The sequence below is a fragment of the Argopecten irradians genome, chromosome 13, assembly GCF_041381155.1.
Source record: "Argopecten irradians isolate NY chromosome 13, Ai_NY, whole genome shotgun sequence".
Lineage (NCBI taxonomy): Eukaryota > Metazoa > Mollusca > Bivalvia > Pectinida > Pectinidae > Argopecten > Argopecten irradians.
In genome coordinates, this window is record NC_091146.1 from 26,215,571 (window position 1) to 26,344,377 (window position 128,807).

The following is a 128,807-nucleotide window of genomic DNA, read 5'->3' on the forward strand; positions in this document are numbered from 1 at the left end:
AAGAGAAGAGAAAGGGAAGATAACTCTTGTTGTTTCTCTTAAATGGGACCAATTCCATTAGGTTATGAACAAGAGACCGATGGGCCTTAACGGTCATCTAACTATTGGCACAATACAACACCTCAAAGAATAAAGTAGTGGCACACAGTTAAGGCAATCCAAAAAAAATTAGAAGAAGTCCAGGTCCTGATATATTTAATGAATTAGACCATGAATGAAGGTCCCTTGATCCCCACCATGCTGCAAATCCAATATCCAGTCTCAAGGTAGTCATTCATGTTACAGGCTCAATATCAGGTCTCTATATGCCTTTAAGTTATTCACACGTCGTTTAAAAGATTTTAGCCTATTTGACCTGAATGAAGGTCAAGATAATTTATTTGAACAAACTTGGTAGCCCTTCATCCAAGCATGCCGCAGACCCAATATGAGTACCCTGGGCCTTTTGGTTCTTGAGAAGAAGTCGTTTAAAGATTTAGCCTTTTTGACCCCTGTGACCTGGAGTGAAGGTCAAGGTCCTTCATTTGAACAAACTTGGTAGCCATTCATTCTAGCATGCCACAGACCCAATATCAGATTTCTAGGCCTCTTAGTTGTTCACAACAGGTCGTTTAAAAGATTTTACCTTATTTGACCCCTGTGACCTTGAATGAAGGTCATTGTCCTTCATTTGAATAAAGTTGGTAGCCATTCATCTGTGCATGTCACAGGCCCAATATCAGGTCTCTAGGCTATTTACTTATTCACATGAAGTCGTTTAAATAATTCAGCCTATTTGACCCCTGTGACCTTGACTGAAAGTCAAGGTCATTAGTCAAGGTCAGTCATTTGAACAAATTTGGTAGCCATTCATTCTAGCATTACCACAGACCCAATATCAGGTCTCTAGGCCTCTTAGTTATTCACAAGAAGTTGTTTAAAATCTTTTAGCCTATTTGACCCCTGTGACCTTGAATGAAGGTCAATGTCATTTATTTGAACAAACTTGGCAGCCCTTTATCCTAGCATGCCGCAGACCCAATATGAGTACCCTGGGCCATTTGGTTCTTGATAAGAATTTGTTTTAATATTTTAGCCTTTTTGACCACTGTGACCTTGAATGAAGGTCAAGGTCATTTATTTGAACAAACTTGGTAGCCCTTCATCCCAGCATGCTACAGGCCAAATATCAGTACCGTGGGCCTTTCGTTTGAAAGAAAAGGTTTCGCACTGCAGACTGCGGACGGCGCACGATGACGGACAATGCATGATTACGATAGATCTTCCTGACCCTTCGGGTCAGATGACCTAAAAATATACCAGAGCTTGAAGTCATTTAAGGATTTTAGTCTATTTGACCCCTGTGACCTTGAATAAAGGTCAAGGTTATTTATTTAAACAACCTTGGTAGTTCATTGTATAATATATACTGGCAGTTAACCTGAAAGATACAATTAATTGATTGTCTATAAAAACACCAATACAGAAATGTAATAAAAAATGAAAAAATCCTTTTAAGTTACATCCTCAATACTCCATGGGTTACTATCACTGACATAATATCCACTCTTGGACTATCTCATAGTAACATTGGAACCACTTCAGAAGAAACAAACCAACCAATCACAGGCTTGCAGAAATCATTTTTGGCTACATCCTCAATACTCCAGGGGTTACTATCACTGACGTAATATCCACTCATGGACTTATATCTCATAGTAAAATTGGACGCAGTTCAGAAGAAAACAAGAGGCCAAAGAGGCCTTGATGGTCACCTGAGTGCTGATACAGAAAGAATATTGCAAAGTCGGTTCAAATCTTTAAAAAGCATTTATGAATCAAAAGAAACCATGGACTTATATCTCATAGTAAAATTGGACGCAGTTCAGAAGAAAACAAGAGGCCAAAGAGGCCTTGATGGTCACCTGAGTGCTGATACTGAAAGAATATTGCAAAGTCGGTTCAAATCTTTAAAAAGCATTTATGAATCAAAAGAAACCCATTGGACCCACTCCTCAGGCCCCTTGGGGTCAGTCATGGAAAAATTGTTTAATAGGATTCACATTGCCATATCATACTGATAATTCTGACAACATTTGACTCATTTTCTATTACAAATGACCAAATAATGTTCAAAAATGTGTTTTCCCTATAAAAACTATAGTAAACTTGACCCCTTCCGTGGGGACAACATGAGACCCCAGGTTCATATACATATAGTTCATAATTATTGTAAAGGACCTTAAGACCTTTCCATCTATGAAGAGTATTTGATTCTAACATTTCCAGAATTTTAGATGAAGGTTTTTGAAGTTTAAGCCTATCCTATTTGACCCATTTTAGCCCCACCCCTCAGGCCACTGGGGGTCAGTTATGGAAAATATGTTAATATGATTCAATGACCACTTCATACTGATAATTCTGATTCATTTTCTATTACAAATGACCAAATAATGCTCAAAGATGTGTTTTACCTAAATAAACTGTAGTAAACATGACCCCTTCCCCACGTGATTCCATCTATGAAGATTATTTGATTCCACTATTTCCGGAATTTATAAAAGAAGATTGTTGAAGTTTTATCCTAATTGACACCTTTTGGCCCCAACCCTCAGGTCCCTAGGGGACCAAATAATTCACAATTTTGATTGACCTTTGGCCATGAAAATTAGATTAGGTCACTGGAGACTTTATCTCAGGTGACCTCAAAACTGAGTCCTGCATAGACTTCCTTTTAAGATTACAGAGAAAGTGACACCCAACTGCAAACCAACACATATGTACAGTGAACCACATTATGCAATTCCTTTGATGTACGTTAAATGATCTAGTTACCTGTGTCTTCTGTTGCCTGCAGTTTCATTGACGGATTGCCAGGTGTAATATAGCCACGTCTCTACCCCCAAACACATGTGTTTCTATTCAATGTCGGAACAAACAATGCGGTTTGATTGACAGCTGGCAATCAGTTAATTATGAAATAGTGCAGGGGTAGATATTATGTCAGTGATAGTAACCCCTGGCATATGGAGAAGGATTAGGCTATTACTCTGCTATTTTCTTAAATAAAGGGAGACTTAAAACTTGAATGTGGCATTTTATAATTGTCCCTATGACATACAATTAAGCAAGGAGTTCATCATAATTGCTATTGCTGCCTGGAATATGCATTTTCATGAATAATCATGCAAAAGTCTCTGCTAGCTACCCCCATTTTATCGAAAAATAAGTAAAAAATTGGTGATAATAGACAATATCGCCTGGCTGGCACTCAATCTCTTACAAATACATACATTTTAGAGAACAAGAAATGTTAAACAGTTTTTTACAGAGAAAAAAAAAACAACAACAAAATAAAACTACTGCTATAATCAAGTTAAAATAACCAGAATTCATTTAATATGGATTATATCGTTTCATAATGACACGGCATCAAAGATTTGAAAAATAGCATGTACTTATACATGTACATCACGAATAATCATGTAAAAGTCTCTGCTACCACAATTTTATCAATAAGAAACAGTTTTTCCTCATGTAGATAAAAAAAATGTCAAAATATAGACAATATTGGTCTGACCGAATACTCAATCCATAACAAAACATACATTTCTCTGTTTTCGCAATTCTTTTAGTGATATTGAGCATTTTGCTAGAAAATATACCTTAAAAAATAAACAAATAAGCCAATTACCTCCCTTTATCCAATCCCAATGAAAACTGTTCATGTGAACATTTAAAGAATATAAAGTTTTTAATTTAAAACCCACGTACCCTTTTACAAGTAAGTCAGTTGTCATTTTCAACCCTTGATGGTATACATGCATCTGATCATACTTACATAAGATATTTAACAATATAATGCTTTAATCAAGAAATGCCTTAATGGATAATGCTAATTGGAATTTCATGTTGGGCAATTAGGGTAATGGGTTATATTAGGTGCCAATCTTTCTAATTATCATAACATTTATGAGACCTTTTATGAGAACTCTATTCGTGGGGCCACGGTGGCTGAGTGGTAAAGATGTCCCGACATATTACCACAAGCCGTCCACCTCTGGGTCACAAATTCGAATCCAATGTGGAGCAGTTGCCAGGTACTGACAGCTGGTCTGTGTTTTTTCTTAAGGTTCTCCGGCTTTCCTCCACCATCAAACCTGGCACGTCCTTAAATGAACCTGGCTGTTAATAGGACGTTAAACTAATAAAAAAAAAGAGAACTATATTCTACATCGGAATTGGAAACACACATGGTACAAGGTAATTAAATCACTTTAAATCCTTGATACTGCTGAAGGATATGAAAATCAGTTAAATAAATCATCACATTAAGGATCTATTTGTAGCTTTTATACATATGCAGAAATGAATTACCTGGTATACCAAGTTCATGCTTCTCTTTTGTTTTATTACCGTAATCATTTACATGAATAGATAACACAGCATATTTAATTTTTATATTGAGGAAGATTACCTATATATATATATATACAGGTACATGAACTAGTATTCAAAATAGTTACTGTTTCCAAGTGTTATTCATTACAGATGAAAAAAATGTCAAGAGCAAGCAAATCATATATTTAAAAGTCTATACGTTAACCGAAATGGCTTTCAATTTATGATTTTTTTCAGATTTTATTTTTGATTTAGAAAAATTTTGAAAACATTTCTCAAATTCATAATTTATCTGGTTTCTAAAATGCTTAAAACTGATGAGGCTGTTCCAAGTTTGACATTCACTACTGTATAGTGAGTGTTATAACTAGGTCTCCTTTTACCTAGATACTGTATGATTTAAAAAAACCAACAGAAAAACTGTTGTTATTTTGGAAATAAAATGTCAAAATAACCTTAAAGGCTCGTGGTATATCAAATTTTATAAATTTAAGTTTAATAAATTTCAAATGATGTAGCCATGAGTGTAAGATTCTATTTATCACATCACATAACTAGTATTAATCAAAACATAGTCAAAACTTCAGTGATTTTGACAGGACAGTGGCGTAGGAAGATGAAACGTAGTGGGGGGTGGGGGGTGGGGGGCAAAGGTCCTCAATATTTCATAATTTCATAACACCCCCCCACGCCCCGCACCCACAGGAGATACTTGATTTACTTTTTTCATATATCATTACATATTTATTGGGGGTCCGAGGAATTTGAACATACCGGATTCACACCATCGGCACATTGTTGTGTAACTCAAAATAATAATCAACTGATTATCTTGCTAAGACATATAAACAAATAAATCTTTTAAGAAGCATTTTTTGTAATAGTACAATTCCTTGATGGACATTTTAAGTCTAGTTTCGTGTGTATTGAATTTTCATTATTAAAGGTTTGAACATTACATGCTTGAATGTTTTAGGAAACGCGCAGCGAAATATTTTCTAAAAAGTTCAAAAATGTGTAGGAGGACCCTTTTTTGTGAATTTTTAGAACATTTCACTCGGCGAAAATGGGGGGGAGGGGGCAAAAAGACATGTTTGCCCCCCTGCCCCCCTCCCCCCCCCCTCCCTACGCCCCTGCAGGAAAAAAGGCATCCATGGTGCTTAGTTTAAAGTGCACCTTGACCTCAATAAATGACCACCAGATCAGAGTCCAGGGGCACCAAGAAGATATCAACAACTTCCTTTACAAGGAAAAATCTTACACATTTTCTTGAACATTGTTTATTTAATTCTAGATCTATTGAATCCTTGAGAGAATAGCCAGGGCTTAAGCTCTGGGTCAAAATTTTGATTACTATCAATTCTGTTTTATGTAAGAGTGGCGAAATCAGGCTTGGATTCGACGTGTCAACCAAGATAATCATACAAGTTACAACATCACAGACGTCATTAATAACTACGAAGCCACAATAGTGTTCGTCTTACAAAATTTATGACATGGCCGTGTTTAACATTGCTAAATGGGTCAGTGTGATATAATACATGTATGCTAATTTTCACAACGCGGGTCAATCTGATGATTCCTGTCGGCATCCTAATTATTACGCAGTAGTTGACTATCACTATTGACATTGTAACGTGGTTGCCGAGAACGTTATGTGACTACCGTAACTATGGAACGTCTGTCCGAACTCTTCCGAAAAAGGGTCCTGAACTTTCCGACTTCCGTTCGGCAATAATCGTAACTTCTATGGCGACCAGTTTAAAATGAAGGCATGTTTACATGTATCGACTTTCAACAACTGCTGTACCAAAGTTATTAAAAGAAAGCTATAAATATTCTTTAATATATCTTAATTTCAACTACATCTACAAACACTAACAATATCGGACTCGAATTTAACTTGAATTTTTGTTGATATTTACGTATATAGTGTGGCTTTAACATTATTGACCTCACCCACCCAGTCTGTACAGTAACTTAAGCCTAAGCAATTATTATGTGTCATGTAAAACTGCAGTGCATACAAATGTATCTAACAATGTTGATCATATCCATTGTCAACTACAATGTAACTTAATGTACATTGTTACCATTTTTTCTAGTTTGTTTTCTTTAGTTGTCTAATATTCAGACTACTTAAAGTCATTTCGGTACCTTCTGAAAGTCATTTCGCCATGTTCAATTTATGATACCGAAAAGACTTCCGCATGTACCGAAATAACATACATTGTATAACGAAGCTATGTACGTTACATGTGAGCCTACGCACTACCGAAACGATATGTGCATGACTTTATGGTTTAACTACTAGCAATTTAATCATATGCTCAAACAATATATTAGGAGATACATATATTCAAACGGCATCTGCCTCAAAGGCGGTACAGTTGTCAGTTTACGCGCTGTTAAACCACGATTTAGAACACATGCATGGTTCTGTTGTCAGACAGTCACTCCCGAAGGTGATCATAAACAGACTGTAAACAGTATTTGCAGGCCTACAAAAACAATCAAATATATCTGATAATACTTATATCCACCGATAATGATATTGATGTCTATGACAAGTAAAATGAACAATTACTTACTTGATAATGCCGGATTTAACTTGAACATCGAGGCGGCTTCAACGTTTTTACTCAACCGGATACAAACAATACACATTCCTCATAGGGGGCGCGATAGTCTGCGCCATGGTTTTGTGCGTTCGAGACAGTACAAATAGATTAATTTCACTGTTGCACATTTTGGGTGCATTTTGTAACATAAATTTGATGATTAGTGCATACATTATTTACTCATTTTATAATGTTTAGTCAGTTCTACAGAAAATTTCAAAAATATCACTCATTTTTAAATGGTACATTTGCCGGTCCAATCGTTCAGAATATCTCCAAAGGAAGGCGCCTGGGACCCCGAAATATCTCGTCTGTTGTGGAAATTTACCGAGAACCTGCGAAATACCACCATTATTCAAAGCTGTATTGTGGTCGTTGTATGTAACATTTCCAAAAACCAGAAATACCGTTTTGATCAGAATTACAAGGACTATATCTATGTAGAGTCTCAGATTGTTAAGTTTATTAATTATTTCACTACGACGAATTAAACAGAAACCAGTGGTCAAAATGCCGATTTTTGCCTGTTTGACCTAAAAAATATCACCTTTAATGAATTTTCGTAGCTGACACGATTAATTCAATCGATAGATCACGCTGAGATTAAATTACATTCAAAATATCAGCAAAATATATCGGTTAGTTTCCTTATTACCCAAATCGCGAAAATAAGCGGGTTGATAGGTTTATTTAGCCGTGTTAACATTTCGTTCTAGAACGAAAACTCTGTTATAACAGAGTTTTCGTTCTATCTCTTCATTTCATATATAATTGAAAACTGGTCATCCCGCCTGTGTAGTTATAGTAATTATAACACTCACAGTGCAGTGACATTAATACATACAGTTAGACCATCAAGCCAAGTTGTGATCTACATTTTCATTTGACTTTTGTACAGTGTTATTAGTAATTGCAGTAAATTAAATCAGTCAGTAATACTCCCATAGACTTCACTTTGGCTTATTAGTTTATGTAGTAGAAGTGACAAATAAACTTAAATATACATGTTTGTATGTCAATTTAATTCATCAAACCTTATAATTTTCAAAATGTTACGGAAGAAAAAGTAACATGTCAAAATGTTTGCCCAGTTATAACACATTAACCTCACTAAACGGGTAATTATTACAAGGATATTGAATGCAATTTACAGGGAATTTAAAGATGGCCCACCGCTGACAAATGGTATTGTTTTTCTCTTAAAAACAGGAGCAGACGAAGAAGTATTTTTCTTCAGTTACAAAAGTTACTTACTTTACACCATTACCATCGGTGAAAAGTATGAGTTTCTTATTTTACCCTTAGATGAAAATATCTAAAATATTTAATTGCGTCCCGAAACAAATCAACGGTGGGGGCTGAACCATGTAGCCCGCCCCGAGCCCGAGCTTTGTTTTTTTTCGTTTTTCTACACAACGACAGCACATATTAAAACGATTTTTGACACAGCATTTCTTTGTGTTATGTCTTATCTTTCTATGTAAGTTATATTTCATGAAATTAATTTGAATTTTCATAAATCGACCTTTATCACTTTTCTAGGGGCTAAACCATGTAGCCCGCAATGGAGCGTGACATACGATTTTTCCAAATTATTAAAATATTATGCCTTTTCGACAATAATTGCCGTAACCCAAACACCAAGTAAACCTAACTGGTTATAAAGGTATAAATTTAAACATATATATCCAATTATTTTATAACAAATTCTGCCTTTATTTTGTAATTGCGTTGATAAATACCTGTCTCGCCGATCTCTCTGTTTACTCGAGCCGAGCCCGAGCTAAGGGCAGACAACTCTCCGACCCGAGCTTTTTAATGACAGTACATGTAAAATGCACACGTTATTATTACAATATTGTATAATGTAATTAATGTAATAGCAGTTTGTTTGTTATATTAATATTTGAATTTTAATTAATTGTCCGTGTATGAAATAAACATCAGTTATTCATGATATTGTTTATTTGTAATTTCAATATAATGTTGCTTATTTATTTGGAAGATATTCTACAATTATTGAGGTTTGATAGTGAAAGCGATTTTTTTTAAAATTATGTTAGATGCATTTAATGGTGTACGATCTCTGAGAAGTGGAGTGAACCATTTGTAGATTATTTCAGTTCTAATATGAATGGAGATGTGTTATAAATCAACCTTTATCACTTTTCATGGGGCTAAAAAATGTAGCCCGCAATGGAGCGTGACATTTTACGATTTTCTCAAATTATTTTAAATTTATGCTTTTGTGAGAAGAATTGTTTTAATCCAAACAACAAGTAAACATCGCTAGTCTGATAAGTATAAATTTCAACATTAATATCAAATCATTTCTTAACAAATTCTGCTTTTTGTAACCTCGTTGACCTGTCTCGCCGATCTCACTGTTTACTCGAGCCGAGCCCGAGCTAAGGGCAGACAACTCCCCGACCCGAGCTTTTTTAATGACAGTACATGTAAAATGCACTCGTTATTATTACAATATTGTATAATGTAATTAATGTAATAGCAGTTTGTTTGTTATATTAATATTTGAATTTTAATTAATTGTCCGTGTATGAAATAAACATCAGTTATTCATGATATTGTTTATTTGTAATTTCAATATAATGTTGCTTATTTATTTGGAAGATATTCTACAATTATTGAGGTTTGATAGTGAAAGCGATTTTTTTTAAAATTATGTTAGATGCATTTAATGATGTAAAGTCTCTGAGAAGTGGAGTGAACCATTTGTAGATTATTTCAGTTCTAATATCAATGGAGATGTTATAAATCAACCTTTATCACTTTTCATGGGGCTAAAAAATGTAGCCCGCAATGGAGCGTGACATTTTACGATTTTCTCAAATTATTTTAAATTTATGCTTTTGTGAGAAGAATTGTTTTAATCCAAACAACAAGTAAACATCGCTAGTCTGATAAGTATAAATTTCAACATTAATATCAAATCATTTCTTAACAAATTCTGCTTTTTGTAACCTCGTTGACCTGTCTCGCCGATCTCATTGGTTACCCGAGCCGAGCCCGAGCTAAGGGTAGGCAACTTTCCGTTCCCGAGCTTTTTCTAGTACATGTAAAACATTTAGCCATTCTTCAAGTAAGAATGTTTCCGAGTTCTGCGACGGTGACACAGTTCTACAAAGAGTCAATATATTACAGTGTTTTCTATTCAACTTCATCTTTGGAAATTGAATTAAAAAATCCATAGATGCGGTCTCATACAATCTATGTCGAATTTCAACTCCTTTAAAACCATTGAAACGAAACTCTACTAAATTAGCGATTGCAAAAACCCCACAGTTGACACCGTTTGTCTGTTTCTGTACATTAGGTAAAATTGCCTGTAACATTGTCCAGAGCATAACACGTATCCTGCCTGCATACTATTAATATTAGAAAATTGCTTCTTTAAAATGCCCTGAACATAACACATTGATTTTCCACAAAATTCTTATCCATTGAAATATTATTCTTGTCCTTAAAACTAATTGTACTTTTAACATTATTAATCCGATTTCTGAGAAGTATACATAGAGATTAGAAACTCCTTCTTTGTCTTTGTTGACAGGCAGCGGGACCTCAGGTTTATAAGGATTTTCCATTGACTAACTACTTTTAAGTCTATTCTTTTAAACGTGATATTTTTGCACCAATACAAAGTTTAAACAATATATCATGGTGTGATCTGACCAGATTTCCCAATTGATGTTATTTAATATGATTTTGAAAGCATGCATATCAGCAATTGAGCACTTTTATGTATAGCCTTCAGCTGGTATGTACCTACTCCTATTAACACCCTTTTGAACTCATTGCTATAGTAATTTTGAAGATAATAAAATGACAAAACTGACTATTTAACGGTATCTCTTTCCAAGTATATAAAGATTTGATCAAACTATTCGTACCTTCAACTATATTATTTGTAATACCCATGTACTTGTTACCTATACCAAATTCAGTTAGTACCCACCAACCTGTATATTTCACTATATCTCCCTTGATATTAGAATTGAAATAATCTACAAATGGTTCACTCCACTTCTCAGAGACCTTATCTAACATAGTTTAAAAAAAATCGCTTTCATTATCAAACCTCAATAATTTTAGAATATCTGTAATATCTGAATATCTGTTGTAAATATTGTGTATTTGTATGTCGACCACTTGGAAGACGAGTCTCTGACTCAAAGTGTTATCGACTCTAAATAAAGTCTATTATTATTATTATTATTATTACAAGCTAACCGATATTTACATAATATATAATTTTCAGTCATGTGGACATGACGTACATAGGAATTATTTTACATAATGAATAATTTGCGTGCCCCTGTGCTTGGGCTGAGGTGACCAATATTACATTTCACGGTCCCGGAATAGCAGTTGAGATGGGTTGTTTTTATCTTGTACATACGTTCCTTCCACATATTCATAATTCTAAATATAACTGTCGAAGACAGATATATCTGGATCAAATTATCGATGAAAAGTTACATAATACATATGTATAAGACCACGATCAAGTGTATTGGGGGTAGCGATAGGCCTAGGACGTCTCCTTGCAGGCGGTATATGGAATTTTCAAATTATTATTTGCCTAGATGAAATAAATGATTTGTTTTAATGTCCAGGAGACAGGAGTCATCTCGTCTTTCCGTGTCAACACCAAAATAAAACTAACAGGCCTATTCAAAGACACGTCCTTGGCCTAGCTACTGTAAGATACTGACCAGGTATATATCCGATGTAAATCCTCAGATATATAATTATTTATTCTGTAGTAGAGCTACATGTACATGTAGCCCTCGCCAGATATTGTGAATAGTTTGAATAGGCATGTTTGCATGATATATTAAAAAAAAAGAAAAAAAAAAAATGCCGCCGGTGGTGAGAATCGAAAGATCAGAAGATCTGCACGTTAACACTAAACCAGATTTCTGCTTTTTTATATACAGTGATTCTTTTTATAAGAAGCAAATAACAATGTTGTATGATAGAGTATTTCCTTATAGGCAAAATAAAAAATTGTAAATGTAATGTGCATGTAGCTGTCGTTTCAGTATGAAGAAAAGTGAAAAAATGATAATAACACATTGATCAAAAATCACAATTTTTTTTGTTGTTCTTTGATGTACCTGGTAGCCTATACGATAATATTTGTTATTTTATTGATTTTTTTCTGATATACTCGAACGTCGTTGAAGACACCTCCTGAGAGGAATGAGTTAGATTTCGAGACGAAGCACACGCTTGTGTTACGTTGATACGGAGAAAACGACAGTTTTTATTTTATACCATGGAATATCAAAGTTATATTATGCATTGAGAAATTGTACAATACAATCTTTTTTAGATTATATCTTTCCACTGCGTATGCATCGTAAAATTCTACTAAATTGCATGAAAAATCACGATAACTGCAGGTACAGGTAGGCCTAATGTTATACAATGCACAGTCGATGTCGGGAACAGATCCGATTTGATGCATTCATCTCAAATATAAAAAAAATGAATGCTATAGCCGAAACCTTTTGGACACAGAGATAGTCTTAAGTCTTCAAAGATCGCTTTTTTTAATGAATAAGAAAAAAATAAACACGAACAAATCACGATAGCTTCTCGCAACCCAGTGGTACCGCGGTTTCATCGGTTTTCGACGGCGGAAGACCAAAATAGATTTTTTACACACAATGTCAAACATATTCAATTCAACTCATTAATTATATGTGTCAGAAGCATGTTAATGATGTTTTTTGTGCAATATTTCATGAAATTCATCTACTAAACGAAGCCTTGTATCCACAAACGCTGTAAGATTTACATTGTAGCCTACGGCCTACTGTTTCTTTTTGTCAAAGTGACGTTTAAATAATGAAATGTTCCAAGATAAAGTAACACTATTATTTTAAACTAAATTAAGCTGTAAATGAGTGCAAATTGCCACCATAATACCGCAAATGAGTGCTTATTCAATCCGTCAAAACGTCAGCTTGCAAGGTCGAATCACCCGGGCTCATAGATGAGGTGCATAGAGGACTAAAAAGTGACGTCATTGGAATGTTCGGGATCAAATCGTCAAATTTAGAAATGGTAATCAGAATAAAGAAATTAATCATTTATTTACTCACATCGCAATATTTTCATATCGCGACTGTTACAGGAAATTCTTTTTACCTGGTATCGAGTTCTATGCCTGATTAATCTCGATAGTTAGTGCTGAAAATATATGGTTTATTGATATTATTCCGCTACTTATGTTGAGTTTGAATTCGCAAATTCGAAGGGCGTCAGAACGCTTGTTTTCAACCGGAATCAACAACGTAGTGATAAAGACCTTCCAAGTGAATTTTTGCATCGACATAAAAAGTTGATTTTCTCAAAAAGTAAGAAAAATAAAATACATTAATTTTGCTGGAACACTAAAAAAATCATTCTGATTTCGGAATAGTTGGAATCATGAAGATACCTCTAACAGTATTTTTATTATTAGTAGTATATATTATGTAAGTAACAAGCTAACCGATATTTACATAATATATAATTTTCAGTCATGTGGACATGACGTACATAGGAATTATTTTACATAATGAATAATTTGCGTGCCCCTGTGCTTGGGCTGAGGTGACCAATATTACATTTCACGGTCCCGGAATAGCAGTTGAGATGGGTTGTTTTTATCTTGTACATACGTTCCTTCCACATATTCATAATTCTAAATATAACTGTCGAAGACAGATATATCTGGATCAAATTATCGATGAAAAGTTACATAATACATATGTATAAGACCACGATCAAGTGTATTGTGGGTAGCGATAGGCCTAGGACGTCTCCTTGCAGGCGGTATATCGAATTTTCAAATTATTATTCGCCTAGATGAAATAAATGATTTGTTTTAATGTCCAGGAGACAGGAGTCATCTCGTCTTTCCGTGTCAACACCAAAATAAAACTAACTGGCCTATTCAAGGACACGTCCTTGGCCTTGCTACTGTAAGATACTGACCATGTATATATCCAATGTAAATCTTCAGATATATAATTATTTATTCTGTAGTAATAGAGCTACATGTACATGTAGCCCTCGCCAGGTATTGTGAATAGTTTGAATAGGCCTGTTTGCATGATATATTAAAAAAAAAAAAAAAAAACGAAAAAAAATTGCCGCCGGTGGTGAGAATCGAAAGATCAGAAGATCTGCACGTTAACACTTAGCCAGATTTCTGCTTTTTTATATACAGTGGTTTTTTTATAAGAAGCAGATAAGATTGTTGTATGATAGAGTATTTCTTTATAGGAGAAATAAAAAAAATTGTAAATGTAATGTGCATGTAGCTGTTGTTTCAGCATGACGAAAAGTGAAAAAAGGATAATAACACATTGATCACAAATCAAGTTTTTTGTTACTCTTTAATATAATCTTTGTTTGTTATTTTATTGATTTTTTCTGATATGCTCGAACGTCGTTGAAGACACCCCCTGAGAGGAATGAGATATATTTCGCCGAGACGAAGCACACGCTCGTGTTACGTTGATACGGGAGAAAACGACAGTTTTTATTTTATACCATGAAATATCAAAGTTATATTATGCATTGAGAAATAGTACAATACAATCTTTTTTTTAGATCGTACAATTCTACTAAGTTGCATGAAAAATCACGATAACTGCAGGTACAGGTAGGCCTAATGTTATACAATGCACAGTCGATGTCGGGAACAGATCCGATTTGATGCATTCAACTCAAATATAAAAAAAAATGAATGCTATAGCCGAAACCTTTTGGACTCAGATATAGTCAAAGATCGTTTTTTTAATGAATAAGAAAAAATAAACACGAAAAAATCACGATAGCTGCTCGCAACCCAGTGGTACCGCGGTTTCATCGGTTTTCGACGGCGAAAGACCAAAATAGATTTTTTTACACACAATGTCAAACATATTCAATTCAACTCATTAATTATATGTGTCAGAAGCATGTTAATGATGTTTTTTGTGCAATATTTCATGAAATTCATCTACTAAACGAAGCCTTGTATCCACAAACGCTGTAAGATTTACATTGTAGCCTACGTAGGCCTACTGTTTCTTTTTGTCAAAGTGACGTTTAAATAATGAAATGTTTCAAGATAAAGTAACACTATTATTTTTATGTTAAGCTGTTTATGAGTGCAAATTGCCACCATAATACCGCAAATGAGTGCGCCCAAATGATAAGCCCTGGATGAATAATGCCATCAAATTAAAAATGAGACAACGCAATAGAATACATAGAAAAGCTAAAATAATTAATACCCCCCCACTACTGGGAACGATTTCGTTATCTTAGGAATGAAACAATTGACTTGATTCGTGTGGCTAAAAAAACTACATCAAAAAGCTTGAAAATTGTCTAAATGAAAACTCGGTCCCTCCAGACAAATGGTGGAAGATAGCAAAATCTATTACTAACTTCACTAATAAATCCTCTTCTATTTCCACCTCTTGAATCTGATAATCAAACCATCAATCATCCTATTGATAAAGCATGAAATCATGAATAATCATTTTAGTAACAATTTCTACATCTTCACCAAACCTTGAATTAACCTCAGTTAGCACAGCCCTATATACCTTACTCACTTACTAATATTCAAAATCATCTCAACAAGATGTATCTGACCAAATTAGTAATCTTAATGAAATAAAACCCCTGTCCATACGGTTATAGTTCCTAAAATAGGTTAAAACAATTGTGTAACTCCCTCTCAGTTCTTTTATTTAATAAAACTCTTGATTCAGGAATATTTCCAATTAGTTGGAAACAATTAAATGTAAATGCTATAATATAAAGGGAATGGGTCATCTAATGATGTTCAAATATTATAGACCTATCTCAAATAACCTCTTGTTTCAGTAAAATAATGGAAAAAAAATAGTATTTAAATATCTCTACAACTATCTTATGGACAACTCTATATTATCTAATCATCAGTCTGGCTTCATACCAGGTGATTCCACTGTTAATCAACTATTGTTTATTTATAATGAAATTGTTAGCAATATGGACCAGGGAAAGGAACTTCGATTTATTTTTTGTGATATAAGTAAAGCTTTTGACAGAGTATGGCATAAAGGTCTTTTAAATAAACTCCAGATGTATGGAATAAATTGAAATTTACTTCTATGGTTCGACAATTACCTATCTGATAGATTACAAAGAGTGACCACAGAAGGCTACTATTCACAGTTCAAGGTTGTAAATGCTGGGGTACCCCAGGGATCAGTACTCGGGCCTCTTCTTTTCCTCCTCTACATCAATGATATCACTGATAATCTTTCAACTAATATCAAACTTTTTGCAGATGACACCTCCTTGTACGTAATTATAGATGAAAACCCAGCACAAGCAGCTCAAGCACTAACAACTGACCTCTCTAACATTAGTGAATGGGCAAAAACATGGGACATCAAATTTAACCCTAACAAAACCAAATCAGTACTATTTTCCAGAAAACATAACAAAAACAGCCCCCCAATAAACTTCCAAAACAATTAAATCACTGACATATCTGAGCACAAACACCTAGGGCTTACACTTAAGGACGCATCATGGAAATAACACATCCTTAACATATATGAAAAAGCATACAGTAGATTAAACATTCTTCGTTACATTAAAAATAAAGTAAATCGTCAGTCATTAATTAAAATTTACACAGCATTTATTAGGCCAATCTTAGAATACGCAGATATAATATGGGATAATTGCACTCAACAATCAAATGACCTGTTAGAAACTGTCCAATTAGAAGCAGCCATAATTATTACAGGACTTAGGTCTGGAACATCTCACAATAAACTGTATACAGAACTTGGATGGGAAACACTATCAGTAAGAAGACACAAACACAAACTAATAATGATGTACAAAATAATGCATGGCCTATCACCACAATACTTACAAGATATCCTAAATCCTTTCAATAACATTAACAATCAAAACAATAATGGCTATGCTCTCAGACAAACAAGAATATTTAATCCACCAATATGCAGAACTAATAATTATTTTGATAGTTTCATCCCACTAATATGTCGCACTATAAACACCTCTGATAACAATCTCTTTAACTCTCCTTCTCTCTCAGCCTTTAAACACCAACTTAATAAAGATATCCCAGTTGTAATTGAATCAACCCAAATTTTTAAAACAGAAGGTGATAGAAGAGCTGATATTATTCTTTGTCAACTTAGAAATTTGTGTAGTAATCTTAATTCCCACCTATATACTGACCATTTATCTGATGATACATCTTGTACTTGTTCTTTTGAAAATGAAACTATATCCCACTATTTTCTCGAATGCCCTTTATATGACCAACATAGACTTTCCCTGTTTACCTCCATTAGTTGTTTTGCAAATCATAACCATATTGATATCAATATTCTTCTTCAAGGCTGTCCTGACTGTGAAAAAACTATAAACAGACAATTACTTCATGATGTTCACCTATATATAGGTAAATCTAGACGTTTTAATCTCTATATGATTTAAATTAGCCATGACATAAGTTTTTGAAATAAGCTTATGAAATTTAAAGATTTTCCTTCCAAAAAAAAATTACTATATAACATTTGAATAACATTGTATATATTCTACTCTAATTATCCTCTGATAAAGATATACTTGGAGTATTTTGTTGAGCATGGCTGTTTTAATACTGTTACTTTGTTTTATTTTATATACAGCATACACATATCTTATCAAAAGTATATACATGTGTATATTTTCAAACATTTTCAGGAAATTTAACAGTATTGAGAGCAATGACAAGTGTATATATATACACATGGACTGTTGGTCATTGTCTGTCAATATCTGAGTAACATTTGGTCTAATTAGTAATATAACATGTTCTTGTATTAAAATAATAGCTGTATTTATATTATGTGTGTTGTGTGAATGGAGTATGCAAAATAGTTATCTCCCTTTATCTGTTGTAAAATTTCATTTCAAAACTTAATTATAATATCTATAATTGATGTTAGTTTAAATACTACTTTTGCCACCATTGGAGAAAATTTAAATAGGCTTTGCCTGTTATTTAATCCATTTGACTTGTAACATCTTTGTCAATAAAATTTGTTGAAATGAAATGAATCGTTATGTCGCCCTCGTTATGTCACCCTCGCCTGAGTTTCATCGGGTAGTCTCTAGATGTTACGTACTACTGTTGATGTTTCTGGAGAGGTTCCGTGTAAAAGATATATGACGGCTTCAGGGCGAATCGTTTGTTCTGGTTTACATAACATTTGTATCAGATTAACATCTGATTAATTTGTACGGAGACGAATCCGGGACATGACACATGTACCTATGGTACTGTAACGGTATATATACATATCGTTAAAGTGAAGTATATTTTCTGTTGCGTTAGGACAATTAACACAGTAGATTACTGCCCGACATTTGCAACATTTTTAATGATAAACAGATCAATGTAATCTACAATGTAAGTACCCACCCTGTCCCCTTTATAGCCACAGCTTGAACATATCGGAAATACATGTACATGTACGGTAATAGTATATACCTAACGTGTTTTCACAAGCTCAACAAGCATGGGAAATCATAGTAGAACTCCAAAACGATAGTTACAACACACAGATGGTAGGTTAGTTCCTGTGACTCGGAAATAAAAGATTTGGAAGTTCGGTCATTACTCATGTCCTTGATACTAACATTGACTGAACTTTCAAATCTTTTATTTCTGATTCACATGAAGTTGCCTACCACCTCTGTTATATCATATATACTGTGTGGTTTGAGTATTTTGCTACATTTCTCACGTTTTATTTTAATACATTGTACATACTACCTAGCATATTTTTGTGCAAACACCGATGTAACCTGGCTATGGGCAATTGAAACAGAATATTTTAAATAAGTCCAATTGGGATAGAAACAGTGATATTCGTATAATAAAACAATTGATGCTCCCGTGATGGAGCGACATGACGATTTGTCCACCCTCGACGCCTTCGGTTGACATAAGGACTCTCGGGCAACAATTGTATAATGTTATATATGGAATGAAGTCCTGATTGCGCATGTTTTAAAAGCAAAACAAAAATATTTTATCTGTAAGTTTGTGTTTATTAGACACAAATGTGTTTTTGTTCAAATGATGGATATCGTTTATGTTCTTTCGGTGTTGGAGCATCTTTCAATAATATTCATAAGGAGGGAAATAATATTCGTATACAAATGGAATTCGCACTACTCGAGTTTTGTATTATTTGGGTCGGAATGTATATGTTAAGTAAATATTAATTTTATGATATTATAAACTTTGTTTTGACATCGACAACGAATGTTTTCTACATTCGCATTCAGTATAAGTATGCATAGTTATTTTATTATCATAACACTTCATGACATTCATGACATGACGTCATGATATAAAGGTATTGATTGATCGAAGACTATATATATACATCGACGATTTCAAATACTTCAGATAGATTGGGTATCAATTTCAACAGTCCCTTAATTCAACTCAGCCTTTTTGTATTTACATTAGTAAGCGCACAGTACAAAGTGTATCAACGAGATTTATATATGATAACCATAATGTTCATTTTGGTTGTAATATTGATATCCCTGTTCCTTGGTTCGATTCAATGCAAATATATACTTTCTGTTTAATTCGTTCTAGCTAACAAACGCTCATAGTTGACAAACTGAGATTCTACACATTATTAGTATAAGTAATTCTGAACAAAGCGGTATTTTTAGTGTTTGAAAATATTATACAGAACGACCACAAAACATTCTTGGAAATTAGGGGTATTTCGCAGGTTCCGAGATAATTTCCACGGCAGACGAGATATTTTGGTACTTGTGCCGCCTTCCTTCAAAGCTATTCTGACCGACTGGATCGACGAGTTGACCATTCACAAATGGGTCGTATTTTCGAAAAATTCTACAGTTAAACCTCGATGTATCGAAGTTCAAGGGACCGTCAGAAAAACTTCGAAACATCGAGACTTTGAATTATTCATGGTTGAAATGAGACTTTATAATCACTGTATTTACAACAAACAAAACAAAATAAAAACGAAGTATTCAATTAATCACACGTATTGCTATCGTTAGCAATACATGTATATTATAAACAAGACATGTGTATGCTTGTTGACTAGTTAAGCGATGGTTAATATTACGGAGTGAATATAAAAAAACGAAAACACGTTGTAAAAACGAAACTAAAAAGGGGGAACCGAAAGCACTACAACACCTACAAAATACTTTGATTTAGAATGATCGATTTGCTCCAGTATGTATGACTAAGTTTTGCAATGTAACAGTTTTGAGTATGAGTTACTAATAACGTGGCTCGCTATTTACCGTTCCGTAAATTCTACAAACCGATACCAATGGCGGCGGCGAACATAAAAAAAGCAAGACTAACTGTATATTTGCCGTACTAATGATTTGATAACGCAGCTTGTAAAAACAAAGCACCAGGTATCGGCCTGATCAGTGATATTAATTCTCTCGATGGTTGCAAGCAAACAACACAAGCTGTCATAATCCCTATTGTCCGGCGGAGGGCCGTCGCGGGACAGGTGTGACAGCATGCCGCGGGGTATCGGCGAACACCTGATCTGTACAGGTAAACTTTTATTCGAATCATCGAGTGTCAGTTATCTATGATTCTATAACTAATGGTACATGAAAAAAGTTCGATACATCGAGAACTTCGATTCATAAAACCGCACAAAGACAAGCGCCACCTGTAGGAGGAATGCGTTGTGTCACTTGTGTATCCGGTTTGAACCGGGTTGGATATTGATGTTGAAATCCGCCTCACTTTTCAAGTTACAATCGGATAAGTAGGCGTAGTTGTCTATTTTACTTGTTAAAGCTATCACTATCGGCGGATGTTAGTATTATTCGCTTTCTAATATTTGAGGTTGCTGTTGTTTCTGCAGTACCGCGTTTGATCATGACAGCGAGTGAATCAAGCGTTAGGCTAGGCAACACTGTATGGATTCAATTTAAAAACAACTCGTAAACTGACAGATATTGTACAGACTCTGAGACAGATGCCGTTTTAATATGTTCTCTTAATAAATTGCTTAATTGTATGATTAAATTGCTACCTACTAGTCTAGTAGCGTAGTTAAAACCATACCCGTTGTCAGATGACACATGTTTTGTTGATCAGCCGCAGTCTAAAAATAGCACCGAGCATACATTAATGTACTGTGATATGAGATCAAAGCGAAAGTGCCCATGCGACAATGTTGGGCAAGGGATAGGCGTAGCCGTAAACTAATTAATATAAGTGACAACTAAAGAAAACAAACCTGAAAAATCTGGTAGTTTGACAATGGATATGATCAACATTATTAGATATGAACTGCAGTTTTACATGACACGTAGGCCTGAATTTTTACAAATTACAATTTTTTTTACATTACATTTTAACATAAACTTACTTAAAGGTTACTGTTCACTTATAGGGGGGGGGGGGGTAACAACAGGTTTCTTAAAATTAAATGTACTGTATATCAAACACTCAACAGCCTCTTCAGTTTCGACGGAAAATATAATACTTGTTTTATATACACCTGAGACTATATGAATGAGATTAGATACAGGTGTAATGAGCCAATATCTGAGCACAAAAAAAACCTTTAAAATAATTGATTTTTTCTTTTTACTTTTTTTTTTATATTTATTCTAAAAATGTGCTCTACAGCTGGGACCCTACTAGTAGACTAGTCGTGACGGACAATAGTCGTGATTATGTGCATATTCTACCGTGTATCCAGATTTACGAATGTCTGGAGCTGCTCACGAATACTTCAATCATGGTGTTGGTTTTTGTTTATGTGTAAATAATATGTTTCATGAGATGCAAAGATTTTTTCCCCAAATCACATGTATATATATATATATATATTATCATCGCAGATAAAACGACTTTGTAAATCAGGTTAACGTTTAATTCTGGAACATTATTTTTCAACAATTAAAAATAGTTATTTATGTTTAAATTACAGAACTTAACAAAATCTGTTGTAAAACAATAGCAAAAATACAAACAACTTCTCCACATGGTAGAGTATTGTTACGTGTATAAAGCAAAGTTGGGGGGATCTAAATAGGAAAAGATTCGGATATAAACTATAGTTTGATATACAAATATTTAAATATTAATAAAATCTTTGTAGTTTGTTCCAATTTTTACTTAAAAAAATATTGAATTTTGCAAGAATGTTCTCTTTCCAATACATCAGTTCTTACTCATTTATTTATTACTTGAAGTATTAGGAATACACTGTTAAGGCAGTTTTTTTGCTCACATGACAGAGCCGGGCCCCAGTTGAGAAATTTTTAATATGGGTATCGAATAAAGGGAGGTAAAAATTCTCAAATTTCAAGTAATTTGTTTAGGCTATATCAAAAATTTCCAGGAGCATAATGCAAAATTATTGAAATTTCTTTTTGGACTTTCAGTTTATTAAAATAAGTGCCTGCAATGTAGGTTGAAAATAATCCACGTGGGGCTTGAGAAATATTTACATTGAAGGGGTGCTGGGGGTGGATGACGAATTTATGTTTTTACAGGAGATGGCATGGTCCCACATTCCCATGGTATAACGCCTCTTCTTCCAAGGGGTAGGGTTACTCATCCCCTTTGAATTAGTCCTAACAATTGTTAACGGACGATAGAGCGTATATATCTCCAACCACCCCTTAATTACTATCTATTTTTTTTATTTGAGATAATCGTGGTCAACCTATTTTATATCACTATGTTGGTTCATTTAGATTGTGTTCTTTCATTGTGAATTTTTTGTTTGGAAAATTAAAAGTTGGGATGAGGACAATATTAAAATTGATTTCGTGCTAACGATTCCAAAGATTAGGGATAAGTTCTATATTAGTTGCAGACTAACAGTTTTGGAATTGCGTGTTGATAGTTATTTTTACCACTTGGCAAATAAGTTCTTGTCAATAGTTCTTAACATACCCTTGGATTATTGGGTATGTTACCAATGCATTAGAAGTAAAAAGGGTAAACAAAAATGAAAATATACATAATGTTGTGAAATATCACACAGGTGAATATTGTGCAAATATAAATATGGTTAAATAGAGTTGTGTGTTTGTGCCCTATAATATTTTTCTTTTGTAACTGTTGTTAATACTAACAATGGCCTGTCGATTATTATTTACAGTCCCCTGGTCAATTAGGTTACCCAATATTTTTTTTCAAACAACAAAACTAATCATAACAAGTAATCAATATAACAATTTAAGTCTGGGTAAAAAAAGAAAAAAAAAATGACAGTCTTTTATATACCTTTGTTTTCTCTTGCAATAATGATTGCATCTACATCTGTATTAAACACAGGCATTTCCCCATCAGTCAGTCTTCAGTCTATAATCACAAACATAAAACGGTAAATAAAAAAATATCGGACGATAAATATCAACAAATTGTACAACTAGACTTATTTTTTTTTAAATTATTCCCATTTAGGCTGGTTGATTTGTTAAAATTGTAATCTTTATTAATGGAGTCTCAGTAGTAATAAGTAAATTTTTATAACCCCCTTATGATGAAAACAGTTTAGATGTTTGGCAATATAATTTTGTTTTAAAAATAAATGGACATCAATGCATTTTGGTCTATTTTTATAATTTTCCAATTTCAAAAGAATTATCATATATGATTTATATTACGTTTATTTAAGCTGACAGAATAGGCTATTATGGATAAATGGTAAAAACTGAAATGGTTTTGTATTGGTTATTTAGAAGTTTGAATGAATAAATTTATTCATTACCACATCCTCGCTTGATTTCTTTTGCTGTTGATTTTGAACTTAGAGCGGCAAAGAGGAAACGTTTTGTGCTTTCACACGTAAGGATATGAACTCTAAGAAAAACATTCCTTCTATGTCATCCACTTTTTACTGCTAGTTTATGGTACATACATTTCACCATAAGCCCTTAATAGGTATTTAATGGCGGACCTAGTACGATAAATGAGTACGTGTTCTGTCCGAATGCTTTCCTGCCTACATGGTCCGTCCAGTGTGAGGAAGCGCTTAACCAATCTGAAAACACGCCACAGGTATCACAGGAACGAGCAAGATCAAGTAATTTAGGTATATTACAATACTATAACATAAATAACAATCATATATTCAGTATACTCCACCGGTTTTTATAAACTTAATGATGGTATACCTGTACTTTTCTTTTTGTATCAAAATATCCTATTGTTTTTCTCAAATATGAAAAAAAATGTGTCATGAATATTTTCAATTTTTTAGTTAAATTCGAGATGGCGCCCATTTAAATGACGACATCCCAACTTATGCAATGTTAACATTTTGATTTCTGATCAGTGGGTAATAAGGGTTAGGAAAAATGGTTTGGATGTGTGTTTGTGTGTGTGTGATGGTAAGAGGGTGAGTATGATTGGTTGTGTGTGTATGTGTGTGAGGGAGGGTATGTGTGTGAGGGTGTGTGTGTGTGTGTGTGTGTGTGAGGGATGTGTGTGTGAGAGAAAGAGAGAGTGGGGGAGGGCATGTGGGGGACCCTCCTAAGAACCATGATCTATAAAGTTGCATACGACAGCAATACTAAAATCGAATGGGAAATATCGATATTCGACTTTCATTTCCGAGACAGTTCGTTTTCACTTTTAAAAACCCGTACAATGTGTACAATATTAGTTTATATCATTACCGCATGGACATAAGATGACCATTATAAGTTCTTTCATTCGAGTTTTTTTATGATGTTTTTATAACTGAGATATTTTGATTAGTAGCAAATAATACTAAAAGGTTATCTTTCCACATTCAAAAAACTTATCGGGACTACATTTGCAAAATTACCAACGCGGGTTGTTCTGGTATGATCTTGTAATTAAGAAATCTTACCATGCTCGATGCTTATGAACAGTTTTGCTTAAGTTAATAATTTTTATTAAATTCTACTACTTTTAAAAACGGATATAAGGAATATCAGTATATAAACCTGATCAAGATTGGCACCTTTGTCTAGAAGCAAAGATACGATATCAGTCCGACCTTTCCTTGCGGCTGTCTTCAATGCATTGGACTGGAAAACAAATGTGATAATAAGGTGTATGTACACAATAGAAAATGATATGATAAAAGTTTTATGTACACGATGGAAAATAATATGATAATAATTTGTAAATTACGTTTAATGTTTATTTTTAAAATTCCACCTAGCGCTAGGCTAGTTACAACATTAGGCCTAGGCTAATCCTACTGTATGTATACGATTTTTATTTAACGGAATGGAGTACTAGGCATAATACAATGTATCTTAATGTCAATCTAAATCTGTTAATATATGTTTGACGTCGAAGTGGAATATTTCAACGGAGAACAAACTATACATTTATTTACCAGGCTGTGTCCTTAAGACATGGAGCTACATGTATAATGGAGTACATGTATATGTATGCAATTTACAAACACGCATGCACCGGGTGCATGTAATAAAAGCGTGAAGGGCATTAATATTGATACTGTTTTCATATGTTGTATTTGAATTAAACTTGTTACAAAATCATGGGATTGTAACTGTCATCACGTAGTAGAGTTTACAATGCGATGCTTATTTAGTTTCACACTCATTTCAAATGTTAACAAGAGGCCCATGGGCCTTAACGGTCACCTGAGTTAGAATATATAATGAAACAAATAATGAGAAAAATAAAGACATATAAGCACTATATGCTGGGCCTTGAAGTTGGTCAGTGATTTATAATTTGACATTTTAGACTATGAAGAGTATTTGCTTCCATCAAACCTGTGAACTTAGAAGTATCTTTTAAAATTTTAATCATTTTGACACTGTTTGATCCTGCCCCTCTGGTCCCCCAGGGGGTCATCGAGGACTGATATGGATGTTAAAATGCTATATCTTAGGCTAATCATTCTAACCAAGTTTGACTCATTTCCTATGAAAAATGAGCAAAAAAAGCTCATTAATGTGCTTTTCCTATATAAACTATAGTAAACTTGACCCCCTTCCCAAGGGGAAACATGAGACCCCAGGGTCATATAATTTACATTTTTTATAAAATACCTTAAAGGGACTAAATCGCTAAAAAAATCATGTAATAAGAGATAAAAAAAAACATAGGACTAAAATTAATTGTTAAAGTTGTGTACTTTGTGTTAATAACAATATTTAAAAGTTTGTATAACAATTTTGTTCAAATGGAGAAAAACTGAAAATAAATAGGAACGACCTAGTTACTATTTCATATTATTATCTTTCGGCGAGTGTAAACAACCCCTATGTGCATGCATAACGCGTGGACATTCAAAATACCCGATCGAAGGAAATATCATCTGTCTAATGGACATATCTGTTATCGACTGAAAACACAAATTTATCGACTACAGGTTCCTGATTACTGTATTAATCTAATAGACGTTGAAACGTATGCAAAAGTTTTGTGAAGAGTTTTTAAGTGTAAATACTCCTATACTTTACAAGTTTTTGTAGCCATAAAGAAGGGTTTTCATTATATTATATGGTTTTATACTTGCTTCTACCATTATTTTATTTCCATTTGTCATGATATTATGTACTATTCCGCTAAACCTGCCAATATTATTAGGCTTTTAAAAAAATGGCCTAATATATAGACTTTATAATAAGGAAAATGTGGGGAAAAACTAATAATATAGGCATATTTAGCGGACTAAGTAAGTACATGTATTTCTTTTATCATTTTATCCAATCTGATTAAAATACATATCCTTATAACCACTCCGTTATATAGAGGATCTGAGAACATTCCATAAAGGATCACGTTCGGATGAAATTTCTACCACGTGTACTTCAGATCACATACATTTTCTAAACATTGCTACGTCAATTGATAACGCCATTTCGTCCCGGTATACATATACATTTAGCTTTTTTGTGCTCTTTGGGCGAATTGACAACGTACACGAGAATAATTCGGACAGCTTTTTCAAATTATTTCGTCCCCAGTCAAGATTCTGGCAGTGCCAGTTTGATTGGCCATTTCCAAAGGTCATCTTGACGTGACCCCTAATGGGATGTGGTGAGATCCTCATATCAAACGTAGTGATAATAATGATCTGTATTTTAATCAGATTGCATTATATCAATATTTGACATTCCGTATACCTTGTATATCCTTAGTTATAATGTCTATCCGTCTAATGGGCATTCTCTATATATCTCTAGTTATACATGTAGTCTTTATCCGTCTAATGGACTTTCCTTACATAGCCCTAGCTATAATATATATCCATCTAATTGAAATTCCCTATATGTCCTTAGTTATAATGTCTATCCGTCTAATGGACATTCCCTATATATACCTAGTTATAGTCTCTTTTCGTCTAATGGACATTCCCCTACATGTCACTAGTTATATAACTTTTTTTCATCTGATTTACTAAAAAAATCAGCCTAACTATATATCTTAATTGTATGTGTACTTGTATGTATTAAAAGCAAAAATATACCTTACATATACATTTTAGACCTATGTATATGTTTGCTTAATAATATACATGTACACCTGTATTCATGTATAATATATACATAATTAACGGATGAAAATACCTCTCACTTCTTGTCATATTTCCATCAAATACTCAAAAGCTTCATAGAACTATGCTGTATTACTTGGCAATGTAGATACAGGGGAGTAGGAAGCGGGTGTGGGAGTTGGGGGTCACAAGGGTGGGGGGTGAGGGGGGGGGGCAATTGCCTCCCCGTTTCCCAGGACGAAAGCAAACATTTCTTGTTGCCCCCCCCTCCATTTTCGCCGACTGAAATGTTCTAAAATTGCACATTTGACAGAAAAAGGGTCATCCTGCATATTTTCGTGAACTAGACTAAAAATGTCAATCAGGAGATTCTACGTACTATTTAAAAAAATGTCTCTTAAAAGATTCATCTGTTTATATACAATGGCCCGTTTGAGCCTGTCAAATTACAACTACCTGACTGAATAAGTTGTACGTTTATAAATTGACAAAGTGTACATGACCATTTACTCTAAATTAGTTGCACATTTATAAATTGACAAAGTGTACATTACCATTTACGGTGGGCAGGCAAAGTATCGACTTGAGTTATTGGGAGAATGGGGAATGCTAGATTCCAGTCTTGACCTTTAGTTCAGTTTTGATTGATATTCCTGCGAAAATGTGAGACACAAAAACAATGGAACGCAGGCTATCATCAATTCGACATAACATATAAATGCAGTCAGTTAAATATATAGTATGTGGCCTTCACAATTTTATTTTTAAATATACAAATGAAACTTACATGTTGTCTTGAAAACATTACCTCAGCAGGTATATTTGTCTGTATACGGAAAACAACACGGGAACGTGGTCTGCGTTTTATTTTTAGTCACGTTATCGCTGCAATATCAATCAAAGCTGAACTAAAGGTCAAGACTGGAATTCACCAGGCTCTCATAATAACTCACATCGATACCTTGCCCTGCCAACCGTAAACGGTTCATGTACACTTTGTCAATTCATAAATGTACAACTACTTAAGAGTAAATGGTCATGTACACTTTGTCAATTTATAAATGTACAACTTATTCAATCAGGTAGTTGTAATTTGACAGGCTAAAACGGGCCATCGTAGTTTATATGACTTTAGCAAGACAATTAATTCATTATTATATTTTGGGTTAAACATCAATGTGCCGATGGTGTGAAGCCAGTATGTTCAGATCGAGCAGAGTTGCATAGATATGACGGCATTCACAATTTACCAATTCTTAATGCAGGTAACTTTAAATAAAAAAAATATTTTTGTTAAGAACGCTTTAAAATCATTTAAAATATAATCGTAACACTCATCACAGCCATTCTAAATCGTAATATTTTTACACAGGGGAGGACCCTGGGGACCTCAATTCACAAACTCCCCCAATATCGTGGCGATGCAAGGACACTCCACATATTCATCTTAAAAAAGCATTCGTAAAATTTATAAATTCGTAATGTATCTCCCCGGGGGGGACTCCCGGGACCCCTTAACCCACAAGTTTCTCGGCGTTTTCAAGCGCTCCGCAGAATTCATCAAAATGCCATTCGTTAAAATCATCCTTTAAGCCGACATTATTATATTTCGACGTAATAATTTTTCTTCGTTAGGTTATTTCGTTAGGCCACCCAAAAACCACCCAAAAATATTCGCTCATTTTGCGCTTTCATGACAAATTTGGCGTATTCAGTAGTTTCCTTTTTTCGGACCGCCCTCTGTCTTATAAAATATGTGTACTAGGATATCTAATTTACGATATATGAAAAAAAGTTTATAAAGTTTAAAATGGTTGTGTGTTACGTTTCTTTCCTACGCCACTGAGATAGGCTGTAAAATGTATCGGCTATACACGCTTAATTTTCAAAAATGGCCAATGTAAAAAACCGATAAATTTATAAGTTGCCACTTAGTGGTGTTATTACATCTATTATCCTTTAGCCGGATGAGATTTTTCAGCGACCACGATTCCGAACTCAAAGATTACACTCGGTTCTTTCCGTTGTAATAACATTCAATGCCGGGACAGATACAATTTCTTGTTGTGTTTGCGGCGATATTTTAAAAAAACGTTGATAAACATTGCCAAATAGTTCAAATTAATTGTTGTAATTTTGAAAAACTTTTCTAATTTCAGGTATATTGAACGTTTGTAGGAAGCATAAAAGCACTTAGGGGAAATTGAGTAAAATAAAACCTTAATTGATTTAGTAAACTTTTAAGAACATTTCCATCTCTTAAAAATTTTGGATTATAACTATTTACAGTATTTTAGAAAAAAATCTATTTTTGAAGTTTTAGCCTATATTGGACACCTTTTTTGGAACCCCGCCACACTTCTGCCCAAGGGGGCAGGCCTGGGGGTCCATATATGGATTATGATGTTCAAATATTGGCTATATCAGGCTTATAAAATTCTAACCAAGTTTGGAATCGTTTCCCAATGAAAATTGAGAATATTTATTTCTTTATTAAATGTCGTTTTCTTTATATACAAACTATAAGAAAAAACTTTTTAAAACCCCTCCCCCAGGGGGAAACAAAAGAGGACCCCAAGGTCATATAATTCACCAATTTTTGTATAAAGGACCTTAAGACGTTTCTATCTATGAAGATTATTTGATTCTACCAACACATGTGAGTAGAGAAGAAGCTTTTTGAAATTTTACTCAATTTTACCCCTTTTGGCCCCTCCCGCACCCCCCTAGGGGGTGGGGACCATATCATTCACAACTTTGATTCGCCTTATGCCTTAGAAGGTTTGTGCAAAATTTCATTGAAATTGCTTCAGCAGTTTTTGGAGAAGAAGTCGAAAATGTAAATTGTTTACGGACACACGACAGACGACGCACGACGACGGACGACGATGGACAAAAGGCGATTGGAATAGGTCACTTGAGACTTCGTCTTCGGTGAATTGAAAATCCAGAAAGATAATAAAACAATTATAACATTTCGATTTCGGTCAATACATGGTTTGTATAAAAAACTTATCGACCTCGGACTACGCCCTCGGTCAATATCTTTTCTTTGGTCGATATAACCATGTATCGACCTCACCAAAATGCTATATTTGTGTTTTTATACACGATATAAATTGATATGTTAATAAGTTGTATGTACACAACATAAAATAATACGATTATAAATTGTATGGGCATGATATAAAAATAATATGATAATACGCTGTGTGTACACGATAGAAACTATTATGATAATAAGTTATACGTACACGATACTAATTTGTATGTACGAGATAGTATCGTTTACAAACAATATTAATACAATTATATAGTGGCCATAATAGACATCTTTCATTTTGCCCGACACGGAGTACGGACACCGACACCGACACGGACTTCCGAAATTTGGGGGCCGTCACAAAATGTAAAATTGACAAAAATTGTTACAAATACGTTATATTTATATAAATAGAATATACTTGCCGTGTCGTATCTTTTAAAGTTAGACATTATTGCTGGAAGTAGTTTAAATGGTATCATTTTCTTTCATTTTATAATGTCAGGTTACACTGAAGATCAATCAAATGAAAACTCAATTAATATAGGCGGTACTAATTATACAAATTCATTATACATCTGGTCATTTGATTGATTCTGCTTAAAATCAGATGATGCAATCAAATTTCGTGTCTTTAAAACATACTTCAGGTATAATTCGATACATTTTTTGTTGATATATTGACATATACAAATATGTACGTTCTTAATATTTTGAAATAAATTGAATACTGCTTGCAACTTTTATATAACTTTAAATGTGTGATTTCTTTCAAATTTGTTAATTGTGTTCATTGTTTAAGTTTATTAATTAATCTGACTCGAAGGGACAGGATGACCTATTGTCATCATACACCGTCCGTCGTCGTGCGCCGAGTTTGTTCAAATAAATGACCTTGACCTTCATTCAAGGTCACATGGTCAAATAGGCTATAATTATTTAAACAACATCTTGTGAATAATGAAGAGGTTTAGAGACCTGATATTAGGCCTGTGGCATGCTGGGATGAAGGGCTACCAAGTTTGTCCAAATGAATGACCTTGATCTTCATTCAAGGTCACGGGAATCAAATAGGCTAAATCTTTAAATGACTTCTTCTCAAGAACCAGAAAGCCAAGTGTACTAATATTTGGCAATTAGCATGCTTGGATGAAGGGCTATCAAGTTTATTCAAATAAATTACCCTGATCTTCAGTTAAGGTCACGGGCGGCAAATAGGCTTAAATCTTTAAATGACTTCCTCTCATGAACCAGAAGGCCCAGGGTACTGATATTGGGCATGTAGCATGCTGGGGTGAAGGGCTACCAAGTTTGTTCAAATGAATTATCTTGACCTTCAATCAAGGTCACAGGGGTCAAATAGGCTAAAATTTTAAACGACTATGTTGTACTGTACTAATAGTCAAATGACCGTTAAGGCCCATGGGCCTCTTGCTGATATGATATGCTTGATTCGCACCTCAATATGGTCGTCTGCTACAGCACTGTCCTGTCTCTATGCACGTGAAAGCTGACCTACCTGTGTCATGCTAGAGTGCATATCCAGACCGATATCGTATAGTTTTCATTTGATAGACAGGCTTTTGACTATTGATAAACGGACGACCTCTATATGTGTATACGGTATTAAACATATAGAGGTTGTTGTATATATACAGAGTCGAAAGCCTGCGTTTCAATAGTGACAGTGCATGGCCGGTAACGATTTCTGATATATCTTATTTGTTTGGTTTAAGTACATACATTTTCAAAAGTGAAATTGAACAGTGGCTTAGGAAGATAGACCGTAACGGGCGCAAAGGATTTTTGACATCCTTGATTATAATTATATAATTAATTAGTTAATGACTTACCCGAAATTAAAAGAAATAATTGAACACATAACACGTGCTTTCGCATAGTAAATACATATTGAAGGTTACCATGTGCGCACATTTCATTTAGACGATTGGACGAGCTACGCAATGCATTATGGATAAATATATACATGTAGCTAGGTTTTTTTTCATTTCCTTATATATTTCCTTACACTCATTTCTATTGGTTAAATCGTGGAAATTATTTTTCCATCGACCGAAAGAATTGTACGTCAAGTATTATAACTACCTAATACAGAATATTCTCGCAGGGAATTTCAAAAGCGGCGCAGTCATTGGCCAAACTGAATTATTGGATAAGAAATTGATGTGCCACAACTCGATTTGTTAATAGTAAAAATAAATAAAATCACGGAAATTTATACTACATTGGTACCTGATTGAGTTATCTGAATTAAATTATAATCATTATCCTATTCTATACACATATAGTATGTTCGGATAAGTATGGAATGAACATGAAAAAGTAAGGCGAGTTTAATTTATTAAATTTGTTTTTTGAGACAACCCCCGAATTTTGGAAATCCGTGTCGGTGTCGGTGTCCGTACTCCGTGTCAGGCAAAATGAAAGATGTCTAATACTCCGTTACGCAACGCTATTGTCATTTCTAAATTACATTTTAGTTAATAACATGTTAGCCATATCTTGTCCAATGTAGTAATTTTTATGTTTGAACGGAATCAAATTTAATATTTATTGCCAGCAGAAACAGTTGTTGTTTCTCAAGAAAATGCCAATGCCTGGTTGTCTTTGCCTGTTAGAACAAGTATCTAGCATGCATGTCTCGTTGGCAAGTACAAATTGATAGGGACTTATTGATCAATAACTCCACAAATATACAAATTATATTTAACCCAAATCCTTACCTTGTGAATGTCCGCTCCCCTTTCAATAATAAACCTAACTACGTCCATGCTACCTTCTTTCACTGCCTCATCCAGAACATCATCCTGGACGACACATAAAATGAATCAGTAGCAGTTACATTAATACGTCTACAATACTTGGAATATCGAAGCCTTACAAACATACACAATATTTATGTTTATTAATTTTCTGGGTTTCTTTGTCACCTCTCATTGGTCAAAAACACGCCACGTGATCACCGATAAAAAACTATATTGCACGATTTCTCCGGAAGTGGTTTATAAAAAAATCTATAATGCACGATTATTTTTTAGATAACCTTATCGTCAACGTTGCCAAAACGGTTCGTGTTCCTGGCGCTTTGAAACAAACGCTTTGATGACCTGAGTTTGAAGCGTAACCTCAAAATGTGACATACGACGTTGATTGTTTTGGTTTCTAACAAAGATAATGATGACTTCCAGCTGATGACTACAGTTTAAACTTTTTTAATTTTCAACATAAACACGATAGGAGAGTAGGAAATAATCGAATAACATTCATTAAGCATCTAGAGCCATTGAATTGTGAATACGTTCGATGTTTATTTTTAAAATTCCACCTACGCTGCTTACAACATTAGGCCTAGGCTAATCCTACTGTATGTATATGGTTTGTATTTTACGGAATGGAGTACTAAGCATATGATAATGTATCTTAATGTCAATTTGAATATGTTAATATATGTTTGACGTCGAAGTGTATTATTTCAACAGAGAACAAACTATACATTTAATTGACTGTGTCCTTAAGACATGGAGCTACATGTATAATGGAGTACATGCACATGCATGCAATTTACAAACACGCATGCACCGGGTGGGTTCATGTAATAAAAGCTTGAAGTGAATCAATTGATACTGTTTTCAAATGTTGTTTTTGGATTATACTTGTTACAAAATCATAGGATTGTAATTGTCATCACGAAGCAGAATTTACAACGCGATGCTCATTTAGTTTCACACTCATTTCAAAATGTAAAATATCAGAAAAGAATTATAAAACAATTATAGCATTTTGATTTCGGTCAATACATGGTTATATCGACCACAGAAAAAAATATCGACCTCGGTCCATATTTTTTTCTTTGGTCGATATAACCATGTATCGACCTCATCAAAATGGTATATTTGTATTATGTTACATAATTTGTTTACACCAATCTATATATGGGAAATATAATATCTTCAACTATTATCCCGACCGTTCAATGAAATCTTGTTATATTGCACAGTTCGAGGTTATATTGCACGCTTCCATGGAAACGTTATATTGCACGGTTCGAGATGTTAAATTGCACGGCTTGAGGAACACCTCGGTGTTGTTGTCAAGTTTTGAAGAAAACTTCCGAGGAATCGCGCGTAACAGTGAGTTACGTTATTATGACGTCACAAAGGTTCAAGCTTAATTTCGCGCTAGCTTTATAGATCTCGAATCAAGCACGTCATGTAGATGTTTATAGAGCAGAGGACTGACACGGCGAATGTATTAGATTAAAAGGCTGCATTGAGGTCTGATAATGTTAAAGAAGACAATAAGACATCCAGACCGGAGTTACAACGTGACGTACGTGGGCTATACATCAAATTTAAACATGATTTGAAGCTTTTCCGTACGGTACTGTACGATGCTGATGATTTTGTTAAGATATTGTCGTATTAGTTTTACAAAAATATTCAACTGAGAAATTGGTGATTATGTAATAAAACAAATATTTCATGGGTTACTGTGCTCTAGTTCATAATATTTAACCCGAGGTGGTGGTAATCAACATATGTTATATTGCACGAGGCCGAAGGCCGAACCCATGAAATATTTGTATAATATACAATAAGGAATATTTGTGATGTTTATGTTTGTTTTCGGACCATTGGTGTTGAATTTAATTAGCTATACTTAACACAAAGATCCCAATTGGTTTTTGCTTCTTAATTGTATTGGATTTGGTGAAGATGTATTCAAATACACAATCTATTCAATTATGGGGACATATAGACGTCATATTGAATAAAACTAAATCATCAGGTTTCACTGGTTTTAAGTGAATAAAACAGATTCAGTTATCTATATCCAAAGGAATGTCACTGTTCCCAAATAGGTAGTTCATCTACCCATCAGTATACAGGGACTCCAGAAATGTCCTCCAAAAGGCTTTCCAGTTCTGCCAAAGAGTTATTGCTTTTATCTACAAGGCTATCTAAATAACAGGAGTATATATCTGTTTTGGCGACAATAAATTGGTGGAATCCAATGCGGTGCCCACAGCCAAAGCAAGAATTAACATTATTTGATTGGGGTGATTGGGGTTGGTTATTGCTTCAGTTTAATCGAGTAGTAAAAATAAATGACTGGCAAGGTATATACAAGACTTATTAATTCATGAATGCCTAAGAGATGCTGCATTAAAAGTTCTAACGATGTTGCCCACTTAAGAATATATTCTCGAAAGTCTAGTAAATAAATTGCAAAAAAGTATCTAATATGAAAGAATCGGTTTGGACTGCAAGAAAGAAACTGCAGGGATTTCGGACAAAGATCGGAGACAATAAAGGAGTTCTGTTTTTTCACGAAATTCTAGTGTTGAAACTAAAACTATCAAACATTCCGATCGGAATGCATCTTATCGAAGTCAAACAACCCTGTGTATACCTATCTTATAAAAACATGTTCCAATAGTCATAATTAACTGACTATCCTGTTTGGTTGTTGAAGCCGTATCTGTCAAAAAGTGTTTTAATTTCCCAAGTAATACAACTCAGTTTTACGTACAAGATAATAAATTGAACGTATAAAACACTAAGGTGTACATAAATGATAATATTCCTAATAATACTCTATTAGATACCCACGTTTCGCGGGCTTCTGAGATATTGTTTGACCTTTAAGTGAGAACGTTCTAGAGATTGTTTATTGAAAATTTTGTATATTCATTGGATAACATATAATTACTATGAATTAATTGGATTTGTCAACACCTTACTTATGTATGTTTTCCTCTGACAATTTCATCATATTCTGGTGCGGGGACATCTTTAGTTGTTAATAACTTTAGATATGAATATCATAAACTGAGCTTTTGTTTGTTTGTTTGTTCAATTATTTTAACGTCATATTAACCGTCAGGGTTATGTAAGTAAGGAGTTAGTAAATTTAACAACAACAAAAAAGAAAAAAATCTTTCAAGAATCCAATAATTGTTAGCGTCTATCATTTACCTTAGTCGATACTGGCGAACATGTCAACTATTTCTATAAGAACTGGGTTTTCCGATATATGTAGAAATTTAATGTTCCCTTAGACGGAATTGTCCCTTTATCATCTTTGGGATGAGAAAATTTTCCAAGAATAAAATAACTATAAGCGCCAATCATTGACCTAAGTTGATACTGGCGAAAATATCAACTATAAAACCATATCGTGTTAAATTTGACTTCCAGCTGACTTAGATCAATGACCTTTGTTTTGTTTATTATACGGTTAAAGTATGGAGTTGTGGGATGCAGCTATTTTTGGTTTCAAGGGACAAGGTGATGGAAGCCAGAAACTTTACATACCCCTTTATCATATATTTTATCTATTTTAATATACCAATACACACAAAAGCTGTGATTTGACAGAAAGACTAATATATCTCGCTGGTTATTATATCACATTTCTGTATTGTGAACAATTTTACATTTCTCTGAAATAACAAGATTGGAATCATTCTGATATTCTAAATATTATATAATAAACAAAAATAAAACTTCCATTGAACTGTTTATGTCTATTGTTTATGTTTTTGTGTGCGTATTGAGAGGTTTGATTGGTGTTGTTATAGAGATAAATCAGTAACTATGGTGTTATATGGGCTGAAATAGTATCGCGTATGTACGAAATGGGACATGCATTAATGATTCCCCATATACAATAAAAGTTGTACAATTTCTAAAAGTTTCCCTCTAGATATACCAGTTTGAAAATCTTAAGTGACCTAACTGGCTATTAATAACATAATTATGGTATACAGGTTGCCAAGCCTAGGCAACAGTTTGAAAGCTTTGAAAGTTGTGTTTTTAGCCAACCATCGTCAGATGGTGGGCTTTTCAAATCGCCTTTTGTCCGTGGTCCGTCCGTCCTTCCGACCGTACGTTAACAATTATTCTTATCGCTATTTCTCAGAAAGTACTACAGGAATTTTTCCCAATTTTCATAGGTAGGTTTCCCTAGGACCCTAGTTGTGCATATGGCATTTTGGAACTGATAGTTCAACCAGATCACCGTAAGGCAGCCATCTTGGATTTTGACAGTTAAAGTTTGTTACCGCTATTTCGCAGAAAGTACTTAAAGGATATTTCTACAAATGAGGAGTGTCAATTTGGGCCCTCTGGTGGCCATGACCGATAAGCATTATTTTCGTTTACAGATACCCGGGGTTTAGGACATCATGATATGATCAATGATTAAGGTCAGGTTGGAGTCCCTTGCCTATTATGTGAGGTTAAAAAGGAAGATCAATTTTTGAAAAGTAGAGAAAGGATCCATCTTTCAATTGTCAGCCGTAGATCACTCTTTGGTGGGCGCTAAAATCCCTCTGGAATATCTTGTTTATAAATATTATATATTGGTGAACATATGATATAGAAATAAAGAGAATTTGTGTTGGCGTCAAAATCGGCCCTTATTGCACCTACTCCTTTTGTTACAATCCATGAAGAACTATAGGACTTGTAGCGATTGAAATGATGTATCCTTATAACCGCTATTTGGCCCCGGCACGCCCGTCCTGCCTCCGGAGGTCCGAGCCAAAATATATAACTCTATTCTGTTTCCCCAGAGGATGTTTCTGACCGAATTTAGTGTACATTCCAAAGCATGCAGAACCCTATGACCAATCGCTACTTAAAGGAGTTACCTCTATTTCCCCATTTGGGCCCCAAACTCTATTCCCCTTCATTTCCCGAAAATGTTTTTGGCAAATTTGGCTACATTCATGCATGACTCTATGACTAGAGCGATTTAAGGGTATTTTCTCTATTCCTCTATTGCGCCCGCTCCTCGTCCCAGAGCTTAAAATTATACAAACTTTATTCCTCTTTCCCAGATGATGTATCTGGCCAAATTTAGTTACAATCCATGTAGAACTCTAGTAGTGATTTAAATGATTTACCTCTATTTCCTCTAATTTGGGCCCCACCCCTCCTGCCGCTAGGATGGGGAAGGGGGTAGTGTTCTGCTTATCCAGGCCATATGTCTAACCAAATTTGGTTATAATCTATAAATAACTCTACGATAGGTAGCGATTTCAAGGATTTATGCTCTATTTCCCCTATTAGACCCGTCCATCCTGCCCCCGGGGGACATAGCCAAAATTTATACAAAATTTGTTCTTCTTCCCAAGACGATGTTTCTGGCCGTATAAGGTTACAATCTATGCAGAACTATTTAACTAGTAACGACATAAAAGGATTTACCACTATTTTCTCTACTGGGCCTAGCCCCTCCTATCGGACCAGTTAAGCTAAAAACTGACCAATCACAGACTTGCAAAAATCATTTTAGGCTACATTCTCAATTCTCAATGACGTAATATCAACCCCTTGATTAATATCGCAACAATAAGCAGGTTGATAGGTTTATTAAGCCGTGTTAACATTTCGTTCAAGAAATACTAGCACAATAAGCCAAAATTTTCGACTCACATTCAGATGGCTGTTTAAAAAGTAAATAGAGTACTGGATTAATTAGAAGAACATTAAAGTATATGAACAAAACTATTTTTTACACCTGTACGAATCACTAGTAAGGCCACATCTAGAATATGCCTCTCCGGTATGGTCTGGTAATTTTAAAAAAGACACACAAGCCATAGAAAATGTCAAACGAAGAGCAACTAAACTATTGAAATCAATTACAGACGAATCATTTACTGAAAGACTTATCGAGTTAGGACTACCAACACTCCAATATAGAAGAGCAAGGATGGATATGATCGAAATCTTCAGAATCATAAATGATATTGACCAATGTCACAAAAACAATCTATTCAGATTTAACAGTCTAACAAGAACTAGAGGTCACTCCAAAAAACTCACCAAGAAGTTCAGCAGGCTGAAGATCAGGAAACTATCCTTCACCCAAAAGAACAATTATTACTTGGAACGACCTGACTAAGGTCAGCGACCTGACTAAGGTCAGCGACCTGACTAAGGTCAGCTTTTTTCAGCGAACACACTGAACGAGTGCAAATCTAGACTAAACAATCTCTAGAAAAAGAAAATAAAGTTCTGTCCCGACTGCTACTACGGTGAACCAGAACCGGAAGACAATCATGAAAATTGGTCAGAGAGGCATCAGCCTATTAATTTAAAACGACCTCGAAGACAGGTAACGGGTAACAGGTAACATATATGATTGATCATTGGATTTTATTGATATGCTGATGTAACAAAACATATGAGGGATAACATCATCATAGAGCTGGTGTTCTGTAATGACTAGATTGAATAACACAATATTGTTGTTTTTGTCTTATGCTTTGGTACATTTGTTTGTTTGTTTGATTAATTAACGTTCTATTAACAGCTATGGTCATGCAAGGACGGCCTCCCATGTATGCGGTGTTTTGCTTGTATGTTGTTCTGTATTGACTAGATAGAATAACACAATATTGTTGTTTTTGTCGTATGCTTTGGTACATGAACATGTACGGAGTCACGTATTATGTGTTCGTAGCCTAAACAAAATGTGAGGGGCCATACGCGTCTGAGACTATCAGCGAGTCATTGTTCATGGGTGACTGCACTTGAACAGGTGTGATACAAGTTGATAATGTGTTGTGTTGTCCGTGAATTATAAAGCAAATATAAGACCTCAAACTGGGTCAGGTAAATGCTAAAGGTCAGTGTCCACATTGATATCTATATAACGGGTACGAGGACCTCCTCCGGAGACACATACATGTAAAATATAAATACCTAACCGCTAGACCAAGGGTTTATACTTGCAATAGTCAAACCTGCATTCACACAATACCTACACTAAAATATGAAATTCATCTAAAGTGTTTTCTTTTCGGAAAGCGATAATTTCTATAACACAGCATGTGTGGCGAATTCAGAGACTTATACATACTAGCATTGATTGTAAACTATTTGTACACATGTATGTTTTTTTATTTATTTTTAAAATATCTTTTTATAAGTTAAAATGTATTTAGTGCTTGAATATATATACGTAATCACACATTTGTTTGGAAAATATTTATAACAATTACATATTTTCTAAGACAAGATGTCAGGAGAAAAAAAGATCTAGATATAAATATCTAGAATGGGGCGGAGACGAAACAGACGACGTCCAAAGACGATTCCGCTCACCTTATCCCTAGACTAATTTATTTTGGGATCTTTCGTTGGGTATATTGGAAGATATTTGTTAGCTGGACTATGAAATAACGACAGAGACGTTGAGATACATTTAACATTTAATTAGACATAATAACAAAACAATATGGGGTGTCGAGTTTACACAATAACATTATAATTATACCAACAGTCTAATGCCGCCCGCACTGTGACCCAATTTCCACACGGTGTACACACACCCGTCACAAAAGTTCCACACGGTGTACACACACCCGTGACAAAAGTTCCACACGTTGTACACACACCCGTCACAAAAGTTCCACACGTATTACATCGACATCACAGTTGATACACACGTTCATGACGTTAGGCAACCTCTTTCAGTTCATTTCGACGACACGTACACATACAGTTCATGGATACATCGCTCCTTCTTGAGTCGTTGTCTCCGACGCGCGTTCCTGTCACTCTCCAACTAACGCTGCCCTTCTTCTAAGTTCAGCGCATTCTCTTTCAACTTTACATCCGGTGAAGGGCGATAACTCCCCGACAAATACAAAAAAGGGAGCACAACACCATCTTAAACATGTCCATAGTGGTGTATAGAAAAGTCACTACAATTTATTCTGACACAAGCTATTTTTTTCATATTGATCAATCGTACTAAATCAAAATTGCGAGCATACAATAGACATCGCTTTCAGAATCCGGATAAATAAGCTACCGGAGTTCCGATCGACATCTATGATTGCATTCTGGCCTTTCGGTTACGCTTTCACTACGTTTACGTTTTTCGTTTTACGTTTTGTGTTTAGCGCTTGTCGAATTGCGTTTTTCGTTTTACGCTATTCGTTTTTTTTTAGTTTTCGTTTAACATTTCATTTGCGTTTCACGTTTCGCGCTCATTTCCAGGGAACGTTAGAATTTTCAAGTACTGCATATTTATTGCATTTATCATCATTTTTTGGCGGCTGTGACCCACTTGATGTTTTGCTGTCTATGCATAATTAAAACAAACTGAGGGCTTAGTCAAATGCCATACTTTTATATTTTGAAATGTACGTACACAATATAGACCGAGTCAAGAGTCTATTGTACATATTATTATAAGAAGATCGATTGCCATAGGACACGACATTTAAGGATCTCATATATTGAGCAATAAAGTTTTTAAACGAAAAAATCACTTTATAAGTGTAATGACACATCGGTGCTTCTAAAGCTAGAAACTTTTAGGCTATATACTATAGATAGAACACCATGCACGTGACGACGTAATTGCAAATGCGAAACATGGAAAATAATCACACATAGCGCATATAAATCAAAAGCAGTTTGAAATTTGTGAAAGTCGTGTCTGTCAAAAATGCATATTAATATCTTCACATACCCTTAGATAAACAAACATAAAGTAATATTGTATGATTCATTGATATTATATTCATATAGAAGATTGTAAATACTTCATATGAATAGAAATTGTTCATCGATTTTGCTTCGCGAAACATGACCAAAGTAAATGTATACCGATGAGTGTTCTCTTTACTTCAAATATGTTGTCAAGGAAAGGAGTATGGAATAGGAGTATCGAATCGGTGTTTCTAAAATTGAACACATTTTGCCTTATCATTTCCTATTTCCTAAATCAACTAACTTCATAACTAAATTGTTATTTTCCATGATTCGAAAGGATTTTTTTTTAAATTCAATATTTACATGTAGCAAATACCATGTAATGACCATGTAATGACATAATCCGTTACCCTTAAGATATACAATCTGCCAATTTTGATCATTAATAGGACCAAATAATGCAACAAATTCATTAAGTAGCTATTTACTATTATGGAACATGATCATTCGCACATTGCTTTGATTTTACCTACTAAGTAAATCAGTTACATTTATGCATTACGCTACAAATTGGTTTGAAAAACTAGATATATGAATGATAACTGGACAGCGACAACATATATGACGTGTGCGAGCCATTCGTGATGGATTTGAAGTTTGAATTCGTGTATTCCTATTATTGCCAACTAAATGGATTTCAATGCAGATGCATAATTCAATATAAATAATAAAATAAAATCTCGAGACATTTTTGCATTCATAATGAAAAGGAGTATCATCAAGTACGGACAGGCTGTTTTCGTCAACTAGTTTTCGTTATGGCTGGGAAGACAATGTCTCATAACGATAATTATGTCAACAGAAGCGATTGACAGTTTCATGTGATGAACAACTACCTTTGGTAATGTTATATAGTGGGGTTGCAGGGGAAAGTTAGCCAAATACTTACCTTGTTGACATCAACTCCGCTTTCAATGAGAAGTTTAAGAATGTCCTATGTTTTCTCTCCGCACTGCTCTTTCAAGTGCATTTCTCTGGAATACAAAGACAAACATTAGTAGTTACTCAAAACTGGTTTGCTATGTGCCAACTGGAACTTCCAACATAAATATCATAACGTTTCTTGATAAAATGTTTATTTATATGTATTCTTGTTTCGTTTTCCAACTGAACGTCAACAGGTGCATGCATTTAGCTTTCACAGATGATGAGGGAGGATACAGGATGCACAAGATTCAAATGCTTTCGATCAATTTTTGGATTAACACATAAACATCTTACGAAAATGTAGATATTTCCAAGAATAAGGTAACTGAAACCATATACCTTAGTCGATACTGGGAAATTTTTTAACTATAAACAATATCTTGTTTTATACGACTTCCGATTGTAATCAATATCATTTGTATTGTTTATTATACAGTCAAAGTATGGGATTGAGGGATAGGCCTAATTCTGGTTTTCCAGAACTTGTCCATTACCCGAGGCGAAGCCGAAGGAAATATTAAATAGTGCAATTAAATCCAGAAACTTGCTTTATCAATTAACCCCATACTTTAACTATTTTACTATGCAGATAAATACAAAGCATGTCCCCTACGTTATCTTTTCTACTTATAGGCATTCTGGAATTATATCGATATGTATTGTTAAAATTCTGAGAAGTCAACCACTTCCAGGTTGCCTACAATACAAATACAAATATATGTACATGCAGTGCACATATATGATGTGCTATTATTACACTATTACATTCTTCAAAACATCTCACCTGTACGATAAACATGACAACAAGTTCGGTGACAGTTTATGACCGATATTAGTCGTCGTTTAGTTACATCAATTAATTCTGCCCAATGTTTGCGTCATATGACAAATGCAGGCGTGATCGGGAAACAAGTTCCGACCACCTCAAAGCTGATTGGCTCGACAGAAAATACCCGAGTGTGGATATGTGCGCTAGCGTCTAGAGGTATGTTAGTTTGAAAGCGCACGGCTCAACGAGGATTTAGAAAAAGTTGGTAGCTAGTAAATTTAATCAAGTACCGTTTCTATAGTGTACAAAAAGTAAAGGTACATTAATTGTATTTATCAGCATCCTTTTGGCGGCTGTGTCCCACTTAATGTTTTGGCACCTATGTATAATTAAAGTAAACCGAGAATTTAGTCAAATATCATTATCTAATGTTTTAAAATGTACGTACACAATATAGATCGAACCAAGAGTCCTTAATTGTTGTTTAAAATTTGGAGTTTATAAATCAAATATCAATTCAATTATGTATTGTACATATTAATTACAAGAAGATCGATTACAATAGGACAACATGTTTAAGGATCTCAACGGTTCGGCAAAATAATTCATAGACGCAATATCGACTTTACAAATGTAATGACACATTGAAAACATCGAAGCTCTATATTATCTATATATCACCATGCACGTGACTACGTATAATCAACTGCAAAACAAACATATCGAATATACATTAAAGGTAATTTTCTGTAAAACAACGTACCCGACATGACTATACAAAGATAGATCATTAATAACTAAGTTCGCACAACGATAATTTACGTGGAAGACTTTATAGTGATGGACTATACAATACGGAAATATACAAAAATGAAAGGTTCGCAATAACAAAAGGCACAACCAGGGCATTTTCTGATGTATACAGAAAGTTTCAAGGATCAACGTTGAATGATTTTGGAGTTATAATCTGGAAACAAAAGGAAACAGTAATTCTGTATTTTTGACTAAGTTTCCATGGTAAGGGGAAAAAGTACAAAATGGAAGGTCCGTAATAGCAAAAGGCACAACTAGGGTACTTGTCTGATGTATATAGGAAGTTTCAAGGAGCTGCGTTGAACGGTTTTAGAGTTATAGCCCATAAAAGGATCTCGGACGGAGCCCAAAACAATAATCCGCGCAAACGGGTTTCGCGGGGAATAATAACATGACGATGATAGTAGACAATACCCAAAATGAGTTGGAGTTTTCTTCGCAAAGTTTTTGAATATTTTATTATTGATACTGGAATTCCTTAACCGTTTAGAAGAAAAAGTGATAACGGTATTGTGTTTAAATCTTAATTTTATAATTAAACACATATTGTAAAGGTTATCTATGCTGTGTCCATACAATTTATGTTTACCCTCGGTGTATTACCTAACGTGTTTCGTTGCATTCTCCTCTGGTTCAATGTTATTTGTATTGTTGTCTACTACAATCATGGGTTTTATTTAGCGAAGCCCATGTCCTATTGATACCACAATTAATATTGGGGATGTGGATGTGGCGCAGTGGCAGCAGAAGGCGCAGGTATGTTTGGCTAGGCGATTGGATGCCGTAGATTGTGAGTTCGAGGCCCGGATAGGGCACGAGTTAATAAAATTGCCATGCTTTGTTAAATTGTGTTTCTTTGATATTTACCACAATAAATATATATATATATATACATATATTTACTAGTTAGAATGTGTATCCTTGATGAACCAGTCTAATCGCTTATATAGACTTTGCGGTTATAAGAACATTCAAAGAGACAATTCATATGGAGTGCTAACTTTCGTAACAAAACCAACTGAAGTGCAAAATCATGACATAAATGTAAAGTTTCCACAATCATACAAGATCAACAAAGTGTACAGAGAAAAAAGATGTAGAACAAATTCCACAACCTTGTTAGGTGACCTTATTTTTGAATAAACCAATGAAATTTGCCACCTTCGTTATGATCAATACAATTACGCAGTTACAGCATGAACTGCAAGTCACCCATAGTAGTCAAAGTTCACGCACGAATTAAACAAATGCAATACACATAACACTGAGGAGTTGATGAAAAACATTTATAATACAATAACATGCATCTAAATAATTGTTAGAGTCACACTGGAGCACACGAGGTCTATTTGATTAGTATTATTCTGAACAAACAAATCTATATTCACTACCATATGCAAGAGTCTGGGTTCGGCATACAAGGCCATGTGGTACTGGCGAAAGCACCATTACCACATACATTTGACTACATTGGGTCTATTACTTACATATCACCAGATACACCACCTAATCAAAAATCCAACAAGAACTAGGTTAGTTTACCGTGAAATATTTATGTCACATGTTATAAATATACTCATACAGACCGAATTGTCCCTTATAAACCTAAGTATATATATTAAGACTATATACTATTAGATATATACTATCAAACTAGAATCATGATATTAATTATTTGATAAATAACTGTTTTGAATTTTTTCATGTAATCCATTTCAAGTCTTGATGACATCTTTATTCTGAATCAAGACATCAAAGAAAGAAGACTATTCAAAAATCGTTTTATCAGCAAAGGTACACAAATGTAAAAAATGTGTCATTGCATGGTAGTAAAATAAATAAATATTTTCTATGTAGATGATATTAGAAAGCATAGCCAACAAGATACTTAAGACATACAGGATCAGATACACGACAAATCGTGGTTTTTACTGTTTACATGATGAGCTTTGTGCAGCCAATATCGATTAAAGAGAATGTGACATAAGGGTACTATATCATAGCATCCAAGTACAGGACAAGCAAGAATTGGTTATAATTCCGCCTGCGTACCCTACCTACTGGTAATCCGATAATAGATTTAAATAACCGAAATTACAGCAACTGACTATATGGATCATATTGTTATGCAATTATTAGAATTATTCTCGATTTTTCCCCTCTAGCGCTTTGATGTAACAGTCAAAGGGTTAACAATTCAAAGTTCCATTGTCTATAAGTGTCCCTAAAGCTCTGACTAAAATAGGTTAGAACAGGGATAACTATTATGAGAACAGGTTTATGGCAAGTAAATATTCGGGTTTGTTAGAATGGTTAGTTGACGAAAACTTGATTGAAAAAATCATACAAAGGTAGGTTCACAGTGTTGACCAATTATTCAATATTTTGTGCACTCCACTATTAAACATACAAAAAACTCTTAATGAGGTTTTTCGCTTGAAAAACTAATAATTAATCACACGATATTTATAACTTTGAATATTGATGACTAATTATTGCAAGTGTGTGATCAAGGCCTAAGCTTGCACTAAGAATTATTAAAACCTAGGGTTCACTTTGGGTATGTACACGTGCATAAATGAAGAATGACGAGTTTTACGTGCCGTGACGCTAAATATAACGTTCCGGTGCACGAGCGTTTCGTCAGCATAAATTATGTCATTATTCAATTCTAGTAAAGGAAAACTATCCTACATAATATACCGCTGTAATTCACTCATATCATTCAATCATTTATCGTAAATTATTCATAGCTTGTTATGTGAGCTTAATCTGCCAGCAACCCCTCACACATTGCAAGGTAATAGAGTGTTATCTAACCTGCTAACCACCAAGTATTCATGATTCGAAAAGGGCTTGCTGATATATCCCAGCTTTGTTTGTATATTTGATTACTTCCTTATGTTTTTACCATACATAGCAATATATAACAATGATACATTTGACATTTTTGACATTTATAACATATATTTGCGTAAATTTGCGATGCGTACTTATCATAAAACGAATTGTAAAAGAGTAGATATGAAAATTAATTTTGCAAGTACTGAGATTACATGTATTTGATATTATTATGTATTTAAAAAGTCGTTAAGTATTATCGTCAAAAATAGAAATTAGAGTTAATCCTGATTACTTTTTTCGCTAGGAGCGTTTTATTGCATATTATGTGTTACTCAAAAAAACAAGTCTCGTACTCTTAAAACAATTATTTATCACAAATCAGCATGGATGTGAGCTTTATTAATGTTGGCATAGTGTGCATGTGCGTACATGTATTGATATAAACGAGAGACTGTTGATGTATAAAGATATACACAAGATATACGTTCCATGGCGGAAGCTAATTGAGTAGAAAACACCTACAACATGTTATCTGTCATATAACCGCTATATTGGCTAATCAGTGAGATTGACTACAGTCAAAATCGAATTGAAATTATGTGTCCATAACCTTATCCAGGCGGTGCATCTAACTTACTGAGAATAGTTATAGACCTGTGGCGAAAATTCTGTTATAATGGAATAACTTAGTGTTATAGTTCAAATGTCATGCAAATAGTCTGACCTTTTCATAGACATACACACACACTGCTGCGCGCACAACGCACAAAGTTGACAAAATTATTAACACCATAAAATATTTTGATTAATCATTCTGGAATCCAAATGGGAATTTTTATTGGTTTAAAATAACAAATTTTATAAAAAACGTACCACAAGACGGACTTGGGAAATTCTGTGGTATTTCGCAGTGTTCCCACTAAAATTAAATGACCGACGAAGATTTTTTCGGTCACGTGGGCCGCGTTCTTTCAAAGCAAATCTAACGCGGATTAGACTCCGACGAGAGGACCATACCACAAATGTGTGTTCGTATCTACGAACATACTGTTAACTATTTATTGAAAATAAATACAATGAAATAATGTAAAAGTTTTATATAAGCACATGCAAAGGATATACCAGAATAATATATCGTTGGATTGCGAGAATATCATGTTACCTAGACATGCATAATGTATAGATTATGTACAAGTAAAGTCCACTATACGAATCGAAGAAAAAGAATTAAACGTTACAACTACAGCTATGAGATAAAATCTTTATACACATAATACTATAAACATAATCTAAATGCCAACCAGCAGTAGCTGAGACTGAACATTGTACAAGCGACTTGCATCCAGCGTTTTAGTGTTGGTGAGTAGAACAGGTAGATCCTCCATTACACCCTCCACAGTTCAGTTTATACGCACATTTGTTATAAAAGTACCTTGTTGTTAATAATGTCTAGTTAAAAAATATAAAGTGCAGTTTGCACATATGACACTCCAATGTTCCATGTTGAGACACATATGTCGGCCAAACTGGATTTCAGGTATCCAAAATGGGCCAAAATTACACATTCCATGATATGCTGAATATAGATAGAGTAACCAAGCCAACATAATAACAATAAACACATTTTTATATTCGATTGAAACATGCTGAAATACTATTAAACCACAGAAATGACAGTTACGTCCTATCTCATTTTTGTGAAAATGATGGAAAACATATGAAATTCTTCATTTTTATTTCCATACAACAATACTATAGTTGTCCCATTAGTTTTCATCACAATTAAAACAATTTTACGAATACAACATTATTGATGTATAATGTTTGTGTATTACCACATGAACAACGATCGTAACTGTTAGCCCTGGATGGGGTCTGTCGTGTCATATCATATCTAACTGATCAAGAGTAATCATGAATTACACGGGATCTGCCGTGTCCCATCTTATCTGAATGTGTCCCATCTTATCTGAATGGTCAAGTAGTAATAATGAATAAAATGGGATTCAATCAACCGATATTTAGACATATTTAAGGCACGGTTGTTACCGTTTTAGGCCAGTCGACTTATATAATACAATACACGAGAACATTTACCAGTCTTCGTTTGAGTTCTACATCTACACTTCTACATCTTCACACACCACAAATAATCAACGACGTACGACCTACGAACTACACAAAGACATAAAACATGGCATGGATGTGACAGAATACTAGAATACACGTGTTACAAATCACCGTTTTATCGATACATAAACCTTACCACTGATTCTGAAGTAATTGTTTAGAAATAAAAATAACGCGTTTAAATATATCGTACCTCATTTGGATCTGCTCCGTGTTCCAGTGACACTTTAACGAAGTCTACTGTATTCCACCATATTGCGGAATTCAAGACCTGAAATTAAAATAATGTGATATGGCTTAATGGTATGTTATTGTCATGAATTTATTTAGATTTTTTTTATCTAATTTTCTCCCCTCCAACTTCATAATTGTCATACGTTATTGTATGATCATTAACAAATCGTAATAATGTTGCATAATTATACATGTCTTATCACATTAAATGACATGTGAATTCTTGATATTATCAAGATTATATCTATTTAAGCATCGATATCACTATTTATGAGGATACGAAAGACATTTTCTTTGTAAACTATGTGAATCCATGTGGCGGATTTTCACAAAAGTTTGCAAACACAATTTATTCTATAAATCGATAAAGTAGGAAAAAATGTGACATCAATGCTTATACTTAATTTTTCAGACTACTTGATAAAATAAAACATAGGATTCCATTGATTTTTCAATGATTTTTTTTTTCAACTCAACACGCAACATCGACATCTCTATTGTGACGTCAAGATAACGTCAGGCTTTCTCGTCATTCTCGGAATTTTTCTTCATAGTAGTATCCCTCACGCGCTTACATCCGGGTCATCGAGAGTGATTTACATAAGTTGTATAACTTGTTTCGTAATCGATGTAAAATAAATAAAGTTTATATTTATGAAAAAAAGAATCTGCCAATCAGAAAGTTGGACTTAGTATAAAAACAAATAGAAATTAATTCAGGTAATAAATGTCATATATGCATATCAAGCTTTGTATTAATATTATCTACGACATCCCGACGGAATGGAATCATTAAAGTGTAATTAGTTAGCTTATCATTAAAGTTTAATGGTTATTATTTATGCATTTTTCAACATTTATAGTTTGACGTCATAGTTATAATGCTACCTATCGGCCCGTAAAGTAATATGATAGCGTGGACAACAATATACCTTATTAGTAATTAACATTATGGATTTCGATGCATTAGCAATACAGATTTCACTAATCGAAAGCAATGACTGCAGGTGGTTATAGAGATAGTTTGAAACACAATAATTACCTGTATCACTTTTTTCATATTAATATTACTGTATGATACCAAAACATGAATATTTTAATACCATATTTAATACCGATAGTAGACTGAATATATCATCTTAAAAATCGTAGAAACGTCCGATCTAGGAACGTAGTATGGCTGTAATTTTTCAAACCACTCTGAGGTTCACACACTCAATCCAAGAACAAAGACTGGTAACAAAAAGTTAGTAAATCGGTTTCATGTTGCTAGATCCGGGTTATGTGATCTTAATTGGAGCGTTTCGTAGAATATATCAAATGCTTATCATAGACAATATTGCATTAGTCTAATAGAAATTTACACATATAAGCCATACTGACTTATGTTATTTTGTAATTATATATTAGATATAATTCGATATGATTTCGAAAATAGAAAAGTTTAACAACACAGGAAAGAATTTGTATAAACTGATGGGTTATAATCGGTTGATCATCATTATATTCGAGTGATGAATATTTCACATGTAGTCAATCAAACTAAACTAAACACAAAACACGGAACAATATATTAATAATAAAGATCATTTATATTCTTGTTTTTATATTTCAATTTTTAGTATGTTAAAACGTTTTATTTTGATAAGTTAACCAGAAATTGTGCGTACTGGAAATACAGTATGTAAAGGCTTACTTTTTCCGTGCTTACTGCCATTATCAAGATTACATGTTTTGTATTTCGTTATGTGTACGTACGTTTAGTATTACGCGATCGTTCATTTCGTTCGATTGTCTTCCACTGCGGATTGCGGAGTGTAAATCCAGTTATCATGTGTATCATTTTTGCGACCAACGCGTAATTATATAGATGTTTTGGTGAAACATTAGAACTGAAGTATTGAGAACATGTTTGAATATCTTTCTTTGCTGATACACCTTATATTTGTGTACCAGAAATAAACTGAAAAAACCCAACTAAAACTGTGTTGATATGTTTCAACAAACCATTTAATATTACATATGATAGGTTTCGATCTCTTACGGTATGTATGTTGTCATCTGTATCGGACAGATGACCATACAGCAAAACTAACTATAATAAGATAGTGAATAATAATAGCGCAGTGTAATAGTTTTGAAGACAACCCTTTTACATTTTGGATCTTTCAGAATACCAGAATACACGTCTTACAAGACATTGATAAATCGACACATAAAAGATAGAACAATGTTGCATAAGTATACATGTCTTACCACATCATATGACATTTGAGCTCTTGATAATACCAAGACTATATATATTTTAGCATTGGTGTCACTATTTTTCATCGAGTTATGAAAGAAATGTGTTTACAAACTGTGAATTATTCCAGCAGATTATCATAAAAGTTTACAAACAAAATGTATTTCATACCCCGATGAAGTTAAAACGTTTTGACATCAATGCTATTACTTATTTTTTAGACTTTTGTATGAAATAACATGTTAAGATGTACGAATGTATTGATTTTCCAACGGATTATCTTTTTCCGCATCAATACGTAACGTCGACGTCTCAATAGTGACGTTCTGATAAAGTCGGGTTTTCTCGCCATTCTCGGATTTTTCCCTTCATTTCCGCAATAAACTGTTATCAGCTTGTTACCAACTGTTACCATACAGTTGATATGAAGCCCATCCGGAAGGAAAATAAATATAACTATATATATAAGATAAACAACTATTATAGTAATCACATATAACGTTTTAGAAACCCTTCGGTTTTTATATTTTATATATCCCAGTGTCGGATTAAAGTGTTAAAATCGATTTAAATTGTTTTTCAACAGGAGATGGACATCTATAGCTCAGTTTGCTTCGTTTACAAATAAATATTATATACCTTAAATAGTGAAAGGGACTAGATCGTTAAAAACGTAATAAAAATGTAATGAAAGATAAAACGAATTATAGAACTGAAAATAATTGTTAAAATTGTGTACTTTGTTTTAATAACAAAATTAAAAAAGTTTGTATAACCATTTGTTCAAAATGGAGAAAAAACTTGAAATAGATAGAAACGACCTAGTCACTATCTCATATTATTATCTTTCGGTGAGGTAAACAATTCCTGTGTGGGAACATTCACTGAAGGAAATCTCATCTGTCTAAAGGACATGTCGGCTATCGACTGAAAACACCAATTTATCGACTACAAGTTCCTGATTTCTGTGTTAAATCTAATGAAAATTGAAACGTATGCAAAAGTTTTGTGAAGAGTTTATATTTTAAATATTCATATAGTGTACAGGTTTTCATTATATTATATGGTTTAATACTTGCTTCTACCATTATTTCATTTTCATTTGTCATGATATTAGGTACTAGTCCGCTAACCTGCCAATATTATTAGGGTTTTAAAAAATGGCCTAATATATAAATTTTATAATAAGGAATTATACAAATATTTCATGGGTTATTATGCTCTAGTTCATAATATTTAGCCCGAGATGGTGGAAATCAACAAATGTTATATAATATGTGTTGATTACCACCACGGAGGGGTAAATATTATGAACTAAAGCACAGAAACCCATGAAATATTGGTTTTATTGGCTTTAGTTGAATATTTTATAAAACGAATACGACAATCACTTAACAAAATCACCAGTATCGTACCGTACGGAGAAGCTTCAAGTCCTCTTGAAGATTGACGTATTACACACGTACGTCACGTTGTAACTCCGGTTTGAATGTCTTATTGTCTTCTTTAACATCATTAGACCTGTATGCAGCCTTTTAATCTAATACATTCGCTGTGTCCGTCCTCTGCTCGATAAACGACTACATGACGTGCTTGATTCGAGATCTATAAAGCAAGCGCGAAATCGAGGATGAACCTTTGTGACGTCATAATAACGTAACTCACTGTTACACGCGATTCCTCGGACAACTCTGACAACTACAGCGATTTGTTCCTATGGAAGCGTGCAATATAGCTTCGAACTGTGCAATATAACAATGTTTTATTGAACAGTCGGGACAATAGTGGAAAATATTATATTGCCTTAATTATAAATTGGTGTAAACAAATTATGTATCAAATATACCTAGTTATAATGTCTATCCGTTTAATGGACGTTCTCTATATATATATCCCTAGTTATAATGTCTATCCGTTTAATGGACATTCCCTATATATATATCCCTAGTTATAATGTCTATCCGTTTAATGAACATTCCCTATATATATATCCCTAGTTATAATGTCTATTCGTCTAATGGACATTTCCCTACATGTCACTAGTTATATAACCTGTTTCCATCTAATCTAATTAAGATGCTCCAACGCCGACAGAGCATAAATGATATTCATCATTTGAACAATATCTGGTGTTTAATCGTGTACATATGTATAATTATCACAAACAAGTATACAATAAATTCTTTTGCCTTTGGTGCATGCGCAATTTGTACTTAATTCTATATAGGATATAGTGCCATAGATTTTTTTAGGGATGGATTTCATTTTTTTTTCATATCTTAACTTGAATTAAAATTTGAAGCTCATTTTTTTCAATGGTGGTAATAGTGTAAAGTAACTAACTTTTGTAACTGAAGAAAAACACTAAATCGTCTGCTCCTATTTTTCATAGTGAAAAAAAAAACATTTGTCAGCGATGGAGCTTCTTTAAAAAATCAAACTAACTATATGTCTAAATAATATGTATATTTTTATCTATTTAAAGTAAAGATATACCTTACATTTACATTGTAGACCTATGTAAAATGTATATGTTTGCTAAAGTACCTATACACCTGTATACATGTATAATATATATATAATTAACGGGTGAAAATACCTCTCACTTATTGTCATATTTCCATCACATACTCTAAAGCTTCATGGAACGTTTGCTGATTTACTTGTCAATGATTTACTTAAAGGCTATTTCACTGAATCAGACCAATATAACAAATGTAATATAAGTGGCCTCTTATAGTGGTGTTATTACATCTATATCCATAAGCCAGATGAGATTTTGAACTCAAAGCTGCACTCGGTTATTTCCGTTATAAACATACAATGTCTACAGATACAGTTTCTTGTTGTGTTTGGCGATATTTTAACGTTGATAAACATTGTCAATATTTCAAATATGATGTTGTTATTTTGAAAACTTTCTAACTTCAGGTATAAGAACGTTTGTATGAAGTCAAAAGCCCTCAGAAATCTATGTAAATATAATGATTTAGTCCCTTTAAACTATTTCACTTTTATGAAACGATAAACGATAACTCATTGTACGAATTATCAGCATGAGTTATCAGCCCTCTCTTATTCATTCTTGGGTATGTTTTTCCAAATATACGTGATAAATGTTAATGGATCCGAAATATGTATTAAATAAGATGCACAAAACAATTATACGAGAGTGCTGGGAGGGGTATTCCATCCACTTCGATGACACCAATGTAACCAGGACGGAAATAAGTGCCGATAGATCATGTTGGGATTTGCAGTGATCAACCATTCAATATAAAATATCGTAAGAATTTCGTTTTAATGACAAACTTTCATGGATTCTTTAAGGTGCATGTCTTCCGTTATCTGGTGCATAATGAGTATTATTTCGACATGGCGAAATAATTCCGGAAATGACCATCATCAAGGCCGTAGGTCTTGATGAGGAATGTGACACGGCTGGGACCAAGTGTTACAATTTTTATTACAAAGGTTGATGTATAATTATTAATTTATTTGAAGAACAATATGTGATAAAAATGAATCACATCCAGCAACGACGCTTATTAGCATATAAAAACTAAAAAATTAGTGCTACGAATATATGTATGCCTTACTCGCAGATCTTACTTGAAACCGAAATGATATTGTTTTCCTCTATTAATAATTATCTGATTCAAAACTGGTATTTAATGGTTATGTATGAAGATAATATTCTTAGACATGCGCTGTTTGGGTAATTACAAAATAACTTTTGAAATCGATTTCCACAAGAGACCAAACTAGTGTACATACTTCTGGCATTTGCTTCACACCAATCAAACTTGATTTTTACCCTAAAATCTTGATAATAAGCCGCGGTTTATATATTTTTAGTAGGAAATCTCTGGCTTATTTTCAAGGCTGTCTTATTTTCGACATGAGATATTCTGTAAGGCATGATAGGCCTACTTACGGGATCGACTTTCTTTCGAAACCTTTTATTGGCGTTGGAATCAAAACAAACAACATAAAAATAACAATACATGAACCAATTATACATTTACAGAATAAATTTACCGTCAAAAATTTATAATGTTCCTTTTTTCTCCTAAACAAATCGTTAGGTCAGTAACACTCTCGATGCTTTTCACTGCCATTTAAATCAAAATAACATATTAGAACACTACAGAACATTATAACGATTTACAATGTTCACACTTCAGATAAGATAATGTCGGCATTTTTTGAGACAATTACCCTGCAAGGAATCGCAAGGGATGCAAGGCTGACTTTCAAGAGCGGCCTATTTTCAAAGCCGGCATATTTTCAAGATACATTTGACTGTAAGAAATCGAAGGCTTACTTTCAAGACCGACCTATTTTGGATTCAGGTTTATTATCGAGATTATAGAGTATTATAAATATGTATGTCTGGTTAACTCAAATAAAAGTACCGGTAATAAGTTATCTCTTGCGTGAGTTTAAGAACACAATACCAATATTTATCATATTACAAGGGTAGCAACTATCAAAGACAGAACCATAGAATTAGTGTCCCGAATGTAACAGAGGTAGTTTTTTCGGGTACATAAAAACATACGATAAATGGCTGCACCTTACACATTTATATACCAAGTTTAATGTATCTACCTTTGAGAGTCACATGACCACTTGAGGACAGTAGCACCGAAGACGACATCCTGATTGGAATCGTAAGACATCAAACAATTATATCCTTTTGTGAAATCGCGCAAAATTGTCAGTGATATCATATCATAAGCATTTATCTGGCAACATTGTACTTTCCTTTATTTCAAATCAAAAAGCAACGTAAACACAAACGCGAAAGGCACTTCACAGCAAGCACATGACGTCGGTTTGACGTCGAAGCGACGTTGGATTTTGGTCATGACCTCGGTTACCTTTATACAACGTCCCAGCGACGTCAACGTCCGACGTGTAGGCGACGTCCAATGTGACGTCTATATGACGTCGGATTTTCGTCAGTTTTCAATTAAATTTGATAGATTTTTTTTTTTTTCAAAAATCATACAAATATAGTTCATATTGATCGCAGAAGGTCTTTATGTCAGAAAATGTATTTTATTTTTGAATAGCAACATTTGGAATTAAACTAATGATTATCTCGCTCCGGTCTTTCTCTGACGCTTGCAAGGAAGATAAATGAGTCAGGACTAGTTCTACACTTCAATATATTATTCATTTATTGTTCATTTATTGTTCGTTTTTTTTTTTTGTATTGAAAAACATTATTGTTTATAGGTGCTTGGTGGATGCATATACCATTTCAAAATTCAAATTGCTATTGATACACTGATATAAACAATCCGTATTTCCGATCACTCGAGCGGTCATTTAATTCCTTTGTTTAGGTGCGCGCGCCTTTGCACAGCTCGGCAACAGCATTAACAGGAAATTAACTTCCTCTCGTTTTCCTTCTTGTGACACGATGATAAAGGACAGACAACCAAGGTAAGTTCTCAGATATTGCGTTTACATGTACATGCACACGTTCGCCAATATAATAGTCAAGCGACCGTACAGAGATCACATTATGTAATCGGATACTCGGCGAAGATGACGAAACCAATTGTGTTTAGTTGGGCATGTGTGTGTATTTCGTACTGTAAATAATGTATACATATTTAACTATTTACATCAATAAAAAGTCTTAATGATTGTAACAATGGCTTTTAACTCATTTAAAGAGTATTTTCTTGCATGATTTCAGATATTTAAACAATGAATGCACGGAGACTGATGTCAATATACTCCCATTTCACTTAGTTCAAATTTAAAGTTATATTAATTTCTGACAGACAAGGGAACGTGTGAACACCGAATGTGACGAACAGTGTTGCGTCTTTCCATTCAAGGATCTTACCGATGCGTTTTGTGTCTTATTTATATTTATATCTCCAAAGGCATTGAACTGATTTTTCATAAGTATATATTGTTTCATTGATATTAAGTGGTAAGAAGATGACATTTTAAAATGAAGTTTAATAGACATACACCATGCATTTTTGTTTAGGAAAAAAATTTGAATAAATTTGTGTTTTTTTTAATATCACTTTGTACCTCAAGATGAAATGCTTTATTCAAGTCAGACGTAAAAATGAATGCAAATGTGCCAAGTGTCTTAATTTAATGTTAACAATACTAGTGCTGTTGAGTTTAATTTATAAAAAAATGATATATCCTGAAGGGCTGCACTTTTGCATTCATTTTTATCACTGACAATTTAAAAGGACAAACTAGCTATGGATCATCTAATTAACACGTCAACATATAATGTCAATATCCCGTCAAAACCTGACGTTAAATTACAAGTCTATGCAAGTTCGGATTCTGACGTCTAAAAAACTTTCACCTCCAACTTGTATCTGACCAAAATCTAACGTTGGATCCTGACGTCTTTCTGACGTCTATGTGACGTCATGTGCCTGCTGGTTCGTCGTTTTGATTTACTAAGACAACTTTCAATTATACCGAATTATTGTCATCTTTCCATAAATATGGCCCTGCAAGTTTAATGCAAATAAACATCGATATAGTATAATCTGAAAATGGAGATATTTAAAGCTTGCTATCCTGCAACTACCCAACATACTGACGGATAACTATTGCCGGGTTAAACTGGTGCTTTATCCGTCAATACGATTTGCTTGATCCGTCAATACGATCACGCGAATTTGTTTCACATCTGACTGAACATTTTCTTATTTGACCACGAAATTTATCCTTATTAACAAGACATTCAGTCCCACTTAAAGTTGATGTCACATTCACGTGAATGACGTCCTTTTTGCGATATATGAGATCTCGTATGGCGGTGTAATCTTTTCTAGACTCATGGCAAAGGCATACATTGAAAAGTACATCTTTAGTGGGTAATTATTGTTTTTGAGTATTTTTCATATTGTTTCAGTGATATTGCACAAAGAATATGATTACTGATACTATTTGTGAATGTACGTACATATTTCCCACGGTTTTGTGAATTAATCTTTTCCTCTATATCAAAGAAGCGTCTCGTTTCGAGGGAAACCCAGTTTTGAATGTCGTAATGGTTACAGGATAAACGGAATACACATCTTTAACGGCTACATGCATGGATGTTGTATGGAACATTTTCGTATCGTTTTATATAGGAAGTTATGTTACGATTATTTATATTGAACATTCATGATTCGGTTGATATGAAATACGACGATTGCGATGCTAGAATAATTGCACCTTGCCGGGGCCCCACCTCTGCGTCGGCCGAATATTTGTGTCGATTTCCATGTCTAAGGATGGTTTTATACAAATAATTACAGAGCATTACCATTAATACAAGAATACTTCATTTGCATCAAATGTTTTATCTCAAAACAACAATTTACATACCACATTAGTAGTTTATCACACAAATCGAAATTTCCACGCAGCTTCGTTTTCGATGAGTTAGGCGAATTTATATTTAGAATTGTGCTAAATTTACATGGGGCTTCCCCATTATTTCATTGGTCAAATCTGTCAATGTCTTTTGGATGGCAAAAGAACGCAATTCGACTGGTTTCCTTTGCCCGACTATTCGCTTTACATGTATATATACGCTTATCACAAAAAATAATGGTAAATATACTAAAAGTAAATGCATTTTGCAATAGCTATATTATCGCGTATATGACAACGCGGCCACCAAGTCAAACATCCTACCAGAAATCATGGTCACTTAAAACATGTATCTATGATATACCCTATAACTTGATAGATAATGCTTGATCTTACAACTGAGGTTTGAGGAGGCAAATTTTCAAATATCAGTGTGAAATCTGCAGAATTTATTTTTGTCATCATCCAAAATGAATAAAATTGAATTGTTTTAGTAACAAGGATTCTGATTATAAATGTAATGCGTTATGAATTAAAAATGTTATTGTTATGTTTTTTGAGATGTACGTAATAAATGTTAATGGCTATGGTATAAATATTTTTTGATGTATTAAATATTCAGCTGATTATATGCCCCCATGAAATCAACCAGAATAATTATCATAACTTTCCTTAGAACAAATAAATCATGGACCAGAGCACGGCATAACAGCGAATTAATCTACAGATGATGTGCTCATATTTTAATCTTGAATGCAACAGGATAAATCAAATCGTTAAAGTGAATAGTCGGGCAAGAAAACCAGTCTAAATGCTTTCATTGGCCTTCCAAAAGTTCTCACATATCAATACGACGGTTTTTTCCAGTTCTGACCATTGAAATAAAGAAATGTTGAAAGCATTGAAAGCGAGGCTGCGTGGAAATGTAACCACGGACATAGTCAGCCGGGAGGACGTTTTAGGATTCTTATACTTTAAATTAATTTCTACTTACGCCGACAGATTTTGACGAGAAAGTTTATTTTTCTATTCCATAAGAAATTATACTGGATATATTCACACCATTTTTACCGACTTTAGCCATCCTTGCCCGACTGTTCTTTTTTATAATTATTTGCACAAAAATAAAAGAAAACTATACCAATACAAATGATAGATCTATTTTTGCATGGAAATTAAAAATATATCGCTTCCTAGTTATGATTTTTTTAAATAATTTAATGATCAATTACATCAATTCTGATAATGAATTCAAAGTGTATAAGTATGGTTGGTATAATATTCAATAGTCAAATTGTATTTAAATGCCATGTATTTTTTTCCAATATGTATAATACATATCAAAACGTACATTTAACACCTTTGCATATTAACGCTGAGTGATTACCTGTTTGTTGGAGGTGACAGTGTACACATATTAAATGTCATTCGATATTGATTTATTTAAATCTATATCTAATACTAAATTACAATCAGCATATAATCCAAAACATTGTTCAATACAAGTGATTACACATGTAAATCACATCATACGATACAAAAGGTCTTAATATTACCAAGGTTATATATATAGTTATACTGCAATTCATTTCATTTTTGAAAAGTGAATAACTATTTTGATTTCCATAATATTAACCATCATACAAATAATCAGCTACTCATTGCTTCACGATCACAAGGAGTTGGTGTTAGCAAGGTCCAAATATAAGCTAATACAAATATAATTGTATTTTCGAACAGCTATAGTATCGCGCTAAAGCTGTCAATCGCCGTAAACATACAACAATCTTAAATATCTAATGGCGTCAAACATCCTGTCAGACCCCATTTTCATTTAAAAGTATTTAATCACGATTTTATCCGACAATTTGCTCGATATGTGAGGTTTAACATCACTACTGAAGTTTTATTAGGCATATACATGGGTGTCGGTCATTCTGATTGATTCTAAAGAATCGGTGAAAAATCTTAAGATATGTCTTTGTCATTCGTTCATCTTATCCCAACTCCATGGCATCTAAATTTGAAGACTTGTTATTAAGGTTGGACTGAATTAAGAAACGTGGGAATAGTATCATTGGTGGATCTCGGAATACGGTATTGATGTAAATACCTAAACCACTATCAAGACGAATGGCTGATTACCACAATTTAGTAGAGTCGTTTTCCTGCTAAGAGATCAGGGTATTGATGATATCAACTGTCGAGTGATACAGGAAATAATGATGATTGTTTGTACCGAAAAAGTCAAATACGACTATATAATTTTATAGAACGATAATCAACTGTGCTCGACACGAATATATATTTTTGAACACATGCATGAAACGAAACACTAATATGATAATCGCAAAAACGACTCCTTTAGAATACAGTAGTTTTCTATATATTTTATCTCAAATCGTCGGATTTGAATATTGATTTTTAATGTCGATTTTAACATAATCAACCACCAACCCAATAGACGAAGATTGCATTTTTCAACCCATAATATTTTCTAAAGAAATTCTGTTTTCATGCATAGCAGATACATTCACATAATCATATAACATATTTGCATATATCGGCAAATAACGTTATGTTAGAGCTAAAGTTTGTGAATGCTAAGAGTTCTAAAAAATCATTTTTTTAATTGGAACGAAAAAAATTCCAACAAAAACAAAAAACAGCAAAAAAACCAAAAGCAAACAAAAACAGACTGAAGATTATTTCGTAACAAAATATGATGGATATAACTAGAATACTTTTTATGTTGGATTGAAAAGGAAAAGTACAAATAGTAATATCGGTGGATCGCGGAATACGGTATGGATGTAAATATCTAAATCACTATGAAGACAAGTGGCTGATTACCATAATTTCACGTCGTTCAACTGATCAGGATAATTCGGATCTCAATTGGCGGCTGATACTCTGAAGTAACATGATTGTTTGTGCTAAGAAAGTCAAATATGCTCGACATGAATAAAACATTATAAAACGATACACTAATACAATAATTATAAATATTGTTTTTATATATTTCAACAGAATCTCCCAACCACCAAGAATAACTATGTTTGCCTCTTTAATTCAAAATATTTACACATACCCACATATCTCAGAAAATAACGGTAATGGTAATGCTAAAATATGTGTCTAATATAACCTTACCCGAAACACGCGAAATAAAGTATTTATCGAACAATCTCTCGTTGTGCAACTCATATTTGTTGAAACCACATTTAAAATAGAAGTGCAATCAATGCAAAATCGTAAAACATGCCTTGAAACAACATATGATACATATTTTGGTGCAGCATTTAAAGTATTTTTAGGTCATCTGACCAGGTTGACCTTTAGTCATCATGCACCGTCCGTCGGCGTCCACCGTCCGCCTTCCGCCATCCGCCGAGCGTAAACTTTTTATTAAAACAACTTCTTCTCAATAACCAGAAGGTCAAGAGTACTCATATTTGGCATGTAGCATGCTTGGATGAAAGGCTACCAAAGTTGTGAAAATAAATGACCTTGATCTACTTTCAAGGTCACAGTGGTCAAATAGGCTGAAATCTTTAAACGACTTCTTCTTAATAACCATTATGCCCAGGGAACTCATATTTCGCATGTAGCAAGCTGGGACAAAGGGCTACTAAAATTGTGAAAATAAATGACATTGACCTTCATTCAAGGTCACAGTGGTCAAAAAGGCTGAAATCTTTGAACAACTTCTTCTCAATATTCATAAGGCCCAGAGTACTCATATTTGGCCTGTAGCATGCTGGGATTAATGGCTACCAAAGTGGTGAAAATGAATGACCTTGACCTACTTTCAAGGTCATATGGGTCAAATAGGCTGTAATCTTTAAACGACTTCTTCTCAATAACCATTAGGCGCAGAGTACTCATATTTGGCCTGTAGCATGCTGAGTCGAGGGCTATTAAAATTGTGAAAATAAATGACCTTGACCTACTTTCAAGGTTAAAGAGATGAAAAAGGCGAAAATCTTTGAACGACTTCTCCTCAATAACCTTAACGCCTAGAGTCTTCATATTTAGTATGTAGCATGCTGGGATAAAGAGCTACCGAAATTGTGATAATTAATGACCTTGACCTACTTTCAAGGTCGCAGTGGTCAAATAGGCTGCAATCTTTGAAAGACTTCTTCTCAATAGCCATAAGGCCCAGAGTACTCATATTTAGCCTGTAGCATGCTGGTATTAATGGCCACCAGAGTTATGACAATTAATTACCTTGACCTATTTTCAAGGTCACATGGGTCAAATAGGCTGAAATCGTTAAACGACCTCTTCTCAATAACCATTAGATCCAGAGTACTCATATTTGACCTGTAGCATGCTGGGATGTAGAACTAGTAAAAATGTGAAAATATATGACATTGACCTACTTTCAAGGTCAGAGGGGTCAAAAAGTCTGAAATATTTGAATGACTTCCTTTCAATAACCATAAGGCCCAATGTACTCATACTTGGCCTGTAGTATGCGGGGATGAATGGCAACCAAAGTTGTGAAAATTAATGACCTTGACCTTCTTTAAAGGTCACAGTGGTCAATTAGACTGAAATCTTGGAACGACTTCTTCTCAATAACTATAAGGCCCAGACTACATATATTTTGCCTGTTGCATGCTGAGATAAAGAGCTATTAAAGTTATGAAAATTTATGACCTTGACTTTCTTTCAAGGTCACGTGGGTCAAATAGGCTGAAATCTGTAACCTTCTTCTCAATAACCATAACGCCCAGAGTACTCATATTTGGCCTGTAGCATGCTGGGATAAAGGGCTACCAAAGTTGTGACAATTAACGACCTTAGCATACTTTCTAGGTCACATGAGTCAAATAGGCTGAAATCTTTAAACGACCTCTTCTCAATTACCATTAGGCCCAGAGTACTTATATTTGGCCACTTCTTCTCAATAACAATATTGTCCAGAGTACTCATATTTAGCCTGTAGCATGCTGGGATGAAGAGCTATTAAATTTGTGAAAATAAATGACTTTGACCTACTTTCAAGGTCACAGGGATCAAAAAGGCTGAAATCTTTGAATGACTTCTTCTCAATAACCATAAGACCCAGAGTACTCATATTTGGCCTGTAGTATGCGGGGATGAATAGCAACCAAAGTTGTGAAAATTAATGACCTTGAATTACTTTCAAGGTTACAGTGGTCAAATTGGCTGAACTTTTTGAACAACTTCTTCTCAATAACCATAAGGCCCAGAGTACTCATATTAGGCCTGTAGCATGCTGGGATGAAGAGTTACCAAAGTTGTGAAAATAAATGATCTTGACTTACTTCCTTTAAGGTCACATGGGTCAAATAGGCTGAATTCTTTGAACGACTTATTCTCAATAACCATCAGGCCCAGAGTACACATATTTGACCTGTAGTAGTATGCGAGGATGAAAAACTACCAAAAATGTGAAAATAGATGACCTTGACCTACTTTCAAGGTCATAGGGATCAAAAAGGCTGAAATCTTAGAACGACTTCTTCTCAATCACCATAAGGCCCAGAGTACTCATATTTGGGCTCTACTATGCGGAGATTATTGGCTACCACAGTTATGACATTTATTACCTTGACCTACTTTCAAGGTCACATGGATCAAATAGGCTGAATTCTTTAAACGACCTCTTCTCAATAACCATTAGGCCCAGAGTACTCATATTAGACCTGCAGCAAGCAGGGATGAAAAACTACAAAAAATGTGAAAATATATGACCTTGACCTACTTTCAAGGTCGCAGTGGTCAAATAGGCTGAATTCTTTGAACGACTTATTCTCAATAACCATCAGGCCCAGAGTACACATATTTGACCTGTAGTATGCGGGGATTAATGGCTACCAAAGTTGTTACAATTAATGACCTTGGCCTACTTTCAAGGTCATATGGGTCAAATAGGCTGAAATCTTTAAACGACCTCTTCTCAATAACCATGAGGCCCAAAGTACTCATATTGGGCCTGTAGCATGCTGGGATGAAGGGCTACCGAAGTTGTGATAATTAATGACCTTGACCTACTTTCAAGGTCGCAGTGGTCAAATAGGCTGAATTCTTTCAACGACTTCTTCTCAATATCCATAAGGCCAAGAGTACTCATATTTGGACTATAGCATGCTGGGATGAAAGGCTACCGAAGTTGTAAATATAAATGACTTTTGACCGACTTCCAAGGTCGCAGTGGTCAAATGAAATTTTTGGACCAACTTCTTCTCAATAACAATATTGTCCAGAGTAGTCATATTTAGCCTGTAGCATGCTGGGGTGAAGAGCTATTAAATTTGTGAAAATAAATGACTTTGACCTACTTTCAAGGTCACAGGGATCAAAAAGGCTGAAATCTTTGAATGACTTCTTCTCAATAACCATAAGACCCAGAGTACTCATATTAGGCCTGTAGCATGCTGGGATGAAGATGTTACCAACAGTTGTGAAAAATGAAATTGATCATGTGACGTTACTTGCCTCTAAAGGGGTTTCCACCATGGGGTACAAATTGGCTGAGATAATCTTTAAACCACTTCTTATCATAAACATTAAGGCCCAGAGTACTCCATATTTGGCCTGTTTAGCATTCTGGAATTAAATGGATTTGACCAAAGATGAGTCAATTAATTAGGTCCTTGACCATACAATGAAGGTAGCATTTGGTCAAATAGGGCAGTAGAAAATCTCTGTGAACCACTTTCTTCACAATAACGAATATAATCCAGAGTACTCAATACTTAGCCTGTAGCATGTCAGGCTGAAAGATCTGATTTAAAGTTGTTAAAAAAAAATAGACTTTGCACCTACATTAAGGTCAAACAGGAGAATAAAATACAAGGAATAAAAAAAGAGCTGAAATCTTTTGAATGACTTCTTTTCAATAACCATTTAAGACCGCAGCAGGTACTCATATTTGTCCTGTATTCAGAATGCCTGGGATGAAAAGTGCTACCGAAGTTGTGATAATATAATGACCTTGAACAAACTTCCCCAAGGTCGCAGTGGTCAAAATACTGCTGAAATCGTCGGAACGCACACTCACTTCTCAATAATAACAATTATTAATCCCAGGTTACTACATACTTTGGCACTGTGTGCATGGGCTGGGAATGAAGATCTATTAAAGTTGTGAAAAATAAATGACTTTGACCTACAATTTCAATGTCACACAAAGGGATAAAAAAAAGTGCTAAAATGCTTGAATGACCTTCTACTCAATAATCCATAAGACCCAGAGTACTCCCATATTTGCGCCTGTTAGTATGCGGGGATGAAAATGGCAACCAAATTAGTGAAAATTAATTGACCTATGAATTACTTTTCAATGGTTACAGTTGGTCATAATTGGCTGAAATCTCTTGAACAGTAATTCTTCTTACAATTATCAATAAGGCCCGAGACATACTCATAATTAGCCTGTAGCAAGCCTGGGGATGAAAAGCTATTAAAATAGTGAAAATTACTTACCTTCACCTTTCTTTCAAGGAATGCAGTGGTCAATAATAGGATGAAATCTTTGATACGACATCTTTCACAATAAATCATAAGTGTCCAGGAGTACTCATATTTGGCCTGTAGCATGCTGGGATGAAAGGGCTAACCGAAGTTTGTGATAATAATTTGACCTTGACCAACTTTCAAAGGGTCGCAGTGTACAAAAAGGCTTAAATCTCGGAACCCCACTTCTTCTCAATAACAATATTGTCTAGAGTACGTCATATTTTAGCCTGTAGTCATTGCTTGGTATGAAAAGCTATTTAAGTTGTGAAAATAAATGACTTTGACCTACTTTCAAGGTTCACAGGGATCAAAAAGCTGAAATCTTTGAATGTTTTTCTTCTACAGATAACCATAAGACCCCTGAGTGCTCATATTGTCCTGTAGCATGCGGGGATGAATTACAACCAATACTTGTGAAAATTAATGACCTTGAATTACATTTCAATGTTTACAGTGGTCAAATTGGCTGAAATTCCTTTGAACGACTTCTTCTCAATAACCATAAGGCCCAGATAACTCATATTTAGCCTGTAGCATGCTGGGATGAGGAGGGCTGATAAATCTTTGAACGACTTCTTCTCAATCACCATAAGGCCCAGAGTACTTATATTTGTCCTGTAGTTATGCGGGGATTGTTGGCAAACCACAGTTATGACAATTATTTACCTTGACCTACTTTCAAGGTCACATTAGTCAAATAGGCTGAAATCTTTAAACGACCTCTTCTCAATAACCATTAGGCCCAGAGTTCTTATATTTGGTCTGTAGCATGCTAGGATGAAGGGCTACCGAAGTTGTGATAATAATGACCTTTACCTACTTTCAAAGTTGCAGTATTCAAATATGCTGAAATCTTTGAACGACTTCTTCTCAATAACCATTAGTCCCAGAGTAGTCATATTTAGCCTGTAGTATGCTGGGATGAAGGGCTTTTAAAGTTGTGAAAATAAATGACCTTGACCTACTTTCAAGGTCACAGGGATCAAAAAGGGTGAAATATTTGAATGATTTCTTCTCAATAACCATTAGGCCCAGAGTACTAATTTTTGGCCTGTAGTATGCTGAGAGAAAGAACTAATTAAAGTTGTGAAAATTAATGTCCTTGACTTTTTTCCAAGGTCTCATGGGTTCAAATAGGCTGAAATCTTTAAACGACCTCTTCTCAATAACCAAAAGGCCCAGAGTACTCATATTTGGCGTGCATCATCCTGGGATGAAGAGCTACCAGAGATGTGAAATAGATGACCTTGACCTTACTTTCAAGGTCACAAGGGATCAAAAAGGCTTGAAATCTTTGAACGACTTCTTCTTAATAACCATTAGGCTCAGAGTACTCATATTGTGCCTGTACTATGCTGGGGAAATGGGCTACCAAAGTTATGAAAATGAATAACCTTGACTTTCATGTCAAGGTCAACAAGGGTCAAATAGGCTGAAATATTTGAACGACTTCTTCTCAATAACCATAAGGCCCAGAGTAACTCATATTTTGGCCAGTATGATGACTGGGATCGAATGGGCTTCGCAATGTTGTGAAAATTAATGACCATTGCCCCTACTTTACAAGGTCACATGGGTCAAATAGGCTTAAATTATTTGTAATTCCTTCCTTCTTCTAAATAACCAAAGAGTCCCAGGGTCACTCATATATTGGGCCTGTGGCATGCTTGAATGAAAGAGGTTGCCAAAGGTTATTGAAAATGCATGACTTTGACCTAATATCAAGTTCATGTGGTGTACAAATATTCTAAAATCCTTAAATTATGAGAAACTTTGTTCAAATTCTGCGAGTATTATATTTAATCTGATACTTTTGCAATGTAAATGATCCTTGTCAAGATCTTGACCAAGTTGTTTAAATATATCTATTTTGATCTGGAAAATCCAAGAATGGACACCACTTCCCGGGCCGATTTTGGAAAATAATATAATGAATCTTATTCTCATAGTTCTACCAGTAGCGATTTGCTGGAATTTGTCCAAATAATTTTAAGGATACTGACATTGTCCCAACAAAGTGTTGTTATTTGTCGGGTTGAACCGAAAACCAAGATGGCCACCAAAGCCGCCATCTTGAAAACACATTTTAACTTCTTGAAGTTCTACCCATGCAGTTAGACTGAAACTTGCATTAACTGATCCTTACATGGTCATGACCAAGTGTTTTTTATACCATGACACCATATATAATTCATTTCCTATACAGCCATTGCCAAGGTAGTCAGATGACCGTTAAGGCCCTTGGGCCTCTTGTTCTGGTGAGGATTTTGACGTGAACTGATCCGTGTTAATGGACGTAACGCTTTAGCAACATTGCTATGACATTAACCATTTTAGAATTATTTTTTTTGTTATTTAGGTGTGTAATGTAAAAAAAAAAATAAACTAAATATGATGTTTCCATTTAACCAAGTGTTATGCTTTATTTTTAGTGAAGATTAGTATCATTTTACGACATACCGTATATCGGCGCAATGACCGGAAATGTAAACAATATCGGTTGAGGTGTTGCATGTGTATGGTGAGATTGACGTCTTGCAGCCGTCTTTAGCAGGATGATTTAGAATTAGTTCATCATGGAACTTTGATAACTTTAATTGATAGGAAACTGACTTGTGACTAACCGGACAGACCAACTTGCAGTCGTACGGTCGAGCTCATTATTTAAACTCGTCACTGGACAGCTGCCCTGGACTCTTGACTGAATGATCATGCTGATGATTTACGAGAGTGTGTTTTGTGATACAGATGCGGAAAATGAGCCCTGTCTGACATCGATATCACACAATTGCCTCTAAGTATTAGTACTTATAATACTGACTGTTCAGAATATCTTAGGCTAACACATTATTCAAAGTGGCAAGATCTTCCTACTGACAACAGTAAATAGGGTACATTTACATTGTAAATACAAGTACAATTACATTTTATTACATTATCTATAAACGTGTAGTATATTAACAATGTGTAACTTCTTTATTCTATGGCTAACATATTGTACATTGCACACAGGTAATATCCCCACCAGCCTCTCCAATCATACAGTACTGTACATATACTGAAAGTTCAGTACATGTTCAATGTGCACACATGCATTTAATAGATTTAGGCCTATGGTTTATAAATAATACTATGTTAGGTTACTAAGAAAAGAATGACAACGTGTTCATCTCTTTTTTTCTGAACTGATATTGTTGTAATTTTTTTAAGTATTAATTCATATTTCTTTGGCACATGGAAGGCCTACATGAATAATATATACATCTGTATGTCCTCATATTTTACAGAATTTACAGAATGGCTGCAGGCACATCACAGTATTATTTGACTCGAAACCACTCCAAGAGCAAAATTGTGTTTAGCATGTGTGTATCAGATGAAATGAAAATTATGTGACCAAAAAACATTATCAGTTTTGGTATTCTAGCAATTAGTCTATCATCATAATGGTGTACATTTTTCTTGGACATGTGTCATACACATAATGTGAAAGAAGACATATCTTGTATATGTTTTGAGGTGAAATTCTATTATGTGAAATAAATAAATCAATACTCCGGTATTGTGTTAGCTTCTTTCATGTTGGATATATAGACATGAACTTTTCATGCGTAATTATAAGAGGAGCAGACACATACATGACAAGACAAGGGTTCCAATCTTGGATCTCAAATTAACAGATAAACTACTTTATCTAAACCTGTTCCAGAGCCATTAAACAAGTAAAGGAATAGTCTAGATTAAATTTCTTAATCCTGCCAATGAAGACTAGTTCTAGTGCAAAATAACTGATATGAAAAATTTTCAAAATGATATAGAGAAAAAACAAGCACAACAACATCTATTTTTATTGCAATTTTTGATTGTCTATAACCCCGATCGAATGCGCCGTTTGCTCGGACCTCCTCGGGCCAATAAGAGCATTCGGAACTGCACATGACACACTTTTGTAATTAAGATTATGAAGAATAGCGATCTATATGTTACACAACTAACGACATCTTACCTTTTAACATTAATATCAGGATAGTATAATCGATAAACAACGTATTTGTCGAGATTGTATTTGGTTCGGTTTGCCGAAAACTTGATACCGGGTGAAATCAAAGTTTGCATGATAGGCTTAGCTTCAACAAACTTGAAAATAATGTTGTCAGATTTTTGAATTAAGCCATGTTGATTTAAGATTAAGCTACACGTATCTTTCGCGAAACCAATTACATAACTCATACAAACGGACTGATACATAAATCGATACGTTATTGTACTGAATAAAATGAGATTTCACAATAATCAAGTAATTAGATAGTTAACATTTTCTGTTCATCTCAAAAACTGTGAATATTTGACACATGTAAATTAGTATGCATGTACGTGTTTTTAAAGACGACATATATTTAAATAAAGATATTCCAATTTTGCCATGTAATCCTCTAGTATTGTATAAAACCAGCTATATAATCCGAATATAATCTTCAATAAACACCAACAACTTTGTAAAACAAAACTTGGTTTTATCTGTATCAAGCTAATTATTTGTATAAATATTTCAAGTAGTACTTTTGTGGTGACTAAAGAATGTGTGAATTGATAAACCTTCGTTACCTTGTTTTTACATTTAATGGTACGACTTTTTAGCTTTAATGCGACTTGTTATATATATATACCATATGTGCCGTTTATTAAATATATACCATATGTGACGTTCGCGTCAAATAATTTAAACCCAAATGTATCCATAAATTATGAACTGTCGTTTTGTTTTTACAAGTAAATCCCATGTACGACACACTGTGTGTATATGTGGGGGGTCAATATCTAAGGGGTTTCCTTTCGATCCTGACAAAACATCAAAGTAGTTGTATACCTTTTTTATAACTGATATATCTTATCATATCAATAACCTAGATCCCCACGTAATGGTCTGCCATTGAGATATTCCCGTCCTTACATACTGATTTAAAGTGTCATATTAAAATAACTACGATATTTTTTACAAAAAGTATTTCATGCAAAGAACAGCTTTCACTAATTTGCATATGGCGCCGTAACAACAGCGTAGTCCAAACAAACTATATGTTTGTTTTCAAGATATGATTTGTTTTTTTGATAAAACACATCAACAAGAGGCCAAAGGGGCATTGAGGGTCACCTGAGTGCTGATAGAGAAAGAACATTGCAAAGTTGGTTCAAATCTGAATAAAAAAGAAATTAAAATAAACTTTAAAGTTGAACCTTCGTATTAGAATTTCATTTTTGTTTGTTTATAATTTTGATAGTTAGTGTATTATGTTACTGAACCTTACGCTTAAAATTCCAATTTGCTTTGCCAACGTTAAATAACATATCCACACTAGAAGTCAGTCAGTGTCAGTGATTTTATAAATTTCACTTTTTAATCTGTGTGCCTGGGGGTCAGTCAGGACTTATATGGATATGGTGTTAAAATACTATTTCAGACTAATAATTATATCCCAGTTTTTTTGTAAAGGATCTTAAGACTTTCCAATCCATGAAGAATATCTGGTTCCATCATATCTGTGAATTCAGAAGAAGATTTTTGAAGTTTTAGCCTATTTGACCCCTTTTTGCCTTGTCCCTCTGGCCCCTTGAAGTCGGCCAGGATCAATATAGATACAATGATAAAATAGCATTTGCAGCTAATAATTCTAACCCAGTTTGACTAATTTCCTATGAAAAATAAGCAAATAATGCCATAAATGTGTTTTACTATATAAACAATTGTAAACTTGACCCCTTCCCAGGGAAATTTAGAAATTTTAGCCATTTTTGCCCCGCCCCTAAGGCCCCTGGAGGTCAGTTATGGAAAATTTGTTATTCAATGGCCATCGTATAGGGATAATTCTGATAACAATTCCATATTATAAATGACCAAATAATGCTCCAAAATGTGTTTTCACTATATAAACCATAGTAAACTTAACCCCCTCCCCTAGGGGGAAACTGGAGACCCCAGGGTCATATAATTCACATTTTTTTGTAGAGGGCCTTGAGACCTTTCTATCTATGAAGAGTATTTGATTCTACAACATCTGTGAGTGGAGAGGATTTTTGAAATTTTAGTCAATTTTACCGCTTTTGGCCCCTTTCACAGCTACCTGGGGGGTGGGGTCATATAATTCACAATTTTTATTGTTCTTATGCCTTAGAAGGTTTGGGCAAAATTTTATTGATATTGCTTCAGCGGTTTTGGAGTAGAATCCGAAAATGTAAATTGTTTACGAAAACACGACGAACGACGCACGACACATGACGCACGACGCACGACGACGGATAAAACGCGATTAGAATAGGTCACTTGAGATTTTGGCTCAGGTGACCTAAAATGTTTTAGACGAAACCTACTTATATCAAAATAAAAAATATATATATATATATATATAAGCAAAATATATCCACAATTACTGAGAAATCTACTGATTTTTATAACTGTAATATTTTGACACGGCACATTATTTTGTTTATCCTCAGAATAGCTCGTTTCTGGTTTAATGGATACACCGGCCTCTTGCAGTTTATCACTACAGTATTACTAGACGGGTAGAATTGATACCTACACTCCGATTCTATCATCTTGACGATACAAAAATGGAATCTCTTCAGATTTAAGTTGAATACGTTGAGAGCAAAATCATAAATTTCAATTTACCTGACAAAGTGTGTATGTATGAGAAACATAAATGTGATATTTAGGCTCAAATACAGAATCTGTGAGGCAAAATATTTAACATTTAAATGTTTGGACGATGTATCACTTAACAATTGAAGTACCCGATTGATATATAAGGGATCATTTATTTGTTCCACTCTTACTCTCGACAACGACGAGGAGACTTAAACTGAACGGTTATTCCCCGAAGCCTGAAAATTGAAAAATATGAAAAATAACATTTTTAGAAGTTGTGTTTAAAATAATGTGACACCTATCAAAATCTCCTTTATAAATAACAATAGATGATCTAACGATGGAACTACTGTAATAGGGTTCAAAACCACAAGCCTAAAGACACACTGCTAACACAGAATTACAGAAATACAGTAACCCCCGTCGTAAAATATGATCAATCTAAATCGCAATGTCATTAATTCGCAATGTCATAACTGTCACTTACGCACAAGAAGCGAAATTGTGAACTTGGTCTGTTCATATCTGTAAAATACTTTATTAAAACAAATTTTGAACAAACTTAAGATGACACAACAGACACATTCCTCAGCAAAGTCCTTCCTTATCGCGTCAATACTGATGTTGACAAATATTATACAGTTGGTTTGCGATTTTTTTTGTATTTGAGCTATACATCCCGATATGGCTATCATCAAAAAATATTTTCAGGGAATTGTACATATAAATCTGCCGCAGCGAACTCATTTAAGAACGTTTTAAAGTCCTCAGTCCAATCATCGGGAATTCAAACATTTTGATCAGAAAATCTCGTCAGGAAGGTCCATTTGAATCCAGGTGTCAGGTTTCCAAATTGTCAGACAATTTCTGAAAATACTTTCAAGACGGGATAATTCACTGGCCATTCTGCAGACTGAAATTGCACACTTGGAATCCGATTCTTTTAACTATCAAATGTTATATTATCATCAGACACAATGATAAATCTATCAAATCCATTTGATGAACGAAAGATTCTGTTCCGCCCCTTCTCCCTCCCCCAAAAAGGCGTTTCAGTGAAAGGATTTGTTTTGTATGTTTAAGAGTTAGAAATGACAGTTTGGTAAAAAGATATTTAAGGGAATATTTAACCAAATCATCAAATCCTTCCCTCTTTGTGCTATGTTTTAGATACACTATATAATTCGTAAAGCAGTAATTGTTATTTGTTTTATTTTGTTTTACCAGGAGTACATACATGAACCGGATATTTCCTTATCAAAATTAAATGACTGCCATGCCTGTTATTTTTTTTTCTATTCGAATCTTGGGAAATTTACTGTTATGTATATTCATCACATTTAAAATGCATCTTTACCACCTGATGGTAGCAAACCTGTATTGTTCAATATAGTATTTTGTTAATGTATCATCACCGCCGTCCGATGACCCTGGGATTTATATGTTACATGTATATATACAAACTGATCTAATTAAAATTCGAAAATCTTAATTTACTCAAAAAGTAAACATTGTTCAATGAAATTAGGATATATTCATTAAGAACAAGATATACTTAATTTGTTAGCCGACTCATGATCAATTATAGAACCCGTATAACGTAACTAGTTCCGTATGAAAACTGTGCATTCAAGATATTTCGATTTTTATTGTTTTTAATTTGGACACGAGTGTGATGAATTCAGTTGTCAAATCACAGGTTAAGTAGCATAAGTTTAAATATATGACTGGCCAAACACAAGGCGCCGTAGATTTGTAATTAGATTTCAGTTGTCGACATAATGTCGGTGACGAGGTGCAGGTTATATGTGACCACATCTGAGGTGTAACAATATCTCGCCACGCAATTCCATTCAAACCCTCTCTCTTTTTTATGCATTTATCATTGAAGCATTGTGCATGTTTCACACATCATATACAGTATCACTTTGACTAACAACGAGACCAAATAGGAACATGATTCTCTGATAAATGCTTCGCATTAAACACCACATTATTGCATCATACAGATATTCGATTTCTCATTGATTAACGTTCCCGGCGAATTAAAATTAGGACAGGTTTACTATCATACATTTTATGATGTAATGGTAATTTATTTTGAATTACATATGTTTTTTCAAATATATGTATAACGACGCCAAAATATCCACTAACCCTGAAAATGACAGTTTGGAAAACATTCTGGTATAAATAAACGACGTCACTAAATCGAACATATTATATGAAACCGTATACCATCTTTAAGGTCCACTTTTGATAGAGACTATTGAGGTGGTTAATTGGAAAAGGCTAATCCATGAATGTCGGACAGCGTGACTAAAGTTATTAGCGCTGATTGTTATGAATATTACAATGCATATACTATCAGCACTAAAGAATACTATTCGTTGAGTTATAGACAGAGACAAGGAATACTTAAATACAGAATTGCCGTTCTTGTTAATATGGATGCGTCGGTAAGAACGGAGAGATCAATCACTGTGTGTCTTTTACTTTCACTGACCGATCCACGTACTCAGTCAGATATTTTCACTGTCATATAAAGTAAATACATGTATGTACACAATAACATAACAGAACACTACAGAATATTATAACGATTTAACATTGTTTACACTTCAGATAATGTCGGCTTATTTTTGAGACAAGTATCCTGCAAGGTATCGCAAGGAATTCAAGGCTTACTTTAAAGAGCGGCCTATTTTCAAAGCCGGCATATCTTCAAGATGCATTTGACTCTAAGAAATCGAAGGCTTACTTTAAAGACCGGTCTTTTTTGGATTCAGGCTTAATATCGAGATAATAGAGTATTATAAATATGTTTATCTGGTTATCACAAATTAAAGTACCGGTAATAAGTGATATATTGCGTTGGTTTAAGAACACAATAACAATATGTATCATATTACAAGGGCAGCAAATATCAAAGACAAAACCATAGAATTGGTGTCCCGAATGTAACAGGGGTAGTTTTTTGGACACATAAAAACATCCGATAAATGGCTGCGCCTTACACATTTACATACCAAGTTTAATGTAATTGCCTGTGAGAGTCATATGGCAATTTTAGGACAGTAGCACCGAAGACAACATCCTGATTGGAATCGCAAGACATCAAACAATTGCATCCATTTGTGAAATCGCGCAAAATTGTCAGTGAGATCATATCATAAGCATTCATCAACTAACATTGTAATTTTCGACAATGTCACTTGGAAAATAAACTCATACGCGAAAGGCGCTTGTCGTTTTGATTTACTGGGGCAACTTTCATTTTGACCGAGTTATTGTGAGCTTTCCATAAATATGACCTGCAAGTTGAAAAGTTGACATGAAAATATACAATGATATAGCATAATCTTGAAATGGAGATTGCTATCCTGCAACTGCCCAACATACTGACGGATAACCACTGCCGGGTAAACTGGTGCTTTATTCGTCAATACTAATTGCTTTATCCGTCAATACGATCACGTGATTTTTTTTCACATCTGACGTAACATGTCTATATTTGACTTCGAAATTTAACCATAATAAAACGACATTCGGTCTAACTAAAAGGTAATGTCATTTTCACTTGAATGACGTCATTTTTGCGATATCTGAAATATCGTATGGTAGTGTCGTCTTTTTCTTGACTCATAGCAAAGGCATATATTGAGAAGTAAATCTTTAATGGGAAATTATGGTTTTTGAATATATTCATATCGTTTCAGTGATATTACACAATGAATATATACTGATGATATTTGCGAATGCGCTAACATATTTGCAACGATTTAGGGAATGAATCTTTCTTGTGCATCAAATAAGCGTCTCGTTTCCAGGGAAACCAAGTAAACAACTGGCAATTTGCTTTCGTTTTAAATATCATAATGGTTGAAGGTTAAACATAATACACGGTTAGTAATTTACAACATAGGTTTTATTTTGATCTTATCTGTTATGGTGTCCGTCATGGAAATCCGAGATGATTCGGCACAGCCTCGTCATCTCGGTTTTGCTAAGTCTCACAACACTATAAACCTTGCATTGTAAGACACTTACCATGTATTCTCTATCTATTTTCTTTAATAAGGCAGATGCAATGAATTCAAGCATTTCCGAATTTTAAAAACAATTTATGAATATTTTCGTAGAAATACATGCTTGATATGTATCTTAATGGCTTCAATAACTCAAACATCCTACCAAAAATTATGATCATTTAAAACATGTATCTATGGTTGTACCCTATGATTTGAAAGATAAAGCTTGACCTCAAACTGAAGTTATGAGGAGGCAAATGCATAAATGCCGGTCACTATGACCGACTCTCAATTTTTGAATACCAGTGTATAATCTACAGAATTGTTTTTGTCGTTATCCAAAACCCCAAATGAATTATGAACACAATTCGCACACTTTTTACACCTTTGCATTTTTACGCTTCGTGGTTATTTGTCTGATGAAGGTGACAGAGTACACATATTACATGTCGTTGAACTGTGGTTTTTATTTGATATAATAATGATAAGAATTGTAGAGTTAGAAATTTGGACTAATAAATACTTATCTACGTTTACAAGTACGGCTTTCAAGTATGTTACATTGTGTAGGTCAAGCAAATGTGTTTCTTATTTACAAAAGCACGTGTACGTACATGTTGAGCCTAGGTGGAAACCAAATTATGTTAAGGTCATTATATAACTACTAATTACATAGCCATGTTGTTAATCACGATTCGGATATATCCTAATGAATAACCTTGTTGCCTTATGTTATACAATAGCTATCAAATGTTTCAGGTATTGGGTATCAAACCCAAATGTTGACGTTTGTTATTCCCGTGTATTGCTGTATAACCCGCCAGTAGCCTTTGTATACAGTTGACTCCAAGTTCTCAAGAAACGTACCATTCACCAGTCGGCGTTTGAGTTCTACATTTGTACCAAAACTTACAAGACACACAACTTCATACACACAGCATTACAGAACCGTCACATATGAGACATTGACTGGTTGTGTAACAGAAATAATCAAATAAACCATGTTTTTCAGTATTAATTAATTTTAAAATATCTGAAGAAATTCGAAATAAAACGTACCCAATTTGGATTTGCTCCGAGTTCCAGTAGAAATTTAACGATATCCACATTACCCACGAACATTGCTCCTCCCATGACCTGCAATTATAACGATGTTATATCATTAAATGAATTGTCATTAAGTAAACATTAATTTATCTAAATCTATATCTAATACTACATTACAGTTAGCATAGAATCGTCAACATTGTTCCATGCATGTAATTACACATGGAAATCACTTTTATATGATATAAATGAACTGTAATGTATATATTTCTCTAGCAATTAATTTTGTTTTTGAAAAGTGAATAAAATTTTATTTCCATAATACTAGCTACCCCATTAATGCATCATACAAACAATCAGCTACTCAATGCTTCACGATTCCAACGAGTTAATGTTAACAAGGTCCAACTATAAGCTAATACAAAATTATGTATTTGCAGTTTTCAACAGCTATAGTATCGCGCCAAAGCTGCCAATCGTCCCGTTAACATACACCAATCTGAAAAATCTAATGGTCCCAAACATTCTATCAGAATACATGTTCATTTAGATGTATCTAATCATGATTTTATTCTTAAACCTACTTGATAAATGAGGTTTGAGCTCAAAACTTAAGTTTGATTAGGCAAATTCATGGGTGTCGGTCATTCTGATTGATTCTCAAGTATGGGTGTAAAATCTAAAGAAATGTCTTTGTCATTAGTTCATCTTATCCCAACTCCATGTCATCTAAAGTGAAGACTAGTTATTAGGGGTTGACTGAATTAAGAAACATGGAAATAGTATCATCGTGGACTACGATATGGATGTAAATATCTAAATCACTCTCACGACGAAAGGCTGATTACCACGATTTCGTGTAGTGGCTTTCCTGCTAGAATATATCACCCACCAAAAAAAGCTATGTTTGCCTCTTTAATTCAAGATTCTTATATCCATATATACCTGATTTGCGTAGCTCAGCGAATAACGCTTTATGGTAATGATAAAACTTCTATAAAACGAAATATAACCATACTCAAAACACGTGAAATAAATTTCATTTCGAACAATCACTCGTTGTTAACTCATATATGTTTCAACTACATTTAATATAAAAGTGCAATCAATGCAAACTCGTAAAACGCCGCCTTACCACATCACATCATGTATATGTTAATGCAGCTCTTAAAGTAGGATAACTGTATATTATCAAGTTACTATATATGTTTAACAATATGTCCTCACCTTGAATGAAATACGGTAGAATTAAAACATATCAGGGTATTTCTTTCAAACACGCTTTTTATTATATTCCCCTTCTAACCTGTATGGATTGCCTTTTCTTTTCTTTTCTGATTTTTGTTTTTGAGATGTAAATAGACAAAAATAATTTTTTAAGTGTGTTCAAATATACTTTCCTTTCAGAAAAATGTACTTTGGATCAAAGCACGGCCTCACAACAAATCAAAAAGAGAATATATGTACCCCATGATGTATGACTATTTTAAACTTTTTTTTTTTTTTTTATTTCTTAATTGCAGCAATGCTGTCCAATATACATGATCAATCATTAAACGTGTATAATTCTGGTTATATTTTATATTTTTATGTTTGCCATTCTCTGTTTGTGCTTTATAATTCATGAACAATCATGAACATCGTGAACAATCATGAACATGAATTATTCATGATTTTTTCATGAATATTCTTCAATTATTCATGACTATTTTTATGCAATTCATCAACTTAAAACTTCATGAATAATTTAGGAAAATAATGTTTCATGAACACTCATGAATCCTTTAATTCATGAATTCATGAACGTTCATGGTTCTCTTTTATTAATAAAAGTATGAGCTTTCATGAACTACCCATTAATGAAAATTCTTTTAAAAAAATCATGAATATTTTAAGAATATTCATGAACTTAAAACTTTTATGAATAATCATGAATGTTAATTCGTGATAATTCATGAGTTATTCATGAACTACAACTCGCAGCAGTATATAAAAACAATTGATGATTATTCATGAAACTTCATGAACTGGAATAAATCATGAATATTCATGAACTTGTGCCGCGTTCATGAAGCTTAATGAATGCGAGTCGGAGTCAACGACATCTGAATTTCATGAACTGTACTAGGAGTCCAGAAAAGAAATTTTCTATCACGCCAATGACAATTCTATTGGAACCAATTCAAAATTTGATGAATCAAATTGTTATGATAATAGGTATAATCCATATACTATCATATATAACATCAGAAGAGTTTAACATGAAAAAACACGCAGTTTACTGTGTTCGTTATATTTTCTTACTGCCACAGATAAGTGCTAACAAAAGCTGTTTTCAGTGATACGCAGAAATCAATTTCATAATACATTCCAAGTAAATTAGTACCTGTTCAAAATAAACATATAGTTGTATAGCATGATAGTTTATATGGGCGATATATATAGAAGTCATGTGACTCATGTGGTCATGTGACAAGTCATGTGACTTCAGTGGATATTTATTAAAATTCATCAACATGAATGAAATAGCAAGTCAAGAATCATTCATGAAGTTTTATGAATAATGATTTTCATTAAAATTCTTAAAAATGCATGAAACATTTTCATTCATTTTTAAGAATTTTCATGAATATCAGTCATGCATGAAACTTCATCGATAAAAAACATTTAGTACCCCAGAAAGTTATACATCTAAAAACTGCCGATGTTAGGGTCTTGGGGGTCAAGGGCTCTCATTCACCACACTACTGTAATATGACTCATCACATTCATCAGATTTTATTGGTATCACTCACGGAAACAAAAACACCACTTCCACTCAATAGTCCATAGTGTATATAACGTATACAGAAATTGATTTTTTACAACCATTAAAAAAATACACTTTGAGTATAAGTAAAAATATCAAGAAATATTTATCACCATATATAAATATTTCAATCCTACTTACAGTTTCCCGTTTAATTTATGTTAAACCAAATGGGCAATATCTGGCTATGACCTCCAATCTGGTCAAGCGTATGAATATTTAACGTTTCCGCCGCGTCACTGACAATGTATTCAATGTATACATACGCCTATACATAACGGTCAAATAATTTCAAAAGTGGTTTAAAGTTGTGCAGTGAATGAAATCTTATAGTATTATCGTGATGACAAAATCACTTGTATCGAAAAACGTCATGGCATAATTTTCATTTGTTCGCTTGTTCCAAACCGTTTTGTGTTGAACTATATTTAGAGCTGATGCTATTCCTGTTCCGTCTATTGAACTTGGTGACGTCAACACTATCGCAAGCGGGAAATTTAAAGGATATACGTGTATAGTTTTGAATTCGAATGATCGTAATGGAAATATAAGTAATAAAATGTTACCAGATTGGAAATACAGTTGATATGAAGCCTATCCGTCCGAAAGATAAATATTCATGGCGCCCTAACGGGCGCCTTTCTATTTATCTTCCTTCCGGATGGGCTTCATATCAACTGTATGTCCAATCTGGTAACAGTTTATTGCTTAAATATAATTAATACAAATATTTTATATATACTTACTTCCGACCATTCGCGTCTTTGTCTATTCTAGCTTTGCATTCGGTTATGGTGTTTTTTTAAATTGCAATGTTTTTAACATGTGCACACGTAATTTGTCTGTATTGATTTTTAAGGGTTATCAAGACAACACAAAATCTTATTGTTATTATAACCTGCACGACTTGTATTCTAATGTTGCATCCTAGTACTTAGCTGTACGCAAGTGCAGCTCTGACCAACGGGTGATGCTCTTCAGAACCTTTTATAAAATTAACTCAACGAGAATGTACTGTCAACGCACGTGGATAAATGTTTCGTTTCAATACCATGATCAGTAGTATATTTAATTTATTGGTACAATAAATATTTTTACGTAAGGAGGTATTGCAACATATACAACGTACGAATTTATTATGCATATGCACTATGCAGGCACATAGTTGTTTAAACGGAGCCCTGTGATTAACCTAAGTCTAGTTCAGCCCTTCACGTGATCGCCGTGTGATACTTGACCACCAGAGGGTCAGTCAGCGTGTGATCAGTTTTAGCTGACCAATCAGCGCCATCCGCATCTATGGAGGACCAATCAGATGGGCGCGCATTATTGTGGCCGAAGTCTGTCCGCGTCCCCTTCATCACTTGATAGCGTCCCTTTCACCTCGATGAAAATTTCTTTGATCGACTCCACGTTTTTCAACTCTGATTGGTTCCAGTTGTAGATCTAGCTCTCCAAAAAAGATGTTGTGAAGAATGTAATGTGATTGGCGTGGAAGAAACCTCTTTGTGGATTCAGTGGAGTCTTAATTGACAGAAAAAAACCAGGTATTATCTTACCAATTACAATTTCTTACTGTCTGCCGCTATTTTTATTTATCGTGGAGCTACTATTCACGGCGTTAGCGAACATGGTTGTTTACGCTTTATTATTAGGACATTCATATATCCGAAGGCATGGGGATTATGCTAATAATTCTAACTTTGATTTTGATTGGAGAAAACTTCAAGTAATTTGTCAAGGTGTTGGCGGCGGAAAGATTTACTCGGGGCCGAAATCAATTTGGAACGAGAAAGACATTATATACGAGATTGAACCAGAGATCGTTTTAATTCAATGCGGTGGAAATAATTTATCGAAAGATAGTTGTGATGTAATCGAACTCGCCAACAGGATTATAAAATTCGCGCTTTTCGTAGCGAATGCTCCTGCCGTTAGACGTGTGATTATTGCCCAGTGTTTACTCAGCTTTAATAATGATGTTGGTCACTACACTGACAGATTTGTTCAGTTAAATACGATATTGGAACAACGTATGGTGGATCATGACGCATTATATTTCTGGCATCATGGCGGATTTTGGTCTAATCCTCACCTTCTATACGCACGGGACCCTGTTCATTTGAATACCATCGGAATGGCGAAATATTGTCGGAGCATGAAGGCAGCCATTACATTTCACTTCAACCGACTGTAGGCGTTTGATTAGTTTCGATTTCTGTTTAAGAATTCCTTGATATTTGCTTACAATTTTTTGACCAATTTTTACACCTTAATTGTAACAATATACATATAAGCTTAGGCCTATAGCCATATATATATAATCAGTATGTATAGAGTATTGTTGTTGTTTAGTTAGCTGGGCTTTCACCGATACATTATATTATTTCAGTGTTTTTTTACCCTGATATTGATTTGAATGCTAACAGCTCCCCTGCTCAATTGTTGTAGTTGTATTTCTACTATCTAACACAGTTGTGTTTGGGTGGTGAGCTTGGCTTTAACTAATACATTATTGTTTCAGTGTTTTTTTAACCTGATATTGAATTGATTGCTAACAGTTCCCCTGCTCAATTGTTGTAGTGGTATTTTTACTATCTAAGACAATTGTGTTTGGGTGGTGAGCTGGGCTTTCACTGATACACTATATGGTTTCAGTGGTTTTTTATCCTGATATTGATTTGATTGCTAAAAGCTCCCCTGCTCAATGGATGTAATGGTATTTTTACTATCTAACACAGTTGTGTTTTAGGTGGTGAGCTGGGCTTTCACTAATACACTATTGTTTCAGTATTTTTTTTACCCTGATACTGATTTGATTGCTAACAGCTCCCCTACTCAATATTGTTGCAGTGGTATCTCTACTGAAGTTTGAACACTGGGTATGGGTGATAAGCTGGGCTCTCAATTAACAGTGCTACATCATTTTATGCCTCGATATCCATATGACCTGATACTCAGGATTCAATTATATAAGAAGTATATCGACAATTATATTATTTTGATTGATTTTAACTTTCTCTATGGTTTATAACAACTCAATCATTAACACATTTGGCCTAGCTTTGCATTCAGTTGTCATGAGAAGAAATTGTTCTTTCTTATTTCAACCCTGGTCATGTAGGCCTAATATATATTTGGATAATGTTCATTTAACTGTTTATCCATGACCTATTTAAAGAGAGTTATGGAAAATCATAGTGATTGCAATATTAATCTGTATTCCCTTTCCTTTATGGTTTATATATTATTTTTCAGAATCTCCAGTACAATGCCTAGAGGGGCGAAACAGAAGGTCGGCCCTGCCACCAAAAAAACTTTATCTAAGACCTCACCATCCTCGAGCTCTAAAACACCACCCACAGAAAGAGGCAACGCGTGCATGTTCATGACAACAGAAGCACCGAACCAGTGGCGACATCGAGCAGAGAGCTCGTGAACAACCGGCCATCAGTACAACCCTCGAATGGCGCAGATGTCAATAGTGGCATGGTCCAATTTATTGTGGATCAAATAATGTCAAAAACTTCGGCATGGTGGCTACAGCTGTGGCTCAAGCAATGGACATGTTCAAAGCTAACATGAACATACCTCAACCACCAAGTGCGAGCCCCATTACCATTTCAGCTCTCACACAATCCAACACAACAGATGAGGCTACGGCATCATCTGATCATGAAGTGTGTACTACAAGTGAGGGCGGACGTATCAGTGATAGTGTGTCGGACTTACCAGATACAACAGCTGCTATCATGGGTCAAAGTAACTCCGGATACCTGTTAACTCAAACTTTACCATTAGGTTTCAATGTTTCTGACAAAGTTCGGAAGAAATTTTTTAACAACGAATTAGTGGAATTTTCTTCACTTTTGTTTCCTCTCGGTGAGAATGATACACAATTCAATATAACAATGAAAGGAAATGGAGGGCTCGGGCTGACTGCTCAAACCAAATCTAAAAAATGTTTAATATAGGACAATGGAACCAGGCTTTCGATATCTTTGTTTCTATTCATGTTACAAAATATCCAAATGATGTTCACAGTTTGCTGAAATATGGAAACTCTGTCTGTTTAATTAACGACACCTATGGATTTCAGGCAGCGCATTATTATGATAAAAATTTCAGAAATGGCGCATCATACAACCGTTACCTTGGGTCACAACTCACAACGAGTTGTGGCGCTTAGCATCTCTGAAAGGCAATACTAATGCATCAACCTTTCAAAACAAAACACAAAATTTTCGTGGCAAACACTTCCATAAGAACAGTCAGTCCGGGCAAAATTTCAGTCGTAACCATCCTTTCGGCGTAATGACAACAGAAGCACAGGCCCAAAAGGGTCACAGCGTGCAGGATCATGCAAATTTAAACATGAATGTCATCTCTGCGGGAAAAAACATCCTGCCAAGAATTGCCCCTCTGCCAATTCCAGTGGATCCTCTAAAGCTTAAAGCCTACTTAATCAATTAAGATAATTCAGCCAATGCCATGCTGTGTAAAGGGTTTTCAGAAGGTTTTCACTTCAATATCAGGTACAAATTCAGTCTCAGAACCATCTAACCATAAGTCAGCTTTACAAAATACTTTAACAGTGTCCAACAAAATTTAAAAAAGAGATCCAAAGGGGGAGAATAGCTGGTCCTTTCAGTAAGCACCCATTTCCAGACTTAGCAATTTCTCCTTTAGGGCTGGTCCCAAAGAAAGATACAGGAAAATTTCGATTAATTCACAATTTCTCCTATCCTGAAGGCCAATTTATTAACGATATGATACCTAAAGAACATTTCGCAGTACAATATGAAAACATTGAGAATGCGTTAGCATTAGTTAAACAGTTTGGTGCACACTGTCTAATGGCAAAAGCTGATATTGAAGATGCTTTTAGGCTTATCCCCATTCATCCATCAAATTACAAATTCTTAGGATTAAATGGGAGAAAACAATACTATTATGATATATGTTTACCTATGGGATGTTCATCAAAATTTTTTGAAACTTTTAGCTGTGCCCTGCAATGTATCATGATAAATTCTTTTCAGGCCAATATGTCTCATCTTTTGGATGATTGTGTCTTTGTTTGTCCAGCAGGATCTGATCAATGTTAGAAGGACCTTAATATTTTTTTTTTTAATTTTACTTAAGAGATTGGTGTCCCTATTAAAGCGGAAAAAAACTCAATGGCCTACTTCAGAAATAATCATATATGGCATTCAGCTTAATTCTGTCACTATGACAGCTTCCTTACCAGCAGACAAGATTGAGAAAGCTAAGTCTTCACTTAATGATAAAAAAAATCAACGCAGAGTATTTGAATTTGAGTTCTGCGACCATTTACTCCTAAATATCTGCTATAAGCTTTGTACACAAATTGGAAAATATGGAAGATCCAACATCCACATTTTTCATCAAGAAATTACTGAAAGGAGTACATAATACAAGAAGGCATTCAGACTGTAGGTTACTAATTACCCTTGACATCCTTGACAAATTGTGTTATCCTACAGAAAAGGTATTTACATCCTTCAACAAAAGTTTGTTATGTCGGTCTATGTTTTTGTTAGCTTTCCACTCATTTCTCAGGATAGGTGAATTTACTGTTACCCACACTAACAAAGCTGGTCGCATCCTACAGATGGAAGATATATCACTTAATTTGGACCCCAAAACACAGAAGCCTTTAAACTTGACTGTGAAAATCACCAATCATAAACATAGTGATTTGCGCCCTTTTCTGATTGATATCAAGTCCCTATCTGTAGTGTTTCTCTGCCCTGTCAACACTCTATACCAATATCGACAGCTATTCAAACACACATCGGGACCTTTGTTTCAATTTCTTGATTTTAATCCTGTTCCAAACTCATATTTTGGCAACGTCTTGCATTCATGTCTCAACTTCGTGCATTTAGATCCAAAAATTTACAAGGGTCATAGTTTTAGGATTGGGGCAGCCACTTCAGCAGCTGCAAAAGGTATCTCGGAGAATATCATTAAAAAAATTGTATTTTCAATTTATTACCATTGTGTTATGTGAGGTCAGCATTGCCTGCTCACAAATTATTGTATTTTCAGTGTATTACCATTTTATTGTGTGAGGTCAGAATTGCTGGCTCATAATTTATTGCATTTCAATTTATTAACATTGTTTGTGAGGCCAGTATTGCCTGCTCACAACTTATTGTAATTTAGTGTATATCATTGTACTGCACAAATGAAAAGTGAGGTCAGTATTGACTGCTCAATAGGACGCGTTGTATGTTCAGTGTATATCACAATATTGTGTGGAGTCTGTATCGACTGCTCACTATGTATTGTATTTTCAGTTTATAATTTTTTGTATTTTGAGAAGTCATGATCAGTAGTCTATTGTTTGTTCTTGTCACATTCTCATTCAATACAGTTGCCATCTTGTCATGAATTCTAAAACGTATTTTCCATGATGTCAGTTTGGTTTCTTATGTACTTATGTACGGTATACAATTCCTATGGCTTTATTGATTTGACATTCGAGTGATTTTCAAATGTTCATGTACAAGTGTACGTAATTTCAGTTATATCATATAATGTGTCAGTGACACCCTGTAATAGCTGTTTTACCCTCTAGAATGTATACTACTCAAATACATATGCAGATCAAGTTATATACTTAAATGTTCATAATGATCAATTGATCATGATCAGTCTTTGGTGGTACCCCCCTTTTTTCTCAGTATTTCTGATCATATCATCGCTTGAAAGGTATGTAAGAAAATTTTTTTTTTCTTATATTAGGAATATACAACAGTACTGTTCAGAGATTTTGGATGGGATGATGTCGGACATGTGCAGCATATCATTGTAATAGTTTTATCATGTATGCTGCATATTCCCATCATCGGTGCCCATTTTTGTATCCCATCTTTGTTGAAACATATTATCATAAGTCATTGTACTTCATAATCATGTGTTCACTTTTTATAGTGTTATGAATGTCATTAATAAAATGACCTTAACAACATTTTCTATCTCTGTTTTTTTTTTTACAATGTTTATACAAACTAGCTGCAGTCTCTGTACAGTATACCTAGCTACCATGAATGAATATATATGTACATATAAGGTATAAGTGGTTGTATATTGTAATGTAACATCCTAAACTTGTTAGCTTCATCGTCTGTTTAATAATTGTATCCTGCAACTGCCCCATATACGGATAACTAGTATCTAATAAACTGGTGCTTTTTCCGTCAATATGATCACCTGAAATTGTTCCACATCAAACGACACATTTTCTAACTTGACCACGAAGTTAAACCTTCTGGTATATAAGATATATAGCCCGCTAAAGGCTGACGTCACATTCACAGGAAGGATATCTTTTTTACGATAAATAAAATATTATATGGCGTGTCGTTCCTGCTGTCCTTAGTCTTGATTCAAAATTAACCTTATACTGTAAGATACTAACGAAGTATTCTCTAATAATGTTATATTGGAAGGCGGGTGTAAAATGTCTTAATGTAATGATATGGAATGAAGAGATAGAACGAGAAATCGGATTTTCGTTCCGAAACGAAATGTTAACACGGCTGAATTTTCGCGATTTGAGTAATAAGAAAATTAACCCGTAGATTTCGCTGAAATCTTAATGTGAGTTAGTCTCAGCGTGATATATCGATTGCAATAATCGTGTCAGCTGCTAAAATTCATTAAAAGTGATATTTTTGGAGTAAAACAGCCATAATCGGCATTTTGACCTCTGATTTCTGTTTAATTCGTTTTAGTAAAATAAAGTTAACAATCTTAGATACTACTAACATATAAGAAGTCAAAAGTATTGTGAACAAAACGGTAGTTCTGGTTTTTGGAAAATTTCTAAAGAACGACCACAAGACGGTCTTGGAACTAAATGGTATTTCGCAGGTTCCCAATATATTTCAACGGCAGAGGTATTAGTCCGATATCCCGGCCATCTATCTTCTTTCAAGCGATTCTGACATAACGGGCCGACGAAAACACCATTTACAAATGAAACGTATATATAGAAAATTGTGTTTCTTTTATGACATAATTACTTAAATTCATAAATGTTTTGTAGCTCATGTAATTATATACAAATCGTTGTTGCGGATTGCGTGTAATAGAAAAATTATGTTTGTACCGTTTTACCACACAAACAAATACCGTGCGACAAGCAAAACCTCCGAGGTATAACGTGTGTGTTTTGAGCTTTTTCGCGATCGGTGAACGTTAAATTTGAAGTCACCTCACTGTTTAAAAAATATAGTCAATATCAGGTAAGTAGTTGTGCATGTTACCTATTATAGACATTGCTAACACTATCGGTGGATGCAAGTATTATTCCATATATATGTAATATTTAATGTTAGAGGTTGTTGTTGTTGTCTGATTTGATTGATTGTGTAAGTCTGCTGTCAGTGCTGAATCTGACTATTCATCTTCGCGACTGAAGAACCAAGCGTAAATTATGGGTGAACAAAACTAACTGTGCTGAATCTGAGACAGATGCCGTTTGTATATATGTTTCTGCTAATATATTGCTTGATTGCACGATTAAATCGCTGCATAAGTCCTAGGTGACGCCTATTAAAAGCCCACTAACTTTCCGAAACATATTTTAATTCTAAAAATGGGAATATAAAACGAGATTGATAATTTTGCAGAGTCGCAAAAGTTATTAGCTTACTGCAAATACTACAGTTATCATCACCCTCTGAACATTTTGATTAAATTAAAACAAATTTTGATTTCCATAACGCGGGTCGTCTTATATTTCATTTTGGCTAATGCAATTTAATCCTAATAAAACAGAAATACTCATAGTCTCTAACATGCATATTCATGCAAACCCTAAATTTATTTTCAATAATACACCTATACCTATTGTTAGAAATCACAAACACCTAGGAGTCATTATGAACGACAACGGTAAATGGAACACTCATATTGAACACATACTCACACATTCTACCAAGTACAACTCTAAGGAAACTTTAATACGTCCTAAATAGGTAAAACATAGAAAAAAAATCCTTGTTTTTATTAGACCACTTTTTGAATATGCCTGCAAAGTATGGGATTATTGTAATATAACACTCCCGAATAAATTAGAAAGCATGCAGTACGAAACTGGCCGCGGTTTACCAATATTTTTGAAAAAAATCATTTAAAGAGAGCTTGGATGGAAAATATTAGCAGATAGGCGTAAGGACAGAAAATTATCAATGTTTTACAATATTTATCATAATAACGCTCCTTCATATCTTAAATTTCTTCTCCCACCACTTGTGTCAAATTTCTCCAACTACAATCTTAAAAACAATAATAACCTTCAAAACTCACACTACAGACTGCAAATCACAAAATCCTCCTTCATACCAAACACTTCAAACTCCTGAAACAACCTACCAAATGAAGCAAAGTAATCTGATTCTATCAAACAATTCAAAACTCTTCTTCGACCTAAAAACACCATTCTTCCTCACATTAAATGCTTTCTCGAATATGGCCCTAGAAAAACTAACATTTTACATTGTCAACTACGAAATCGCTGGAGCCCTCTACATTACGATCTCTATAAAACTCATCTTCGAGACGACTCTTATTGCGACTGCGGACATTACCCAGAAGATGCTTCTCACTTCTTACTATACTATAAAAATCACGATCAGTCCCGTATCTTAATGCTCCTGTCTTTTAACTGGTACAAGGAAATCACTGTGGAACACCTTCTTTTTGGAGATACTAATCTAGACGCTAATCTAAATATTCAAATATGTAGATTTGTCCAACTTTTTATTTTCTAAACGGTTTAACATGTAAATTCCTCCAGCCATACCGAACGGTCAGGATACTCTCAGCTTTATCTGCTCAAATCTAGGCCCTACTCTCCCTCCCCTTTCCTCTTTAGCACCAACGTCTCCCACTTTTACTTCAAGCTCGTAAATTACTAATTAAATGTATATATAACAGATTTATTTGTTTTCAGAAATTTATTCAATAATAAAGAGCGTGTGCCTGGTTGATCTTATTAAGTCGGCTAAGTACGAAAGACAGGAATTCGTAAGGACCCGGAGTATCATGGTTAAAGGCAAACGAGGCACGAAATGTGACTGAACATTAGAAAAGCAGAAGGCCATGTGTGTGTAGACAAGGAATATACTTATGCCGACTAGTTAAGAATAACAACTCACACGTTCTAAACAAAACCCTCTATAACAAACAAAATTATGCGTTGGCGTTTCTTATCCCGCCTTTATCTCTTTAGCTATATCCTAATTTGTAACCTTTGTTTTATTTTGATATATACAGTAAACATATATATACATATTTAAGCTATCACGTGACAAAATATCATTGTAATTATATATTTATTTGTTCGGAAAGGACGTCAGTAATTTGTAATAACTTTTGTCCAATCCATTTGTCTTTTGTTACAATAAAATTGATTTAAACTAAACTTATATTTCCCGCCGTCGTCCTAAATACCGCACGGTAGTTGACTATCACTGCGCCAGACGGCGATACAGCGAAATGAATATCCTCTGTTATCCTATATTACGCAGAAAGTCTTGCATATGTTTGGTGTTGTAACCTAATCGTTTGCCATTTATATATATATTCTTATGATAATAATGTTTTTTAGAAACCTTTTCATTTTGCTCTGGAAAGGTGGTGGGCCTTTAAGATCAGCTATTACGACTGCAATCTAAAATAGCATCGAGCTTTTTGTGTGTATATTAGATATGTGACTAGTCTATTTTTACCATTAGTCAATAGTGCTGAAATGTGAAGACAATGTGTAACTAACATTTCGATTTTCTTCATCATATCTTGAGACATATAGTAAATTTTGATAACAATTAATTATGTGTAACACAGAATAGGATGGCTTCTAGAACTAACACCTTGAATTAAATTTGAAGCATACCATCATACGAGGTTTTGTCTCATTTAAAAAATGTAATCCATGTCACATATTTCTTTTCAAATTTATCGTTAATTTGTAATGTAAAGAAACGAAATTGCAATAAATGACTATCTAGTAGCTCATTTCTTATTTTGGTTGTCTTAGACAGAATAAATTTAAGATACATTATCGAATGTATCAAATTCAAAAATGTGTAACACTGCGTACAATTAACTAGAGATAAATAATACATATCACCCTGAAATTAAATTTCCTCCAAAACCTGTAAAAGTACACAAATATTAAACCAGCAGAATATTTAGTTAGTGACAACAACTTGGCGTACAACATACTATCATTCTAATCTACGTATGGTAGATATTTATGATAGTCCATTCATATTAAAAGTGTACCACATAATATCGCAATTCGAGGTAAAGCCATAGTATATGCTAGGTATATTTAGTTGTTTTCTTTTATAAAGATTGTTACTAATTACTTACAGTTTTTAGGTTTGCTCCTTCCTCTATGAGGTATATTACTTCTCTCCTGTTACGTGTCTCTAACGCATCATATAGTCTGTTCTCAAGCTAAAAAGACAATTAAATTTCTAATATCGAAGTGTTTTAGTACACTATCAGTCGATGACACATCATTTTTTATTATAATTGATGGAATATAGTTACATTAACGGAGACATGATGGTAGATGAATCCCATGCGGTTGTTCGTTTCATTTGTGTTAATCAGCTCATAAGAATTCATATTCAGTAAATGTTATTTCTTAACGAATGCAGTTGATTAATACAGCCAAAGGTCATTTCATTAATATACATGTATGATTTTTTTTTTTTTTTTGAAAAGTCATCGAATAAATATTTAAAGTATGGTACAAATGGTGCTGGTCATCCATTATAAAAATAGCATTAGTTTATTATTAAAGCGTGACTTAAACATTTTTATATTTTGTTACAAGTTATATTTTTTAAAGACTATTGCTATATATACTCACATCAGCCATTTCTATTCGTTACGGGTTGTACTGTTGAATTAATCTAGCTTCGCAGAACCTGCACCGTGAACTCCAGATCCTTACTGATTTGCTCAAATCAATTTGATGGTTCACCTAGATGACACAAGTAAGTTTTGTATGTTTTGTAGCTAAAATATCAGCATACAAAAAAAGACAATAAAAGCTCCCCCATATTGCATGTGAATTCAGTAATTGTCTAGAATCGACATGTATCAATTGAACGTCTGCAAATCTGTAATATTAGCAGGCATTCTATTATTACATTCACCATGTATCGATAGTCAATATTTATGTTGATCATAACTGTCTACTTGGCATTATCTTAAAGTTGCTCCACCGCTGACAAATGGTAATGTTTCACTACCAAAAACAGGAGCAGACGATTTTGTATTTTTCTTCAGTTACAAAAGTTACTTACTTTACACCATTACCACCATTGAAAATTGAGCTTCTAATTTTACATCAAGTTAAAAATATGAAAAATAATTAATTGCATCCCGAAAAAAAATCCGTGGCACTATATCCTATATGGATTAAAGTACTGATTGAGCATGCACCAAAGGCGAAATAAATTTTTTTATGTTATTTTTTGTGTTAATTAGTCATATATATACGCGATTAAACACCAATTATTGTTCAAATGATGAATATCATATATTCTCTGCTAGCAGTGGAGCATTTTTAATAGATTTACAACGTGAACACTAAAAAAGTCATGTTATATTATAATGAAGCTATAAATTCAATTGTACCTTACATTTAAGCCATTATTCTTCCACGTTTCCATCTTCTTGACTCACATTATTTCGATTTGCGTTGTGAGACGGTCTACGGTGATTTGTTACTGAACATAGCTAAACAAGAAAACAACAAACATTAAACATCATCAACAAGTGATACGAAATTAAACTTTGGAACAAATGTATCATTTTAACTCTAACAATAATATGGGTACTATATTCAAATCGAATTTCAATATGTACAGTTTGCCTATCATCTTTTCAACCTTTCAACCTGATATTATAGTGAAATGTCACGTATATAACAATCGCTGAACTATCCCAGAGTTGGTACATGTGTATGTTTCCCCATCTAAAGGGTGATTATTTCTTGCCCTTTTTAGTATCATTATTATGTGTAAATGGGAAATTGGACGCGGCCCATTGAAGAATTAAGGAAATTGTTGTAAAGTACATCAACTAAAGCGTAATATTAGAGTAAAACAAAACGACTAACGTATTTTCTTCAATATATTATAACATTAATGTTGATACTGATATGACCATGTGATTAAAATCGCCTGAATAATACACTAGACATGCTAAAGGTTAATGTGTTCCATATCCTTCCGCCAAATCTGAACCACTCTATTAAGGTAAAAGTTCAATGATTTAGATATGACATTTTGTAGTAGTCAAGCTTTAGTGCATAGACATTGATTACATTAATTGACAAGCTTCTAAATTGATGGCGGTTTGGTCATATTGATCTGAAATTTCTATTCAAATTGTTTGTTCTTGGGTAACAGTGCGATAGTATCGGCCGCCAGCCGGGCTCGAACCCGCGATCCCGTACTTACGAAATTCCCTCTGGCGCGAAGCTAGAAGGCGACCGTATCACTTTGTACCATTACAACCTGCTACACTATCATTCCAATCTCGTATAGCTAGCTTTTGCTAGGAGTGGTCTACGGCACCAAATATCAGGGCGAGAGTAGTGTGCCACGAGACCAGCACTAAACCCGCGACCCCGGACTTACTGGTCCGCTGCTCTGCCGACTGACCTAAAGGGAAATTCCCTCTAGCGCAAAGCTAGAAGGGACCGTATAACTATGTACAAGTAAAACATGCTACACTTGCATATATTCTCGAATATGTGGGCGGAATTGGGTATTCAATATTCAAGGACCCTGATAGTGTTTGATATTGAGTGATAGCTAGTCCTATATCAGATGATTCTAGCTATACTTAGATATCTATCATAAATTACATATATCCTAAATGACGATATTGAAAGATACCCCCTCGAACTTAAAATTCGGCGTTACAAATAATACATCGGAAAATGAACATATGTCATTACTTATTGATTATAATCAAAGGTGCAGTAAAGTAAACACAATTGATATTACGATAAATATTGCACCCCGTTCTAACAAAGTTGATTGAGTCGTTGTTATCACTATCGGTAACCATCTACTCCCTTGATCAGCGTAGAATGTATGTGATGTGTAAAATTCACTCCCTCTCCTCCCCCACCCGTTATAACGCATTGGTGAGTTTACGTCGTGGACTGAATTAACTTTTGCCTGCAACTATTCATATCATTTTTATAGTTGTGTATATCATCTTTTTAGATGAATAATTATGTGTTTAAAGCTAGTTTTTTCTAATTAACATAATTTTCCGAGAGGATTAAGGGAGTAAGGGCTGGTATAATTGTATAGCTATACGATTAGGAATGTGAACAATGAGTTTTTAAATTCTTAAAGATAACGTAACAATCGCAAATTCTTTTTTGTGTTTACTATTCATAAATAATGTAGAACAACAGCTTCATGTAATACAATGCTCTATTCGTGCATTTGGCCTCCTTATATCTAGCAATATCTTTATATTTATAAATTGAATGCAAAGGCGCAGAAGAGCGCAGCTACATATAAATACAAGATTTTAATCTCCAACCTAAAGTTGTGGTGCGGTCATTGAATTCTCGAGGCTCCTTAAATACAAATTTAAGCACTACCGATGAATGTTGTGTATCTTGCTATGTAATTATATGAATCACATAGGCAGGTTATCGATAGTCAGCCTCTCAGATCATGATATACAAGATAGAAAGAAATTGAAATAACTGGAATAATTCAATCTTTTCGTCCAAACGCGGAGACGTGGCAAAATACACGGGGATCTGTGGCGTCATCTTTGGCATCAGGTTTCTTGACGTCATCGCTTACTGTGCTGTGCGCTTGATAATACACAGTCAGAGTATACATATTTTATTAGTACATTTTTATGGGTTTTTTGTCAACACTCTAATTATAAATCTAAAAGTACTTAAGCGTACCCCGGTGACACGTTTTGTCTTCACAGACAATTAGTAATTTCGCTATGCAGATAACGTGAATCAAAGCATTGGTGCTTATATGGAGGCGCGAGCCTTCTCCAGATACGGGCATTTATTAGAAACTATATGCTCACATACACGTCTTATGGTTAGTTGTGCTGCAATCTTATCAAACAATGTAATTTGATATGGTGATATGCCAACCCGAGCTTTGTGTACAATCTACGGTCCCTAACATAGGTCATTAAAAACATGACCAACGGTATACAGGTGACACATAGGGAGGTTTATAAAAAAATGACCAATAACAGATAATACAACGCTTAACAATAAACCTGATCTATTAAATCGGTACTAACGATACGCATAGTGCTCTATTGGATGTATTGTTTAAAACGAATAATGAAGTCATACAATATATGCTGATATGTACTATTAGCAACAACCTCAAACTGTTTTCGTGATTGTAGAGGGGTTTTAACTGCAGTGTTCCACACTATAGTTTATATAGGGATTAAATTTATTGTTCTAATTTTCATAGCGGCTATGAATAGCAGAAGCTGTCTACTTATCCCTTTGAGCGCATTAGCGCTCCTCGGAAGAAAGAATAATTTATGGAAATAAAAATTGGAAGGTTTTTTTATATTGTATTTTAAATTATGACACCCATATACGACGAGAAACGAGAATGGAACAGCTGGATGACGAGATCGTTCCACAACGTCGCGTTTTCAAGCTTCTGCCTTCCGGTCGACCCTTTTTGCAAATGACAAAGGATAAACCAAAATTATGACAAAGGATAAACCAAAAATATAGTTAGAATACAATTTAATTTAATTATTACACTAAACCTTAGTTGATTCTATATCAAGAAACAACACATTAGATATTATGTAAAAACATTGTAGGGGACTATGTTTTATTGATATGGAACTGGCGCATTGTTTTAAATCAGCTAATCGATGCACGAGAATCGATGTATTCAAAGTGTATTCATAGTGTTTTCATAGGCAAATGTTTTTTTTTTTTTGTCATTTGGTTGATACATATGGTGACGAGACACTCAGAATGTAAATATATTTGAATAACTATGATTGTTTTTACACATTACAATTTTGCACTTACTCACATGTGGATGTTCTCTTTACAGTTTTACTCTGACTTTATTACAATATTACATTATTTGGATTGGAATCCTTATTTAGACTTTTGTGTAGATTTAATTTCATGTCAAGGAATATAGATAATTTTCAAGATAAACACATGTCAGATATGGTTATTGCTATTTATAAACGAAGCCAACTACACAAACTCCCTAAATTGTTTTATTTATTCTTTCTTTCTCTTCCTACTCAATATGACTTTCTGATTGGACTTAGACGTCACAATAGATATCGACGTTGCATATTGATTTGAAAATAGCCCTTTAAAACAATGAACTGTTACGTTGAAATACATTTTATCTTATCTAAGAAAGTAGTGTGAACAAATGATAACATTCGTATCCCTATTTTGTAATTTCGTCGGGGTATGGAATAAATGCTTGCAGACATCTGTGAGAGTCCGTGTACCTAAAGCAGCGTCAAATTAAAACACTTGATAATTGTGATGGAACACATGACATCAATCCTAAAAAATAAAAGGGGTAGTATTTAGAATTATGTTTCACTCACTATTGTCAAAACGCCTTTATTAACAGTCTTTCCTTGCAGGAATATAAAATCATTAAATATATATAAAAGATAGTATATCCATTGTTTATCTTTACACAAGTTAAAAGTATCAGATGATGTAATTGATACTGCAACTCATGATCCTAAAACACATGTTTTTTTTTCAAATATAGTTTGAAATCGGTTTCTAATAAAAAGCTATACATGGTGAGAACTTTCGATATCATGGTGTGACTATGAATACCTTGGCGTAACTATGGATATCCTAGTGTGACTATGGATACATTGGTGTGACTAAGGATGCCCTTATATGACTATAGATACCCTAATGTGACTATGGATACCCTTATATGACTATATATACACTAATGTGACTATGAATACTCTAATGTAAATATTGGTACCCTGGTGTGGCTATGGATACCCTGGTGTGTGACTATGTATACCCTGATGTGGCTATGGATACCTTGGTGTAACTATGGATAGCCTGGTGTGGCTATGGATTCCCTTGTGTGACTATGGATACCCTGGTGTGACTATAAATACCCTGGCGTGACTATGAATACCCTGGCGTGGCTATGAATACCCTGGTGTGTCTAAGGATACCCTTATATGACTATAGATACCCTAAGGTGACTATGGATACCCTAATGTAACTATTGATACCCTGGTGTGGCTATGGATACCCTGGTGGCTATGGATACTCTTGTGTGACTATGGATACCCTTGTGTGACTATGGATACCCTGTTGTGACTTCGAATACCCTGATGTGACTGTGGCTACCTTTGTGTGACTATTGATACCCTGATGTACTATGGATACATTGATGCGACTATAGATAGCCTTGTGTGACTATTGGGTATTCTGATGTTACTATGGATACCCTTATGTGACTATGAACACCCTGTTGTGACTATGGATACACTGGTGTGACTATGGATACCCTGTTGTGACTTTGGACACCCTGGTGTGACTATGGATACCCTGGTGTGACTATGGATACCCTGTTGTGACTTTGGACACACTGGTGTGACTATGGATACCCTGATATGACTATGGATACCCTGGTGTTACTATGTATACCATGTTGTGACTTTGGACACCCTGGTGTGACTATGGATACCCTGATGTGACTATGGATACCCTGTTGTGACTTTGTATACCCTGGTGTGACTTTGGACATCCTGGTGTGACTTTGGATACCCTGGTATGACTAAAGATACTCTGATGTAATAAAATTTTGGCTACATTTTAATGACAGAAAATATCGATTTATATATATATTTATATATTTTATGTGTTATTTTCGGCTATTTACCGGTCCACAATTTTTCTGAAATTTTCATAATATTTACTTTAGTTTTAATAAGCAAACTTTTTAGAAAACATTTTTGGTGCACTCAAACTGTAAGTGGGTGAATCACCATTGTTAATAATGTACATTGTCGAAAACCAAATTTCGATATTTTCTGTCTTTAAAATGTAGCCAAAATTTTATTTGTCACATTTTGCCTACTTTCATAAATATTATATGAAATTATTTATACTCTTCAGGTAATAGCTTTTTTTAAACTGAAAGTTCAGAAAACTTTTGGAACATTCATTCATTAATGTTACATTCTAGGTTATTATATCTTCTCCTAACCTTAATACTTCGTCTTCAAATCATTCACCATAGTTTACATTTAATGGAACTGAAGTCATTCGTAACCACTGTAGAACATCTAGACACACTTTTCACCTTATGTTGTCTGAGATCACAATCCACCTGATTTCTCTTATGTATGCATGAATTCCGTCTTCAGATCATGCAGACGTCTTTCATCCCTATTTGCCTTTAACAAAGTTGATGAAAGTATTTTCTTTTAGTGGCTAGGGATTATTTTGGGTTTTTTTTTTTTTTTTGCTTTTCAAGAAGTCTACCAATTAACTTAGCATTTTCTCAGGACAACCGCTATATTTTCTTTAAGGAGTTGGTTTGTAGAACGGGCAAGAATTCCTGGTGGCACAATCAGCAACCTGGATTATTGGTTCATTTTTGGCATATATCGACGTCAACCAGAACTAAATTCGGCAAGGTTCCAGATGCCCAATATCTAAGTTTGTTAATATGTAAGTTAGTTCGCTGTCTATGTGGTCCCAATCTTGTTCATACTCTCTATTATCTCCATTGTTTGCACTTAGTTTGAGGGCTTACTGGTCTTCTGTTCTCTATCGCTGCAATTGATTTTCACCCAGTCTGTGGTGCTGTATGTTTTACTAACGGTGGCTATGTGTTTTAGATGGATTTATTTTCCATATATTGAGCTGCTAGCATAGCGTTTCATATCTGTTCTCAATTCAATACCATCATCAGTCTTGCCTTCGAAATCTTCATATCCTAAGCCAGTAATGAGATTGGGAGTTCTACGGAGGCTCAGCTAACATATGTAAAGCTTTGACATAGAGGTACTCATGGTTATCTTCACAAGGACTTGTTTGTGGTTAATTCTAGTGCCACTACTGTCAAATTGATAGATGCATAATGGGTTATGTCAAACTAGGTAGACATCCAAGCTTTGACTGATGCTATTGAAGTCGTTTATGATTACATCGAACCAATTTCTCTGACATTTTATCTGATTATTAACAATAGAGATAATATATTCTCCTGAATCCACATCTCCTGAGATGCGTTTAACGACCGGGCATGAACGTAATTATGCAATATGAGTGCGGCCATCTCTTCCATGAAGACTCCTTTGGAAGACGAATCCCAAAATATATCCTTGCATTTAGTATTTCTGTTTGCAAGTCTGATATTATTGTGAATCTCCATCAAACAAAGTATCTCTCGGATGACTGCCAAAGTGATTTCGTTTAGATATTTTCTGATAATTCCCTTGCTGTGGTTTGGAATAGGGGTGTGGTATCATCCATATGCATTAAATAGTTATAGTCATAATAAATCATTTGAAGCATTGAATGCCTTCTTGCTTCAGCCAAACTATATTCGTAAGCCGTCATGAATATTTCTATTCTTTTGGCAAATAATATCTTTCATTCCGCATAAAAGAGAAGGTCATCCGCAATTTGTTGTTTACAATGTGTATCCTCCGGAAACAAATGCTCTGCTCTCTATAGTTTATCAGATATCATCTTCTTGAAATTCAAATCGGGGGCCATTTTGAAAATTAAATAGGAATCGAATTATTTCTTATCAATAATAAATACTCAATGCATTTGCTGGTGTTTTATTTGTGAAAAGTCAGCTAGGCCAATTATTATATTATTATTACATATAGAAAGAGGTACATTAAGTAATTTTGGCGGTCATCTTGGAATACAAAATGGCGGTCTTTCTACATGAAGTTTAACATTATCAGAATGATCCAATAATGAACTATTCATAATTATATATAAGCATCATAATATGGGTAGACATTTAAGAATGGTAACTTGAATTTTGGTTCGTACGGAAACAACTTTCATTTAAACGGTCATCTGGAATTTCAAAATGGCGATCATTTTGAAATTAAAGTAGGAAACAAAATATTCATGCATCAAACAGTACAAAAGTATAAATACTCACTCTCATTATATTTGCAGGTGTTCCAAAGTATTAATGATATGGGTGTAGACGTTTAAAGTTTGGGTCTAGCTGGTATATTACGTGAGTTATGGATCGAAGAATGTGGTTATTTTGACAACCAATATTGCGGCCGCCAGAGGCCGTGTTTTTGGGGGGTCCATTTGTTTCCTGAATTTCCTAAAGAAGCAATATGCAACGTTTCATGCTTTCTTCAAATTTTGAACGATTTTCATGCTTAGCCGCTCTACTATATTGCTTATCCGAGAAGCAGTTATTTTACCTCATGAATTTAGTTATAATTTCTCTTATCATGAATTCTAGTACTTTACATACTGCTAATATTAGTGAAACTGGTCTATAGTTAGCTGTGTTTCGTGTCTTGAATGGAATATTACCATACAAGACTAATGAGAACCCTATATTAGGGCCCTTGTATTTTAAGCTTCAGAACTATGATGATCTGGTTACGAATAATGCTGTTTCGCCTATTAAAAATATTGTCAACAGACAGCTTAATAATAAACTATAAACCGACATATAGACAGCCACTGGTTATACACATTATACTTTTAAGTACAAAACAAATGTACACAAATGATTACCGTTGAGAGTAAAACGTTTTCTGTCTCATTATAAAATGAATTGAGAGTAGAACTGGCCGCATGCTGAAGGTTTTATATTGTTCCCCTTAAAATGTACAATATCGCGTGTCTGATTCCGCTAAAATGATCATGTTGTAAGTCATGTTATCTCACCTGTAACTTAGACAGACTACTAGAGTGAGGTATCGGTTGATTCTAAGTACAGTTAAAGGGACGATAAACACTCGTCGACATTTTCAGTGCTCTGTACAGATTACCATTGGAATTTTAACTACTGCGTAAATGAATATTTATGCATTCCTGTCAATTCTAACTGTCATTTAATACAAATTTCCTGTACCATTCAGTGAAAGGGACTATGAGACTGGTATTATACAACGGCAATTTAATTTCTGTCATTTATTGACCTTCAAAAATGCCCATTATAATATGTTGACAAATAATGAATATCGTATTATCTAGCATATCTGTGTGATAATATCCATGTGTTTATTCACTGTTTTCTCTCGCAGTGACACAGTGAACAATTGATTAATTACTTATCTTGAATGTTGTTTGATTGTTAAACAAAAACAATCGTGCCATGTGTTGTACATTATATATTATCCTACAAATCCCTACTACCCGTAATACACTGAACGACTGCCAACATATGAATTGTGCTTACAAACAAATACTTTAAATGATTAGTACTACATGTTGAATACCTACACGTATTAATAAAGCGTACAAATAGACCTTTAACAATTATGTTTATGTACATTGTAAATCATAGTGCATGATCCTGCGTGGCACATGATCCCGTGCATGCATAATTTGCAGTAGTTTTGATAAAGTAGCCAACTTATTCGGACATATAAAGTACGGAATATCAATGTTTCTCAGTTTTAGTCTACGATGTAGACGTACCATTATACAAAGGAACCAAAGAAACCGTAGCGGAAGAATGGCGAGAAGCGCCGTCTGCTTTGAAAAGTCGCCGGCAAGTTTTTTGTTTGACATTTGTAACTGATATATAATTCAAATATTTTGGGTTTTTTCTATTTAAAATTTAAATGGTCAGCTTAATAAATTGAATTTTATATGATTAAAATTGGATTATAGAGTGTACTGCGCAAGATCATGTGCCATGTTTAATTCTGGTTCAAACATGGGGTAAGGTCAAAGTTTTTCGTTTATTTTTGGTAAACTGAAAAAAAACAAAGGTTTGGTTCCTACTGTCACGGTGATATAACAATAAAATGAATATCAAATTAATCATCCATCAGCGATACAACTATTGGGTTTACAAGATCATGTGCCGGTATTGTATATAGATTCCATAGTGCAATGTTTGAATTTACAATATAGATACCACTGGCCCGTAGTGAATCATAGTATGCCCCCATAAAACCTGTACGGGTGTCCGATTTCGTTATAGTTATTATTGCTTCTAAAAATTAAAATGTTGAAAGCACATAAATGACAACATCTTACTCAATATCAATTATCAATTGGAAATTTTTAGTTGAATTAAGTAATTATATAAATGAAGGACTGTACATCCTTATATTGTAACAATATCAACATGTACTGTGTTAAACAAGTAAACCCGTAAATCATTATTTTGATAGATTTATATCGGGGCCTTATTATGGTGGGAATATTAGACTTTTATACAATATTATACAGTATGCAGAATAAGTGACTATTCATTCCGAAATGTTACTTACGATAGTTTTTAAAAACTGTTTTGGCTCGGCTGGTTGATTAATCACTTAACTATTTAACCTGTGTATATTGCGTAGTTAATATAGTTGTATAGCTGGTATAATTCAGGGTGTAATTTTCAAACAACATTTCTTTATTGCGTACATAAATGCATCTGTTTTATCTTGGGTAAAATTTAGACAAATGTATATATGTGTACAGTAGTGGCATCAAAGACGACCTCAATAATCTGCTAGTGTCATGTGTTTATATACACACAGGAGTTATTTTATTACTGCCAAACAAACATAGCCCCTCCCACAACTAGTTATGCATGACTCAGGTAGGGAACCTTGCCTACTCTCCATCATATTCATCAATTAAGGGAAATTGGTAATAACGGGGTTAGAACCATCGTGACATTGGAAAGCATTTAAGTGAGTCTTCAATTTGTCTGATGATTCGGATATGATTATACGGACATACAAATATTACTGATCTGGGCTTACACGAAACATAGTGTTTACAGATCTTTAAACAGTCACTGATTATAAACATTATACTGTAAATAGCAATACATTAATATCTATATTGTTACTGATTGGCCCTGAATCGTTTTCTGGGGTCAAAGTAAAATACACACGTCCGCGTGTCTGATTTCAACACAAGAGTTTAACGTTATCTAACCTTTAACACAGACTGAATACTTGGTAACACACGTTATCTAACCTTAACCACAGACTGATTACTTGGTAGCACACGTTATCTAACCTTTAACACAGACTGATTACTTGGTAACACACGTTATCTAACCTTTAACACAGACTGACTACTTGGTAACACACGTTATCTAACCTGTAACACAGACTGACTACTTGGTAACACACGTTATCTAACCTTTAACACAGACTGACTACTTGGTAACACACGTTATCTAACCTTTAACACAGACTGATTACTTGGTAGCACACGTTATCTAACCATTAACACAGACTGACTACTTGGTAACACACATTATCTAACCTTTAACACAGACTGACTACTTGGTAACACACGTTATCTAACCTTTAACACAGACTGACTACTTGGTAACACACGTTATCTAACCTGTAACACAGACGGACTACTTGGTAACACACGTTATCTAACCTTTAACACAGACTGACTACCTGGTAACACACGTTATCTAACCTTTAACACAGACTGACTACTTGGTAACACACGTTATTTAACCTTTAACACAAACTGACTACTTGGTAACACACGTTATCTAACCTTTAATACACACTGACTACTTGGTTACACACGTTATCTAACCTTTAACACAGACTGACTACTTGGTAACACACGTTATCTAACCTTTAACACAGACTGACTACTTGGTAACACACGTTATCTAACCTTTAACACAGACTGACTACTTGGTAACACACGTTATCTAACCTTTAACACAGACTGACTACTTGGTAACACACGTTATCTAACCTTTAACACAGACTGACTACTTGGTAACACACGTTATCTAACCTTTAACACAGACTGACTACTTGGTAACACACGTTATCTAACCTTTAACACAGACGGACTACTTGGTAACACACGTTATCTAACCTTTAACACAGACTGACTACTTGGTAACACACGTTATCTAACCTTTAACACAGACGGACTACTTGGTAACACACGTTATCTAACCTTTAACATATACTGACTACTTGGTAACATACGTTATCTGTCGTTTCCGATTTATATTGGACCTGCTCAATTAAAGGGACGAATTGGTATATTAGTGATAAACAATCGACGACATTTAAACTGGTCGGTACTTGATTCAGGTGTTAAAGCTATCAATCTACCTGTAATCTAGCCTGGCTACTCTATCACATACATCGTTTTTTCCGATCATGGTAATGTCACACATGTCTTATTAAAGGGACGGGGAATGCAATGAGAGACACTCGTGGTCAATCAAACTGTCGTCACCTGATCACCAGTTAAGTGGTCCAGCGAATAACGACGGTATTTTAGTGTCACTTTCAATTGTAAACGCATCTGTAGATAACTGTTAAAATGTAAGTTTGTGTTCAACTATGTAGTTTTGTCACTATATATATATACTGATTTCTAAAAACTGATTACTTTATAAAAAAAGTTCAAAATGAGTTATATGACTTTCAAAGCTCCTACTAATTCGCTCTTGTATACTATTTACAGTTGACATACATAGTGAAGAGCATCAGAACGGAATCTTCTAATTAACCTACACTTAATGATAATATCATCGGCTATCCAAGCTCCTTATTGAATATCTGTTTACCAATAGTAAGGGGATAGTAAAGGTCAAACGGGGTCAGTTTAGATTACCTTTGTAGGATTAGGAGTTACCAGTTAATTGAGATTATTGGTGTGATGCGATGTCTCAATAGAGAGACGCTTGCAGTAAAACACGCGCTTACAACGTGATCGTGATTATAACGTAGTGCTTTACATTTCCCGTCAGTGTTCCCTGACGATGTATGTAATGAGTGTATAGCAAACGGCACTTATAACGAGTTCGTGATTATAAGGTAGTACTTTCCATTCTCCGTCAGTGTTCCCTTACGATGTCTGTAATGAGTGTATAACGAACTACTCTTATAACGAGTTCGTGATTATAAGGTAGTACTTTCCATTCCCCATCAGTGTTCCCTAACGATGTATGTAATGAGTGTTTAATACACAGACTGCATGCACAAAACACCCAACAAATATAATTCTGTTAATTTTGAATTTATTTACATCAACTACAACAAAAGGTATTATGGAAGAATGGCCGCAGTATGATAAGAGCCCAGAAGGAGAACTGGTAGCCAAAGAACCGAGCATACCAGTGTCTCCCACGGTACCACGAGAGACCGGTTCCCCTAGGTTAAAATTTCTGAGGGCGAACTGGACAATGAGACCCCCATCCGTTTACTAAAACCCATTATCACCACCAGCCCACCTCGGTCAAATATAACAAGGTGGACACCTCCCTCCATGGTACCACGGAGGGAGGGGGCCCTGCGGTAACGACAGAAACCCCATTCTTTATGCCTAATAACCACCAGCCTGCTGTAAAGCAAAGCTGGTATGAGTACTTAGCCGGATGAGCCCATGTCCCTCTCTGTCTCCCTCTGGGCTCCGCCCCCTCCCTTAATAACAACAGCGACATAACATATATAAATGGCCATGAAAGGCTTAATAATCATGTAAATGTTTCCCATAAAATTTCCCCAAATTAAAGCAAACAAATTAGTGGAACATTCCACAAGTCCAATTAATAGCTTGCTATTTGTTGTGGAAAGGAATCCAACAGGTATAACATTGGACAATGTCCAATCAATAAGACAATCACACAGAAATACTTGTTTCTGATATAATAGCATAGTATCGAAAAAGAATAAAACTTGCTTTAAATCAAACCTGGAATGTGACCATCCTAATCGCATTCACACTGTTAAGACTCAAAATGTTCCATTAAGAACCAAGAACACAGGAGGCTGTATCGACAGTTCACATATCTCACACGCGTGTCCAGCCTGGGATTTTCACCATGGACAAGTGCACAATGATATTCTTTTGAGTCCGTAAGAATGTATACCGTGCAGAAATAGACCATGTACCTGTATCCCACTTCTGTGCTTGATCCGGTTTTCTTAACAAACAGTGCTTCCTGACATTCAAGACCTCTGAAATATACAAGACATCCTGGCAGCATGAAAGTTCAAAATTAGGGAGGGAGGGTGGGTTTGATGAATTGTGTGCCTTGACGAATGGCTAACCGGAAGTTATAATCAAATAAAGGAGGGGCGCGCTCGATTGGTATCTCATCCTATTAAAGATACCCTACATCATTCTAAGTGGGGCGCACTCGATTGGTGTTTCGGCCTATTAAAGATACCTAGTACCTACATGTATCATATCCTTATTGTTACCTATAAACTATAAATAAAGCATTCGCTGGCATTAAACACGTTTATCTGTTATTTGATAAACGCTATTAATACACAGACTGCATGCACAAAACACCCAACAAATATAATTCTGTTAATTTTGAATTTATTTACATCAACTACAACAAAAGGTATTATGGAAGAATGGCCGCAGTATGATAAGAGCCCAGAAGGAGAACTGGTAGCCAAAGAACCGAGCATACCAGTGTCTCCCACGGTACCACGAGAGACCGGTTCCCCTAGGTTAAAATTTCTGAGGGCGAACTGGACAATGAGACCCCCATCCGTTTACTAAAACCCATTATCACCACCAGCCCACCTCGGTCAAATATAACAAGGTGGACACCTCCCTCCATGGTACCACGGAGGGAGGGGGGCCTGCGGTAACGACAGAAACCCCATTCTTTATGCCTAATAACCACCAGCCTGCTGTAAAGCAAAGCTGGTATGAGTACTTAGCCGGATGAGCCCATGTCCCTCTCTGTCTCCCTCTGGGCTCCGCCACCTGAGGGGATTTTTTTTTTTTTTTTTTAAATCCCCTCACACCCATACTGCGTACCTACATTCATACCTAGCAACCTATAACCCTGACTATAATATAACCTTTTCCTATATAAACCCAATCCCCCCCAATAACCTATGGTAACAATAGGTCCCACCCCTACCAACCCCCCCCCCCCCCAAGTCCTGCCTAAGTGTGAAATTTCACCTAATCCTGATTACTAGGGATAGGAAATGTAGCACTAGTGTTAGTATTGGAATCTGAAAAATATTCTAGCCCTCCCTGGTAGTTGTTGAGCAGAATCCCAATACCTGTGGTAGAAAGATGAGTGCCATCTGGGCGGTATAAAGCTGACTGTGCTGATTGGATTGTAGGATGGCATAGGACCTTACCCCCTGACTCAAATAAATGTTTCTTAATTGCATAGTTTATACGCTTTCTCTTCCTCTCAACTTTTGCATATGAGCAAGCCCCATGCCAATAACCCCTGGGTAGTATTTCAGACCAAATTATAGTAGTAAGGGGAGATAACAAAGCAAACCTTAAAAGTGAACACCTGATTGTTTCTATCAACTCTTTGCCTTTAATGCTGACTACATCATTGGACCCAAGTTGAATCAGGATCATTTTTGGAGGCGGGGATTTTCCCAATTCGTTCTCAATGAGAGGGTCAAATTCACTCCAGGTCATGCCTCTACGGGTCATCCAATGAATAGCATACCCCTTTCTGTCAAGATTAAGGTTTGTACCACCCGGTCTCTTAGCTGCCTCCTTCATACCCCAAAAATGGTATAGAAGATCCTATGACCCATATGGGGGATAAGTCATCTGAAATAATATCTTATGATGTTTTAGAAAAGCATGAAATTGCAATAATATTAATAATCCAAATTTAAATCAAAACGCTGTAATAAAACCATAACCGACTTTATTATAATTAACTTAGAATTATACATGGGAAATGAGTTCAAATCACACAATGTGGTAAATTCAGGTTCACTCCTAGCTGCTGTATGCCTAGCTAAAAACTGTCTCTACTGGAATTCTTATGTATTTTGAGTAGACCCTTGATTTCCATCGACCCCATGCTTGTATTTTCTGTTCAGAAATTCCCCTGGTGGCTGCCTCTGTGGCGGCCCCTATACGAAATGAGTGAGTTTTGTAATGAGACACGGGGATGCGCGAAAAAGTTAATGATTTCTTTAAAACAACAGCTACCTGATAGCGAGTAATTGATGAACCATTCCTATGTATGAATAACTGCTGATTAACTGTATTTGGCCGAATCAAAAGGTATTTGTTCAGGAGTGAGACAGGGCAAATATCTGAGTTAGGATAACTGTTGATATTTAATAATGCAGAGTGACCTCTCTGGTCAGTCTTTGATTCTCTGATACAAACTTTTAAATGTCTGGAAGGAGAATTTACAATGGTAACATCTGAAATTCCCAGTGGACGTGTATCATTACCATTGCTACTGGATGCTGAAAATTCTCCAACCCTCAGAAATCCGAAAAATGCTAAAGTAAATGCTGCAGAAAAAAGTTCTGCTTCATATTTAGAGCTACAGACTGATGAAAGGGAGGTAACCAGTTTTCTAAGTAGGGGTAAAGTAATAGGGAGACGTGCATCCACGCGTTTGTTACCACGCTGTGCCCCCTCCATAATTTTGTTAACAATAAAACATTGTGTGGAATCCTGTTGACCCCGAAGATTATGCTCATGGGATATTCCACTCATATAAGTGGAAATTGTTGATGCTGAGTATCCCTGTAGTGACATGTAAGATATAAATTGTACTAAATGGTCTGAGGGGACAGGCCAAATGCTCGACATATTATAAGAGGACCTGAATGTTTGGAAACACTGTAACGCTGAGTTGTAAGTTTTCCATGTACTATTAGCCATTGCATTTTGAAGTAATCTATTAGCTTCAACCAGGCCATCTCCCATAGGTGGGCAGGTATTGAGGTGGACAAAAGTTCTGCTGCTGGCGCTGACCGGCGAAACCTGGCCCACTGTTGACGAGAAATGGAATAAGCTATACCATTATATTTACCAGGAATGTGTTCTGCCCTTATGTTTAAATTGTAATTTAATGTCAACAAAACTAATGGCCTAATGATAGTCATCACACTTTGTGATTTAGAGGATTTTTTGTTTATAATTGTTACAACAGCTGCATTATCACAATGGAACAAAACTTTCTGATTTCTCATTTTACTACCCCATAAACATATTGACACATAAATTGGAAATAACTCTAGAAATGTAATGTCTTTAAGGAGACCCTTATTTGACCAAGCTGTGGGCCAGGACCCATAAGCCCAAGACCCCTGAAAGTATACACCAAAGCCCTTTTCTTGACCACCTGCACTGTCTGTATATAATTCCATCGAAGCAGAGGTGCTCCAGTGTCTATCTGGAATTACTGTCATACAATTGTAATTTTCCAAAAATGACAACCATACTTTAATGTCTGCCTTCATCGATGCACTAACTCTAATCTTATGATGTGGCTTGTCCACACCAGCAATAGTATCAATAAGACGACGACAAAATGCACGGCCAGGGGCGACAACTCGACATGCAAAGTTTAGCATACCCAGTACTGACTGAAGCTTACACAGGGTCACTTTGTTAACTGTTAACAAATACTCAAGCTCTTTACATAACTGAACAATCTTGTCCCGAGGTAATCGCATTACTAATTCAACTGTATCAAACTCAACTCCCAGAAAACATAAACAAGTTGTAGGTCCTACAGTTTTTTCTTGGGATAATGGTAACCCTATTTCATGTGAAAATATTCTCAAAAATATCTAAAGAAGCTTGACACTGATTGTTTCCCGACTGTCCCCCAAAAAGAAAATCATCTAAATAATGCAGAATGTTTTTTGTTACCAGTTTTGTTAACAACTAACCAGTTAATAAAAGTTGCAAATTTTTCAAACATTGCACAACTAATCGAGGCCCCCATAGGCAAACATTTGTCAAAATAGTAATGCCCATCAAACTTTATACCCAGTAGATCAAAATCACAAGGAGATATTGGTAGTAAGCGGAAGGCGGACTTTATATCTGACTTTGCTAATAAAGCCCCTTGGCCGAGATTGTGTATCATCTCAGCTGCATCATCTATGCTTGCATAAGACACACTACATAACTCTGGTGGAATAAAATCATTTATGGAATTGTGATCTGGATACGACAAATGATGTATAACTCTATAGTCACCGTCTTTTTTGGGAATGAGACCTACTGGCGATACCTGTAAGGTGGGCAGAGGAGGGTACGCAAAGGGACCTGCTATGCGTCCAGCCTCCAACTCTTTCTTGATTTTGCCCTGTAATATTTCTGGGGCCTGTTTGGTGCTAGCTAAATTACCTGCCTCGCGTGCTCTACGAGGGCCTACATACTCCAGAGAGAATCCCTCCTTAAATCCCTTTGCGATATAATCCCTGACATCAGTTAACGGATAATCCTGCAAGTACTTTAAAAGTTTTTCATAAATTATAGGAGTAGTACCAAGGCTATAAAGATTGCTGGGAAGTTGTGGATTGTCTGCGCTACCTAGCTCTACATCTGTATTAGTGCAATTATTGTTGTCAAGTCATTGCTTACACTTAAAGCTAGGATGTGATCCCCCGCATGTACTACATGCATGACGATAGCGACATTTGGACCCAAATTTACATTGTTTTCCCTTATTGAAATTATAACAGCACCCTGAACTTGGGACAGCAGATTTAGAACTAGAGGGCTTGGGAGATGATAGCTGATCAACGTTTGAATTTGTTATGTTAATCTGGCTAGGTGAATTATACATGAGCCATAACTCTGTGTCTATCACACCCCATGATGAACAGGGGTTCTTGGACTTGCGCAATCTGTATTGCTCATCGTACTGTACCCAGCCTAAATGACCTGATCTAACTGCCGCCAAACGGATGTCATGCATATATTTTTCGAGTTCTTGACATTTTTCTGGGTATTTTTCTAACATCACACTTGTATATGTGAGGAAGGCTGATGTCCAAGCATGAATGTTAGTTACCTGCTTAGCGATATTGGATGGCCTTTTTTATTACAAATTTCCCATCCTTGATTACTAACTCCCCCGATGTCTCGAAGCCCGCCTCCATTTCCCGCGCAGATTTGAGTAGTAAACCGAGGTCCAAAAACTCGGTGTTCCAGATTGTGTCCTTTATTTTTTGTGGAATATTATAACCCACGGGATCAAAAATACTTGGTACCGGAGATGGACCCCCCAGTACATGTGAAGTGCCCGGGATTTGCACTAAATCAATTATCTCACCAGGTCTGTCCTGACTCGCGCCATTAGGCCTATTGCCCCTCTCGGGGGCCCTTACATTGGGCTGACTGTCCTCAGTGTTCGTCATATTTCTTGGACGTTTTTCCACAGATGTAGGTTCATCGACACTAACACCACCTGATGCCGACGCCGATGCTCTCTTCCTGGGTTTTACGCCCGGGCCCCTTGCTGAAGAACGCCTAGGTTTTGGTGGCATGTCTTTTTGATGAATTGTGTGCCTTGACGAATGGCTAACCGGAAGTTATAATCAAATAAAAGAGGGGCGCGCTCGATTGGTATCTCATCCTATTAAAGATACCCTACATCATTCTAAGTGGGGCGCACTCGATTGGTGTTTCGGCCTATTAAAGATACCTAGTACCTACATGTATCATATCCTTATTGTTACCTATAAACTATAAATAAAGCATTCGCTGGCATTAAACACGTTTATCTGTTATTTGATAAACGCTAATAGCGAACGGCACTTATAACGAGTTCGTGATTATAAGGTAGTACTTTCCATTCTCCGTCAGTGTTCCCTTACGATGTCTGTAATGAGTGTATAACGAACTACTCGTATAACGAGTGCGTGATTATAAGGTAGTACTTTACATTCTCCGTCAGTGTTCCCTTGCGATGTCTGTACTTAGTGTTTAACGAACTATTCTTATAACGAGTTCGTGATTATAAGGTAGTATTTTACATTCTCTGTCAGTGTTCCCTTGCGATGTCTGTAATGAATGTATACGCTAATAACGAGATGATTACATTTGTTTCTAGATGTACTTTACAACCATGATTTATTGTCGAGCAAAACATATCATTTAGAACGATTGTTATATCTATCTATAATAAGTTTGTAATAACGAAATACAATGTATGTTGTGATCATAAGATGTGTCGTAATAATAAAATGTGTTGTTATGTTCTCTCTGTATCTGAATATGTTTTATATTGTATATAAATTAACTTAACTAGCTCATTTTCATGAGTGGTCTAACAAGCGTTTTGTGGAGCCCCAGTAAAATACACACGCACGCGTATCTGATGTCAACACATGAGTTCACGTTATCTAACCTGTAACCCTAACTGACTACTTGGCACATGTATAAAACGATATATGTCGTGTTCGAATTCAGAACATGGATATATTGCACCTGCTCAATTAAAGGGACGGATTGGTATAATGATAAACAATAGACTCCATTTAAAGTTCCATATACTTGACTGGGGTGTTAAAGCTATCAATCTACCTGTAATCTAGCCTGGCTACTCTATCACATACATCGTTTTTTCCGATCATGGTAATGTCACACATGTCTTATTAAAGGGACGGGGAATTTAAACTGCCGTCACCTGATCACCAGTTAAGTGATCCAGCGAATAACGACGGTATTTTTATTGTCACTTTCAATTGTTAAACGCATCTGTATATAACTGTTAAAATGTAAATTTTCAATTCAACTATGTAGTTTTGCGACTATATATAAATACTGATTTCTAAATACTGATTACTTTATAGAAAGTTCAAAATAAGCTAGGACTTTCAAATCTCGTTCTTACTCGCTATTTACAGCTGTCATACATAGTGAAGAGCATCACAACGGAAGGTTCTAATTGACCTTCACTTACTGATAATATCATCGGCTAGCCAAGCTCCTTATTAAATATCTGTCTACCAATAGTAAGGGGAGAGTAAAGGTCAAACGGGGGTCAGTTTAGATTACCTTTGTAGGATGAGGAGTTAGCAGTTAATTGAAATTGGTGTGATGTGTTGTCTCAAGAGAGAGACGCTTGCAGTAAAACACGCGCTTGCAACAAGTTCGTGATTTTAACGTAGTCCGTCAGTGTCCCCTTACGATGTCTGTAATGAGTGTATAACGAACTACGCTAATAACGAAGTGATTACATTGATCTCTAGATATACGTTACAACTGTGGTTTATTGTCGAGCAAAACATATCATTTAGAACGATTGTTATATCTATGTATAATAAGTTTGTAATAATGAAATATTTTGCGATAATAAGATATGTTGTAATAATAAGATGTGTTGTATTATTCTCCCTGTATTTGAATGTGTTTATATTGTATATAAATTAACTATAACTAGCTCATGTTCATGATTGGTCTAATAAGCGTTTTGTGGAGCCCCAGTAAAATACACACGCCCGCGTATCTGATGTCAACACATGAGTTCACGTTATCTTACCTGTAACCGTAACTGACTACTTGGTACATGAATAAAACGATATCTCTCGTGTCCGATTTTAGAACATGGATATATTGCACCTGCTCAATTAAAGGGACGGACTTGTAGTGTGATAAACAATCGACATCATCTAAACTGTTATGTACTTCACTGAGGTGTTAACTCGAGTAATCTACCTATAATCTCGCCTGCCTACTCTATCACACACGACATCTTTTGTTGTTAAATCATGGTTTTATCACACGCGTCTTATTAAAGGGACAGGGAAATGTAATGATAGACATTCATGGCCATTTAAACTGCCGTCACCTAATTACCAGTCAAGTGGTACAGCGAATAACCACGGTATTTTAGTGTCACTTTCAATTGTTAAACGCATCTGTATATAGTACGTACTGAAGAGCATAGAAACGGAAACTTCTAATCGACCTACACAAAGTAATGTGGGAATATAGGTCACTCGCCTTATATATAATGTTAATCATTTTAGTGTGTGTGTCATAATTGCTGTGGTCTCTTTCGTTGTTTATATCTGTTTGATATGAGGGCTATAAACATTCCACGTGCGTTTGCGATTGTGTATTGTGATAGCGGCTATTGTTTGTATCCTTGAGCAGTCTAGATTAACTTGGTGTTTACCAGAATATCGGTGAGTTGCCGGATGAGGTTCCGCGCTCACTGCGCATATGCCATAGATTAGACCAATCAGAATGGGGTGTGCGGCATCGCAAATAGGACATTGGGAAGGAGGTTATAACAGGGGCTGCACAGCTAAAATGGACGACTTGCATGGCCGGATAACCGGCCAACACCCAGGGGGAGACACCTCCCCTACTACCAGGCGCTGACAACAGTTGTCACACAGTGCCGATAACAGCACACGTACCTATGTACGTACTTGCGTTAGGACACTTAGGGTGTTAAACGTAGATTTGGGAGTGGGGCTGTTGTGGAGTTAGCTGGGAGGAGGGAGGGGATAGGAAGGGGTGTTGGTCATCAGCTAGGCTCCCGGCAGGAATTAGTGGGGGCTAGTGTTATATCGTTAGGTACTCTCTGTAAATACTTCTGTTCTCTATTATTACTTTATTATTGTTTACCTGTATATTATCTTTTACTTAGTAAAATAAATCTCCATTTAACCTTATATACACTGTGTTTGTTGACATGTAGTTAAATTACTCCGCCACATCCTTGTGAACTTGGGATTGAGCTGTCTGTAATCAGCTCAGCGTGTGTGTGTGTCTACTCTCGGGATTTGTCTGCTGACCGGTGTCGTGGGGATTGTAAATCAAAACTATACGATCACAACATTTTGGAACTGACGTCCCCTCGACGCTGGTCCCGGGAGTGGGGACGCGCTATTACAGTAATAATATCATCGGCTAGCCAAGCTCCTTATCGAATATCTTTATATTAACAGTACTTGCGGAGTACAGGTCAAACGGAGTCAGTTAAACCACTTTTATGGGATGAAGAGTTGTCAGATTACCAGTTGTTAATTGAGATTTGTATGAAGCATTGTTTCAATAGTTGTCACTTCTGGGGTAACGGTCATATATATGTGTATATACCATGTTAATGTTGTACCATACTGTAAGGAGCCGCGGTGGCCGAGTGGTTAAGATGTACCGACATATTACCACATGCCCTCCACCTCTGGGTCGCGAGTTCGAATCCCATGTGGAGCAGTTGCCTGGTACTGCCCGCTGGTCGGTGGTTTTTCTCCTGGTACTCCGGCATTCCTCCACCAACAAACCTGGCACGTCCTTAAATGACCCTGGCTGTTAATAGGAGGTTAAACTAATCAAACCAAACCAAACCAAATGTTAATTGTTACAGGTTTAGGGGGGGACTGAATTAACCCAGACCCAATATGGCGGCGATGTAAAATCGCCATTAAATCGTAATGTCTGTTTATAGAATAGGAAGTATTCAAGATTCAACATTCATAGATCGTGTCTTGTAGCAATACTATTACGATTGGAAGCGATTTCATAATTTCTGTAAAATAATTATAGTCTACAAACGTTTCTTTATTATATTGTGAGAAGCTCTTATGAAGACTAGCTGCACACTGTTCTTACAAATACGACAATTACCAAATGTCTATTCACTAGTATCATTCGTGTAGGTAATATATTCATTTGATAGTTTACAAAACAATGAATTCGGTAAAGTCCCCATGGTTAGTGTGGTACACATTCTCTTTACATGTTATCCGCAGAACACTCTATCAATCCGCAACGCACTTTTACCATCGTTCATCATTTTACTGACTGCCAGCAGGCATTTTATCCACCTTTATCTCTTCATGGGATCATACATGTATGGTCATATCGAAATGATGAAGCGTGCATATTCAAGAAATATTTGATATTAATTTCCATAGGATATTGTTATAATTCATATTCTAACTGAAAAATCTAGTTAGATTATCCATAGAAGAACCCGCATCATATCTGTGAGTGTTTGCATTGTGTTTATAAAGGACTTGTAGTGTGATAAACAATCGACATCATCTAAACTGTTCTGTACTTCACTTAGGGTGTTAACTCGAGTATTCTACCTATAATCTCGCTGTAACTTAGCCGAGCAATTGCCACACAGGTAACCCAAATAATAACAAATTCAGGAAATACATATTTACAATTATTATTATACACTATGATTACAAGCAATATACACTAAGATATACAGTTACTTTACAAGATTCTTTTTATTATTTCAATATTTTTACTAAAACGCCCCCTCACCTTAGTCCAAACACTCCATACTCCACTAGTGAATACACGCATCAAGCGGAACTTACTCACCTGTTATTATTACCGTTTAGGATTATAACTAACATACACCAGAAACTTAATCCTAACCCAATCCCTACAGTCCTTTTTAAGTCATCCATCACAAATATCACATGCCGGGTACAATGTGCTTCTCAAACCTGTTAATCTGATGATGTTAATAACACGGCCTTGCTTGAGAACCAAGGAACTGTCTTGATACACTCTCGTCGATGAGCAGTTGCCTCGACGGCACGGCTGAGCTTTCCGCCGCTAACAGTTCCCATAGGCCCAATAATAGGTTATACATCCACAACCATTCAGGTTGGACTACCATCCGTAAATGGCTACAACAGAGCACACACTCCATCGTGTCCTCCTCTCCCACAATACAGGTAATCGTGGTACGCCGCTTACATAGCGAATAAGTACAGCATATCTATGATATATGTGTATATCCGACCAATCCGGTCTCTCCCGGCTTCCGTATTTTTCTGTAAACTGGACAGCGAGTCCTTGCACGTGAAGCTACAACATACGATTATGAATCCCTAAACTTACTATTTACACAATTAGTACATTTGATATCATAAATAAACATGTATATAGGCATTAACTAACCATGTGATTACCCTAGTCCAATGCCTATACTGCTAACGTAAACAGTACTCGCGCACTGCTAAAGCGTACTCAGTTAAACACAATAACAACTATTTCATACCCGTTTAAAATGACCTTTCAACAAATACATTCAAAATCATCAACTATATACACACTCAGAAAGATAAAAAAGATAGATTAAACTTACCGAATGACTGTATTTCACGCTTCCTGCGAACATACAGGCATCAGCATTTCCATGCCCTTACTTGCCACGTTCTCCATTATCACACCGGGTGGATTACTCACCCACGGCAGCCCAAACGACCCAGCCGTATAGTCACGTACAGCGTAAACGCACATACTTACGTATACCCGTCGTACCGTCGTACCGTACACATACTTAAACTAATATACATACCTTTTATATAATGAAATAGAGTCGGATTGTGACACACCTCCCCACCTCGAGAAATAAACTTGGGCTAAAAAAGTTTCATTTCTTACCAACACATATCCGACGAAGTAGAATGTACAAAAACAATGCTAAAATATATACACTACCGTTGATACATTATATACATCTACACTACAGTTCATCACTATCAGAAGATTCCATTGTCTCCGAACTGTATATCACAGCTGAAACACTGATTCACACTAACCTGCTCAAAACAATATGCCGCAACATTGTCCCTTCCTCGAATAGCAACGAATTGTGAACCGTACGGTTGCATCTGCAGCGCCCATCTCATAAGCCGCGAATTTGAACCTCTCAGTTTGTTCAGGTAGAGTAGCGGTTGGTGGTCCGTCTCTAGAATAAAGTGACGTCCATACAAATAACACTGTGAATTTCACAATCCCAAAAACAACACCGCCAAACATTCCTTCTCTATCACTGAATACGAGGCTTCAGCTCCCTAAGCTTCCGACTGGCATAATCTATCGGTAGAACGCTCTCCGTCTTCATCCTGTAAGAAGAACCGCAACCTAATCCGTAGTCGGACGCATCCGTCTGCAAAATAAATTGCTCGTCAAGATTAGGAAGTTTTAGAATAGGTCCAGCAGAAAGGAATTTCTTCAGTGTCACAAAAGATCTCTCCTGAGATTCTCCCCACTGAATCTTATGAGGCTGACCCTTCCTGGTCAGATCGGTTAAAGGAAACTGCAATGGAGGCAGAATCCGGAATAAATTTGCGGTAATATCCAGCCATTCCAAGAAACGATCTTACTTATTTCTTCGTTTGTGGTGTAGGAACATCCAAGATTTGCAGTAAGTTTCTCTGGATTTGGAAGTAAACGCTGATCTCCCACGATCTGTCCTAAACATTCCAAACTTCTAAAGCCAATAGCACACACTTTTTCGGACGAGCAGTCAATCCCAGTGGTGTGGACCAGGATATCATCTATGAAACTTTCAACGTCAGCCATGTCACGAAGCAATTTCCTCATAAGACGACAAAAAGTTGCCGGCGCGTTGACAAGCCCAAACGGCATGACGCTGAATTGGAATAGTCCTACTGGGGTGGAGAATGCTGTTTTCTTCTTCGATGTCTCTGCCATTGCAACCTGCCAATAGCCCTTGCTTAAATCTAACCGAGAAAAACACATTATGTCCTGACAATCTTGCAAAGATGTCATCGGCGTTTGGCATCTGCTCCGCGTCAAAGATTGTTATCCGGTTTAACAGCCGATAGTCTATGCAGAAGCGGTTGCTGCCATCTTTCTTTCGCACGATTACGACCGGTGCTGAATATGGTGAGTCCGATGGTTCAATCACCCCCATCTTCAACAACTTATCGACTTCATCTTTGATGGTTGCCTTCATGGCAAAAGGAATGCTATGACTTCTTACACGCACAGGCTCTTCTGTTGTTGTACGGATTTCATGTTCAATGAGGTTGGTGGACCCTGGCACGTCTGTCAAGACATCAGTATATTCGTGAAGTAGACTCCTTACTTCCATACTTTGTTCCTCTGATAAGCTGCTAAATACATCAACATCCTCAATGAATTCCGTCCGGTTTGGTTGTGGAGTCGTAAAAACTGTTTTGCGGAGTGACATAAGAATCCACTGATCCCTCTTCGTGCTCCTCTTCAGAGATCATCGCCATGCAGACAGTGGAAAAAACACCAGATTCTTCTTCACATACAGCAGCCCTCCGTTCAACATACTGTCTCAACAGATTAGCATATAAAGTCTTCAGTTTCCCGTTAATGATTACACTGTAGTCCATTTGACTTTTCTTCCCTTCGATGGTGTAAGGTCCCTTCCACTGCATCAGAAGCTTATTCTTCTTTGTGGGAAGTAAAACAAGTACCTTCTGTCCTGGCTTCATATTTCTTGCCTTGGCTTTCCGGTTATAATATTTGGCTTGCTTCTCTCCAGCCGCTTTAAGTTGTTCAATGGCTAACTTGCATGTATCTTCCAACCTTTCTCGCAAGTCAACAACATACTGGTACGTCGTTTTCGTGTCTGGATCGGGTACGTCTTTAGTCCATAATTCCCGTAGTATCATCATCGGACCTCTTATTGTCCGACCGTATAGAAGCTCGAACGGTGCAAACCCCAAACTTTCTTGTGGCACCTCACGATAGGCAAATAGTAGAGCGTTCAGATATTTGTCCCAATCTCGCGGTCGTTCCGCACACATCCTTTTCAGCATGGTCTTCAACGTGCCATTAAACCGTTCTACGAGCCCGTTACACATTGGGTGATATGGTGTCGTCGTAAGTTGACGTATTGACAAGAGTCTTGATACTTCCTTCATCACCTCAGATGTGAACTGGGAACCCTGATCCGTAAGTACTTCTCTTGGTACACCCACTCGACTATAGACATCCACTAGCGCCTCTGCTACCCGTTCAGCCTCTATTCCCTTGAGTGGCACAGCCTCTTGGTATCGCGTAGCGTAATCAACAATAGTGAGAATATAAAGATGTCCGCGTTCAGTTGATGGTGTCAGTGGGCCGATCAGATCAATGGCAATCCTCTGGAAAGGCGTTTCGATCAAAGGCATCTGTCCCAATGGTACTTTCCCACACGACCCTTTGGGAATGTCCGTTGGCATACATCACATGATCTACAGAATAATGTGACATCTGTTTGCATCCCGGGCCAGAAAAACTCTGTCTTAATCCGTTCCTCCGTTTTCTTGGCTCCTTGGTGCCCGGCCATCATTCCGTCGTGAGCTAAATGCAACACTTCTGGTCGAAACTTCGTAGGAACTACTAACTGCTTGAACAGTCTTCCATTGGCCTGCCCTGGACTTTGAAATTCTCTATACAAGAGCCCTTGCCTCACCATGAATCGCGAGTATCCTCCGTCTGGTCTGTCTTTCCTGTTACCCTGCTTCGCTAGGTCCCGCAGCCTACATAGTGACTCATCCTGCTCCTGTGCAGTCTTTAACTCGTCCCTTGTACCAATGTCCTTAGCTGCTCTTGATACTCGTAGAGGTTTATATGCTTCATCATCTCTCTTCTTCTGTGCTCTCGTTTGGGCGGCATGTGCTACATCACACGGCTTCCAATTCCTGTCGGGATCGTCTGCTTGTCTTGCGCCCTCAATGTTTCCTATCAGAAGGTCGTACATAGGACTGTTCATGCACCAGGCTGACACGAATCCCGTATAGTAAGGCGAATCAACAAACACCTTAGCAATCTGCACACTCTGTTTAGCCCCATTAGCCATTACACAAGTCTGACTTTCTCCAGTTAAAACCTCTTCATTCACCAGACTCCGTCTGATGACTACTCCAGAACATCCGGTATCACACAAAACCGCAACATTCTTGTCACACGCCCGTCCTCTGACTACAGGCATCTTGCATGAGGATTCACAAGCTTGACTCAACAAATTTGTGCGAGACACATCACCTGACTTGTCTACCGCCGTTGATTCGTGCTCCGAAGAACAAATATCATGAGACACAAACTTGACCGGGTTCTTCTTCTTTGGACACTTGAATGCCAAATGATCTGGAGAATTGCAGATAAAGCAAGTTTTCCTTCTCTGAGCGCCATCTTTGTCGCCTGTCGCCTTATCACTGCTCATACCACTACCCTGGTTGTTCGATCTAGTGCCATTTCCATCAATGTTTCATCTCTGTCTATCAGGTCGAGGCTTCGCTAGATTAGTAGGATTACCTCTTGCATCGGCGTACTGGTCCACTAACTTCGCCATCTCTGCGATACTAGACGGAGTACGTTCCTTCAAAAATAGCATTAAATCATTTACACAAGCATGGATAAATTGATCAAGAAGCATCAGGTCTCGAAGATCTGCAAATGTCTCTTTCACTCCTGCCAACTCAATCCATCTCATGAAATAGCTCTCTAACCTTCCAGCAAACTGTGAAAACGTCTCACTTGACTCTGGTCTTCCACCTTTAAATCTTTTACGGAAACCCTGCTCTGTCATCTCAAAGCGTTTCAAAAGAGCTTGCTTCAACGCATCATAATCCATACTCTGGTCAAGTGGCATCCGCGAAAATACATCGAGTGCACGGCCTCTCAGCAATACGCTCAAATGTGTTGCCCACTGGGTCTCCCTATTCCACTTCTGAGTAGTTGCGTATCTTTCAAATCTCTGTAAGTAGGAGTCGATATTATCTTTCCCATCATCGAAATAAGGCAACTTGGGAGCCTTAACTACACCTGCAGGTTTCACCTCACTGCTGGTCAGTGTTGGGCCTACCTCACCCTGCTTTTCTAACAACTCCATCTGTTGTTCATGCTTCTGCGCCGCCATCTTTTCCTGAAGAGCAGCTTCCACTTCAGCAACCCTCAATCTCTCCTTCGCCATCTCTAACTCATGTTGTCTATCTCTCTCTCTTGCCCGCTCTTCTCTCTCAGCAGCTTGTTCCTTGACAATATAATCCAAAACATCTTTCCCCTCTAGGCCTAATGAAACAGCCAACTCCTTAAGTTCCTGTACTTGTGAAGACATAATGAATGAGGATAATACTTGCCTTGTAAACAAAATACAAAACGCACACTACAAAATATCCAAAAATAATAAAAAGGATATACAATACCTGAAAGAGAAATTTCCAATAAGCGTGTTTCACAAACCTGTCTGCTGCGTTGGTCGTCCTTTCTTCGTCTCAATGCGTTCCCGAACCCTAAGAAGCTCACCTCACACAGACTCTTTCCTGGTTTCACACAATCAGCAAATCACACATGTGGCAATGCAACAGCATCCCACCGCTGCCACCAAAATTGTAACTTAGCCGAGCAATTGCCACACAGGTAACCCAAATAATAACAAATTCATGAAATACATATTTACAAATATTATTATACACTATGATTACAAGCAATATACACTAAGATATACAGTTACTTTACAAGATTCTTTTTATTATTTCTATATTTTACAAAACCCCACTCACATCCAAACACTCATATCCTCTTGTGATACACTCATCAAGCGAACTTACACACTTTTATTATTACCTTAGATTATACTTAAATACAACTAAACTTATCCTAACAGCCCTACAGTCTTTGTAGCATCACAAATATCACATCCGGGTTCAATGTCTTCAATCCTGTTACTGATGATGTAATATCGGCCTCCTTGAGACCAGGAACTGTCTGATAAACTCCGTCGAAGCTGTTGTCCTCGACGCCGCCGGCTACAGTTCCAAGGCCCAATATAGGTATATCCACAACCCTCAGGTTGGACTAGCTGTAAAGGCTACAACAGAGCACACACTCCATCGTGTCCTCCTCTTCACCTCCCACAATCAGGTAATCGTGGTACGCCGCTTACATTGCGAATAAGTACAGCATCTATGATATTATGTGTATATCCGACCAATCCGGTCTCTCCCGGCTTCCGTATTTTTCTGTACTGGACAGCGAGTCCTTGCACGTGAAGCTACAACATACGATGATAATCCCTAAACTTACTATTTACACAATTAGTACAATTGATATCATAAATAAACATGTATATAGGCATTAACTAACCATGTGATTACCCTAGTATGCCTATACTGCTAACGTAAACAGTACTCGCGCACGTGCTAAAGCGTACTCAGTTAACACAATAACAACTATTTCATACCCGTTTAAAATGACCTTTCAACAAATACATTCAAAATCATCAACTATATACACACTCAGAAAGATAAGAAAGATAGATTAAACTTACCGTGACTGTATTTCACGCTTCCTGCGAACATACAGGCATCAGCATTTCCATGCCCTTACTTGCCACGTTCTCCATATCACACCGGGTGGATTACTCACTGCAGTTACCCTAATAAGCCCCCTCTCTGATTCGTGTGGACAAAGCATTTTTTTTATCAAACAATATCTTATTCTTTGTATTGGTGAGTGTGTGTGACTCAAAATGTTTGCATTATGTTTATGATATTTCCATGTTTACCCTATCTATTTATGTCTTTATGTAATTAATTTGATATGATTTGTCCTATTAATTGCGCTAGTGTGACCTTTACCCGCAAAACTACAAATGTAACCAATGTCATTTTCAGACTTTGTGATAAAACATCGTCTTTAATATATTTACATTAGGGATGTTTTAATTGCATTAAAAACTATTCAAGTCAGGTAATATTTTATAACTAATGGAAGAATAACAATATGTTAAACTATGTTTTGATACTTTTCTACACTGCTTCAGAAAAATAATATGTGACTGTTATCCATGTTAATGAGTGTATAACGAACGACACTTATAACGAAGTGAATACATTGGTCTCTAGATGTACGTTACAACCTCGGTTTATTGTCGAGCAAAACATTTAGAACGATTGTTATATCTATGTATAATAAGTTTGTAATAATAAAATACAATGTATGTTGTGATCATAAGATGTGTTGTAATAATAAAATGTGTTGTACTATCTTCTCTGTACATAAACTATTACTAGTTCATGTTATCTAACCTGTAACCAACTAACAACTTGGTACATGTAACACACGATATCTGATATTTTCAGACCATGGTTATATATTGCACCTGCTCAATTAAAGGGACGGATTGGTATAGTGATAAACAATCGACGTCATTTAAACTGCCTTGTACTTCACTGAGGTGTTAACTCGAGTAATCTACCTATAATCTCGGCAGCCTACTCTATCACACACGACATCTTTTGTTTATTATATCATGGTTTTAAACACACGTCTTATTAAAGGGACAGGGACATGTAAAGAGAGAGACACAAGTGGTCATTTATACTGTTGTCGCCTGATTACCAGTTAAGTGGTCCAGCGAATAGCGACGGCATTTTAGTGTCACTTTCAATTGTTAAACGCATCTGTATATATTTGTTAAATGTAAGTTTGTGTTAAGATAAGTAGTTTTAATACTATGTATCCATACCGTACACCTCTAATAGGTCACGTTATAAAAAGCTCAACATATGTTATCTTACCATTATATGTGGAATACTATATATCTGTTTTTTATATTTTGTTGTCAGAGACATCCAATGTATTGTCAGAGTCCATCGATGAGTTGTCAGAGACTCTTCGGGTGTGTTGTCAGAGAGACGTTCGATGTGTTGTCACATACCAACAATGAGTTGTCAGAGCCCTCCGGTATGTTTTGGAAAAAGAGATATTTACTAGCAACAGAAGAATTTGGTTGACATGTTTTACCATATATATATATTAAATCTGATTACTGAGCCAGAAGTTGCCGTTAAAATCACCAAATCCTGTTTTGTAGTCGTTTCAAAGCCGGTAAGAAATCGACATCTCTGCTCTCTCTGTTCTGTATTCACCTGGGAATTAAACATTCCCCGTTTGAAGTGAAGGAAACTTCAATTCGTAAAAAAACTTTCACAAAATCCAAATGTTCAAGATAATTTGTTTAATAATTGATGTAGTAATGCGTTGCGAGGTGGATATCATGGTTTTTGTAATGAGTAACGTTAAGAAAATTCTCTTTGAAATTTCGTGATTTAGAAAAAAAAATAAGTTGCATTCAATGATAGTAGTTTACGGGTCGAATCCCTCCATCAAATGTTCCATCGAATGACGTCAGGAAATTAGTAGGGCCGTGTTTGTGTGTTATTAACATTGCCATTTAATATTGTTACAGTAATGCATCACGTTACACAATGTTTTGAAGACGGCTAGAGTCCTTTACGAAACAAGACAAATAATGTTATTTCAGATTCCAGTATAAATATAAGCTTCGTTTGGACAGATATTTGGTGACACCAGTCTAACTCTATGTTCCATTTGAACTGTGAGATTCAAGTATAGTTCTATATGGAAAGAGATTGTGTAATTCCGGTAGAACTCTAAGCTTCGTTTGGAAAGAGATTGTGAAATTCCAGTATAACTCAGAGCTTCGTATTGAAAGAGACTGGGTGACTCCAGTATAAAACTTATGCGTCGTTTTGGTAGAGACTGGGTGACTCCAGTATAAACTTATGCGTCGGTTGAACAGTATTTGGGTTTGTTCAACAGTATATAAGTACACTATATAATAACGTACCGTCCAGGGCCCACAAGGAGTAATCATGTCACAGTAAACGTCAAAACTGAGTCCCTCTGACGACGTGATCTGGTAAACGCCGGAACAGAAGATAAGATTAGCTACTACTGGAGAGTGGAAATTGTCTATGATATAATGCTTTATGTTCATATCAAGCAATGAATATTGTCTAAGTCGTGTTGCTCTTAATCTTTGTTTCCGCTTTCTGCGCAAACTAAGTAATTGATTGGACCCTATAAATAGCATATATGTACAATATATCATATTTCAATGAATGTGTTTTGATCATTTGGGGCAACGGATATCAATTCAGCATTCCGTCTTTGCGTATTACATGAGTTAGCTCCCTTGTGAGTAGGTATCCACTGTAACGTCATTATCTTGTGACAGCATTTCATTTTATTTCTCACAAAATATGACGTTATGTTCCCCAAACAGATGACGTCACAATCAATAGCTACTCTCTAGTGAAGATAACTCTGTAATATATAATTGTTTTCCACTTTGGGTACCATTATCTGCGTAAATTAAATCATTGATTAAACTTTATAAATATTACATATGAACTGAATCTATTAATTGATAATATGTTTTTTCTGATCCTTTGAAACACTGACTATTCGTTCTGCATAGTTTTTATTTTCTTCGTTCTATTTTCTGAGTGATTTAAATGATTTTGTATTTCCATTTGCTTGGGACTAACACTATATAACCTTTCCAGTCGTTCTGACAGACGTCATGACGTTATGACGAAACGCGCATGTTTTGTGCGTACTTGCGTGCTACCGGAATGGAAACGCCAACCTGACGGGGGAAGCAGGGAATTTGATTTGGTAACATAGAGAAAATAACACAAAACGGAAATATAAGCATTAATTTGATTTCTTGGGCATTTATGGTAATAGAATTCTCCCAGGATTGCAGACAAATTATTCATAACGCGTAAACGCGCATTATTCAATTGGTCTGTAATTCTGGGGAATTGCAGAAACATAAATCCCCCACGAAGGCAATTTAATGCTTAAATAAAACTTTTTCTTCGGTATTATGATATTAGAACGTGTTTCCTCTCCGATCTATAGATGTCTTTCAAGGAAAATTGATCGTTGTTTCCAAAGTAAATACATACCTAATGACCCAATATCTTTTTTGAAACGGCTTTTAATGTAAAAATGAAAATGTAAAAAGAGATTTTGATCTAGTTGTTAAAGCAGTTAGCTTACTGTTAAAGGTTTTGGAAGGCTGCGGTATGTTGATTTTGCGTCTCATTTTTAACAGTGAAATTCTTGCCAGTTCTATAGTGCTATATCACTGAAGCATACTGCCGAAAGCTAGTCATTGTTTCATTTTCATATATTTTTCAAATTAGTTTATTCCTATGACGTCGCATTTTCCAGAGACCTACTCTTTACGGTTGTTCTCTAAATGCAGACACGTTGACACTTATTTGTAATCTTTGGAAGGTTTGCTATGTTCTATGGTTTATATGATAATACTGTACAAGAGATAAACAAATACATAAACAATTCGAAAAAAATGCATTAAAATAAACAAATAAAATAATAAATATCTATTTTCGCCCATTGTTACCGAGAACTGTTCAGATTATCATGGCGTCGGAAATTTGACCTGTGGTCACTATATGCATGCTCCCTGAAGGTGATTAAAGGGATTGTATGTTTTCAATTCGCTTTGACGTTTTCTTTCCTAATGCCTCCCTTAGTACAGTCTCACATTTGACTATCAGTTGAAAGTTCGCACTGTGAGGAAAGTTCTCGGTTTGTTTCTTGACCGAGACACAATAAAAAGAATGCAGAATGGTAGATTTTGCTTCTATTTATCACTCAAGG

General features: G+C 35.2%; 2 protein-coding genes and 2 pseudogenes across 4 annotated transcripts; all 4 read right to left on the minus strand.

The window, feature by feature from the left end:
• Nucleotides 1-1,696, minus strand: part of LOC138305763 (uncharacterized) — an 8,881-nt pseudogene extending 7,185 nt beyond the window's left edge.
• Nucleotides 1,697-25,061: 23,365 nt separating this feature from the next.
• LOC138306288 (putative ankyrin repeat protein RBE_0997) lies at nt 25,062-94,347 on the minus strand. Of its 3 annotated transcripts, none has more exons than XR_011205826.1 (8): nt 94,243-94,347; nt 93,465-93,578; nt 92,957-93,043; nt 78,745-78,822; nt 49,861-49,938; nt 43,074-43,158; nt 33,386-33,469; nt 25,062-25,145 (listed from the first exon to the last, which is right to left on the minus strand). XR_011205826.1 is itself a non-coding variant. In XM_069246705.1 (7 exons), exons 2-6 carry the CDS (start codon nt 93,471-93,473, stop codon nt 43,108-43,110), a joined length of 303 nt encoding a protein of 100 aa, XP_069102806.1. In that variant the 5' UTR covers nt 93,474-93,578; nt 94,243-94,347; the 3' UTR covers nt 25,062-25,145; nt 43,074-43,107. The 3 variants fall into 3 exon arrangements, 1 of the variants encoding a protein (XP_069102806.1); XR_011205827.1 differs by having other exon boundaries at nt 94,238-94,335; XM_069246705.1 differs by lacking the exon at nt 33,386-33,469.
• Nucleotides 94,348-109,474: 15,127 nt separating this feature from the next.
• LOC138306540 (integrase/recombinase xerD homolog) lies at nt 109,475-112,708 on the minus strand. The gene is made up of 4 exons (XM_069246988.1): nt 112,655-112,708; nt 111,826-112,047; nt 110,865-110,985; nt 109,475-110,581 (listed from the first exon to the last, which is right to left on the minus strand). Exons 1-4 carry the CDS (start codon nt 112,706-112,708, stop codon nt 109,581-109,583), a joined length of 1,398 nt encoding a protein of 465 aa, XP_069103089.1. The 3' UTR covers nt 109,475-109,580.
• An 8,754-nt stretch (nt 112,709-121,462) lies between these two features.
• LOC138305764 (uncharacterized) lies at nt 121,463-123,420 on the minus strand (annotated as a pseudogene).
• Nucleotides 123,421-128,807: the final 5,387 nt, after the last annotated feature.

Bases quoted from the DNA above. Each gene is read 5' to 3' on its own strand.
- LOC138306288 (XM_069246705.1), bottom strand. The intron at 78,823-92,956 runs GTAAGTAATTAG...TTATAATTGCAG, and splicing joins AAGGAGCAAACCTAAAAACT to GTCATGGGAGGAGCAATGTT. The intron at 49,939-78,744 runs GTACGTTTTATT...TTTTAATTTCAG, and splicing joins TCGGAGCAAATCCAAATTGG to GTCTTGAATTCCGCAATATG.
- LOC138306540 (XM_069246988.1), bottom strand. From the start codon at position 112,708: ATGGAGGCGGGCTTCGAGACATCGGGGGAGTTAGTAATCAAGGATGGG. The intron at 112,048-112,654 runs GTAATAAAAAAG...AAGTACTTGCAG, and splicing joins TAATCAAGGATGGGAAATTT to GATTATCCGTTAACTGATGT. The intron at 110,986-111,825 runs GTAGGTCTCATT...CAGTAATTCCAG, and splicing joins CCACCTTACAGGTATCGCCA to ATAGACACTGGAGCACCTCT.